Source organism: Mastacembelus armatus, chromosome 15, assembly GCF_900324485.2.
Source record: "Mastacembelus armatus chromosome 15, fMasArm1.2, whole genome shotgun sequence".
NCBI lineage: Eukaryota > Metazoa > Chordata > Actinopteri > Synbranchiformes > Mastacembelidae > Mastacembelus > Mastacembelus armatus.
In genome coordinates, this window is record NC_046647.1 from 6770511 (window position 1) to 6914689 (window position 144179).

Sequence of the window (144179 nt, forward strand, 5' to 3'; positions counted from 1 at the left end):
ATAATAGAGGTCACAATTCACTGATGATATTCAGTCATCAAATTTATGGGAGGAAAATGTGACATCTCATTGTGGATACTTCAAGTTCTGAGAAAGAAATCAAATCCCTGATATGACACACTCAGAAAGGCATGCCTTCTTTTCCTGGTCTGTCTTGCAGTGAATGGCAAGGCAGAAACAAACAACTCACATATGCAGCATAGACTTGGAAGTACAGTGTTTGTGCTGTCAGTGACCGTATAAATGTGTGTGTCTGATAGGTGTACCAACGCACTACGCTGCCGTAGTGCTACTGCAATAAAATGCATATTTGATTTGAATACCGCAAACACTAGAGCTCAGGCGGTTAATCCTACTTGACACCACCTAAGCTGTTGCTGTCTGAGAGCTCTCTGAATTAAAGCATGATTAACCTTTGCTGAATGCCACTTGTGTTCTTTGACTAAAACAAAGTGTTTTCTGTGTGAAAATGAGAAGGTTAACCTTTGGATTTTCAGGACCATGGTCAGCTCTGGGCTCCATGCAAGTATAACTATCAAGACAATCAAAAGTATGTGCCTGAAATCATCCAAATAAATGTAAAAACAGTTAAACGAATTTGGTGCCCCAGTGATACAATATTAATTCAGATAATGACATCAAGCTTGCACATATTAGGGTGTATGCACAAAAGCACATATGAAAAATATTTAGCGTTAATGTGTATGTATCTAGATTAAACAGAGCAACGTAAAGTACTAAACGTATCTAATACCTGATATATCAAATATGAGAAAACGTGTAAACTATCCCCTATTAAGATTTTTCCTTCCACTCGTTTCCTCTTTTAACGTGCATTCTGATTGGCTCTCCCGATGCCTCCAGCCAATCAGCCGCCGCCTGCTATGGGGGAAGGAATAAATGCAAGATGGCTCCTCGTATAAAAACAGTCTTCTGGGTTGCCTTCAGCGTGCAACAAAATAACTCTTTACATCTTGTTAGGGTGAAATATTTATCCGCCAAGAGCTCTGAAGGGTAACTTGAGCTATAGATTGATATGCGTATGGTACTCGACAATATTTTGTGGAAGAAGTTATCGAAGGGACAAAAGCGACAACTTTGAAGCCATGAATCGGTGGTGAACTCAGACAAGACGCGCACAGCCCGGGCCGCTAGCGCTAACACTAGCTGCTAACTGGCTAATGACTTCACCCGCGGTGGAAACGTTCACGGCAAAGTCGGAAAAGTCTCAAACTACTGGTTGCCTGTTGAATGAGGGACGTGAAAGGCCTTACATTAATTGACCATGGCTGTATCAAGGTGAGGTTGGTTTAACGCCTTCTAACGGTCAGCTAGCTTACCTGCTAGCTTGGTTTGGCAAAGAATGGCATGGCGACTGTTGTCCAACCTGAGCCGACGTGCTGTAGCACCTAATAACTTATTTAACTCACTACTTGTGGCACAGGTTTGTAGGCCGGGCACAACATGGGGTCATACTTAGGAAATGTCCTAAAAAAATAAATTGTAATTACGTTAAGTGTTTAATTAATTGCGTTTTTGTGTTTGACGGTCCTGTGTTGATGCTCAGCCGGTAAGTGCAGGTTTCCTATCGGTAACGCTGGTGTGGAGTCTGCAAACACAGACACAGTGTTTGCTCCCTGTGCACACATATTAGTGCAAGTTCACACACTCAAGCTTGTCAAATGGATAGATTTCAGCCTATCCTTGATGCTCAGTTCGGGATCATCTTTTAACGTTGCTTTAAAAATGCAGCAGTATTTGAAATATACTTTGTGTTTTTGTTGTGATATTGTGGTAGTTCACATGGTTTGCTTAGCCAAGTAGACCCATCAGTGGTGTAGGTTAAGTATGAGTGGCACCTGGGCTCATGTCCCATATATCTCTAATCCACTCCACTTTATTAATAGACTGCTAATGACCCCAGCAAAAGACCAGGATCACTAGGGCTTACCTTGATGCATACTCAAACAATTAATAATACATAATGGTTTAACGATGTATTTTCATAATGAATAAAATTAATACCTTTTTAAGACTGAATAAAAAATATTTGTCTTGTTCTTGTACTTTACCAATGTGTAAGTAATGTATTCTGTGTTCTGATAAACTTTCAAAGTTAGGAAGTGGTCCATACACAATTTAGTATCAAAAATTGGGGGAAGGGGAACCAGGATGTTGTTTATGCCGTACTCTGCATTTTGCATAATGCATAATCTTTCTCTTGACCTTGTTTTGCTTTCTGTAACCTGTCTTTTAGACTTGATCGTTTGTTTATCCTGCTTGACACTGGAACAACCCCCATAACAAGGAAAGCAGCAGCCCAGCAGCTTGGAGAAGTAGTCAAACTCCACCCACATGAACTCAATAACCTTTTAGCAAAGGTGTGTATTTGATCTTTCCTCATTCTTACAGTTTTTTACAAGCCTGCATACGAAAATGTCAACGTGGACATTTTTCGCTGTGAAATATCATGTATAACAGTGTAATGCTTATTGGTGTTGGGCATTTTGTTCATATCTTTCCTTTTTTTTTTTTTTTTTTTTTTGTATTCTTTTTGAGTCACACAGGTTTAGATATTATGTGTAGTAAATTAAATGCATTTTCTGTCAATTGCAAGGTCTTGACCTTCCTAAGGAGTCCCAACTGGGACACTCGTATAGCAGCAGGTCAAGCTGTAGAAGCCATTGTGAAGAATATTCCTGAGTGGGATCCGGCACCCAAGCCTAAAGAAGGTGAGCTCTTACGGTTGTCCACTGAAATACTCACAATCTTGGTGCATACATGCCACAATAAACCCATAATTGTAGATGTTTTGTTTTGTTTTTGCACATCTTTTCTTTAGCATAATTTTTTATGAAAAGCTCAGAGCACTGATGTGTGCTTGTGACACGATGTGAGTTATTTTACAGTGCAGTTGATAGATGTTACAAGTAAGTGGGGATGTATGCATAGGCATTCATTTTAGCAGCACAAAATATTTCAGAGATTGGGTTGATTTATACTGCGAGGCATACATTGTTGTTTTAGAAAATGTGCTTTGATTGATCAGGAGGGTCGAAGGTATTTGCATTGATGCAGACCAGTGTTAAGAGTGACATGTTGAGATCTGAGAGATTTCTGTTTTTGTACAGAGTCCTGTGAGGACTTGTCTCCAGAGGACTCCACATGTGACCGGTTGAGTTTCTACCACTTTGACATCTCTCGTCTACTCAAACATGGGGCCTCTTTGTTGGGATCTGCTGGGGCTGAGTTTGAGGAAGACAAAACAGGTTTGTAGTCTTTTGTTTAGTTTTTTCAGCTGCAGTAACATCCACACTGTTATACACTCATACACAAATATGGACAAAGTATATATTGTGTAAATTCTATACTCAAAACGGTCTTTGCTGGATTGTTACCATTAAAAAGAAAAAGTAAGTTATCACCACATTTACTTCTTATCCCTAAAATTTAAAAACTGAGACTGAACTACTGAAATTGCTTATGACTGAAACACAAGATACAAGGCTGTAAATTTCAATGCAATTTGAAAAGGAGAAGCTTCTCATCCTTCCTTATCTTTTTATGATCATTTGACTCTCTCTGTTTTTCTCTGCCTTTTGTTGTTACGTCAGCCATTGTTTCTTTGTGCCTCTGCCTCAATTTCACTTCTCATTTGGGGTTGCTTGTTTAGATTTACTAAATTTAGCAAGTGCTGGGATACTTTCAGAGCTATTTATGATACTGTTCCTGTAATCATTGGTGGCTAAAGCACTCATCATCTTTGCCTACTACCTGTATTTAGCTTCAGTATGACACTCTTTGTTTACATACACATAATCACTATTCCTCACACAGTTACATTTCTCCCTGCTATCCAAAGTTTTCCTCTGATGACTTCATCTGTTATCAGTTGAGATGGATCCTAAGGAGCGACTTGCTCGCCAAAGGAAGCTCCTTCAGAAGAAGCTGGGTCTGGACATGGGTGCTGCTATTGGCATGGACACAGAGGAGCTGTTCAACGATGAGGATCTTGATTATACCTGCCAACCTAGTGGGCTTAGAGCCCATGGAAGCAAAGCCACAACTGGATCTAGCTCTCACAACCATGTGGTGAGCATACTTGTGATCTCTTTAGTTTCAGTCAGGTTTGGATAAACTGTAATGTGAAGATTGTTTGATGCATGAGGCAAGAAGGGGGCACCTGTTGACACTGCTTGTGTTGATAGTGTTGTCTTGCAGCAGTATTCTGTGGCTTGAGGTCATGGGGTATGTTATCTTGTCTCATAGGCTGTTCTTTATAACGTTCTTAAATTGCTTTACATCTCTTGCACTGCAGCAGAAAGTCTTGTTTGGTCACACTATTTGTGCAGAGTGCAGAGAATCCAAGTTGTGACATCATCTTTTTGGTAACTCTTTTGTGTGTTATAAATCAAAGCCTAGTGTTTTTTATGTTTCCAGTTTTTGGATCATGCTGTCTGATTATTCATATCTTCCAAGCCTGTGTGCATTTTCTTTTGTGAAGGACTGTACACATTTTTGTCAGTAAACACAAATGTATTTCCTTATCCGTATGTCAAACATGTCACAAATAATAATTCTCTAAAAGTTTGTGTGGCATAGGTAGTTAGAATGGAGCTGGCAGTTTGTCACTTCAGTTGGTAGTAGTATAAAACAAAGTATGCTTTTCTGTTGTTGTCTAAGATGGTGACTGTGAAATTACATGATTATATAGTCATAAATTCTTAGCCTGACTATGAGAGACTGCGTACTGGTACCTGACAAATCACAGCCTGCCATCATTGATGGCTTGAATGAAAGAGGTGTCACACACTAGGAATAAGAATGGAAACCCAGAATGATGTCTGAAACGGTGTGTATGCTTCTGGCTGCCTTGTGTTAAGAAAAGCATAAAAGAATTTTAGAACAACTCAGGATCCATCTGTGGCCTGCACAGAGTGCAGTATGCATTGTCCTACCCTTCAATGATAGGTTTAAAAAAAGCATTTTTAGCCTGTAGTAGAATTAAAAAGTAATTAGCTAGCCCTTACAAGTTACTTCACAGTGCACAGATGAGGCTTGATGTCTTGAACTAAAGAATTAATCTGCTTTACATTGTAATGCAGCAGACAATGGTGTGTGTGTGTTTAGTGATGTTTCAAACTGTAGTCAGCAGCGCTATTTGTTTTCAGTCCATTCAGGCTGCTGAATTGATTGACTCAGAGTTCCGGCCAGGCATGAGCAGTCGCCAGAAGAATAAGGCTAAGAGGATGGCCAAGCTAGTGGCAAAACAGCGCTCCAGGGACATGGATCCAAATGAAAAGAGGTATGATTGTTCATACTGTGTACTTCCGACATGTCTGATTTGACTTTGGCTGGAGACTTATATCATCTCAATATTTTAGACAGGCGCAGGCAGAAATCATTATGCTAACAGTATTGACATTAGGGCTGCACCTACGACATGTTACCTTAAAATGACGTTACCTTGTGTCGGGTCCACCTGGTGAGCCAGTCTGGTTTTCAGCCGGATGCTTTCTGATCAGATGTTGAAGCATTGACGAAGTGCTGTTGTGGTTTGCCAGTTCTACTTTACAATACATTCACTGCACTGTGTTATCATATTAGTTTGAAATGATCCCAAACTTTGAACATTTTCTGCCTTTTACAGACGGTTTTGCTCTCTTCCATAGTGCCAACTTTTTATACCGAAATGCATTGTGTGACAGTGATTACGGTCCGTGTGGAACAATGATCCCTAGGTGTAGCAGGTCTGATAAAGCAAGTGAGAGTAATTAAACAAATACTCAAGGCAAAGAATTTTTTAATAGAATTCATCAATTTCCTTGAGTATTTGGTGCAGCCCTAATTGACATATTGATGGATATGTTTCTTCCATTGAATGTGTGGTGTCAACAGGCTTAAATTTGTCAGTGATATTGCATGTTTTAATTGGCAGATCTGTGCTTCTATAATATGTAAAGTTTTATTACCTCATATTATAAAACGATTCACTTTGATGCCTCTGTCTCTTAGTAATGACAGTTTTGAGGGTGAACCTGAAGAGAAACGAAGAAAAACCACCAATGTAGTTATTGACCAACCAGCAACTGAGAATAAAGTCTTAATCGACAACGTTCCTGATAACTCCAGCCTTTTAGAGGAGGTAAGGGATTAAAAACAAGTCAGAAACTCAGATTATCAAGTTCTCAACAATTGAATTAATGGTCTACCTCTCATTGCTTTTAGATACATGAGTGGCCTCTGGACAGCTTCTGTGAGGAGCTCTGCAATGATCTCTTCAATCCTTCATGGGAGGTAAAAACAAAACCTTATTTAGGCTGCATGATATTTTTAGCTGATAGAGCACAGTTGAACATAAGCAGGTGCACTAAGTTAAAGGCACATTCTTTGATCCACTTGTAAATGCCAAAAAATAAAATTGTATGATGATGTTTAAAGGTCCGTCATGGTGCAGGCACAGGTCTTAGAGAAATCCTCAAGTCTCATGGTGCTGGGGGTGGGAAGATGGTGGGGACCACTGCAGAACAGGTATATTCTATACTTATCCTCAGGTTTTGTAACATTTCTGTGAGAATTTGACATGACACACACTTTTGACATCTCTGACTTTTTCATTCAGATGTTGCGGCATCATCAAGAGTGGATAGAGGATCTAGTTATCCGCCTTCTGTGTGTCTTTGCTCTGGACCGCTTTGGGGATTTTGTATCAGATGAGGTAGGCCACTCAGATATAAGTTAATCACACTTATTTCTGTCACCATGTAACAAATACAGTGCAGTCAGAAAGTTTGCAGACCCCCTTCACTTTTTTAAATTTTGTTATGTTGCAGCTTGATACAATTGTTTAAATTCAGTACCTCATAATGACAACATTAAAACAGAAATTTAGGAATGTTTGTAAATTTACTAAAAAGGAGAAACCTGAAATATCACATTTACAAAGTATTCTGACCCTTTACTAAGTACTTAGTTGAAGCACATTTGGCAGCAATTACAGCCTCGAGTCTTTTTGGGTATGACACAAAAAACTTTGCACACCTGGATTGGGGGATTTTTCAGGTCTCTCCAGAGATGTTCCGCAGGGTTCAAGTCAGGGCTCTGGCTGGTGCCACTTGAGGACATTCACAGAGTTGTTCCTAAGCCACTCCGGTGTTTTCTTGGCTGTGTAACAGCATTACATCATATTTATGCTGGTTGACCGGCTTTCTTGAACAATATCAGCCAGATATATTGGCACACTACTGAGTCTTAACTGGTTAACCAGTTTATACCATCCAACTTCTGTTTTCTGTGTTATATTTATCCTATATGTGTCTGCATTTTCCAGGTGGTGGCTCCTGTCAGGGAGACATGTGCACAGACACTTGGAGTAGCCCTGCGCCACATGAATGAGACTGGCGTTTCAAATACAGTAGACGTCCTGCTGAAACTGCTTAAAGAGGACCAGTGGGAGGTCCGTCATGGAGGCCTGCTGGGGATTAAATATGCTCTGGCTGTCCGACAGGTAGCAGCTGTTCTGTGTTTATTTGATGAAATGTTAAATAAGAGTTCTACAATTTAATGATATGAGTGCCATATGGTCATCATAAATTGTAGGGGTGGCTGAAGGTGGACATGGATGATTTTTTAACCTGGGGTCGACGCACGCGCCGGCGCGTTTTGACGCATCTTTTCCTGATAAGGCCAAAACAAACAAAGTACTCCGTCAATTCTGATCGTACAGATAAAAGAAGTATATCATTCAAATCTGTAAAGGGTCTAGTTTTAGTTGTATACCATCATAATAACAACAAAATGTCAAAACGTTGTGCTTTTTTTAAATAAAAAAAGCCGACAGGGTGCGCTCTCAGCCTTTTCTCTCTGCCATTTCTCTTCACAGACACGTAAATAAAACAACCAGAATCTCAGCGAATACTTGGATCATAAAAATAAGAATTATATGGCTAGAAAGCTTGAAATGTTTTCTTTTGAGTGAAACAATTCAAGTCAAAAACAAATCATCACTTTTTATTTAATCCGTATGAACGTAAGGAGAAGTCCGTTTTTTCCTGTCTCACCTCATTACAGGTAATGCGGTCCCGCCTTGTACACTGTCCACTGTTCACGTAAATAATCTCAGGTGAAGCAGGTAAATATGTGCACACCCCGGAGAAATGACATAAAACGTCAAACTTCACCATAGAATTTACTCTTTTTCTGCGCGTTTGGATGATACAGCGTCACGGACGTGATGAAGCGCTTCTTGTATTCCACACAGACAAATAGTTTAGCTTAGAAAATTTAAATCAGTGTATTGTGTACTGTGAATGTGTGAACAAGATGACATTCACAGCACTCTGAAGTAAACACTTTAGCCTACAACATGCAGGTCTCCAAAGTCTTGTGAACCAATGTTCAGTTTGTGTTTTATGGTCTTATTTCAGTGAGTAAAAAATTGTAGTTTTTCACTAACCATGCATAAACACTTTTTTCTCAAAAACACAATCATGTATAAACTTGCTGCTCACATATTATTGTAGCCAATTTTGTGCTGATTAGTGTTATTAGACTTTAGACATTAATATGTTTAAAAGACACTGAAAAAAGCACAAATGTCAGGACATGTCAAAATTTGTCCAGGACACAAAAACCCCCTCAGACCCCAGAGGGTTAAGAGATGTCAGTGTAGAGGCCAGCTATACATCTGGCCTCAGCTGGCATCCGCTATACAACTATACATCTATGCTGATACGCACTTTTCTTCCTTTGGTTTCAGGACCTTATCTCTATTTTATTGCCTCGGGTGCTCCCTGCCATCTCTGAAGGCCTACAGGACCTAGATGATGATGTCAGGGCTGTAGCGGCTGCAGCTCTCATCCCTGTAGTGGAAGGCTTGGTACAGCTACTGCCCAATAAGGTCAGAGAGGCAAAACTAATACCCTCTACAGTTATTAATTATAATTTATACTTAGTTATTAATTATAATTTATACTTAGTAAGTTTTGTGTGGCACGTGTCACCTCTATGTAGTTAGTTTTCATACTATCCTCATTCCATCTGTCTTGATTAAGTTGTAAAATTCTGTCTCACAGGTGCCCTTCATAGTGAACACACTGTGGGATGCTCTTTTGGACCTGGATGACCTCACTGCTTCCACCAACAGCATCATGACATTGTTGTCCTCACTGTTAACCTATCCACAGGTCCGACAGTGCAGGTCAGTCACTCGGCCTTAGTATGTGTTCACTTTTACTATTGGCTCATCTGTTTAGTCATTAACTCGATTAACATAAAACACCCAGACAATAGAGACCCATTACTAAGCAAAGTAACCACAGATGCTATTAGTGTGACTGAATTGAGTCTAAGGTGTGTAAAAATTTATTATTCTATTTCATTTATTTTTAAGAGAATGATTTTTCTATTACTACATTTATATTGACAGACTTTCTTGTCCACTGTAGCATGCAGCAGTCATTAACAGTCCTGGTGCCTCGGGTTTGGCCCTTCTTGAGACACACTATATCATCAGTAAGACGTGCAGCATTGGAAACTCTTTTCACACTGCTGTCTAAAGCTGACCAGGTAAATGTGATCAAAAACAGTTTGATACTTGTCAGTATTTCTACATATGGTATTTAGCAACATATTACTTATTTTGCTAACAAACAGTGTTAATGCCAGCTAATACTTCTGTGGTGGGTTATGTTGTTTTTTTTGGGGGGGGGTTTTGTGCTTCAGAGCTGTGCAACATGGATCAACCCCATCTTACAAGACATGCTCCGGCACATTTTCCAGTCTTGCATACTGGAGAGCAATGATGATATCCTTGACCTGATCCACAAGGTTTATTTCATGTTGTTATTTCGTTGATACAACTTTGGCCAGCTTTAATTTTCTGTTTCTTGAATAAGTGTTATTTTTTCATTTCTTGCATTTTGCCCTGATTGGTTAATGTTGTATCCCTGTTTGCAGGTGTGGATGGAGCTGCTGACTCAGGCCCCCCAGCAGTATGTAGTAGCAGCCAGCTGTCCATGGATGGGTGCCTGGCTCTGTCTCATGATGCAGGCCTCTCACATTCCCATAGACCTTAACATGTTGCTGGAAGTCAAGGCCCGCTCTAAGGTAGTGCTTTTTTTGGGGGGGGGTCCAGTCAGCTTATAGCCATGACCTATATGTTTTTGATGTTTTATCAGTCAAAATGCAACAGTGAAGAGTTTTACTATCCATGTACCCAGATGATTCAGTATTTATTGCACTGCATTTGAAGCAAAGAAGAGTTATTTTAATTCTGTGATGTCAGCAAGGTGCTTATTGTTCTCTCCCCAAACATCATCTATAATGCCACATAAGGCTTGTGTTGAGCTTTGTTTGTTTTTTTGTTTGTTTAACTTTAACAATAATTAAGGTTAATGTTATGTTGATCCAACAGGATAAAGCTGGTACAAAGGCACGTCAAGGGACCAATCAGGTGAAAGAAACAGTCCAGGAGTACATAGCAGGTGCAGAGACAGTGACAGATGACCAAGTGACAAGAGACTATGTGGTGATTCGTGCTCGTCTCATGTCTGCCAAGTAAGTTTTGAATATTGATCATGTATTTAGTAGAACAATATTTGCCAACAGGACTGATTTCTTGCTCTCTTTGTATGTCTGTAATACAGATTGCTGGGGGCTCTGTGTAGGTGTATCTGTGACCCTCAACTTAATGCTGCTTCTCAAGAGATCCGACCAGCTGAATCTTTGGGCCAGCTGTTGCTCTTCCATCTCAACTCCAAGTCTGCCCTGCAGCGCATAGCTGTGGCTCTAGTGCTTTGCGAGTGGGCTGCACTGCAGGAGGTGAAACACCTGGGCACTTGAGTTTATTCACTTTGGAATGTTTAGAAATTTAATCCTTATTGGTTGTGGTTTGGGCATAACACAATCTTTACCTTTCCAATATCTCTCTTTCAGGATTGTCAGGTGGTTTCCTCCATGGTGCAGCCTCGTCTTCTGGCCATTCTCTCTGAGCAGCTGTACTATGATGAGATTGCTATCCCCTTCACACGTATGCAGAATGAGTGTAAGCAGCTCATTGCATTGCTGGCTGATGCCCACATAGACCTGCAAGACCGCCTCAATTGCAGTGTCTTTACTATTGACCAAGCCAGTGAACTGGTAAGTCCACCCATGCACATAGGAGCACTGCAAGATATTTCAAAAAATATAAAGTTTTCACCACCCAGGGAATAGGAATTAAGTAACTGAAAAGAGATGGTTTACATGTGGTGCAAACTGTATTTAATTTTTAAACAAACTGTAAAGGGGGACTCCATGTCTATAAATGCCCTTCCAGTGTACAAACTGATGGGCTGTATTTACTTATTATTTAACTTTTAATAAATAATAAGAAATTAAAACCGCTGGCTAGAACAAATTCTACTGGGCAACCCCCCCACGACACAGCTGATTAATTGAATGAAACAACAGACTCCTTAACTTGGTATTAATGTTGTGATACCCAGCTGATTCTCTCCTTTAAAGGTTAATGGGTAGAGCACTGGATAACAGATTCCAGTCACTCGCTTGCGTCTCACTTGTTTCCCAGGTAACAACCATCTTTACAGAGTCAACTGCAGGTCTGAACGTGAAGTCTAAACAGTGGCAGGCTCTGGACAGCAAACGACAGCAGGCTCAGGCATCAGTGATGGAGACCAGCACAGAATGGCAGCAGCTGCATCTGCGTGTCCACATGTTCACAGCCTGTGCAGTGATTAACCTGCAAGTGCTTCCCGAGAAGCTCAACCCACTGGTCAGGCCTCTGATGGAGTCCATCAAGCGAGAGGAGAACACCCTGATTCAGGGGTATTCTGCTTCTTTTATAGCCAAGCTATTGCAACAATGTGCTGGACGCTCACCATGCCCCAACCCCAAGATCATCAAAAACCTCTGTACCTCAGCCTGCGTGGACTCTTCTGTCACACCCTCATCTGCTTGTCCTGTACCCCCCACACAGGAAAATGCCAAAGGTAAGAGTTGCTGATGTTTAGGCATAGTCTTTTGGTCACCCTGTCTGCTTTGACCAGGATTCATAATTGATTTTTCATTGACATTTTAATTATTCCATTGATTTGTGTGTGACTTAAAATACATGATAAAGTGGATGTGGGTTTCTACATTTGTAACACGCAAGAAAAGTCCATCAGTATGTCAACACTGAAGAAGTGCTTGATTCCTTAATGCTGACTGTATTTCACCTCATTTATCATGCTATTAGGCAGTGGGTTGGAAAAAGACGGCCCACATCACATGGTCAGCAAAACCCGGGGCATCATTACCCTGTACCGTCACCAAAGGGCAGCATTTGCCATCACCAGCAAAAGAGGTCCAGCTCCTAAAGCCCCAAAGGCCACCACCACAGAGCTTCCTCCTGGTAGCACCATCAGCACTGATAATGATGAGGTAGACATGTAGCTCTACATGTAGCTCTCATAAGCAATTATCAACTACACACTATATTTATACTTTTCATATTGTTTCCTTTTTAGAGCAAGAAGCCATTTCTTATCCAAAGAAGAGGGGCAGATTTTTCCCTCACAACTGTTGCCAGGCACTTCGGTGCAGACCTCACCAAGTCTCTGCCATACCTCTGGGAGACCACAGTGGGACCACTTAGGACAGTGGTGACTGAGAACCAGTGCATTAGTATGTTGATTGGTTTAATCTCATTTAAATTTTCTATTAGTAACAGACTACAAAGTACCTGTAACTACCTTTGATATGTAATACTTTTTTTTTTTTTTTTTTTTTTTTGGGTACATGAACAAAATGACACACAGCTGCTCAGAAAGTATTTAGGAGCCAAATGTGCCATTACTTTTGCTCAGCTGCGGTTTGAACATTGTTAAAACAGCTATCTCCCACACAGTTCATTTGATATTGTCGTAAACCTGCTCAATTCACATTTAAAGCTAGGATTTGACATTTTTTTGCAGTAGTTATTTTCTTTTAAATTGAATGTGCTATATCACAGAGCCTGAGAAGCAGATGCTTGATTGTATGTAGTCATAGTGCTAAGTGATTGTGTCCCACTGAATTTTGTGTGGTGTTTGTGTGCTATAGATAGGCAGGTCCAGCTGGAGAGGGGAGACACTGTAGCCCAGGAATTGGTTAACTCTCTACAAGTTTTAGAGATCATAGCTGGGGCCATGGCTTCTGAACTCAAACCTTTGGTAAGGTTTAATCATCAAAACTGCTCTATTATGCTGCACCATTTTTGTCTGTGTTCATTTTCCAAAAGAATTCAATGGCATTTAAAATGGAAATGGTGATTCCCATTGGAGAAACTGATGAGGGCATCTTAAAATAACTACTGGAATTTAAACCAAGTGTTGAGCAGAACTTTTAAATATCTCTTCTGTCTTTGTGATGTACTGTAGCTACTGGATCACCTGCCTCATCTGTTCACCTGCCTGCAGCACCCATACACAGCCGTGCGTCACATGGCAGCTCGCTGTGTGGGCGTGTTCAGTAAGATAGCCATGCTGGAGACCATGAACAGTTTTCTTGAGTGTGTTCTACCCTGGTTAGCTGCTATTGATGACTGCACTAAACAGGAGGGTGCTATTGAGGCTTTGGCCTGTATCCTGGACACACTGACATATGTTCAGAATCCATTGTCTTGCTCTAATACTTACTTTGAGTGCAAATCACATCTGCTAATGCAGGTTTAAAACAGGTTGTTAGTGTGAGGGTGCCTCATGATTGTTGCTGTGTTATTGTCCTTGACCAACATGTATTCAGGTGTCATGGAACAGTTGGATGTCGACATTGTCCCGTACATTGTGCTGCTGGTTGTTCCAGTGCTGGGCCGTATGAGCGACCCCAGCGATAGCATTCGCTTCATGGCCACACAGTGCTTTGCTACACTCATTCGCCTCCTACCACTTGAGGTAGGATTACTCAGGCAACTAATATACTAATACATTGACCCTATGTTATCATGTGTAATATTATTATTATTTTTTTTTTTTTTCCCCTGTCTACCAGGCAGGCATACCAGACCCTCCAGCCATGTCTGCTAACCTGATCCGCCAGAAGGCAAGAGAACGCCACTTCCTGGAGCAACTGCTAGATGGCAGGAAGTTGGAGAACTATAAAATCCCTGTGCCCATTAAGGCTGAGCTCAGGAAATACCAGCAGGTGTGTGTCACTTTTCAGGGATGCACTGCATTTCTGTGATATTTCCTCAAGGAGCAGATGAAGGATGCCCTCCCTTTGTTTTTGCACCTTTTAAACAACTCATCTGTGGTGCTTCTTCACCTCAAGTCTGATCATTTGTCTGCCAGATTCAGGAAAGAGTTTTTGTTTTTGGATGATGCAGGCTGGTGATGTAGACAGGGATGCTGACAACAGATGGTTTCCCTGACAGGATAAATTTAAAGCAGTCAAATGGGGAAAATGAGGTGCTTCCTTTTAGAAATGTTAGTTGCTGGCAGATCTGCTGAGAGTAGCCATCCATCTCTTTAATGGAGCAGTGCAGAAATCCAGCTTCAATCCTGCTAACGTTGTAACCTCTGTCCTTGACCACAAAACCTTAACTGAGGAGAAAGTGTCACCCTGAAACCAACTGCAGTTACAATGGACAGGCTGTGTTTAAGTCTGTTTTAGAGTGCCGATTTTCGTGTTTCTGTTTTCACTTTTGATCCATCTCATCTTGCAGGATGGAGTAAATTGGCTGTCCTTCTTGAACAAATACAAGCTGCATGGGATCCTGTGTGATGACATGGGTCTTGGCAAAACTCTGCAGTCCATCTGCATTCTGGCAGGAGATCATTTCCTCAGGTACACAGTCCAAATAGCACCTGTGCTGTTACCCATGTTGGCTGTCAGCTGTGCAGGATGAGCACACAGACTCACCCCCACTATCATATGACAGTATGTACTATACCATTCAGAAACAGTTTAACTCCCATAACTGTTTGCTCTACTGCGTATCTGAAGAAGAACAGTTTAATAGTAAAATATGTAGAATCAGAGGTAGGTTGTACCTAGTTTGGCAAGATTAGAAACATGTTTGCCTAAAAATGTAAAACTATTTATATAAAACATTGTGAATTGTGTTACCGTTGTATGTGATGCTATTCATTTAAATAAGTGTCATGTATAATAGACATACTTTGACAGTTTTAACATCAACAGTGATTTTTCTCAGGTTTTATTGATATATTGATCATCCTCATTGCACATTTTGACTGCTGTGGAAATTAAATGTCTCAATCTTCTGTGTTTGTCTGGTGTCTCTATATAGGGCACAGGAATACGCAAAGACAAAGGCTGCAGACTGCAGCCCACTGCCCTCTCTGGTGGTATGTCCTCCCACACTGACTGGCCACTGGGTGGATGAGGTGGGGAAGTTCTGCTCCAAAGAGTACCTCAACCCACTGCACTACACTGGGCCTCCTACGGAAAGAATGCGGTGAGGATAAATCAGTTTATCCTGACAGGATTCTTGTCTGCATTTTAAAGTTTTGGTCTTTCTGGACTGGGTTTATAAATTGAAACTGTAGTATAAAGCTAATTTAACAAGTTGAAACATTCTTCCAACACAGTCAGTGAACCTAAATGAACATTCACCTTTTCAGGTTGCAACACCAAGTGAAAAAACACAATCTAATAGTAGCCTCCTATGATGTTGTTCGCAATGACATTGACTTTTTTAGGTGAGTACTACTCCCATTATGAGTTTGTTTTGGAATTAGGTGGGCCATGGAAAAAGTTTTTTTTTTTCTACTTTTGATTTTTCAGAAATATAAAATTTAATTACTGTATCCTTGACGAGGGTCATGTCATCAAGAATGGGAAAACCAAACTTTCCAAAGCCATTAAGCAGCTGGCTGCCAACTTTCGAGTTATCTTGTCAGGAACACCTATTCAGGTGAGGTGCAGTTTTGGAGCTCATGTGGAAGTGGCCTTTGAAATTCCACTTCTTTTCTTGAGTGCTTGCTAATTAGAGCATGAATGTTTATCTTTGTCTGTCCCCAGAACAATGTCCTGGAGCTCTGGTCGTTGTTTGACTTCCTCATGCCAGGCTTCCTTGGAACAGAACGCCAGTTTGCAGCTCGCTATGGCAAACCAATCCTGGCCAGTCGTGATGCTAAAAGTTCGTCACGGGAACAGGAAGCAGGTGTGTGAGCTCTGTTAGTCTTTAATGGAAAAAATTCAAAATCTCGTTTTTCTTACTGATTACATTTCAGAACACCCTGTTTCTGCTAAGAGACATGAAGATTAGGATATCAACTGTGGTTAACACTGGTTTCTCCCTCTAGGTGTTCTCGCAATGGAGGCCCTACATCGGCAAGTGCTACCCTTCCTTCTGAGGAGAATGAAGGAGGATGTCCTCCAGGATCTTCCCCCTAAAATAATTCAGGACTATTACTGCAACCTGAGTCCTCTACAGGTATAGGTTTATTGCACTGTTAATGGTAGGAATCAGTATGTTATTCTAGTTTGTCTGGGATTTCACGGGTGTCCAGCTGCTGCATAATGGCATAACTTTAGCGGAATGTTTTCTCATTACCCACAGGTTCAGTTATATGAAGACTTTGCAAAGTCTCGAGCAAAAGCCAGTGTGGAGGACAGCATCTCTGTGGCCTCTTCGGAAGAGGAGGACAAGCCGAAACTGAAGGCCACAGGACATGTCTTCCAGGTACAGCTGGATTTTCTACATACATTTCCGTTGTGGGAACAAATGTAAACCTGGTCTGCAACAGGACTGTAAAGTGCCTTGAGATGATTTCTATTGTGATTTCATTGATGCAATACAAATTAAATTGAATTGAATCTTGATTTTACTTTTATATTAAACTTTAGTTTTATTGAGTAGGTTTGCAGTGGTTTGAAAAGCATTGATTAATACTTATTGTAAGCATTTATACTTTGCAGACATCTTATTTTGACCATGCAATACTATATATCTTCATTTTTTTTTTTTTTTTTTTTTTAAAGGCACTGCAATACCTGCGGAAGCTGTGCAACCATCCAAGCTTGGTTCTGACCCCCCAGCATCCAGAGTACAAGCGCATAACTGAGCAGCTGGCAGGACAAAACTCCAGCCTGAGGGACATTCAGCATGCACCCAAACTTTCTGCTCTCAAACAGGTAATGTGCTGTGAAGTCAGCTCTTTGCTCATCTGTTCCATGTTGTTTCTGCTTTTGTGGATTGCACTTTGGGAAAGAAATGTCCATCATGGTTACTTATGAATTTTGCACATTGAAGTTTCATTGAAATATTAGACTCTCGTAACAATGCAGAGGAGTTAGGATAACTGTGTCATGTTTTAAGTGTCAGAACAGAACTGTACTATCACAGCGGTTTGTTTTCCTATGGTTTTTCAGGACTAATCAGGACAGCTGCAGCTCTCTCTCATGCTGTGGTTTTCATGTGCTTGTTTTCTTCAGTTGTTGTTGGACTGTGGTCTGGGCGGTGGTGGAGGATCTGAGGGGGGCACTGAGGCAGTGGTGGCCCAGCATCGTGTGCTCATTTTCTGTCAGCTGAAGAGTATGTTGGATATTGTGGAGCATGACCTGCTGAAACCCAAACTGCCTACAGTCACCTACCTGAGGCTGGATGGTAGCGTGCAGGCTGGCCTGCGCCACTCCATTGTTTCAAGGTCAGTAGACTGAATTTATGTAATCACAGTTTTTGACACTTGTCTCAGAACGGTCTAGTGCTGTCTGATAACTGAATTTGAGCTGCTACCAAGTTCAGTTGTTTTCCCTTTTCTCTCTGACTCAGGTTTAACAATGACCCATCCATTGATGTGCTGCTGCTGACTACCCATGTTGGCGGTCTGGGACTGAATCTGACAGGTGCAGACACTGTTGTGTTTGTGGAACATGACTGGAACCCTATGAGGGACTTGCAAGCCATGGATCGTGCCCATAGGATAGGACAGGTACTGATGTTGAGTGCAGCATGATATCAAACCAGAGATGCAAAATAACCCAAATGAAACTGGCAGAGCAGACTGACATCTAATATAATCAGTCCATTGTGTGTGTTTTTTTTTTTTTTTTTCTTCGGTGTGTGTGTGTGCGCAGAAACGAGTTGTGAATGTGTATAGGTTGATCACACGAGGAACACTGGAGGAGAAGATCATGGGACTGCAGAAATTCAAGATGAGCATTGCCAACACCATCATCAGCCAAGAGAATACCAGCCTGCATAGCATGGGCACAGACCAGCTCCTCAACCTCTTCACTCTTGACAAGGTGAGACTACAGAAGTATTTTTGGCATGGAGACACTGACAGAGTTCACCATTGCACCATGTGGAAATCTAAGCAGTGTCAGTCAGTCAAATAGAACTTTAACTGTGGATTTTTTCAGTGTAAAATGTGAATTTCTTTGCAGTGTACTGTAACCTGATACAAGTCTTATAACTAAGCAAGGAAATGTAAACACTTTGAATAAAATAGGTGAAAACTAATAAAATGGTTCAGTGATGTCACAAGACATGACATGCTAATTGACAGTTGGGGAACCATTAAATGAGTGAAGCCCATCATCTAGTAACTAACCTAGGACAATACCTAAGACATGGCAGGTAGCAGGTACAACCAGATGGTGCTTGTAATATTTTTACCTAACATAGTGTTAAGCCTGTTAGCTTGCATGCCTATGTATTCCCAACATAAGCTCCTCTTGCATGTTGTGCTGCAATACCTGTGCACCATGCATCGTGTTGGGCTGAACTCCGTTGTGTGTAAATGTGTTTCAGGATGATAAGGCTGAGAAAGGTGAACAGCCACCGTCAACTTCAGGGAAGGCCTCCATGAAGTCAGTGCTGGACAGCCTGGGAGAGCTATGGGACCAGCAGCAGTATGACACAGAGTACAACCTGGACAGCTTCATGCACTCCCTGCAGTAGCACTGCATGACCTCCCACAGCCTTCGTCTGCTGGCCAAGCAGGACCTGGTCAGAACCTGAGGAGTCCCACAACCTAAACCAGACAACTAGAGAGTTGCTGATGGCTCATAGTTACAGTACATGTCCCTAAGCAATAATGAAAACACAGCCAAAACAAGAATGTTTATCTTTTACTGCTTTCAAATTGAGAGGTTTCTTGGAACATTAAATTTCTTCTACTGAATCTTAACATTGGCAGACATCCCATAATTCCTTGTTGCGAGCAAACCCCTCAGGTTTGCAACAAGACCTTGACAAAACAGCAGACAATATAATGCTAGGATGATGATGCACCATCTGTGACACAGTCTTGATTTACATCGTCTACATCATCTCACTGCTGTGTGCACTGAGTGCTCACACATACAATGTACCATAATTATGGTTATCATTTCTAGTTAGAGCACCAGGTGCTACTTTTACAGTCCATTGCCCTCCTCCCTCAGCGCATTACCAGAGTATACAGTGTTAACTGCTTCAGATTCCATTACCCAGTTGCACCTCCCTCCCTACATTTGCCCTATTACCCCCCTTTGTCCCAAAGTCTTACAGTTGCTGCTGTGCCCAGCCACACTAGTCAGTTCCTCTCTGACCGATGACTGATAGCACCAAGCTTTTCTGTGACAGGGAAATAGGATGAGAGTGCTGAGCTTGATGGAGAAAACATTGAAAGTCTTCCTGGTATTCTGGATTTTTATAGCACAGAAGCTGTTGAGGCTCAACAAGAGGACCCCCATCCTCCAGATGGCGCTAGTTTCCACTCACCTCCGTCTGTTCTTCTGATCCTTTACTAGAGGAGGTTTAATCTGCATAGTGTCCAGCTCCTCCAAACATAGGGTAAAAATTACCTGGGGAAAGCACTGCACTTGAAGCAGCATTACAGAGACTGAACATGGGGCCAAGCTGAAACTGGTACCTGAAACTTGTAACAAGTATTTTAAAAGGATAACAGACTTGTACATATTTCTGTAATTGCTGCTTTTTGTTTATGATTGTGGAATTGTAATAAATTCTGCAGACATTTGAACTACAGCTTTTTTTCCTATGCCTGTCAATGTTAGCCATTAGATGGTGTGGCTCCACAGACCTGAATGATTCTACTGTTTAGATATAAGTGAACCTCATACAATGTCACAGCTACATGTTGCAAAGGAAAACAAAGAAATATGCAGATGCTGCAGCAGATGGCGTGGTTGGGGGTTATTCATTTCTCTGAGCACTTACAGGAGCTTTTGTGCATGTTGGCCTTAAAGAAGCTACCTGACCTATTGGAGCTCTGAAATAGTCATATGGTGAGTCTGCCCTTTTTTTTGCTTCTGTTTTCAAGGTCAACATCTCAATTTTATAGGCAGCACTGATGGTAAGCTTTTAAAGTGCACAGAAAAGTGGAAATTCTGTGGAAGCAGAAAGTCCTAAATTAACATTTTAATCTGAACAAAACGGAAAACTTCTATAAATAAACTCACGTTTAAAATTCAAGAATGTAGGTTTTCAATTTTCTTATGTGACCTTGTCTTTTCTATGGTCATGTGATGTGGACACAGTTAAAACATGTTACTAACAGTTTACATTTGAAAAATGAATGTAATTCATCCAACTTAGGCCACTTGAATTTTTTTAAATAAAATTTGAGCAACATGTAGTTTTTGTCATGTGAGATACTTCAGTTTAATTCCAGTGAAGACTCAGGTCCTTATGAACTGTCTTTTGCTTCTGCAAAATTTGCACATTCACAGTTCCACAGAAAGAGGCCGTACTCCTGCTGGTGAGGTACGATTGGAAAACTACCAAACAACTATTAAATGGACTATGTTGAATCTGTTTAGTCAACAGCTCATTATGGATGGCCTGTCTGATTACTGCCTCACCATCTGAATCTGAAGAATGAATCCAACACAGTGTAGAGGACAGATGTGTTGATATAAGGACATTAAGTTGTGAAGAAAGTAAATTAACTTCTTACGGGTCAGCTCTCATGCATAACGGGACGGAGGAGGGAAAGGACGCCACTCAAAAGATCACAAGGTTTCACAGCATCATACAACTACGTTTAATAAGATTTGCTTATTAGTACAGAAAAGGGGAAAATGAAGATGGGAACTACAAATTCTGAAGCAGAAATAAGCATTAGCAGCATTGAGCTCCATGTTTTTTGTTTTTTTTTCAAATCACAGTTATATGCTGCAAAAAGTTTAGACAACCATAGGTCCTAGTCAATAATCTCAATAATCCTTGCCAAGAAAGAACCAGTGTTCAAGTCAGAAAATAAAAAATCTAAGAAAGCCCAGATGGCTCCATTAAAAAAAAAACAACCTACATTTTAAATGTAGTGTGATATTTGTGGGAAAAAAAGTCTTTTATCTAATTTGAGATCACAACATGACAAGACCTACAGTGTTTACCTACCCAGAGCACGCCAATGAAGCAGAAGTGAATATACAGTATACTATCCAGTCTAGTTACATGAAATACATACATCTATAGAGAGGGCTATATAAAATGGTTGCCACCGTCCAAATCATGTTTTTTTTTTTTTTTTTTGGTTCTTTTTTTTTGTCATTTGCACATACACTAGGTTTACAGTCCAGGTACAAATCCTTTTAAGTGAAATGAAACTAAAAAAGGCCAGGAGGGAGAAATACTTGATGGTGTTGCAGAATGCTGAGCCCTGGGAGACAGAAAATTGTGCAGCTACTTGTAAAACGTAAAGAGGCGAGGTGTTGTCGTCACGTCAGCCAGAAATAACATTCTCACATGATTAATGAAGTTCTTTGGAACAGGACTATCAGGAAATGACAGCAAAACACATTTGAAGACTGAGCCTCAACAGTTTGTGAAATAAAAGGTAAATAAAAAAAGACTGATATCATTCCTGGTAAATATGAACATTAGCCAGAACCTTGTTGGCTTATCTTGGTATAAAAACTCCAAACAGCTACATGAAATACATCCATGTATAGAGAGGACTAGACTGTCCGAAGGTACCGACAATCCACAGCAGCTCTAGAGCTCCCTCATTAACAGTGTAGCTTTGTTCAACATAAGAAAAAACTGAAGTGTAAAACAGCACCATGCACTGTTACACATTTTGGGACAAAAGTCACTGCTCCCAGCCAAGAAATGGTCCCACACCAACACTTGCCATTTAACACTTTGGTTTTTGTATGGGCTAAAACATGCAAGACACACATTCAGATGTATAGTGAGCTTTGGACGGGTCTGGTACCCAGATTTTGGTTGTTTGGACTGAGCCAGTTCAATATGAATCCAGCAGCTGATTGGCTTAGTTTAGCATAAAGACTGGAGGCAGGAGGAAGGAGGTCACCTGACTGTGAAAGATTCAGCCCCCCAGCACCTCTAAAGCTCACTATTCAATATGCTATGTCTTGTAGATTCACTCTGTACAAAAAAAAGTGCAAGAACTACCAGCTGCAGTTTTAGAGGGAGTTAAAGTGCTGGGCAGTGTCTTGGCTGGGTGCTAATTGTAGGCTCAGCTAATGATATCCTGACTGCATGAGGTTCATACACAGCACAATTAAAAAAAAAAAACTCAAGTAAAAACATCACTTCAGACATCACATCTTCTTATGAATAATTATGACTCTTTTAAGTTCACACATTTTTTCCCCCCAAAACTGTATATGTTATACAAAGGATGTTTAAATTTACATTCATACCGAGGCCTAAATACAATCACACTGGGGCACTGTGCAGGGACCGAACTGCTGAGGAAGGGTTTCTCTCCATTGCACAAAGTGAGGTTGAGCTCTGGTAGAGTTAGCTGTAGTAATGCTGTTAGAGAAGCAGAAGCAATGTGTTGTCCATCCTCCACATTATACATCACAACATACTGCAATGTATGCTCCATTCTGCCATTTTTATTTTATTGCCCATTCATTTGTTTACATTGCCAATCACTGGAAACATCACCAACCACCAGTCTGTTGTTTATGAGTAGTTATCTTTTTTTTCCTCTGTAGATCAGTTTCACACTTACATAAGCAACATCAGCGAGTTAACACATGAAGCTTAGCATTTCAAGAACTGAGACACTTTAGTAACAATATCACAAAGGGTTTTTTTTCAGCTTCAAAAAAAAAAAAAAAAGGAAAGGAAAAAAAAGTGAACAAATGAGAAAAATAAACTTTAAAGAATTAGCATCATAAAATTAATTTATTCCAAGTAAAAATACAAAATAATATTAATGACATTGACCAGACATAGCTATCAATGGTTGAGAAGTAAGTCTGTAAAGAAAAATATGAAATAAAAATGAAAATATGTAAATATGTTTTAATTCTTTTCTTTTTTAGCAAAACTTTCTAAAAATAATGAAAATTTCTCAGTACAAAGGCTACATTACTACTGGAAGGTACTAGCAGGTAGAGTAGGTAAATACACAGTAGAAAATGATTTTAGTGAATCACAATGCTTGCAATGAAAATAATTCTGCAATAAAGATTTATGCCTCTTTTTTCTTGTTTTCGTCTTTTCTACAAACAGTACAAACAGTATTGCACATTACAACAAAGAATCAAGGTTCTTAGCCTTAAAAAAATGGGACTAATTCAAGTCTTGCGTGAATAGAAGGCCACCAGTCAATTGATGCACCTTGGGGGCTTTCGATCAAGTTACAGGTGAAAACACTTGTGTCTGTTCTGTGTTAAAAATAACATTCTTTTCTCTCTGCCTCGAGCCGATCAGTGACTCTCACAAGTCTCTTTATTTTCCTCCATGCCAGGCTAACAAATGAGGGTCACATTGCTATATATATATAGATATATATATATATATATATTTTTTTTTTTTTTTTTTTATTTTATTTTATTTTTTTTACAAAACAAAAGGGAGCACATACTTTTAGGAAACATAAAAACTTCTCTTAAAAAAATAATGAACAGAAGATCTCTTTCACAACTCTAGTCAGCGTAGTAAATGACTGATTATAAACATACAAAAATTTGGGAAATAGGTTCAGTTTTCTTTCTGAAAACCTGATATATATTAGTTTTTTTTTATTATTATTATTCCTAAAGAGCTCTTCGCTGCTGTTTTGACCAATTTGACCAGTGGGACACTCACCCTAACTTCCATTGTAATAAAGTAGACTGTACTCACTACATCATTATATTAGATATAAAGCTCTAGCTCCTTCAGTTGTTGTCTTTTTCAAAAAAAAAAAAAAAAATTCTTAAAATAAAAGCAAATAAGCATGAGAAAAATAAAACAAAAATCATCCATCAGTTCAATCATTTCTCTTGAATTAAATTAATATATGTTTTTTTTTCATCTGAATAAACTTACTTAGAAAATATCAGTTTCTCTCCTAATATAGCCTATTTCAAAATTGAGGTATTGCAAAAGATCTTGTCAGTCAGAAAGCACGCTTTATCTTCTTTTTTTTTTTTTTTTTGTCTTTAAACAAAAAGAACTGCTGACTGTCAAACGGTTCAGATACAAAGAGTAGTGCATAACAAATATCGCTCATATAGAAGGAACACAGAACATAGAAAACCTATCTGGGTGGGGAAAGAAATGTCACAAAAACACCCAGATTTTACTTTCATAGGCATACTTATTATTACTCATGGTTAGCCTCTTATTTTGAAGTCTTTTTTTTTTTCTATCAGTACAAAAAGTATCTTCTGCTTAGTTTCAATTCGCTTTTCTTGGACAACAGACAAACAAAAAAAAAAAAAAAAAAGTCTATCCTAAGGCAAAAAATTTAAAAAAGTGTCTAAAATAAGAAAGAGGAGAGGGACTGCGGGAGCCAGCACAGGACAATCACGACTTACAAAAAAACAAAAAAAAAAAAAAAAAAAAAATAGAAAGAAAAAAGGAAACGACATTATCTTGCAATGATGTAGGATCCCATTCAGATTGTCCACAAATTGCCAAAACCAGTGTAACTTCGTCCCCCCCAGCCCTCAAACCAGAGTCGCACTGTCTTCAGCAGCCAATACTTCAATTTCTATGCACTAAATTTGTAACTGCCTCCCCCAACCCCCAATTCTGTTTGAACTGCACACCAAAACCATTGGATAAAGATGTGTGTATGTGTGTATGTGTGTGTGTGTGAGAGAGAGAGTATATGTCCACCATTTTTTAGCAGGTCCATTACTTCAAGCTTTGCAGGAAAAGATAAATATGACAACCCCAGCTTACCCAGCTGCATGTTACTCCAATGACAATGCTGCTCCCCTGTTCCCACCCACTCACACCCCAGCTATGTAGTGAGAGCGTGTGCAGAGCTCAGTTATATCAACCTCAAGTCTGTAGTAGATTCAATGTTTGACTCAATGTTACATTTACCCCCCCCCCCCCCAGTTCTTCACCTAAACGGACTGCAGCCTCAGCTCCTCTAACTCCTCTCAGGGGTTGGGGAGTGGGGTCTGTTTAAAAGTCGACACACGAGCTCTTTGGTTGCATTATGGGACGTAAACATGCATGTTTGTCAATGGTGGAACCTCAATTTAAGCTCACATTGTTGTGTCTTCTCTTCAGATCAGACTCAGCCTGCATGTGTCTGTAAGAAAGACATCCGTCCGTGTGTGTGTGTGTGTGTGTGTGTGTGTGTGTGTAGAGATGCTTCTGTCTATACTGGTGCAAGTGTGTGTACAAGAGAACATACATACATGTGCATACACTAGTGATTTTTCACAGGACTTCTATGTCGGACATAAACGACAGTTAAAGCGAATCACAGTTCTAGGCATACCCAGGCCTAACTACATATGGTAGAAAAAATTGCACAATTATATCAACAATCACTGCAAAAAAAAGTACTTCACCTATCATAGACAGTTTTAAATGGTAATCCTACATTTAATTTGATGCATGATCATTTAGGTTGTCTTTCATTTAGTCTTGCCTTCCCCCGCCATCGGCTGTGTTCGCTGCAGGAACCGTGTGCCCTGGCTGCCCCGTGGCGTGGCCCGTCAGCCTGACCAGCAACACACACCTTCGACCAGTCTTCACTGTTCCTGTCCAGTTTCATGCAAGTCAAACGTACGTCTAGAGCATGTTGTGCAAACGTGGGCAGAATTGAATAGTAGACATGATACTGAAAAGTGTATTACATGCATCAACCTGATTGAAATAAACATGCAGTTTGGGGCGACCCACCCCGACCCCCCACAAAGGTAGCTATCGTTGTCAGGGGGCGGCCCCTCCCCCCATGACAGCTCGTCATTCTTAAACACCAGGTGCTTCTCTAGATCTGTGATTTATTATTTGACACCCTAGCCTGAATAAAGTACTTATGGTATCTGGTTATACCATGGAATTAGCAGCAAAGCTATTGCAGCATTACATTTACATAACACTAAAAAATAATGTTATTATAAAAATAAAGACCTAGAAATTGAAAGCAAACTAATCTGATTGCGAATATGAGGTATAAATATTTTCAGAGTCAAAATTGAGAGTGAATATAGCCGTATTATTTTTACTCTGGGCTGACATGGGCCCACACTACAGGATAGTTGTTAAATCTTGCTACATCTTGCACCACCTATATGCTTTACTCTATACATTAATGTCATTTGCCTTTGGTAATTGTTTTCTACTAGGGGCAATATAATTACAGCTTTCGAAAATAAGTGCATGCTCCTTTTACATAAAATTTAAATTATCTATATATGTATAGATAGTTACAACACAAAAAATATATACTTTTTTAAAAATATTTGTATGGTCCCACCTCTGTCTCAGTAAAGTGGGGGTCCAACAGGACGTACCACACCACCCAGTCAACAGAACGGGGGAACTCAAAGTAGCCAGGTGTCTAACATACCATCCTCTGTGTGTGTGTGCAGGTGTGTAGGTCTGTGTGTGTGTATGTGTGTGTGTGTGCATTTAATGAGATTTTGTGCCAAAGTGCAAATTCTTAGCTGATAGACTTTCGCATTTCCCCACAATGTTTCATCAGAGGGGAACACCAGAAAATGAGTTCAGAGCCATGTTGTGTGAAGAAAGTCCCATGTATCTGATGATATTCTTTTTGCTTTTTTCATTTAGGCGTTTGTGGGGAGCAGGGTGGAGTAGGTGGGGCTGAGCAGGGAGCAGGGGAGTGCAGTGCTGTCCCAGGCTGCAGGGTAGCAGGGGTGCAGGGGCTTTTCAGGGATCAGGGCTGGGACAAGGCTGACGCATGACCCCACCCCCCCCCTCAGCTCCAACGGAAGGAGACATGTCGAGGGCGGTCGCCCCCTTCCTTCACCAGTGGCTTGTGAAACTCTCGGCCAGCTCGTGAATGGATGCTGGCCCAGCAGTACTCACAGTAGTACTGCAGGCAGGTGACGTTGGCACAGAAGAAGGGGGCAAACTTCCCCCCACAGCGTGCTCCCTGGCACTCATCACACATTTGGTCGTCCAGGACGTACGGCTTCACCTCCACCTGGGAAGAAGGAGAACAAGAGGTAGAGTTTATTTAAATGTCATTCACATATATGGATCAAAGGTAAATCAATATGAGAACTGAATCTTATATTTACTGTTTATCTAGTTTTTTTTTTTTTTAAAAAACAAATGCAATAATCGCCCAGATTTTGCCATTACAATTGATTTCAATTTCTTCTTCTGACACATTTACCTATTGCACAGGTTTTCTAGATCATTACACAGCAAAACCGACACAAACACGTATATGTGCTAAAATAACAGCTGTGCTGGCTCAGGCCTCTTCCTGGGCTCCTTCAAAGCCATTATCCACAGACCCCATGCAATGTGATCTCTCTTTTCAAGAGCAAAACCAGGCTGGATGGAGGCAGGTATCCTCCTGTCCACCAGTGAAATGACTTTGACCACTAAGCCTGCAGACAAGAAATGAGAGCTCAGTCGCCATGGAGATGCCTCAGTGCATGAGTAGGCAGGGGTGAATGCTAACCTTGTTAAAGCGTGGCCACAAAATGAAATGTTATCGAATCCTTCAGCAGTGGGAGACTGTCCTTCTCGGCTAAACTCTGCAACTACGGTACAAAATCCATTGCTGCCAGCAATAACCGTACACAAGAAAAATGAGAAGAGGGCCAGGCAGAAATGGCAACGCTGCCACGCTATTACATACTAATATGAGCTTGGTGGACATGAAGCTGACCAGGGGTAATGAGCTTCTGTGTGCCCTCATCAGAAGCTATTTACAGTTCATGGAACTGTGGATACTGAAGGCAAGAAAAGAGAAAATTAGGAAGAAAAGTGAAACAACATTGTTTCATATCCCAACTCTGAAGTCAAACTAAGTGATTCTCAGGAATGTGCTCTTCCACAATGGATATAGGTTCTGTAAAAGTGTTATGTTTACATAATTCATGTTGAAGGTGATTTGTTCATTGAAATATATATGTATTCACCCTTTGATGCTTTCTGAGGTCACTTGTGTTGTGCGTTCTTTGTATTCTACCTGTTTCTAGTCAAAATAAAGACACCTTACACTCCCAGTTGAAGATAGACGATGATAGCCGAGGTGAGGTGGACTGCCCCGCCCTGCACAGACTCAGCTCCCTGGCTGACAACCAGTCTCTCTTGGTCACAATCTGTCCCACTGCAATTGGCCGGCGAGACTAAAATAACCGGGCTGCAGCACAGCACGAGTGGATATACATGTATAGGGGAACTACTATAATTAAACCAACCCTATGCGTCTGCAAGTTGAAACATCTGTCGGGACTCCGGCAGCCAAAGGCCTTCGTGATTACACAGCCAGGCCTTGCCCTCCGTTATTGTGGGCTGTGCAGAGCAGTTGGCTGAAAATCTGACTATAATGAAAGCTCGGGTACATGGCAGAGGGCTCAAACTGAGTTCAGCTCTGCAGCCATAGGACTGACTGCTAAAACCTCAGCTGTGGTGGAGACACTGTTTTCTTTAAACAGAGGGATATTGTGAATGAAATGTATGAACTTGCTCACCCTTTTGTCGATGTCATTGTGCTGCAGTTGAACGAAGCGAGCACTGATGGCAGCGATGTAGCTCTGCTGATTGGAGAAGGCTACGCGGCCGGCCCCCTTTGGGTATTTGAGCTCTGGGTCAGTGTCGATGCCAGCGTAGCAAACACCTCCGTACAGCCTGTCCATGATCATAGCCAGCTCCACTGAGGAGACGAAGGGAAGGGAAGATGAGAGGGAGAGAGATGATTAGAGCTGCAGACAGTCGTCTCAGGAGTTTTCTGGGAGTTAAAAACCATTTTGCCCTTGTTCTGAAACTGAAAGCCTTCAGCGTCTCTTAAAGAACTAAAGAGAAGGTTTCATTTTTGGGATTGCTGCTGTTATTAACTGATGTAAAAACCGACCCGACCCTACTATTCATTAGAGCACCAGTCTCTCACTCCTGGTATAATTAGTAGCGGTCACATTGCAGAGAAGCCAGCAATGTTTATCCCAAGAACAGAAAGACTCAGCCTTCCATTACACCATGAATTCTTAACATGACGACCACTTGGCCCAATTCCTGGAAACCCAAGGAGAGGATTGCTTTCTCACAGGGAGAAATTTTCATTATAGCCTCCAGCCTCCGTTCTCCGTGCCAGTCAATGTTACGAAGCCAATTTAGGGAATCCTTAAAAAAAAAAAAAAAAAAAAAAAAAGATATTCTAATTCATGTTCTTCAGTTACCTGCACGCAGCGGCCTCGGCACTCCTCCCACAAAGATGGTCTTGCGCGGGTCCAGAGGCTGGGAGCCGTCCATGACAAAATCACTGTCGCTCAGGTTCCAAGGACGGATCTGGACCTGCGCAAAAAAAAGTTTACAAAATTTACATATTTACATTTAATGTGTTTTAGCCACAACAGCAGTAAAAATTGAAACATTCATGTTTACCAGAACATGCATCTGACATTTCTTATACTGCCACTATGAGGTTCTAAATTTAATACTGAAATATCTCAACACCTATTGGATGGGTTGGCATAACAGTTGGTATGCTACATCTATTCTTCCACTAAAACCACCATCAGGTCAAGATTTCAGTATGTTCAACACTATGGTTTGCAACCAGGGTTAATTTCGTTGACGAGATATATGGGTCAATTTCACGTTTGATGCAATGGCATTTCTGCCAAATACAGATTTTCTTTTAAATATTTTAGAGTTGCACTTTTGCTTTAAAGAATGAAGAATGTCATATGCAAGCTATAAACAATGCATATCTAATTTTTGGTCTTTTATGGAAAGGCCATATTCCATATATTTAATGAAACTTGTTTTTATTTAATTTAAATTTAGAATATTTTAGTTTATAGTTTAATAGTTTAACTAAATTACACTTAAATTAAACCCAATATATGCTAAAATCTTATGCTATGTAGTCGACTAAAACTAGACTAAAACTAAGCAGATGACTAAAATGTGACTAAAACTAAAATTGCATTTTAGTCTAAAGACTATGAATAAAACTAAATTAAAATCTGCTGTCACAATTAAGACTGTTTGCAACCAAACATTAATTTACCCCACTGCCGGATGGATCAATGGGACTTACTGGTTTGTCTTTGATGGTGGGACTGGACACACACAGGTAGAGCTTGCCATCTTCCTCGATGCATGCGTCGATCAAGGCCTGGACAGAGGTCTCTTCCTGGAAGAGTAGGAAGGCGTAGCCTGGAGGTATAAAAACGGATTTTAGAAAAAAGCAGACATCCTCAAACAAACCATACCTGTTCCATTTAAAAGTCACAAGCTTGTGATTGTGACGCTTTAAACACTGTCTGTAGGAAAATTCCTAGTATTTTTTTTAGAGTGCCTATCTGTATAAGTCATAATTCCATGACTAAGTCCCATGCTTTTTTCCTACTTATTCATGCTTCCAGACAAACTCGTCTCCACCAGGCATATGACCTGATGGCCCGTTCTTCTGTCCTCATTTGCCTCATCATCTTCCATACATCCCTCTACACCTAGCACCTTGCTGCCTGCACTACCTCAGATTAAGTGGCAAAATGTGCTCCACTCCTGAAGGAATATGCAAAATTGATCAGCCTAACACACTGCAGATCTTCCCTGAGAGTTGGGTCAGGTAGTGAGTGTTTGGAGATGTCTTTGCGTAGGCAGAAAGAAAGTAGTTCAGACAGCCACTCTGTACTACTGAATTATTTAGCACTGACAGCAGAGACCTTATCCAAGGTCAGAGCTATTAAGCTGCTTTGAGCCAACTCAGTAGGGTACATCCATCACACAATGCTACAGGGGTCAGCGAGCAATAGGGATCTGATTTATAGGCTGAACAAAATTAACACCACATACTGAGAAAGGACAAAACAATGATGGTTGAGAGCCTAAACCCATTAACTGACAGCCAAGAGATGAATGTAAATATGTTTGCAAAACCATCAAAAAGCAGCACTTCAGTGAGCACACTCATCCTATAGAGGGCTGTAAATTAGTAGTGTTCTCTGATGATGTTAGCAGAAGCCCAGCACCACCTGTGGCACCCATGAGCTGAGCTGAGCTGAGCTGAGCTGAGCTCGTCCCGTGCTGGAGGGCACATCAGGCGCCGAGAACAAGAGATGCTGTTTTTTTTTTGTTTTTTTTTTTGTTTTTTTTACAGGGACAGGTTGCTAGCTCAACACCCAAGCCTTACTTAAGCTTAAAGCACCTGATATTCCGATGCAGTCTCCTCCAAGCACTAACCAAGCACAACCCTAATGTGGTACCCATGAGTCAGGTGAATATGATATGCTGTCTGAGTAGAGGGAGTGTAATGGGTACATAGGCTCAAGTGCACACAATCACGCACACAATCTCTCTATCACACACACACACACACACACACACACACACACACACACACACACGCACACACACGCACACACACGCACACACACGCACACACACACAGAGAGACTTCTTTCTCCTGGAGTACACACCATGTCTAACTTCCAGTGACTTCTTTTGTAATGTCTCTTGAGAATACTACAAAAGCCACATGCGCCATGTATGAGCGTTACACACGCACTTAGATATGTGGACAAATACATGAGTGAAAACGGCAAAGAGGAATGTGTGACTGTCATGTCTCACTTTTGATTTTGCTGAGTGGAGCTGCTGCAGATGTGAGGGGGAGGAGACAAAAAACATTTGACTCAGCAGAGCCAGTCAACTCTTGCTGTGCATAGTTAAGCGAGATTAGCGGACAAATGTGAAATTGGATCCAAAAATCACAGATGTGGAGCATCCTTGGCATAATTTGCTTACACAAACTGGCATCAACTACTTCATCCATCAATAGAAAAAGAGAAGAGAGAAGCAGGTGTGAAAGGAGGCATGAGTGTGCTTAAAATGAAACAACCACAACATGATGCAACCCGAACATCATAATCATCCACATGTCCCTTTTGGATCACTGTGTTATTTGTTCATGCTAACACATTAACATATGCAGTGTTAAGGGATTACACAAATTCAATATTATGCTAAGCGATCACAGAGGCTCTCACTAATTAAAAGATTTTAGCAGTTGCTATTACAAGTTCTGCAGAGTCGACTAACGGGCTAATAACCTCAGTGAGGCCATGTTTTCTCTAATAACAAGCTGTACCATCATGGGCAAAACTAAATATTCACAAGGCAAATCTAATTGCCATCAGCTGCTTTAAGTGAGCAACTAATCTCTGTCTTTTTGTAATTGGTCTAGGCAGAGCCAACTCCTCTCTGGACCACTCCCAAGAAATACATAATTAGACCCAACATAAAGGGGATTTTGTGCATCACTATCTTTCTCCACGTGCTTCGTCATCACACGACATAGGACCCCTGTCTCTATGTTACATAAAGAGGGTTTGTCATTGTGAGTAATCATGTGGTTTTGCACCGACAGTCCCCCCCTCCGCATAAAAAGACAGAGCTGGCCAGCAGCTCGTACAGTCTGAAGGAGGGGAACAACGTGTTCCATGACCCAGGGCAGGAGAGAGACCGAGTGAGAGCGAGAGAGAAAGGGAGGAGGGGGAAAAGGGTGAGGCGTGGAAAAAGAAGGGAAAAATAAGAGAAAAGGTAGGAAGGGAAGGAAAGTATGAATGACTGCCATACAAATAAAGAGGTAAAAAACAAAACACACGGGATAGGATGTTGAGATGAAAGAGCAAGGGCACTTAAAAACTGCAGACAGACACAGAGCTGCTATTTTAATTGACCATTTCAGAAAGTTACAAAACTTATGCAAGAGGCCTGAGAAATGAAATAAACACTCATTTACATGTACTACATTCAGTTTCACACTGGAGGTTGTGTGATATCCTGTGTTAACTTCGGTTGCATCACTGAAACCTGAAATGAAATTTACATGGGGAAACCAGAGTTTCAATATATATTCATTTTAAATTTGAAGAAAATGTAGAAACTTTTACAGTCCTAAAGCAGACTTTCTTTTGACATTTCATATGACGTTATACGGTACATCACTATATAACTGGGTGTTTTTTCAGGATCCAAGGTCATAGAACTGTGTTATACAAATCTGTAAAATCAGCATGTACATAGCAGAGCAAACACGTGAAGGCTTGTGATTAAAATGTGCACTAAAAGACCTCCCATTAAAGAAGACTATGCTGGATTTCATAGGGCATTGGGCCATTTTAATGCTCCGATATGTGGTCTGAAAGGTGCTGGAGATGTGTCTCTTTTTCAGCTTTGCGCAGTGCAGAGGCTTACGCCACGGGAGGAGTGTGCAGATCTGCAGTGGCTCGTGCCTGAGATTTATAGAGCTTTGCTGCTGAGTTCCCACCACTGTCCAGGGAGGAAGGGAATACATAACACCCACAGCATTTTCCACCCTAAAGAGCTGTGTTTACAGACAAACGATAGGCAGGGTGCCTCGTGGGTTGTGCACACAACCAATGACCTCATGCAGGACAGAGTCGTTCCTGTAATGGAGGCCAGCAGTTTGGCTCATGGAGAGGTTTTCTCAACAACAACCTGTAACCTCAAATTACCGGAAAAACAGAGAAATGAACTACCTAGCTAGAAATCTGTCCAAAACAGTAATAGACAAGGTTCTAATCAAATAAATGAGAGACTGCTATTACTGGAATATTTTGACATTTTGGGAACTACATTTTTTTTCCTCACTAGTGATGCCAAGTGTTGATGACAGGATACCATTCAGCTGTCTGTATGACAGTATGTCAGTATGAAGCTACTGCCAGGTCACACCTCTACAAAGTTAAAGCTTGTTAGTTTAATCCATTAATACCCAAGGATAGTAATAATGATGATGATGATACCCTCTCATAAAATATCAATATTTTTACACTTCACTTTTGATATAATAGCTGGACTTCTACCTCTGGACATACAGTAGATTAGCTGTTTACTCATTTCCAGACTCCATGCTAAGCTGCAGCAACAGCTGCTGGAGGTAGCTTTTTATTTACTGTACATAAAGGGGAGGGGTATCGCTCTTCTCATCTGGCTCTTTGCAATAAAACAAATACAGGTATTTCCATAAATTTCCCAAAACTGTTCAAGACAAAGCGACAGAAATAATACTAATACCTCAATCACTCTAATGTCTAAAAATATACTGCTGGGTAGAAGTATTCAGTCGGTTTTAGCTGAAGAAATAAATGAGCTACTATTTGCTATTAAACAAACGCTGGAGCAAATGAGAGCAGAGCTGCACAAACTGCCTTCTTACATATATACATACTAACACTTCGGCCTGTTCCAAAAGTCTGAAGGCACATTTCCGTGAAAGCATCGATGAAGCCAAACCTCCATGTACACTATGTATATATCCCGTGAGAGCAGGGAAGGAGAAAGAAACCTACAGAGGGTTGTAACTGCCACAAAATGTAAACAGACCGACTTCAGACCGCAGCTTACACAACATGGGGAGAGGAGGAAAAGAAGGAGGCATGGTATGATAGATATAGAGAGACACAAACATCTGCTCTCCTCAAAACAAATGCAGGCTCTGAGGCTCTGTAGTTATTGGAGAGACAGTGATGGAGCAGAGAAGAGGTGAAATCATGCATCACTAATCATCTAAACTTGAAGACACTGGATAAAGTCCCAACATGAGGGTGAAAGCTTAACTCAAGACCTGAATAATGCAGTGCAGTGTCATGACTGTGAGACTTGCTCCCCTCATGTGGTGCGTATGGGTTTCTGTTTTGATTGTACATTTTGCGTCATGACTTCATGAAGTTGACTTTGACTGGCTGCAATCAAAAGCAAACTTCAGTTGTAACTGTCTGAAGCCTTCAAACGAGGGTGACACACTGCTGTTGCAGCATGATGTGAGCAAAAGCACTTGTAGCAGTTTATAGCTCCCAGCGCTCTGGCTCCAGCGTACAGACAGCATCACCTCCTCCTCCATCTATCCCACATTACAGACGGAAATAGCTCCCTAACATTTCAAGTTTATTGCCAACAACAGTGACAACGGCCCTGGGCAATAGGAGGGGGAGTGAGTGACAGCACCACAGTGACCAGAGCTTAGTCGTCACACTTTTGAGAAGAGTGAGAAGAGGTTAAAAAGGGTAGGGGTGTGCTATAACATATTGCTCATGATATGTTCAAATAGTCTAATTTCCAAGTCCAGTAATTACTTTCCTTTAAATCTGTTTTGGGTCATGACAAACATATCCCGGCTTTTCAGCAGCTAGTAACAGCATACAGGATATCCCCATAATCCAGTGCTGACATTACTGTAGAGTCGACTGTATGATGGGTTACCATACTGCATACATTGCTCTATCATGCTCTATTTTGGTATTACAATCTAATCTGATCCATTGTTTTGGGACACCCTTCTGTCTAAAGGAGTTCCTTTGGCTTTACCTAAAACAAAAATACACACATCTCTCTCCCATAACTTTCATATAGCCAAGGATTGAATTACATTAAAGTTGTCATTGTAAAAATACCTGTAGTAACAACACAGATTATATATATACATATATATATATAAATAAAGACAGACACTGCCTTACTTCTATAGACAAGTAAATAAAACAACTAGAAGTGGATAAATATTAGTGGAGCCTTTTCAGAACTTGACTGGCGAGAACAGAAGAGCAAAGAGCAAGGCTAGTTTCTACTTTTTCTCCAAGCAGCCAGTTCTCTCCAAACACCAAATGAGTATTACTGTGCCCCTAAAGTCGAGCTGAGCCACAATATGAGTCATCCCTACACCAAAACACTTTCATAACTGTCCCGACACACACTGCTGGCAGTTTAATGTGAAACAGGACGCAGGAAAGTGACAACTATCTTCCATTCTGTCAAGCTTGGAAGTAGGTTTAACATGAGGAGAGGCCACTGACCTCATGATGCGAATCCCACATTTGTAATCAGCTGTTACATGTGTTACAACAGTAGACACACAGACACACACACACAGACACACACACACACACACACACACACGCACAAAAAACAAACATGCAGATGTGTATTTGCCCTCAGCCCTGAAGCTACTTGCATTAAATACTCTGTCCCCAGGCATATGTCCCAGCTCCCACACCACTTAATATGGAGAGGGTGATATAAATATGATATTTTAGCAGTTTGCCTTGGAGTTTTGGAGTGCAGGCTTTCAAATTAAAGTGACAGATGAATTTTACACAGATCACCAGACCCACATGTCTCCTCCCCTTACATGGCAGGGTCCTCCAGCTGCATTAAGCCCATTCATTCCCCTAAAAGGATGCTACATTTTTCCTTCTGGTTTTGGATATTAGTGGTCAAGCCTATTCAAAATAATCCTTTCCAAAAAAAAAAAAAAAAAAAAAAAGGAAAAAGGATGTTGAAAAATGAGAGTGGGGGAGAAAGTGGCACATATTTTCACAGGTCCTCCATATGCAGCGTATTACCATCTGTCTATGGAATGTCAGATATTTCCAGAGCGTCTTTAATAGCTTCCCTAATATGACACACAGCAGTCCCTGTCGGGCCAGGGGAGAGTGATGCAGGGGCCTGGAAGAGGACGCCTTCACTCTAAACACCTAAGGAAAAACTTTCACACTCTTCAGGTGCTCATTCAAACAAACACTTCTTCGGTCAAAACCTTTGGGGGCCAGTTATGTAGTCATTATAAACTGCATGTGTTCTTTGCAACGCAACTACAGGGGGTAGTTTAGATAAACCGACACCTGCATGCTTGCACAGCATGATCCACGAACTCTGGGTAATATGACTCTTTGCAAAATTCTAACATGGCAACACACCTGATGGGATATTTATTGGTGTAGACTTTGACGGCGGATGGGAAAACACAGATTATGCTCTGGGAAACTATAGTTACCTTTAGGTGGGAAGTAAGATTTGCTCTCAGCTTTGTGGGGCCAGTCTACCACCAGATGCCCATAGCGACGAAAACTGTTGGTGATTTCGTCTGTGAAAAAGAAAACAGGAGGAAAAACAGACTTGAATGTTATATTCAGTGACGTGATAAGATGGTTTTCATTGCGGTTCATGCAATATGCATATGAAGGACTCTATGCAAAGCCACACTCAGTGCTGAGACAGGCAGAGTTTCTATTTTTTGTCGTGTTCCTGCTGCAGAAGTAGCCACTGAGTTAAACAGAAAGGCAGGCTGGGCACATCCAGTGTGCACTGGGCTGAGTCGTGCTGTGGAAACTCATGAACTTTTCAACCTGCTGAGGGCACGTATTGTGCATCAGCTCAGTACTACGTGTGCTTTTTAAACAGTGTAGGAATATGAATGTTAAACTCTTACAGCTCCATTACATAACTGGTCAGAGGTATTAGACTACAACACTGCAACTAACTTAAAAATCGACAGATCTTTCAAATACAGAGAAGAAACTTTAGTTGGACATATTTCAGTGAGCTTCGTGTATATTTCTCTGAGCTAAATTCTGGATAAAAGTAATATCAAGGATTGGCAATATGTCTGATGCTGATGAAAAGACTGATACCTCTGTCACGGCTCTACATTAAAAACATGATTCTATGGCCAGCAGCTAATTCACTAACCTTGGCACACAGGGGGAAACAACTACAATTAAAACTGAAATTATATCTTGTTTTAATCCATTCAAATATGAAAATGACACATTGCTCCTTCATGGTGAGAGTGGCGTGCCAGAGTATTTCTTGGCTTAGCCCTGTTTCATCTTATTTTAGGCTGCTGGCAGTGGCATCATACATGAAGCACACAAATGAGAGTGGTATCAAGTTTCTCTCTCAGTAAAAAAAGCAAATACAAGTGTTGCAAATAATGTCAGATTTCAATCAAATCTGTCAAAAATCTGTTTTTTGATTATTTGTGGAGAAGTCAAACTTCAGAGTGAACCCAGGCTTAATAATGCAAGTTTACAGCGACTAAAATGTGCGTACATTTATTATCTTTTACATGGAGTGCTTCAAGAGGTAATGACTAACAGCCCGAGACAAAGCTTGTACTGGGAGGTTTCCAGTTGAGCATGTACTGTACAGGATGTTTCAGTGAAAACTCTTCTCTGATGTGCAAATCCTTTATTTACCTTCATCTATGTCAGGCGGGAGGCCTCCTACAAAGACCTTCCTGGAGTAGCGCTCCATCCTCTCTCCGTTCTGACAGCGGGTTGGAGAGTTTAGGCCTGGGGTCAAGGAGGGATCACCGTGGCCATCGTCGAGGAAACCATCTTCAAAAGGAAAGAGACAGGAACGGCCTGGGAGGGGAGGAAAGGAGAGGAGGACACAAGGAAGCCAGACAGGAATAGCAGGGGAGGGCAGAGAGATGCAAGAGAGTGAATTAAAAAGAGAGGGAGGGTGTAAGACATGGAGCAAATTAATCATTTCTGGAAACCATTATAGCAGCACAGTTTGAATATATTTCTATCACAATTCTGACTCAATTTGTCAACATAGTGAGATGTTTGACTGCCTTTCTTCAACCTCATAACACATTCATTTAGACTTTTATTTTATAAGGCCAGATACTTCCAAAAACCTATCCAGAACCAACACTCTTCAGAATTTGATTTGATTATTAATACATTACGATATTAAATGATGAAAATGACAGCTTCATGTGGTATGGCGGTTTAAGGGCCACAACCACAATATAATTTTGAAATTTAAAATCTCTTATTCTTCACCACAGATCAGAAATAGATCACCCGTGAAAATACAGGAGCTCCCAAGTTCAAAAATTTGTGGAAAGCCTAGACACTGTTAAAGAAGCAGCATGAACCTCATTGAAATAAGTTGTCAATCACATATGGGGGTAATATCTAGGTCTCTGTGTTCTAGCCATAGGAAACATATAATATACAGTAAAGTATGTGTGCAGAGGTTTTAGGCACTTTAGATGTTTTAGGTTATCACACAACACCACCAGGTGTGTGACTGATCCCAGGGTCACTGTGCAGGACGACAAGTCCATAAAGAACCCACTAGAGTTCATGAAAAACCATTTTCAAAGGCAAGAAGAACCAGGAGTGCTGCAGCAAATGGTCTGACCCCCGCAGAGCCCTGATCTGGACAGTGTGGAGTCAGTCTGGGATCACATGAAGAGACAGAAACACTGGGACAACCTGAATCTACAGAGGAACTGCAGCAGCTTCTTCAAGGTTCTGCAAAGTACCAGGAGAAACTGCGTGCAGGTCAAACCAGAGAGAACTGCTGCTGGTTTAAGGGCAAAGGGTTGAGCTGCAGATACTGATTAGATTTAGGTTTGGTTCCCTTTACTGCACTTTGTATGAAGTTAACTGCTAAATGAAAAACTATTTAAGTGATTTACTTTAAAGCATCCCCTGTGTATTTTTAGTGCCTAAAACTTTTGCACATTACTGCATATCAAATCACAGTTTCCTCTCTTTCTTTCTCACTGGTGATATTTGACTTTTTGATAAATGTGGTTACCAATGACATTTTTACGTAGCAAACAATACCACGCTTTTCTGTGTCAGAGCATTATAAACATTGAAAGCAATTTGATTCAGACATTCTTCACTGCACTGTATTCGCCATACTACAGCTAAAACACATTCCCTCAGCCCAGTATTGCAGTAACCTTACAAATGTCACAGCTGCTTTCCCTCTTGCTGGAGAAAAACAAGTGAAAAAGGCACAATAAATCAGAGATGAGTTATGTTGGAAGCACCCCCACATTTGCCATCTAGATGATGAATCACATCTGAGTCAGCATAGTTCACCATGAACCCCCAAAAAGCAATTTGGAAGCACCCCAGCCAAACACCCTATTGTATTTGAAAAGTGTTTAGTTTGATTTGGTGGCAAGAAAGGGAATCCATCTCTATTCCATTCAAATATGGCAAACAGACCATGTTTTTTTTTTTTTTTAACTCACAATTTATTTACCAATAGATAAATTGCAATGCAGCATCCTAAATTGGCAGCACTGTTTATAATATATATGTGACAGGTAGGATACTGACTCAGAATAGAGAGAAAAGAAAATTGGCAGACTACATTTTTTTTCCTCTCACCATGGAGCAACACAAGATTCATACAGACAGATTGGTGTGGACCCTCGTCCCATCCTGATTGAATGCACAATGTGAAGAAAACAATGTGTTGAAAATAATGTGATTTCATTTAGTCACAGCACAGATGAAAAGCAGATAGTGACTCCACACTAAGACCCCCCTCAGCCTCAGAGAGACAAGCCTGGCAGGTCAAGCAGAACCCCAGAGAAAATGCCACACATTACCTCGTCTGCGGCCATAGCTCCGGGCTGCTTGTCAGCACAGTGGGGGAAGGAGAAAAAAACACAAGGAGAGACAGAGGGTTGGGGCAGGAGCAAGGGTGGGAAGAGATACAGAGACATGGGTTTTGTGGAAATAAACCAAACCAGGAGCATCTACAAGGTAACAATAAAACCACAAATGGCCACACCTCAGCTTTGGCGATGGGAGGAGGGTGATTATTACACCCTGGCACCAGCCCACTGTAAACCTGCTGCACCTGCCCCGGCAACATACACATGCACGAGGAGGGACGGGCGAGTTTCAGAAATGGCTGAGATATTCATCTGGAGATCGTGATCGCAGTTTAATGAACCCGCAACAGCTTACGTGCATGCTAATCTTCTGTGAATGTTCACAAATGAGGCCATAAAGCAGACTGAGGGTAGAGCAGGTTAGTCATTATCATGGCCTTGGTGAAATATTAAAAGTTTGCTCTCAGGTCAAGTATGACAGGCCAGGTGCGAGTGGAAACTTCCCACAGGATAAGGAGGAGGGTACGGAGGTGTCTGGCAGCCTCAGGGTGTAGAGAGAGGAGGGGCGCAGTGGAGATTTCAGCTGCATCTCACAGTGTTTCCACCCTATAGGTCATGCTTTTCGTCTGAAAGTGAAACTATTTCCAATAAGTCATGGGTTTTGCAGCTTTTTTCTGTAGCTTTTAGCTGCTTTCAACAGTCTTCCTCCACTCCATACAACTGCTTGTCATCACATAACAAAATTTCCATACTTAGAAGACTGGATAACAACCTAGCTATCTCCGTGACAAATTCCATCTGCTGAGAAAGACCATGAGGCACACTTGAAAGCCCTGGAAAAAGCTATTAAGGAGACCTCAATAAACGCTCAATGCAGTTTTATGCTCAAAAACACCACATCTGTCTTTTCAGGATTGTGTTTGTTACTGCAAACAAGCTCGCTGTGCTTTGAACGGAAAACCACAGAGAAGGCAAAATGTGGTTTAAGATGATATAAATTCCAACAAACAGCAAGAGGTGTAACGGAGTACTAACCCTATCCTCCGGTTCTTCTAAACTCATTGGTTACAAAGCTGACTCTTCGCCTCAAAAACCAATATGAGCCTTAGCAATGTGAGAGCCGCTTTGTGTGCCTTGGCCCCCCCGGTTGTCTCTGCCAATATATTGTCTCTGAGCCTCGTCTCCTTTGCTATGTTTTCATTAAAAAAGATCTGGCTCTCCAATCCCAAAAACCAGGGCAGTCTCTTTGCAGCTTTGCCCTCTCACTGACTGGCCTTGGCAGAAACAAAGTCACCTAGCAACCAAGGCAAAATGAAGAAAACGTTGTGCTGGGAAACCGTCACATGCCTCAGAGAGAGACAGAAAACAACCCTTGAGGGAGAGGAGGAAGGGGAAATGTGAAGGGTTAAGAATAAGAAAACTTCAGACTGTGTGGTGTTGTGAGAGACAGAAAATGAAAGGAAACTGTGTGATTCCTTTGGGCATGATGAGTTTGATGTCTCCTGCTCTGCTCAGCTCTAATGCCAGAGACAAGCTGTCAAGTGAAAAACACCAATCAATCTGGACAGAGGAGCTGCATTTATTGCCCTTCACCTTTCCTTCCTCACTTCCAGTGAGAAAGGAAAGTCCTTATCAGTTCTCCCATGAAGCCTCAAAGCTAATGAGATGAAATGAAGGAGAAACACTGAGTAAAACACTTTCAAGTTGAAACCAACACTTCCCTGTCCACACACATCGCAGGCTATGGCTGAGACAGCCAGTTTTGACAGATTTGGAAGATCTGGGCAGATCTATGTATGCTTGCCTGAGCAAATCCCATGACACAACAGTTTAACATCAATCCAGGACATATTCTCTGAGGATACGAATGATGAAAAGAACAAAAAGAGGAAAGCACACTAGTGTTAACATGTGACGGAAGGAAACTGCTTCACCAAGAACTGTTTTTCTGTTAGACATCCTGTGCCTTTACCTGTTTTTATACCCTGTAGTCCAAATGTCTAGAGGAAAATAGGGCTTCACTGAGTTTGTTTTGATCACCAGTTAGTCCACTCATCCTTGATATTTCGCTGAGGTTTAGACTAAAATCTGGGAAACATGATTGCTACTAATAGAACTAGAGGACATGGCCAAGACTGTGTGTCCACGACCCTAAGACATCATGCCCATGACCCCATCTAAAGACAAAGATCACTCAGAAGCACAGAGTCTAGCCTGGAAAACTTTGTGGCATACATGTAGCAAAATATGGGATAAAGAGCTGCCTTCTCTCACTGGCTTATCTCCTGTCACTGTTGACCATCTGCTGGCTGGTGGGACACTGGGGGGGAATCTAATCTTACATGTTGGGGTATTTTTAGAAGTGATATTCACAGATCAACTGTGCTTTCCCCCAGTGCTAAGAGGACTGTCCCAGGTTTAGGGTGTGAGGGAATCCAGGCCCTAGCAAAGGGGGGGGGGGGGCAGGTGTGTCCATTGCATTCTCACAGGAGTCCTGTGTGCTTGGATTGGGGATATATGTTTTCGATGAGAACATACAGCAAAATCTGTTCAACACACAACGGACAAAAAGCAGTGACAACATTCATCACTAAAACTGAAACAATTCCAATAAATAAATAATTCAAAGATGATGTGGGGTATTCCAGCAAGAAGTGACTTACTGTTCAGGGGCATTATGTGGTCCGCTCCAGGATGATGAAAGTTGAGACCCATGCGTCCTGTTAAAGAAAAAAAAAAAAAAAAAAGATGTTTACAAAATAGGGAAAAGATGGAAATTACTGACTGAAGCCACCGTGCTGACATTCATTCATTTAAATCTTCCATCCTACTGTCAGCAGTGGGAAAATGCAAGCCATGATGAAACGTTTAACATGAAACAAAAACATCAAATATGCTCAATGTGACACAGAAACAACAATCACAGAAAACAGATGTGGAAAAACAAGGTGGAAACACATATTCCTTTGTCACATATCGCAAATGCATGCACACGCACGCACACGCACACACGCGCGCGCACACACACACACACACACACACACACACACACACACACACACACACACACACACACAGAGGCAGCTAAAGGGCTAGAAATCTAACAGAGCGTGCATTCAACTATGGTGACAATACGTGCATGTTACAAGGGCCCATCTGTCAGTGCTTTTATGGGGAGAGAGTATGATGTGGGACATCTAAATGGAAGTCTTCCTGGTCATCTCTGTCCCCATCATCCTACTCCAACAAGCAACACAAGAAAAACACACTTAAGCTGAGGAAGAAACAGCCTACCTGGTTTAGGATTAAATGCTGCCATGTCACTGTCAACATCATTTGCAATGGCAGCCACAGAGGCACACCCTTTATCCCTTACTGCTTCTAATGAGTTCCCTTTGTCAAACTCCACCTACACTAGCTTTTATACTTAACACACAGCAAGCAGGCAACCTGCCTAGACCTCTTGAGACAGAAGATGTAGCAATATTTTACTATGGAATAAATTCCAAACAATGATATTTGCAATTGTTATAATTGTGAGCCTGCCCCACCACCACTGCAGCATGTCACCTTAGTGTTACTATACTGTACTGTAACATTGGGGTGGTGCTGGATGTGAAATTTGAGGTCAGCTGCAATGGATATTTTGCTTTACTGCAAGTATAGGTTTCTCCATATGTAACATGGACTTCCAGATAGCAACTGACTATATGTCACAAGCTGCTATGGCGCAAGCAAGATGACATGTCAAAAGTTTCGAAATTTGTCTGCAGCAGACAGATAGTGAGGACCCTGTGGGGAGGTTCTTCCTGGATCACAGACAAGTGTGGAAAAAAACAGTTAGACCTGGTTGAGAGAGAGGCAGTGTATGAGGAGGACAAGGGGGGCCCACCCTGTAGCTCTGCTGAGGTGAATTTCCACACTGCTCTCAGCCAGTCAACGCGGGAAACAGTAGGACTCAGAAGTCACATGGGGTGTGACAAGCCCAGACACTCACATACATATGAACACAGAGATGTCTGACATACGGATAGCAGGCCAAGGGTCAGGATCTCTTTACAGCTTCTTATCATGAGGGGAAGACCATTTTGTTGGCAAAGACTAAACAAACCCAATCGGAGGAAAACCCCAAATTGTGTCCTGACACTGAGGGCTCTTTTACTCTCTGGAAAGTTCTCCAATCATCCACTGATCCATCTCTGTCTCATAAGCATTACACCTGATAGTCAAGCCAAGCTTCCATCCAAGTTCAACAGCCCCAAGGGATAGCTGCACACAATTGTGTGTTGGTAAATGTGTGGGTGGTCCATTTGTTGGTCCTCCAACCTAATTACAGGGTTTAAGCCTAAAAGTCTGACTGGCTGAAGTGTCCTACAAAGAGAATCGCTTCTCCCAGCTCTGAAGCCAGCCCTGCACTTCGACCTAGTCCCACTACATTTGGTTGAGCAAATAAAGAAGTAATATATTACACACTGGGGACTAGCTCATTCCTTTGAACACATTCTTAATCAAATCATGACTTTGCTGATAGGAGAGCAAAAGTCACAACAGATTGTCTGTGCTTGCCTTTCTGTCTACACTAGTCATTTTGTGAGGGGACAGTTGCCCTCCTGAAGCCCTAAAATACCTTTGGGCATGTGCCATCTGCCCCCCCCCCCCGCCTTAGGGGTCCCTGAAATGCTGCGGTTATTTTCTGGTGCCATTTCCTCACAGAGAGCCTGAGCTAATCTCCACCTCCCGATGATAGCTGCACAGCAGCATGGCCTCCCCCACCGCTCTAAAAGCTTGACAATCTAAAAGCTTGACACTAGACAGTGACCTCCCTGGGACCACTTTGTCAGAAAAGGGATAAAGAGCAGAGCATGGCCACGCTGGACGCGGACTGTGGCCATCAATTTGAGATTGTAGCTCTCCAAAGCTGTCAATGTGGAACATATGGCCTCTGATAGTTTGATTAAAAGAACATAGCATATCATCAGCTGATAAACTAACTGCTGAGTCACTGGTAATATCAACAAGCCTATTTATCTTCAGAGATGTATGGTCCATGTGTTGGATGAACCATGTGAACAGGGTTGGGATCTAAAACAACAGAGGGCTACAAGAGTGATGCGTATCATGTTTCCAAGTGGTTAAACGTTCGCTAGCATCTGTGTGGCTTATCGCCTCTGGCTGAGCCCACCTGGAGCTCTGCTCAACTGCTCTCTCTGTTCAACATTACAGCACATCTCTAAGCCCCAAGTTACACCACTGGGAGAAATCTCCAGCAGATTTTATCAGAGGAGAGTGGGTGTGCCAACAGCAAGGTGTAGGAGTGTCAGCTCTGACAGAAAAAAAAAAAAAAAAAAAAACTTCAATCACCAACACATTTGCAGAGAAGGAAACAAAACGTCAATACTCAAGGCAGAGCATATGTAGTCATCATGAAAGTATTAAATTCCTTTCAGAAAATAACAGAGGATTTCCAGAATGTAGTTAATCCTCATCACAACTTAACAGCAAAAGTAATTATTTCATGGTTTGTGAGATCTGGACAAACTGTGGTTTTAATAGACAGAACAAGCCCAGGCTTGTCTTGTTGCCTGGACTGAATTAGCTCAGTCATGCTTACAGAACTAATTTTTCCACCATAACAAAACAAAGCACTCTCAGAGTGTAGTTTATTAGCAGAAAAGTGTGATTTAACCTTTAACACAGCCAACAAACACGTCGTCTTATCTCTATACAGTTATTACTGGCAGATTAAAGTACAGGGGCATCCTTCTGTGACTGAGATCATCTCGAGTGTTAGTAACATAAAGGGTTGAGAAGTGGTTCAGCTTTACAGCCAAACTTAAGGTCAGTCAAATATTGACCTTTAACCTCAGGCTTAGCTACTGTGAACCCTCTCTGAACTTAAACAGAGGCCAGTGTTTACACAGATCTCTTCATGTGAATGAATTAGATCTTTAAAAAGGACCAACTTAAAACTGAGGTAGTTTTTTTTTTTTTTTTTTCTTGGTCAAGGCTAAATCTTTAACCACAAACTTCATCATTTAACCTTGATCCTTAACTTAAACCTCCCTGCAGATCTTTACACCACAGCTTTAACTTATACCGACACAGAAAGTGTAGCGTCTGAGCTCTGTCTCTACAAAGTTGTCAATTAAAGATAAACCCAACCCTCTGAATCATTGAAGCACCTTGCCTAATCACACTGTTACTCATCTGACCTGTCCTGCGTGTGCAGTTCTTGTTTTCCTCAACTCTTATCCATTGACCAATGCTCTTGTCAACAAGACAAGTCAAACAGCACCAATGTTTGCCCTCCCTCAGCTACTGCCTACAGTTAGAGCTGGAACCCACCATCTTTTACAACAACTTTATGTTTCATACAGGCCAACACTTAAAGGGTGACACCCACAAAATAAAGCCGAACATAAAAATCAATGCAAAACTTCCTGTGTGAAGCTACAACAGCAAGCATTTTTCATAAAAAGTACCAGCTAGTCACACTGTTCTGAAATAATTAGCCGATTAATTCACACAAAATGAAAAGACAATTTTAATAAAGTAATATTCTTAGCAGTTACGTACATTTACAGCCATTGTAGTGTCTGCAGCTTTAGATTAATTTACTTTGGCTTTTTAACTGCACTCTTCCCATTTTCTGACATTTTAAAGACAAAGGAAAAGTTTGGGAAATACGTTTATTTGCTTTCTTGCCATGCATCAGATATAGTATGAACATTTCTATCACTCACGTCTTTCTGCACAATATCAGGTTAGCTTCATATAAGCACCTGGCAAGGAAATAATCCAGCACTCCTGTAAAATGTAAAATTTTTAAACCTCATTTTTTGGAATTTTCATGTCATTTTTTAGTAAATAAACAGGACGTACAGTTCAGTAGGCTGATACATCTTTATTTTAGATACATCTAACCTGACTAGCTGTTTGCAGTCTTTGGTCTAGGCTAAGCTAATTGCCCATTGTCATTAGCTTCATATTTACTGTAAAGGCATGAGTGTTCTCATCAAGAAAGCAAATAAGTGTAAATCCCCAAATGCTGATTTTTTTTCTTTAAATGAATTTAAAATGTAACTGATAAAAAAAAAAAAAAAACACAAGCTGCAGTTCTGCTTTGGGGTTTGAATTCACATTAAAAGTTGGTAAAGTTCAATGATATAAAAGCTGCAGTTTCACACACAGAGACAATGTAGGTGCAACTGACACATGAGGACGATCATGCACGTCAGACCAGCTGAGGCAGTGTGTGTGCGTGTGTGTTCAGGGAGAGACACTGAGGATGGGGTGGACCTGCACGCCGCTTCCACCAGGACTTACAGGATTTAACACTATACCTCTTAACACTATGACGATCTCAAGTGGTTAGTGACAACATCAAGAGATTGTGTGTGTATGGGGAGTGGCAGCAGCATGTCTGTTGAGTTGTCTTTGTTACAGACAGCAGTGAGCGACAGCCTGAAACAAAACGTGAGGTGAGAGCATTTTGCCTGGAATGTCGCAGCTGATTTACATGTCAGAAACCATTTGGCCATGTATACCTGTGTGTGCAATGCCGTGGTGACTGTTGTCAAAATAATGGTGTTTTTCCAGGCCTAGGGGAGAATCTCTGGTGTGTGTGTGTGTGTGTGTGTGTGTGTGTGTGTGTGAGGGTGTGTGTGAGGGTGTGTGTGTGTGTGTGTGTGTGTGTATCCAGGGGATGCCTAGCTCTCAGCTGACCCAGTTCAGGAACTACATGCAAACCAGTGTATGAGAAGCACTGCAGAAAGGGCCTGATTGTTCAGAAGTCCCTGCGGTTCAGTTCCCCTTGGCCAGGAGCTTTTAGAAGGTTTGTGAGGATCACGAGCATGAAGTGTCTCTCCCCTAGACAACACACACACACACACACACACACATATACACATATACACACACTCTGAAGCTGACTCTCCTTTCAACAAGTACTCAGACAAAAACTGGTTGAACTCAGATGGCCTTGCCTTCCTCCCTATCTTGGCAGAAGGAGGGGATTATGGGTGGGGTCACGTCACACTTTTTAGATGACAAACTGATTCTCATTCACATCACAGTATAAGCACTTTTCCTTTGAAAACACACACACACATACAAGGGAAAACAACTATTCTGGTCACAATGACAAATATGCAAGAAATGTCTGCGATGGGATGAATGTGGGTGGGACCAAGTCAGTTTGGAATGCAAATCTGGGCCTACTAGTCTAATTAGTTTTGACTGGTGGTTCTCAGCTGGTGGGCAGTATTCTCAAAATGGGATGCCAGACTTACTACAACAGCAGCTGGCCGTAATAATTTACTCTCTTGCCTAGGTTGGTACCTGATTAAAAAAAGAAGTAGTTTCATTTGAGACTTACCACCTAGCCTGTGAATTCGTAAATTAGTACCTATCGAGAAAATACAGTATATTTAAACTTTGAAATCTGTAACACTTTCAAATATGGGTTTTGTTTTATCTACATATGAGATGTTCGGATGATCTCAGGCCAGAGACTTACAATAGGATCATTTCATTTTCCTCATCCATGGTCAGTCCATAACATGTTTACAGGTCTGTTATGATCACCGACTGTTTCTCCTGGATAATAGGACTAATTAGAGTTAAGTAGGTGGGATTAATCATGGGAGAGCTATCTTCCCACATAGCTTTGCTCCAGAAACATAGCATGAATAAAAAGACGTGAAGCAGGAATGAGGTCAATGCAGCTCAGCAGTGTTGTACACTGACCCCACTAAAAATTCCAAATATATATTTATTTATTTTTCACTGCTTCTTCCTCACAACAGGAAATTAGCAAACATAAAAATATTAATAATAATACAGTCTATTGTCAGAAACATTTCATTATGGAGGCACTACATTTGCCCTCATTGTTATTTAAACGTTAAAGCACTAGAAAAAGTTTTGAACTAAATAACCTCAGCTGAAAACAATCACACACACAACATGCCACTGCTGATTGTTCCGCAGACCGTGGACTGGGCCAAAGCACAGGCCCTTTCTCAGACAGTGAGCAGATATGGTAGCAGGGTGGAGCTGCTCTGTGGTTGGCATAGCAGCTTACTGCAGCAACTCGATTGTCTATGTGACGACAAGAGGCGTAAACAAGCAAAAGAGAAGTGCTGGGATACACACCCATGTCCACGTACCACCCGCCCTGCCGTCCTTGTATCTCCTCTGTCTCCATTGTGCTTTAATAAACAATCACAAGGAACGCCCTGCAGGACATTACAACACCTTTCCAGTCAAGTTAGGCCAGGACATTCTGCTCGAACAATGGTCTCTCAACACAAAACTAGGGAAACAGAATCTATGCATGAGAAATGGCATGTTCTGCTTGTTATGTGCCCCTCTCACCAATCTTTCCATTGTTAAGATGGGAAGATGGTGGAAGCATAAAAACCAAACAGCCCAACCTGACGGGGGCCCATCTGGGAGACAGAGATTTTTACAATAGACGTGACCTCTGCTACAAAAACACTGTCTTAGAAGGCATGAGATACATTGTATGCCCTTAAAAGGTTGTGAACAAAGATGTCCTACAATGGTTTCATGATTACCTAAATTCTCTATACAGACTAGGAATAATGTTGGTATATTTTAGTCTCATTATTTATTTCACCATTTAGAAAAACTGCTTATGTGTATCAAAGTTGCATAGAAACACTGATTTGATCTAAGAGGTATGACTCATTTTGGGCATGTCTAAGCTCACAATCAAAATAAAAGTCTAAGCATGATTTCTGAATTCTGCTTTGTGGCAATCATCACAGGAGAAATAACCGCAAGTCAGGTTATAAACCACAGATATACTCAACCGCTCAGCGTTTATGCTCACAACATATTCAGTCATCAAAAGTCATGTGACATTGACTTAATCCACTGATTCCAATCAGCAAAAGCAACAGAAGATGAAGCAAAACAGCAAAAGAAAATGCGTTTTTCAAGTGAGTGCACACAGCTGCACATCTGCTCCACAACATACATGTACACGCAAACAAGAATAATGCAGTTTTCCAGATAAGGCTCATAATGTTAATCATTCATATAAATTTCAAACAGAGCATGTCTGGATTGGATTGGCAAGAGATTGGCAAACAGAGCAAAAGAAAACCAAATGTACCCAGAGATGAGATATGCCCATGAAGCAAAAAATAAAATAAAATAAAATAAAATAAAATACTGTAAGCATGGACGTATGAATATTCCTAACCTGCAAAATGATTCCTCCATATAATATCAGCGATAGTCATTGGGGGGCCACCGGCAGGGTGTGGTTTACCTTTGTCATGGTCAGTCCTTATCATATCCATTAAGGAATTCTCCAAAGAGTGCAAGCTAAAAGCATCAAAGGGCCGATTCCGGTCCTGAAACACAGCAAAACAGATGAGGGTTGGGGTTAGTCACCTCAGGGGGTCTTATACAATAACAAGGAAGGACACACTTTTAAGCTATTGTGACTGCTGCTTACAGCAGCTATCAGATATGATGCACTGCAAACAGCATTACCGGCAAATATACAGTTAACACCCCTTCATTTTTTGCACTTTGTTATGTTGTACATTTAATTTTAAATATTTAAATCACCAGTCAGAATTCTTCTGCATTAATGGGAGAACCTGCTGAAGAATGACCATCTCTACAGATCTCAATCCCCATGATTGTAGAGAACAGCAGCTAAAACAAATTAGGAATCTGAGACTATGTGTTACAGCTACTATAAAAAATACAAGGTAACTGATATTGATTACAAAAGGAAAATTATGTTTGGAGGCTCCATAAGCCAATGTCAATGTCTACAGTAAAAGAACAGACATGACTCTGCCCTCAGGAACCTCATTTGGCTGGATTGTGTAAATGAATTCAATTAAATATGACTGAAGGTTACTCCATGGGCTTTCTTGTAATAGATGAGGTACACCTTAATTTAATCATGACCCCCAGGAGGTTCCAACCTGGGGGTATCATTCATTTTGAGAAATGTCGATATCATTTAACTGAAGAGGATCTGACAAGAGCTGAAATGATTAGACAATCAATTACTCAATCAACAGAAAAATCATTTTAATCACTTAATCTTTGAAGTCGTTTAAACAAATTGGCGTAAAATGGTCTAGTTTCAACATTCAGTTGTGATGAGTTGCTGTTTTTTCAAGTCTTCTGTGACAGTTTTTGGACATTTTATACACCAATAAAATGATTCACTTGAGAAATTTAGTTGATAATGGGAATAATTGTTAATTTGTTGTAGCCCAATCTAACTAAAAAAAAAAAAAAAAAAAAAAACACAGGTATAATATCTGTGTGGCAGGTCTATGTATAGTTTTTTTTTAAAAATACAGACATCAAAATGATATACCTTAATACTGTATCTGGAGCCTATTGATCAAGTCCTTCCTAAAGGAGCTCAATTCCCCCTGATGCAGCTGGTTTAGGCGCGGTGCTATAGCTGTGATGGGGCAGCAGCAGGTAACACTGTCATTTTTAAAGTATTTTTACTGGGGATTTATTAAACCTCTTCAAACCAATTTCCCGATTCTGTGAGGCAGGACGGACTGCAGAGTCAATACTACATCAAACACCTCAAGGGTAAAGTGTGCACTGCTGATAAAATGTTTAGGTGCCCGCTGTGTGTGTCAGTGGATTTATGGGAATGGCATGCGTGCCAAAGGGTAAAGCCTGAGGGCACGCCTAGCCGGAGCTGGAGGCTGCAGCCTTGGCAGCTGTGTCCTGTGTCCACTGCCCGAGTCGGGTACACATTGTTTGCACACCACAGCTATTGTTGCCCATTCAGCTGAGCATTCAAAAGCGTTATTTCCCTCACTCTGGACCCGACAGCGCAACGTAGATAAAAATCTGCCCACTTGGTACAAATGGTAAACACACAAAACGCTGAGCTTTTATTTTCCCCGCCCTCCCCACCTCTCTGACACGTGGATGAACACAGTGATGAGTGGGGGCTGGAGAGCCTGCTGTACCTAAACAGATAATACACACAAAAGTCCCAAACAGACTTCACAGTTTAACACATCACATAAGTTCCCAGAGTGCAGGGTGAACCTGACATATCCTGACTTTGCTGCCGCTCACATTTCCTTATGACCCATAAAGCTATAAGGAAGAGACCAAGCACTTAAGATATGGCTGTGTACATGTTTTCAAGTCTGCTCAATACGGTTAAAGGCTGTGAAATCAGGAAGCAGATGATGAATCTGCTGTTTTTTTCCACAAAAGTGTAAAAAATGTGAGCACTGAGCAGCAAACAATAACCCAACCAACCAATCAATGGGAAAAGACCCAGCGTGAGGGGCACAGGCCCAAAAGGTTAAGACAAAACATCCCAGATTTCATTACATCTTGTGAAAATTTCAGGAAATAGTTAGAAGTAAATATATATGTATATTCCAGGGTTACACTAAAAAAAAAAATCCATAATTTGCAATAACAGACCACAGCAAGCCCCTGCATTTGAAAAGCTGGAAAAAGTATTTGGCATTTTGCTTTTTAAATTGTGTAAACAACAAAGCAGGTTATTTCAATTGTTGCTGATTCTCTGTGAGCTGACCAAGAGATAAATCGACCATCATTTCAGCTAATTATTCCCAATCAACATGAACTAACATGCCCTCTCCTCCCTGACACCTCCAGCAGTTTCATTCTTAACCTTTATTTTACTCTGCTGCCTATTTAAACAGGTTATATCAGGTTAAATTTGGACTAAAAGAAGCTAAACCATACTAAGATCCCAATTTAAATCACACTGGTTACTCCCTCGAACTTGCCAAAGCTCCTGCCGTTTTGCATGACCATCATACAGCAGCTGACTGCAAAGACTTGCCTGCCAGTCTGCCAGCTAACTTCCAACTTGGTGATCTGATATGAAGTGATTAGGATCACACTGAAACACACAGTAACCACCACTACCATCATTTTAAATCAGGCCATCTCCAGAGAAACCTGCGACTTTGAGCCTTAAGCCTCACACTGACATGTTAAATTGAATTCCGCACATTCCTCTGCTTTTAAGCAGCACCAGCAGCAGGCGAGTACGAGCACATATCGGAGCGCACAGGACTCAACATTTCACCCTGTGTTTCGTCTCTAGCACATGACGAAAACTGAAGGAGATCTACACCATGACAGCCAGTACACCTGCCACCAGCTGTCCACGTGAGAGTGTGGGACCACTGTGTGTATCATGCCCGCTGCTTGACTCAGCGTTTTGAGTTTCCTTCTAGTAAACAGGCCTGCTGACATGTGGCACCGCGACCTTGCATCCTGGTGGAAACTCTTCTCCAATTATGGGTGTGATTATTATGCAGCTAAGTGTGAGCTTGAGCTGCTGTTGCATCACTGAGGCACCCATGAGGCAACTCTGATGCCATCATTTGGATTCATCTGAGTTGAGCTTGAGACTTCAAATATTTTACCTAGACCTGAAGCAATTCATTGATTAGCTGATCATAAGAAAAAGAATGATTATGAAAATCAAGTATGTGTTTTGGTTATTCTTCAAGCAAAAGTTGTGGCTTTCTGAAGATTTCAGTCTATAATGTGAAGATTTTCTGCTTCAGGAAAAGAAACCTCAACCATATCAGTAACATCATCACAGACTGCAATAAAATAATATATAAATATATAAGTGGAGCATCTTATCAGCACCAGGACAGCAAACTAATGAATAACATTATGGATTTATCTGCTGAACATTTTCTTATTCAAATGATTAAATGCTGTGTCTAAGAAGATGTAACGTTTGGACTGAGGTACCTTTACAAAGGGTCATTCTCGTCACAGCAACCAAGTTAGTTTCAAGTAACAATAATAAGAAACGGAGAAAAGCAGAAAATAGTCCCAGTTAAGAGCCTCCTACCAACAAGCAGCTGATATTTTTGCTTAAAAACTAACACACTAGTGAAAGAGTAGATCACCGTTGTACTTCATCTCCAATATTTGCCTGAGTCTCACTTCAGTAAACAGCCCACTCTGCACAGCATGACATGTGGCCCCTCGGCCTTGTCTCCTGGTGACAACCGGAGCTGTGAGCCAGCCAAGTCGAGAGAACAGAGACACTCAACAGAAGAAACAGAGTCAGGTCTGACACACACAATCATTATATCTTCGAAAGGTTATACATTTCACCCTGGCTGCATATCGTCTGCACATGTAGTCCTCTCTGCCGCAACAGGTTAACGTTTTGATTTGTGCCCTGTTCTCACATGCTTTAATCAGATGAACAAATACTGCTTTATAAGTAAGTCGGTGACTTAAGACATCAGTGAACACAGAGAAAACATTATTAGCTATGTGAAAAAGCTAGTGCTGGGACTGTTCATGTTTATCTACTCTGCAATCAGATGTGTCAATCAGGCAGACAGATTTTATGCTGTCCATTAAAGGCCTACAGATGGAAGATCAGGCTTGTGATTTTTGAATTTTTATTGAAATGTATTCATACGCAACTTTCTGCGTGCAGGCACATGGACGTCTCTGTGATGAGCCTTATAAATATTTTTGCTGAAACTCTCAATAACAATCTAATATTGGCTTATTTTGTAAGATGGGAAAAACCGTTGACCTACCTTCCGGGTTCAAACACCGCCCACTAAGAAGCACCAGCCAATCAAATCCGTTTAAGGATGTTGCTTTCCTCCCGTCGAATATTTTAATATTAATGAATGAGAGCACACGAACCACGAACAGTGAAGAAAATATCGACGGAAAACATATGACAGCTAGAGAACCGCGTTAAAACGAACCGGGGTTAGACTGACAAATTACCAAAAGTAATGTTGTTATTATTGTTATTAGCGTGTATGTTCAATCATTATATATTCTATAAGGAAGCATCAGTGTAACCCTCAAGTCCGGTCTTACTCTGTTTTCTAATTGTCGGTTAAGTGTTTGACTAAATATCAGTGGAAACAACATACTGAGCTTTAGGAGTAAACTGGTAATTAAGTTTGCATTTGTGTTACACAGTGTCCCTGAATGTGTCATGTGTCCTTTAAACCCCACGGAGAGGGAGCTGCCAAAGGACATTTAGCCATTTAGTGCAATAAATCGTGCGCAACGACTATTTTTAGGACTGACTGTTTGTCTTTACCTGCGTAAAAATCGCCATGATCGATGGTTAATACTCAAATGACTCAAAGTGTCACTCGAGTCATTTCACCTCCACAGCACAACCTGTCAGCATAGACGCCACAAACCTGAAACACGTTAACAACTCTCGGCAAAAATCATTTGTGACCTCAACTCCCACACATTTAAAATAAATGGCTTTTATGCCGAATTACGTAAAGCAGCTGAAACGCTGAAGTCTTTACTATAACCTATAGCATTAATGAAAAACAATGGAAACATAATGTGAAGGCTATGATTCATTGGATGAAACCTTTTCTGAACTGCATATTTGTCCAGCTGACTGTGACACACAAAGCCCATCATCACTGTGACATATGGACCCGTAATGAAACCCTGGCAGCGACTGATGAGTTCAGGGTGACCTTATCCTGGAGCAGCCTACTTTGCTGGATTTATTTTCTCTGGATTTCCTGGAACATTGAATAAAATACGTGGGGGGAAAGTGTCCTGTCATTTAGGAAGTCTGACATCGGGGTAAATCTGACATGTCAAAGTGGTCAATATTTTTCAACACAAGCTGAAGCAATGGAGCTAGGCCCATGCCTGCTTACGGTGATTTACCTGGAAAGGCAGTATGTTGTTGCTGTTGTCAGTCCTAAAGGCGCTGTCCTCCATCCAGGGCTTAGGGGTGAGGGGGCCAGGTCTTGGAAATTTGGGGGGTGCAATAACATTGCTGGTATAGGGCTTTTTCATAGGGGAGATGGGGTTCAGGGGTGACGGCATCCCGACGCCTACTCCGACCCCTACCCCGACGCCCACCGCTCTCCGCGGGTCCCTGCCTGCCTGCAGCCCGCTCCAGGGGTTGGAGGCTGTGCTCCAGGCGGCGTTTTGGTGGTTATTCCAAGCTGACGACGAGGCAGACGAAGACGACGACGACCCCTTGCTGTTATTCATGACGGTCTGATAAGCGTTTCTCTGGGGGAAGGGGCCTTGGCTGGGGCTGACAGGGGATCTCCTCTGCTGGGGCTGCTGGGGCTGGGGCTGCTGGGGCTGCTGCTGCTGCTGGGCTTGCTGTTGATGCTGTTGGGACTGAGGAGCCAGACCGATCTGCGGGGAGAAATTACCGCCGAAGACCGGGTTGACATGGTGAGGGAAGTTCTGGAAAAGCATCGTCCCGTTCACCGAGGGTATTCCCTGGAAAAAGGTATCGTCCACGGCGTTTGTGGTTCCCGTGGACCAAGTGCTTCCAAACGAGGAGGAAGGGGAGGAAAGGGGGCCGCCGGTCTCCTGCGGCTGGTGGTGGAAGCTCAACCCGGGCAGGATCGGCGACTCCATCGGCACTTTGTCCTTGCTGTTGCTGCTGTTCAGCGCTGAAGCCGCTTGGCTGCACCCGGTCGACAGGCTCTCCGACTCCGATGAAGAAGAAGTGGGCTCCGATGACGGGGTCGGGGTGGTGGGAGGAGGGTCTACTTGTGTCGGATCTTGCTGATGGTGAGGCTGGGCTTTGTTTTTGTCCATCAGTAAATCATCCTGCATGGTTTGCTGAGCTGCAACGAGGGGAAACAGAGACGAGGAGTTATTGTTATTGTTGTAATTTAGGGGATCATAGACCGGGCTCGCTGGGCTGCTGTAGTATCTGATGAACTGGGACAACTCCGAAAAGGATATGATGTTAGAGGGACTAGGCAATTGCAAAGCAAATGCGTGATCACCCATTTAGCCGGAAAAAAAGAAGCGGAAAAACACACTTCCTAGGACTATACCAGAATGATTCACAAATCCCACAAATTATACACGGAGCATATGGCTGCAGATATTCACCAGATTTCGCCACGTCTCGTTTTTCCTTCCACGCAGGAACTCCGGAGCTGCAATGTGAAACTGATTCAGTGTGTTTTCTGCCCAAGGACCTCCCCTATATTCATTTACATACGTCAGTAAATACAGCTGTCCTTCAACAAGGTTGAAATACACATCTACCCTGACCTAGGCACTCCGACACACACGACCAAAGCTAACACGACTTCCCAAAAGACACACTTGGCCGTTTTCTTTATGCAGCAGATCGTGACGCACCTGAATCGCTTTAATATTCCGCGAAGATCTATCAGGTCCCACCGGATAGACTTTCCCTTAAAATGAAAAATATGTCAGTCTTATTAGGCCATGTTTCAGCGCGGTGTATACGATGGAGACGATTTAATCAAGAAGGTAAAAATGTCTGGCTAAATGGGGTTTCCAATACACAACTCACTGCAGAAATAATGTGATTTATAAGATTTTATTATAGCGCAAAAAGGTCCGCAGTCACACAGCCACGGGTCTTCATTTGCATTCTAAGGCAACAATATACCAACTTTAAGCCTGGGCTGGAATATGCCTGAAAGCTGTACTCGCTGTTCTCTATTCAAAGTTAAAGATGATGCTGAACCTTTCATGCAAAGTTACCATTTACTTTGCATTTCAGAGACAACGCCTTACAAAAACAAAATTTACAGCACCCCTTAGAATATTATCATGACGGCAATTCACGGCGTTCAGCAACCGATAAAGTTGCATCACTAACATGACATGACAATCTGAAATGCAAATCGAGCACAGCATGCTTGATTAGTGCAAGGCTACAGTAAGGTATTGCACATCGGCTATTTTGCCAGCTGGATCACATACAGTGAACAGCCACAGTCTATGGCAGTGTCCAACCATCCAAGTTTAACATGACGCTAAGTTAAAACCCATGGTGACACTGGTAAGACTCCTCTGGACTGACTGTCGGAACCTGGCTGCAGGAGAGCCAGCACTGAGGCCTGCCAATAACATGGAATGCATACGTCTGCAGACTTTAGAAATGACACTCGAGATGAAATGTCGGATCATTTCTGCAGCACGATGGCACTGATACAACTTGGACTTTCAAGGTAATGGCAAAAGCCTGCAATGTACACACCCCACCAGTTAATCCGTGTTTTCTCCTCCAAGAGCTGCGCTTCCAAGGTCATCAAAGCAGCATAATCAGCAGTCTGGAGTGGCTCAGCTCAGCAGCCCTTCACCACAGACATTGCCACGACCTGACCCTTCAAACCCCTGTTTATCGCGCTGATCGAGACACCCGATACATTTCATGAAGCCGAATTGCCTTTAACCCCCCTCTTCAATCCATATGTGTCCCCCTCAACACAAACGAAAAAACAGCATGCACACACAAAGCGGTCGCTCCTCTGCCTAAATTTGAATTACCTTTATCGTTCACCTTTTGTGACTGTGTAAATAAAGATATTTCTGTTAGTCTCGTCTGGGGTTAGATATGACAAACGAGCTACCCTTGTGCCGAGATAGTCAGCAGTTGCCTCAACAGCTGATTGACTGCGGCGCATGTATGATGCCGAGGGGGCTGTAGGGAATTGTAGTTTTTCACTGCTGCCGTGACTGGTCAACAAATATGTAACTGCTAGAGTAAAAAAAAACAAAACAAACAAAAAAACCCCACATGGGCTACAAAGCTGACCCGTGCTATATGGGAGGTTACAAGATAAAGCAGCTTGTTAAAGCGTCAATAAAAAAATAACAGTGATTGACAGTGACACATTTCTGTCCTTACACACGCGCATTCAATCACAGGCTTGTTTTATGTCATGACAGTCACACATAGTAGGTGTATAAATCTTTCACACCTATCTCACAGAAAGCCAGATGTTATATAGTGTAAAATAACTTTAATGCTCAAGCAAAAGGAGCAGAGAAGGTGTAGGTACTTTGTCAAAAACAGCTTCAATAAAGCGTCTTACCGCTGTTCGACGAGTTCTGTAGCCATATGTGCATCTTCATGATGACTGTCTTTCCACAAAGCCGTGGTCTCTCTTTGGCACATATGTCGGGAGTGGATTCAGAAGATTATTTTGATATTTTTGGCCATAAGAGGGAGGGAAGCATCATGAAACTACACTTCCCATGTCCAGGGAAGGCTCCCTTTTGCGGCGTTTTCCTTATTTTGATGACGCAAACACGCACCGCCGTGGTATTTAGCGTCACTTCAGAGACGGCCCGTCAATTGAGTCAAGCGGTCGCGTCAATGCGATGGTATTAGTGATAAACGAAGCCATGACTGATGTGAAGAAGACTTTTATTTGAAAAATTTGTGCACCGGTCGCAGATAAGTGTTATTTTAGACTGTCATGGTCGCCAAGGAATCATTTAATGCTCAATAATTGGCTCCTTTGCAGCTGATGCGCCGTGTCAACACAAAGGCCTCGGTAGCTAGTTAGCTAGCTAGTTTATTTAACGCTAACCTCTGTTGCAGCAGTTTAACAGGCGTGCAGTTTTAATGTTTTATTGGTGTTCGTGACGCAGTTCAATCGCCTTCAACAACAAGACTGCATTAAAGTGCTTTTCAAGCGTTGCCACGACCATGGCGGAGCAGGGCGCAGTGGTCATGCAGCAGAATTTGGACAGGTGAGTGCAGGGCTTGGCTAACATGCTAACGGTAGCTATGTAGCTTTGTGTCAAATCAGTATCTCTAACAGAAACCCATCGGCTTTAATGTGCACTTATCGCCTTGTAATGGCACTACCTGCTGATGTTAAACGCCACTCTACATGACAGCACTGTTAGCTACTTGGTGTGTTTCAGGACGACCTCTGGGGTCACATCTGTTCATCACTACTTTCCACTTCTAGCCGTAAATCGTCCAGAGGTCATATCAACTTGTGCTAATTATTGACCCTTTGACAGCGAGAAATCTGTATCCAAGATCTGAAACTATCACGTTTATAGCTAAAAGTCAGTATATCTTCTGATACACAAGACAGTCAGTGCGATTTCCATGACAAATTGCTTTAATTCTAGTAGATATGTGCTCAACAAACATGCACAGTTTTTCATAGATGAACCAAAATGTCAAAAATGATGAAAATGCAAAGCAATAAACTGCTAATTGAGGAGCAAAGTCAGTGTTTGAAACTTTAGACCACAAACCTGACTTTAAGCAGCATGAATCTGATGTTGTTCAAGTAAGAAGCATAAAGACGGAAGAGCAAAGAGCCGGAGGCAACAAAGAGCAGTAATTTTGTCCAACTATTGACAAAGCAACTCTGACTGTGGGGAAAGTGTATACTTAATGACCAAACACTGTTTCTATGAGTTTAATACTATGTCGAACATTTTGCTTGGTACATAGTTGTACGGTGCAAATCAGTACAGTTGACCTAAGAAGCTTCGATATTTTGTTTGACTCCTAAATGTCCGACATGCTCCCTGAGAGGCTGAAGCTTTGGTAGAATGTGGCACCCCAGGCCCAGTATCACAGTCACATGGGAAACCTATTGAGATGGGTGGGGAATGATTTTGTGTTTCTAAATGCATAATCAGCAGCTCCACATGTCCTTTGGAGCAGTACCAGCTTCTGAACCTTCATCATAGCTGTAACTCATCACTTTGGCGGTCACACTGGAGATGAACTCTAACACTGCAGCCTCAAATTCAAGTCTGAAAGGCTGTCCCTTTTTTTTTTTTTTTTTATTTGTGACCTCCAGCAGATAAACCTCTAAGGTAAATTCATAATCAGCACTTTATTGTTCTGCTGGTGTTTGGCTTTTTGGTTGTTTCATCTTTTTGTTCTCTTCTGTGAAGAAATGCAATGTCTGCAGCTTTTTTGCAGTGACCAAGTGCTAGTCAAGAATCTAACCAATAAAATACAGAAGTCTTGACAACAAGTCAAAGTGTAACTACAAGGACACTTGCAGATGTTGACAAAGTAGATCTGGAAATAATGAAGACAAAAGTTAGTTCATCCTAGGGCTATAACTATGATGTCATGCAGTTTCATGTCAGCGATAGGGTGTAATGGGTTGTGTCTTGCAGCTAATGGTGAAACTGGATAAAAGTATAGTCATAGCCCCACATATGTAGACTAGATGAAACCCACATTTTTAGTTTATCTTTTATAAAGATTGAAATACATTATACTGACTTGAATTTTGTCAAAAAATCTTAAACTGGGAACTGAAAACTTCGTAGGATTTTTAAAAAATGACAAATTAGGCCTTTTTTTTCTTTTTTTTAACAAAATTTTAGATATCCAAAACAAGAACTCATAGTTTATGTAGTAAGCCTTTGCACCAATCTCAAGGTTGAATCCAGAAATTCACCCTTTAAGTTTTGGTTGATCATAATGTGGTAAAGCAAAGCAGCATCAGAAAGGAGTAGGGGTTCAGACTGATAATGTGTTATTACTCTTTTTACCATTTAAAAAGATGGAATAAATGTTCATTTTTGAAAGTGCAAGTCATGAGATGCAAAGTGTTTGAATCTTGCTTCTGTTTTCATTGGAATGTGTGAGGGAGAAAATTATGGGTAATTCAAAAACCCTTCTCAAAATTGATGGAATTGGCAAATGATGCATAATAAGCCATACCGATCTCAGTGTTATTGTTTGCCTGGCAAGACACATAATTGAAGTGCAAACTTGGCCACCCAACCACTGGAGAATGAGATTTAATGTGATAGAACTTAATCATCTTCATCCAAGTGAGCAGAAGGGAGTCTTGTTTTTAACTTGGACATGGATAACATCTCCCAGTATTTTTCACAGCTGACCAGGCTAATGTCTTCTTTCTTTATTTTGTTTATAAAGATAAAAGAGTAATAGACATGTTAGGGATTTTTTTTTTTTTTTACATAGGAGAAACACTCACTGGTTGCTTTTCAAGTGTCGTCATGCTATGTATGGCCAGAATTTTCCATCTTTTCCGCAAGTTGTGGATACTGCAACATCATAGCCAAGCTCATTGGTATGCGACTTCCCTGGGTATTCTCACCAGCGTTTAATAGCTTGTTCAGTGTGTACTAAAAGGTATTTGTAGATATTTGTCGCAGCATTAGGACTTCAGAACCTTATTTTCAGCTTCTGGTACAGTAGCAGAAATAAAGGAAGGGCATGTGAGCTTTGTGAAATATGCTTCAGCACACTAAAGGTGTGTGGTAGAGGCAATAACTCTGACAGTGTTTGAAGAGCTGATAGCAGGAAGATGTATGTCATGTCCCTGTGCTTCTGTACGGTTGTGTACCCAGCCTCTATCGCTAACAAACATAAGGCTCCACAGGCTCTTATCTGGGCCTGCCACAAGCAGCCAGCTGCCCCTGCATTGCAGTGTTTCACAAATAGATGTGGGAGACAATTTCAGTCCAGACTAACCTTTTTATTGGTTTGTGCACAACCTCTTCTCGTGGATATAGCTGCGCTCATCCTTTCTTCTAGTTCTGGTGGTTACAAACATCTTCTCTTTCACAGTTAGAAGATAATGGATTAGTCCACTACTAGTCATAGTCTTTCCAATTTTGCAATCCAGTTATGTGTAATATAAAGGTAGTAGAAATACATGTTATGCAATAGAGGTGGAAGGCTCCTGTGTTTGGGCAGACTTTATCAATGACAAACAATATAAACACAACTCCCAGACTGTTTACTGGTCGGCTTCTTGAATTTAAAAGTGTTATTTTTGAAACATTTTTACACGATGTTATACAGTATAGTAAAGTACAATATGCAGTAAGTGGTAAAAAAATGTTTTTGTTGAAATTTCTATTAAGGTCATCAGTTCAAAGATAGAGATTTTAGAAGCTGGAGTTTATGTTGTTGTATTTTCTGGGCAGTATTGTAAGGACAGCCTGTTATTTTGTTTACTTACTCTTTTTAGAGTCAGTGTGGCAATTTATACTCACTAGTTAATCTGTCAAAGACTTGTGTAACCATATACTGACACATGAAGGGTACAAATCTTAGTTTCTGAGTAGTTGGGATACTGTGTCATTCTAGGGTGGCAAACATCCAGAGTTGTTTAGGTGACTTGGACAGGACTTGTTATTGAGTAAAAGCAGTCAGACATGGAGATACCCCTTAACCTTTCAAAGATCTTTGTGGACCAGAATTCAATGCTCCTGTACCCTGCCTTTGTGCTGAGGAAACTCTGGATTTCCCACAGTCACGTGACAGCTGCTGGGTGAAAGGGGCCTTTGTAGTACACCTTAAGTATGTCTTGAACGTTAGAAATGGTGAGAAAATAGTGCTGTCACACTTCTTTTAGTGCATTGTGTCAGTCACAGCCCCCTCTGTGTTTGTGACTTTATGATACAGTTCTGTGCTTCCTTCCTTACACTGACAAAATCATAGCTGAGGTGGAAAGCATGATACTGGCTTGGCTTTACAGGAAGCATCTAGAGTTATTCACTGCTGCACATTCCTTTGATTACAAAGGATAATACACATGCTGGTAGCCTGCCCTCAAAAGCTGTGGGCTAGCATCAGGTGAATGGAAACTCATTGGAAATGGCAAAAACCCATTAGTTTGGCTGTTTAACATATAAATAAGTGGTTGGGTCAAGTCACCTTGCTTCACTGAAGTTCAAGCAAGTTGCCATCGTCGGATCATGTTCTTGAAGGACTTTTTAAGGCAAAGTTTTCAGATTTCCTCAGGCTTTAACAGGGAAATTCTATCAAGTGGGGTAGCATCAGTTTTTGTAGGCTTCATTTTGTCACGTGTGTTGTGAGCACATTGTAGAATCGCCAGCAAACAAATAATTGATGCACCTGATTAGTGTGCCATTATTTAGTTTGAGTAGTTATTTAGTTTTGATTTCAGCTGGTTTATGAGGTTACATAGGAATGCAAGGAGTTACTTTGTACATGTGCAGCACTGCCTGCGCTTATCTGCCCGAGCGTTCTGTTAAACAGGGATGAGGCGACAGCGAGCTGTAGAGCAAGATTTCGCACAGAGGATAGCCTTTCGGTGTATCTGTATTATATCGTGTCATGCTGTGGGGCTGGGTTACAGGAATAGGAGCCAGTGAATCTAGGGTCGCACTAGCTTTTGTTCTCTGCTGCATCTGTCCACTTGTACTCAACTTTGCATCTTCACATTTTATAGCTACCTTAGTTTCAGTCTCTTTGCTGGGTTTTGGAATATTAAGCTCCCCAGAGTAGACACTGGAAGCAGCCACGTTATGTGTATTTGCCTTTTTTGCTTTTTCTCCTGCAATCATCAAATAAGTGTGATGATTGCAGGAGCTGTAGTGAAAGCTGACATACCTGTCACAAGCACAAAGTTGCGTAGTGACCTCTATAAGAGCACAAGACAGAAATGTAACTGGTAGTGTCAGTGTTTTTGTCACACTTACATTCACCATGTGTGTCCACCCTGCTCAGGGCCATGTCACCTGAGCTCCTTTAACCGAAGGCTCCTCTCCTGCATCGTCATGTTTTATTCAGCATGAGGGCAGTATTGGAAAATCAGCCATTGCAGGCAGGTAGCAACTTGAGCAAACAATCCGTGTCGGCCATCCAGTCTTTCACAGAGCACCCCCACCACCCCCCGTAGGCCCCAGTAAGAGCTCACACCTCAGTACGATGATGACAGAAGGCCACAGATTTAACGTCTATTATTCAGCAGAAGGACCAGGGGGGGTTAAAGTATTTGGTGTACTATGGGGATTCATTGAGTCGAACACTGTGGCCAAATGGCAGCATCTTATTAAATTTTGTATTGAAGTGACTAGAAAACCCAACCTCTCACTCTAAAGCATGTTGGTGTGTCCTTGGAGTTTTTAGGACAAATGAAGATGTCTTTTATGGAGCACTACAAGTAAGAAAAAATAGTATGGAAAAAAAAAAAAAAAAGAAGGAATATATATGTGTATATATATGTGTGTGTGTGTGTGTGTGTATGTGTATATATATATATATATATATATATATATATATATATATATATATACACCCCAATAAGTTTTGTCTAAGAAGTTTTAAACCATCATTTTGCATGATTGGCACCAAATGGATAAACTTTGACCTGTGGTTAAATTATGTAAGTTTTACAACAAATATAAAAATCCTTGACTTAAGTTAGCACACTCCCAGAATTTGTAGTATGTAAAATGTATGACATCTAAAATGTAAATAATAACCTAATTATGACCGGAGAGAAAAATCTCTGACCTTCTGTCTCTGCTCATTAAATGTATGCTAAGCATTTATAAGGGTTGTGTAGCTTAATCATTGTTTCATCCATCCAGTGAAATGCCAACTGTTCAAGGTTGAATGTAATTATGAAAATGAGAATGTAAATGTCCCACACAGGTCAGCAGCAACTAGGTCAAAGGAAGCAATCAGCCCATGAACCAGATGTTCTCCTAACAACAAGCTTGTCCCGGGTCTTATTCAGTGTGAACATGGCTTAAATGAATATGTTGACCTTATGGATTTGAGTTTTTTCTCTTCATTTTAACAATCGTCACACCTGTGTAAAAAGTGCATTGTTCCTAGTTTGTATTTGAAGCAGTAGAGATGCCTAGTCTGTCTTGGCATGGCCTGGTTGTCGTGGTCATGGCCAGTTGTTGCTGATTTCCTTAACACCTCAACGTAATTCATGTTTAGTCTGACTGTTTCCACTGATATATGGCAGCTGAAATAAGAATGTCGCTGGTGTGCATTTTTGAACTTGGCCTCATGCAGTGAGACTGCGGGGTGGTGAACCTTCCAGCCAGTCACGCACTGCTGATTAATTATGGAAAAGCAATATAATGTCACAGTTGGAGATGTACTGTGGTAAGGTCAGGGAACGTGGATATCAGGCTACCTCCCAGATATTAGACAGACGTGGAGCAGAGGGCAGCAAGTAGGGTGTATTGTTCACAGGAGCCCAGTTAATCAGAAAATAGAACAGCACACTGGCCAGGCATACTAATGGCTCCTTTCTTTTAAGGGAGAAGTTTGAGAACTTATTATACCTTTTTTTTTTTTTTTTTTAAATGGAAGAGTTTTACTTATCTACTGTATGTGGGAGGAGAGGAAGGATGATATGTTGGGATACTCGTAGGCAGGAGAAAGGATGTTAAAATATGGTTTGGCTTGATGCCAGTACAGCACATTTGTCTGGGTGTCACACACAAAGGAGGCTGTGTCCTCATGCTATGCACATCTTAGCTGGGTTTATCAGGTTACTGTGATCACACTTACATGGATGTCCCGGTGATTTAGCAATCTGTAAAATATTGTCAGAAGGATGTAGCTCGAACTAGTAGCAACACAAGAACTTGGATTAGAGAAAAACAAGTAGTTTAGTAAGAAGTGCAATGGCTTTTCTTTGTATTCAAATGACAAGGTGAAGGCAGCTGGTGTATGTCCTGAACAGTTCCTGCAGGGCTGTCAGATATGCTTGATAAACTGTCAGCATGTTTGCCTATAGGATTATGTATTGATCTGGGCTGATTTACACAGGGTCACTGGCACTGAGTGATACTTTTGTTTTCCTGTTTGACCATTTAGTCTGAGTCATCAGAGAATTTGAGCAGAACAGTTCCTTAAATGCAGAACATCACATTTCTCAGTAGGAACTCTGAATAAGCCTGATCTAAACCCAGATCTTTGACTCGAGCTTGAATTTGACTCTGTTACATTGAAGAGACATGTAAATACATTAGTCTTGATTTCTTGCGTTTACTCCTCCAGACACAGATGTTCACACACATGCCTCAGTGGCTTTTGTTGTCATCCTCTGATTCTCTCGTCTTTATCTTAAACACAAACCTATTTTATGCAATGCTTGAATGAATGACGAATGAATGCTTACACTGAAGTGTAATCGTGGCATTTTCATATGCAGCTTTTGAAGCAGAATACGTTTTTTTTTTGTTTTTTTGTTTTTTATTCCATCCAATTAGCCTCTGCTTTTCTATAAGTCAAGTCAACATGTACAAGTGAATACAGTGATAGTGAAATGAACCATGGTGCTACATGAAAACAGAAAAACTATACAATTACATATATCTAATATTACTTACACATCTAATACTAAGAGCTCTAAGCTACATAAAGTGGATGGGTGCACGTGTACAAGAGCCAGTGAGCAGGTGCTCTGCTTAGGTTTTTTTTTTTTGTCCTAGAGCCAAAGGTATTTATCACTCCACTTTGTTTTAGAAGTGCTGTGTAATCTATTTGTCTTCAGCAATCACATCATCCTTTAGGGCTGGGTGATAGCATGATCTAATTGCTACCAAAAAATTCCCATGATAACTATAATAAACTGAACTTATCTGTTCCATGTTTGAGTCCACCTCAGCACAATCACCCTGTTAGCATTGGGTTATGTAGCTGACACATTTAGGAACAGAACAAGTTAAAAAAAAAAAAAAAAAAACATGTTGTTGGAAACATAAAAATGAGCAACTGTGCGTCAGTGAATTTTAAACTGGATTTCTAAAGTCAGATTAACAGTGCTGTATCCATTGCAAAATAAGCAAACAACCCATGTTGATGAAGGGAAATGTAACAAACCCCTTTCACCGTTTACTGTTTCACCGTTACTGTACAGAAATCATGGTCTGCTGCCTCAAGCTGCAGCAGTAGCCCCCAAGCTCACAAATGAGCCTCTTGTGGTTAGGTTATTTCATGTCCCAGCAGCAGATGTTCATGTCTGCCTTTGCAGTCATTACCTGATACAAGAGCTCAAGCAGGGACAAAGTGAGTGAAATTTCATTATATAGCAAAGGACAGCATTTGGAACAGTGGAAAAAGCAGCTTTCCAAGTGTCTGACTCTTAGGTATAAAGTCCCAGGACAGAAACCTTTTCAAACAGCAATGCTTCTGCCTTATGCAGAATACAAAAGTGAAATTTAGTCTAGCAAAATAACTTGCTGTATGCCTTTTAATACAGAACACTAAAGAGGCACCACAGACTGCAAGAAAATAGTTGAATCAACACCTCTCTGAACCATTAGTTTTTTTTCTGGGTGTTAAACAAATAAAATGAGAATTGTGAATGAATTTAGAATTTTCAGATCTGAATTATCTATTGAATGACTGAAATATTGTGAATTATCATTCACTTCAGTGCTATTATGGAGTGTCATCGAATGGGTCACAGCTGTAGTTTGCATAGGGAAATACGTGTACAATTTTGTAATGTGACTAATCAAATGTCATTAAGTCCACAGTTTTCTTTTTTTGTTGTTGTTTTTTTTTTTTTTTTTTCTCCCCCCAAGGTATCAGTATGAATGTTGTCTTTATCTTACCTGTGCATGTGTGTCTGTTTGTCTTTAGAAGCTGCTGGGTGTGCTTCGCTACAGATGAGGATGACCGCACAGCTGAGTGGGTGCGTCCGTGTCGTTGCCGTGGCTCCACCAAGTGGGTTCATCAGGCCTGCTTGCAGCGCTGGGTGGATGAGAAGCAGCGGGGCAACAGCACGGCGCGTGTGGCCTGCCCACAATGCAACGCAGAGTACCTCATCGTCTTTCCAAAACTAGGTGGGTTGCATCTCATAAAGGCTAAAACTGTGTCTGGGGACATCAGTAGAAGACCTAACCAAAAGACTTTGAAGGAAAAGTAGCTTATGTTGTGTTGTAGAGCTGAAATGTTTTATGAACACTGATTTTTATGAACACTTGTAGCAAATCCCACTCCTATAATGTTTGCTGTGTGATGCATGGTACTATGAACGAAGTGAAGAAGATGGCGGCTTGCCTGCAGGTTTCCGTGTAACATTGACATGCTGAGAACTTACCAAAAAACTTTGTAACTTGTACACTGGAATTTAATTTGTTGCACTGTCAAAACATCATGACGGCTCATTTTCCAGCAGCTGTCGACACTGAAGCAGCATTATGGAGTACATTTGCATGTAAATAGACTGCTCCTTGCTCTCTATTTGAAGGTGCTCTTAATAGCTGCTGCCTGTAACTGCACCCAAAGTTCTGAGAGCTGTTCACTTTGTCTTGCCTGAGTGCATGTTTATTTACTCCAGACACAGCACAGGTTCTGTGGTGATCTGGGTAAATATTTCCTTTCAGCCTGACGAGGAACAGAAGGGTGCTCACTTGTTATGCAGCCTGGCTCCTGGCTGATTTACCAGCGGCAGTTTAGAGAAGTGGCAGCCTCGATTATCCTAACACGTCAGAGTGACGAGGGTTTCAATTGTTCCCAAACAGCAGCTATGACTCATCAGAGTGAAAATACATGGCCATGCTTATTTGGCCAGATACTGCTCACTTTTCAGATTCACTGTTTCTCAGTGCTTCATACCTCTCCAAGATAGCAGCTGACTTTTCCTCATGCTTTGTTGTACAGCATTCTTTGACGGAAAATATTCCAGTCAGAATAATGTTGGTTTATTCCTCTTTTTAAAGTGTTACCACGAAATATGAAGACTTGGCCGTTCTTGAGATTAACACACTTATCACTTGGTTACCCATCAGCCCTTTGGCTTCTGCCATTTCAGCCTTAGAGAGAGAAGTTGCAATTTGAGACAGTAGCTGGCCTTAACACAATGTTGGTCCCCAGGCTTGGCCCAGCTGGTAAAAAGATTCATGTATATTTATAGTGACCAAGGCTGTGTGCTGACTGTCACTCCGTTTGGTGCTAAAAGCAGAAGGCTTCAGCTGAGCATTTTTAGACACTTCCTCCTCCTTAGTAAATAAGCCCATTTATGTCTGTGTTCGTCTGAGAGCTGATTGTTGGCACTTGGCTAGTTGCTGCATATTTGAGACTGTGCCTGTCAAGCACGGTTCTTTTTGCATTTACAGCCATGCTAATTGGCTCACAGGTCCCAATAGGGCTGTTAATTACTGCTGTGGAAACACATTTAGGAACAAATAAGAGCGAGCGGTCCAAAAGGCACCAATAGCACATATAAATAATTCCATGTATTAGTACTTTTAAATATACCATGAACTGGCTTACAAACTTTTGGATTGGAGTGTGATAGGAAGATAAAGTTTTTTGTGTTTTTAGATAGATATAGATGTTTAATAAGAAAGAGGGTCTTTCAGACTCTAGCTCTGTAGGTACATTGAGTGTGATGTGAGTATTAGAATTAGAATCAGTTGTGAAACAAAGTAATGCATCATGTTGTCCGTAGATGTAAACTGGATCTAGGCTATTTCCAAGGACCTTGTGATGACTTCAATGCAATATTCATTATACTTACTCTTAAATGTCTGTGTTTTCAGGTATTTAGTCTATAATACACTGCCTGAGGTTTTATCAGTGGTTGGTTAAATGACAGGTGTTTCATCAAACCAACAGATCCTTTTTTCTTGCCCATAGTGGACCTGCAGACATGTTTGTGTTACGTCCTGTTGTTCTCACTCATGCTCTGGATTTGAGACACATTACGAATTGAATCTGATTCACAGAGCCACTTTTGATGTCTGGATGCTCCACAATATTATGATGCGTTTGTGGTTAGTTGTTTTTAGCCAGCTCTTTTCTTTCCTGTTACAGCTGGTTTTAAAAAGGGAATGGAGGTAAAATGTTTAAGCTCATCAGTTCCTGACACCCACACCAGAGTGTGTTCCTTTAAGTGTGAATGCCCAAATGGTTTGTCCAACAGCAATAGAGCTTTGTGATGGACAGGCCAGTGGTTTATTTTGAAGGGGAACTTCCTCTGGACTGTGGCTAATTTGCTGAATGACAGCCCCCTTAGAGAACAGTACAGCAGCATTCTGTCACCATCACTCTTCATTTGTTGAGTCTTTTCTATAAGCAACCAGCTTGTTACTTTTTAGCCCTGAGTAACTTTCTTTGGTTTTCCTTCAGTTTAGATGACAGATGGTGAGGATATGTGGGAGGAGACTGCACATCTAAGTGGCCGTGTATTTGAGTCAAAACTTACATTTAACTGAGTAAAGTGTCTGGTGAAGTTCAAAATTTTCCTGTGGGAATTGTGATATGTATCTATTGTAAATGTGGTTTTCTCTAGAGGATTTTAGCCATTTTTAACGTAACTGGGATTAGCCAGTGGCTGAGCATGTTAAAACGATTAACATGAAGGCACATCTGCGGACAGCTCGGTGGTGTTGTTGTAATCTGCCATGCACAAAAAAGGCAATGTAGAAGAATAAGTAGGTAGCAATGGACTTCATGGTGGAGATTAAAACCACAAGTTAAGTTGTCAACACTGGTTAAACTACTTATTAACATTAGCTGACTTAGCTGCACTCTTGGCAAATAATGAGCTAACATAACTGTTGATCTTTATTCCTTTAGTTTTAAGTGGAGATAGTTTAGTTTATTCGGTTTCGTGCAATGAACTGCAAAGGAATGAAAACAACAAAATACATAATGTCCGAAAAAGGAGTTATAGAAACCCCAACCCCCTTAAAATCAAGATTCTCAGAACTTTTACAGCTTCCCTTGAGCACAGTGTTAATGATGCAAAGAAAATACAAATCAAATGAACGTGCTATAAGCCCCTGTGGTTATCTAAGATAAAATAGCAATAACATGCTGTATTATAAGTTATTGCAATTATTCTTCATTAACAAAGAAAATTTTGCTTTCTCTTTACATTTAAACATGTTAACTTAGTTCCACGTGACTAATTTGCATACATCAACACAAACACGACTAATTAGCAAGCCACTGCTAAGTCACATACTGTTTTTATGGTTGATTTGCACATATTTGCTATGCAATTACACAAGAACGTATATTTACTGTACATTTATTGATTTACCACTAACTGGCCTAAAATGTGGTCCAGGTTCTTAATGCTGCTGAGACGTCACCTGAGATAAGAGGAGGGGCAAAGCTGACGCTGTAACTACAGTAATTGGTTGACAGGTGCTCAGTCTGTCAGTGGATGTGAAATAAAATATTCATTAACACTCAGGATTGTGAAGAACAAGATGGTTATGTAGGGTATATAAACACAAAATAAATGCGTATCTGGACTATAAAGTTTAGGCCAGTTATTTAGCACAATTCTCATTCTGATAGCTTCAATCTACATTTTGCTTAGATTTCACCAGATGCAATGAGGGCCTGAATATCAGCTTTATTTGTTCATTGCACTTAACATTAATTGTCAGACAAATGGGGATCTGAAGAGGGTTTTTTTTTTTGTTTGAGTCATGGCAATTTGTCAGTATTGATTTATTGCTCACATTGTTTTTATCCATGTTCAGAAACATTTTTGTCACCAATTGATATTTTAGTCAGCAGACCCAGCAGTGGCCACTGTTTTTAAATACTTAGGTCATAGACAAACCTGTTGTGCTACTAGTCATGACTCATGCTGTGGCAGGAAACCAATCATGATTTTGAAATCCCTTCTCTTTAAGTGCTAAAAGCAGAGCTACTGAAGACAATTGATTCCAAGACACCATATTCTGATGATTGAGAAGGTTAAATTTGCCTCTACAACTGCATGAAATGGAGCGGTCATTGGTTCACCTAAATGGTGCTCTTCCACCAAAGGGAAAAGTCTTGTTTTCCTAGTCCCATTAGTAAGTTTTAGACAGAGGTGGTGAGGGAGCCATGCAGTGATGCTGAATGTGTCTGGGAGAGAGGAGTGGGAGTGAAAGTGGGTCACGAGAAGAGCCGACGGAGCAGCTCATCAAAGGCTGACAGAGGAGAGGAGACGATTGGAGTGAAACTGGCACTGTGCTGATGAATCCATGAAATCACAGCTGCCCTTGAGTGTTTCCCTGTGACTTAAACATCACATTCACACATCATTAGAATTCAGGTCTCTGACATTTCTGGATTGAAGAGAACAGGATGTGGCTCAGTCATGCACAGTGTATCTCAGGCACTCCATTGTGTCAGGTCAATGGCATTTGCATAGTATTAGTGTTTGTTACTTCCATCAGGTTAGTTTTATTTTTTTTAAACTTTACTGTAATTCGTTGCCATTTTAGACTCACGTCCTCCAGCAAATGCCATCTAAACATGAAGTTTGAGCCAAACATGTTCAAACACATTATCCACTATCTACCCCGAGTATTTAAGCAGAAGGCAGGTATGTGTTAAAAGAGCTGTACTGTCTTATTTTATATTTCTGAATAATATAATTACTAATAGAGAAAAATAAATCCGTCCACATCATAACTGAAAGATTATTTGTACCATCTGAGGGGTCTGTAGCTGCCGGGTACACTGGGCATTCAACACGTCAGAGTGAGCGGGAGGAGTACAGCTTTGTCTGTTTTGCTGCATCATTGCTGCAGTGTTCTGTTCAGAGTTTTACTCCAGCTCTGCTTTCTTTATTGTGGTTATACTGACGTGTTGTGTTGAACAGACAGCCAACTGCTATACCATCTTTAGTTTAAAAACTTTTTTTCCCCTTTTGAATATCTTTTTAGTTACTTGGCCTCAGGAGCTGCGGTGCTTGCTGCAGCTTTAATTAGCCCTCAGAATAATAGCAATTTCACAGCTTGGTGACAACAATGTGATGACAGCTTTCAATTTGGGTGACAGAGGCAAAGCTGTGGACAGGTAGAGACAGGGAGCTGTGTTGGGAAGCTGCCACAGTAGTTATTTTCTCAGGGTTGCTGCAAAGAGCAGCTTGTTTCTACAGGCTGGAAAGGCATTACTCATGTTTGGGTGGGCCCACCGACTCCCACTGGGTCAGATGGAGAGTTCACAGATCACCTTTTCTATTAACCTCAGCTTTGATTGTTTTTACTGACTTATGGCAATGGAGAGTGAGAAACTAGTACATTGTATCCCACAGAGCGGTGGAGCTATATGTTTTTCTGGTTGTATTCCCACCAGCACCTGCTGCAGAGCCAAAGCCAGCCTATCATACTAATTTGGCTGGTAAAATAACTCAGAGGACAGTGTGTCCTTGCTGCTGCTCCTTTACTGACTCTGCCTAGAGAGTAAACAAGCCAGCTGGAACAATGTGCCAGCATGCATGCCCACTACTGAGGAATTGGAGTTGCACTTTTCCCCTTTGTCCTTTTACTCCCCTCCCCTCCTTTTTAATTATCTTAATTATTGAATCTGCTGCCAGCAGCTTAAATGAATTGCTCAGCTCTCTGTCCAGCCAGTAACCATTAAGGGCAACCCAGTTCCCTCCGGCCACAACGGCGTAATGCTTAGGCAGGTTGAAAACGGAAGAGATTCCAACGCTGTCATCAAAATATGCGGCATTAATGCAACCAAGCATTGTAAGATCAATCCGGTGTCAGACGCAGGTGCAGTGAAAGGAGCTCTGGAAAGCTTCAAACAGCTGGCAGCAGATAAGAGAGAGCCCCTGTTTACAGCTACTTTAGAAGGAAAAGTGTGATATTTCCGCTGAGTGTTAAGTGGCTTTAAAAGTCCCCAGTACTTCTGCTTCAGGTTCATCTCTCAACAAGTGGGGCTGGAATGCTGCTGTCTGAAGAGACATTTAGCCGGGGACGACTAAAATATTACAAGTGTGCTCTAAACTTAAAGCTTTTAGCGTCTGTGTACTCAGCTGTCAAAGTGGTTGTTCAGCTAATAGCGCCTAAAATGTGTACAGCTTGTGGCCAAGTACTTGTGGGTGAGAGGCTCACGGTGGCCTGGTTGAACAAACAGCTCAATAAGGCCTGTCGTATGTCTGAAATGTAAAAAACCATAACCCCTAAAATAACCACCGGGCCTCAGAAATAAGTTTCGAGAGCTGCTGTTTTACACGTGATGTCTGTCCAGTCTAAATGTTGCCCCCATGTTTGCCTCCTCTGCAGCCACATGAAAATGTCTGCGCTCTGGGGTTTGCATTGAAGCTGTCCATGTCTTGCACGATGACTTGGAAAGCCTCAGCGGCTCTGGGTCTAATCCTGACTGCAGCACAGTCGTCCTTTACTTTAAGTGATGGAAGCCTTCTCTGCTACAAGGTCGATCTGGTTTTTAACCTGCACTACACCAGCCTTGTAGCGTAAATGAGGAGCATAATATATTTATCAATCTGTTGCTGACTTGGCCAGAGATGAAAGTGTTCTTGAACAGTGTCCTACTTTCACAATGACCAATGACTTGGCACTGTTTAATGCCACTTCACAGCTTTATTTCTCAACTCGGAGATGTCGGTGGAAAAAAAAAAAAAAAAAAAAAACTATTAATGTCACCCTGTAAGAGACGAGAATGTTTGTCAGAAAGCCTGCTGAAACTACCTTTGAACTTGCTTTTCTAAAAATGTGACCTTGTTTCACATCTCTTGGTAATAATCCACCATGGGGTTTATGAAGAGAGCATGTTTTACAGCTCACACCTTCTGTCAGATTGTTTGTTTTTGCTGACAATAAATGAATTGTGGAGCTGGTTGCACCAGCTGTTCCTTAGTTCAAACAGCCTGGTTCTAAGTGTTTGAGTTTTATCACTGAATTTACAGGTTTCACTGTACCAAATACTTCTTACATGTACATCCACTAACTACCAACCTGTTCTCCAACTCTTGTACACAAAACAGAACCGTCAGTCCGAGCTATCCCTGGCTTGCTAATATGAGCTGTTGGTCACATGACAGTTTGACTTGGTTACTGGGACCTGGTTAATGCTGTCTACGTTGATGTAAATCTTGAAGATTTTGAATTTGCATTTCACAAAAAGTAGTGTCCCAAATGATGATGTGTTGAAACTGGTGAACTATATCACGTGGACATGATATAGTTGACATACTTTGCTCTCACTTCCAGAGCACTGTAGAGGTGTCCATTCAGCCAGTTTACACATTACACAGGTCTTTACTAGCTATAGTTTAATTTATGAACAGCTTGTACAACCCAGTCCTGCTAAGCATATTTACTGTGGCTTGTCTGAACTCATTTAAAAGGCCCTGAAAACCTTTTATAGTTGTGTCCATAAGCTTAAAATATTCATAAATTAAGCCCAGTAGCTTACTACTGTACCTAACCAAGTGTTACTTCTGAGGCCAAGAAGCATTTCATTAACTCATTTATTTTCATAACATTTACTGGTTATTTAATGGGCTTTTTGAAACCAGCACATCCACTGTGCTCACTGTGCGACATGGGGTACATCTCAGTTCCTTTAATTGCGTCCACATTTCTCTCACTTGCATCTAGAAGAGATGCTTGGAGAGAGGAATCATGGAAAGAGACTTGCTTTTGTCTGATCTGCTATGTGAAGTGTACAGTCACTCACTTATGTCTAGTAAAGAGGGGGGTCCATAAGACTGCCACAAAGGATGGACTCCTGTGGTCTCGCTCACAGCAAGAATGAGATTTGGGATGGTCTTCAAGATTGTGGACCAGAACAACTTCCAAGTTGATCGAGGAGCAAAGAACAGTCAGTTAAGAGAACTACATTGTACCCATGGTCTTTAAGAGCAAAAGGCAATATAATACAATGAAATAAGTCTTTTTATCTTCCTTACTGAACAGCAATACAAAAATATGATTTCTAAAATCAGTCAGGTGGAACTCTTGATAAGTCAGATTTGTGAAACTAACATTTGCAGAATTGGTCATTTCAGCTGACAGTTGGCAGTGGTCTGATTAGAAATGAGAAGTCTCAGGGACTCATTGTTTGAAAAATGACTTCATGTCAACTGCATGTCTGCTGTGGGAGAGCAGAAGGTTTTATGAAATATCCCAAACTGTTCCTGCTCTGGCAGAATATTTGGTGTATATAGGCCAGCAATGGTCGTATTAAGACGGTGTTTCAGGGCCTTTAGGCTGCGGCGTGCAGCTACAGTGTTCAGAGCTCCATTGCAACACATCGGTGCCCAAGCACTGTGTTGTGTGCCCAGTCCCTTTGGTGTTGTCCCCACCCTGCTCTCCTCCCACTGACTGCTGGGCTAGTTATTAATAGGATGTGGATGGGTCTGTGAGTGAGGAAATCGGGTTGCCTCCCTGTAAATATTGCATGATTTCCCTGGAGTCAGCCTGGAATGCCAGAGGAGGATGCAGCAAAGAATTTATTTATTTTTTTTCAGTTCCTGCTCCTGATGTCAGACAGGGACACTGAAGGCAAGTTTGGACTTCAGATTAATCCACATTACGTTCTCGTGGAGAACCGGCCCAGTTAGTATTTTCTCAATGTATATTTTGGTGCATCCGGCCTTGAAAAGCCTCCTCCTCGTCTGTCAATACAACACAAGGTGTGCACCAGAACTGGCCTGCTTTAGGCTTCGCTGCATTGTTGTCATTGTTGTTGCACTGAAAAAAGTGCCAGGCCACTTGATGTTTATTTTTGCATGAGCTTCCTTTTACTTCAGTTCCCTTACTGTGATATTCATACAGGTACTTTCAGCCAGCAGGCAGGAGAGGAAAGCTTTCTGTGTTCCTGTGTTAATTTACCCATCAGCTCTGTTCTTACATAAGGCAGCCAAACAGTAACAGCTAGGTGAGATTTTCTTCTTCACAAGTGTTGTTTAAAGCCGCAGCAGCAGCAGTCTAATGAACCCTGCTGCCTAAGCACTGTGTTCTTTGTCTAGTCTGTGTATTTCCCGTGAGATACCTTACAGCTGGCTGCAGTATTGCCTCCTAAAGAGGAGCTCACTCATGCACCAGACTGTCAGCTATGAACCTTTTCACCACTGTTCACCATGATTCTTGGTGTGTTGAAATACACTTCCGATATTTCTGAACAAATGTGCAGTGAAACTGATACTCTGGCATCAGACCAGAGTGAATGATGACCTTATTCATGGTGACATGATTTGAAAGTCAGCAGAAAATGAATCAGCAACTATTTTAATTTGTCGCCTTTGAGAGTCTCTTTGGTCTAACTGATGTCAAGTCTTCCCAAAAACCCAAAGAAGACCCTGACAGTGACAGTGGCACGTATGCAGGTGTTCACTCGGCTCTGACTTTTATCCCTCAGGCCCTGTGGTCTACGTGCTTGACCTGGCTGACCGACTCATCTCTAAGGCCGGACCCTTTGCTGCCGCCGGCATCATGGTGGGCTCCATCTACTGGACTGCTGTGACCTATGGGGCGGTCACTGTCATGCAGGTATAAGTGATCTCCTTCCTGAGAGCTCTGAATAGTGACTTTGTGCTTGTGTGTGCACTGACAAATGCAAATCATAATTTGCTCAAAAGTATTAGTTTATCAGTTTAAAAACTGTAAATAATGTGCACGTGAGTCACATGAGTCCTCTGCTGTGGTTTTCCGTTCTGACTGTGCCCTGTGCTGTCCAGGTGGTGGGACATAAGGAGGGCCTGGATGTCATGGAGCGGGCTGACCCGCTGTTCCTGCTCATTGGTCTTCCCACCATTCCTGTCATGCTGATCCTCGGCAAGATGATCCGCTGGGAGGACTACGTCTTACGTCTGTGGAGGAAGTACTCTAACAAACTGCAGATCCTCAACAGTATCTTCCCAGGTCAGGACCCCACACCAAGAAAAGCAAACTATTTCTTTTTCTACATAAATATAAACAAAAAGCTAGCTAGAGTGATCGTTTACTTGGTGTTTAAAGAGCCTGACTTATCCCAGAGCTTTGAACTTTTTCAGATGTGGCTCTCATTGTGAGATAATGTGAGTAGATCAACGCAGAGCAGAGGAATTTGTATAATGTATGAAACCTATGCTAAGAACCTCATGTCCCAATGCCTGCAGACAGTGAGTCAGAGGTTCAATTCTTACCACAGCCCCTGGTGATAGGAGCCGCTGACAACTGTGTTCCTGTTTAATCAGCTTCCCCTTATGTCTGTGCCCGGCAGCAGCTTCATTTACACCCTCTTCCTATCCCCTGTGATTCTCTTCAGGGATTGGCTGCCCGGTTCCCCGGATCCCCGCAGAGGCCAGCCCCCTGGCAGACCATGTCTCAGCCACACGGATCCTGTGTGGCGCCTTGGTCTTCCCCACCATCGCCACCATCGTGGGGAAGCTCATGTTCAGCAGCGTGAACTCCAACCTGCAGAGGACAATCCTGGTGGGTACAGTCAGAAGCTCCTCACGCAGAGAAAACACACAGATGTATGTTTGATGAGTTGGTACCAGATGACACATACTCAGATTACAATTGAATGAAGAAATGACCAGACACAGCAGCCTGTGAACTACCAGCAGCCCAAACAGTTGGTTATTCTTTCATTTATTGTCATACAGTCAGGTCTAACTGCTGCTGTTTGGAGGGACCACAGCAGCACTGCCAGTGAGCTAATGGGTCTACTTCATTCACATGTGCAGCAAATTGGCCATTTACACAAGAGAGAACTCAACTCACCTGGAGGTGGAGGCAGCAGAGCAGCTCCATCTGATGGGCTGCTGTTGACTGGAGCCTTGACAATTGCAGGAAGGATGAGTGGATTTGTGGTGTGTGATTTAAGAAGTGTTTTTTAAAAATAGAGATGCACCGATCAACCAGCCTGGGACCAGAATTGACAAATTTTCAGCACTGCAGACCCTGCCCAGACACTGCCCAGTCAGTCGTGTGTTTTTTCCAATTCCGAGCTGATCCGTTTTATGCTCAGTGGCACAGGCAGTACCATGTGGACTCTCACAGCCACATTAAACATGATATCAGTGCTCCACTCGCAAAACAAACCCACAGAAATACACAGAGCAGGAGTGTCTTATGTGCATTTCACTGTCCTGCACTGTGACTATTAGCTCGCTTCACTTGTTACAGGTGAACTAACTTTTAACTGTTTAGGTTTTACTGCTGTGCCTACACATCAGGAAACCAGGTCAGAAACCTTCAGTCATATTTCTCTGGAATGTTCATTTCCACTCCTCAAAGCCAACAAGCAGAATTGATTATTAGAAATGTTTTAGGAGCAACCAGGAAGATGTCCTCTCCGTTTGTTTACAGGATGTTGGGTGCTGTCATGGGTGTGACAGTGTGGAAATGAAAGCAGCTCTTTCTTAAGCCACATATAGGGAAAAGATGTTCAGCTGTTTCTGTATACAAACTGTATTTCAAGTTTTTTTTTTTTTTTTTTTTTTGTTTTGTTTTGTTTTGTTTTGTTTTGTGTTTTGTTTTTTTTGTCCTTCCCAACAGGGAGGTATCGCCTTTGTGGCCATCAAGGGAGCATTCAAGGTGTACTTCAAACAGCAGCAGTACCTGAGGCAGGCCCACCGCAAGATCCTCAACTTCCCCGAGCAGGAGGAAGCGTGAACAGGCCGGACGAACCGCACACCTCTGTGGGGGTGGAGAATGAACATTTCGGGCGGACTCTGAGCAGGAAGTGCTGGTCCAACAGACTTTGGATCTATTCTTCACTTCTCTCACCCCCTTTGGAGCTGACATTCAGCGCACTGATCTCAAGCACCACCACTACACATCGTTTTTAAACCTGGCGCTTTTGTTTAGTGAGGTCAGATGAGAGTTGTGGACACAGACCAGAGCATGTTTGCAGTTACACATTAACACACACGTCTTTCCCAAGATTTCATGCAGGGTGGATATGTTTCAACAATCACATAACTAATACTTATTGTCAACATATTGTATTTTAAAGAAAAATGCAGGGCATGTGTAATTAGAAAGTTTTATATTGTTTTATAATGTTTGTTTTGCAGATTTAGAAAGGGGCTATATTGGATGACTAATGTTAAGTGTAAGGAATGTATTAATGATTAAACAATAATGTGTTTAACAGTTGTCTGTCATGGTACAGGACATTAACCACAGCCAAGAAGCACTAAGAGAATATTTGTGCCTGATGAGGCTGAATCTTAATGTGACTTATTTGAGCCCGAACACACTGACCACAGATCAGACAGCAGTAGAGGTGTGTATTTTAGACCCTGTGTTACTTCAGTGGCTATATTGTTTACCTTTCACCTGCCTTGACAGGGTTCCCCTGTTGTCATGAGATCGTATCTTCCCGCCGTGTGGATAATATGGTAGTTTCAGTCCCTTTGGGGTGTTTTGTGGAGTTGGATTGAAAAAACTATTTTCACAGCGTCGGGTGATGTGCATGATGCAGCACTTTTCATTGGGAGATGTGAAACCTTTCCAACAGTAAACACAAACACTTCTGTTTGGACTTTAGTCGTCTGGGTTTTAAGTTACAGTTCCCATTTCCACCCTCCAAACATGTGATGATGGGTGAACAGAGTCAGCTGTTCCTCAGGTCAGACTGGTTGGTGCAGACCTGACAGAAACTTGGGAAAGTGGCAATTGAAATTGAGCCTTTGGAACAGCTGATGCATCCCGGGACTTGGAGGATCAGTTCACCTGAACGACAATTGCTGTTTTCCCACCTAACGATAGTGGCCATACATATACTTTTGCTTTTGATTTCTGCTTCCACCATCACACTAAGGAGGACTACAATTTGATTTCTATTTTATCAAAAATCTTCTAATTGGATGCCCTTACTACTGAAGCAGTGATTATGTTAAAATATGGTACTCTAGTTGCATGATCTGTGAGTGCAAAAATAGTTGCTTTTTTGTCATTTCTGTAAACTAACACAGCAATACATGATTGTAAATGGGGTTTGTTTCGACTCACTAGGCATGCAGTTAGCAATTTCACATTTAATTGTGGCAGCTTGTAGGACAGAAGCTGCACGTTTTTGTTTTCTGCCTCTCGGTGAGCACATCAGCTTGTATGTGACCTGACGTGTAGCTGACAACTTAACCTGCACATATTAACTGTGCCTACTTTACAGATGTCCTGCAAACCACAGCTTCCCCCCCCAGTACAGTCACTGTAAAGGCTTCACTCTGCCAAAAGAGACGTTCAAAGTGTGAACTGTGTTGTACAGATGTTGCTTCTGACTCTAGAGTTCTATGGCATCAGTTCTGTGAATAAATGTATTTTTCCAAATGTAGCGGCGCATGTTTGAGACTGTTGGGGAATTTAGAAGTTGCACCAGAAACACACACAAACACACGGTTCCAGTAAATAGTTTAATTAGAAACACGCAGGAGACAAAATAACAAAACATCAGCACTTGTGCATCACCAGCCCATGACCCCAAGCAGCCAAATCTGTCTCTAGTGTTTCCAAAGATATCTAGAGAAAAAAAAAAATGGGGAGAAAAAAAAAGCTTCTGATTTTCTAAATGTAAACCAATCACTAGGTACTTCACAGGATAAACAGTGCACTGATATGTAATGTTGCTAGTTTCCTTCTTAACACTGCATGATTAATAGCTTCATCGACACCCCCGAGACGCTGTTGAGCTACTGCCCGCGGGATTCAAACACTACCCGAGGCATGCTGCTGCTGGTTGTCTTTGGGTTTGACCATAAGGGAATAGTGTTTAACACAGTAGCAGTTAACAATGAAAGAGGGCCTCATTTGTACATAAAAAAAAAAAAAAAATGAAATGATTTTGATCTGACATGGTAAAATGCAGGAAAACATTGAAGAAGCTTTAAACACTCTTTAACCTTACAGTAACCTTTACATCTCTGCAGCATCGTGTGAGTGAGAGAGGAACTAGACCTGAGTGCAGGCTTGGTGGGGAGGGGGTGAAATAAATCCCAACAGATTTGAACTGAGTGGCTGGCAGCTCCACCAGCAGTGGTTTTTACACAGCAAAGCTGGTCAGCACCTGAGAGAGCAGGTTGTTCTTGCACTGACATCACTATCCACGCACCACCAACTGCTCAGAACGGACAGAGTCCTCTTCACGCTTTGGGCAGGAGCCTGGGACCAGTGTGGACCCAGCTGCTGCAGCTATGCAGCAGTGCAGAGCCACATCTCATTCCCTGCCTCACGGTTTGCACTGTCCACATCAGTACGCTTATTGCTCAGTGAGAGAAGTGCATATATTCAAAATGAAAGTCCAAATTGGAGTTTTCCCTCCAACCCCCATTGGACATCAACCTGAACTGTTTCACTTCAGTGAAAAAGGCGAGCTGCCTTTGTGACATCCACGCTGTAGGAGCCAGTGCACAGTCCAGCAGTGTGTGGGGTGTGTGGGTGAGGGGGATAATCCAGGATTTTGCCCCAGATCAGACCAGGAGCAGCTCAGTGCAGCTTGATACAAACTAACTGATGCCCCCCTGGAAAGGCACAAGCTGCTGAAAGTGTCATATACAGACACAGAGAGAACAATGACAATCTCCCCACAGCAAAACGAAACAGGGAAAATAAAACACGTTTATCTGTGAGACTTTTGACAGTTTGATCACATCAAGTGAACAAAGAACTAATGTAGATGGGTAGACTGATAAAAGTGTTTTATTTTAATCAATCACTGATTTGAATGTAAAAAAAACAAAAACAAAAAAACACCATGGAGGTACCCCTGAGATGTCTGAATTACATCCTACTGTAAAATGCAATAAAAAATAAAAACACTTTTCATGGGCATGGTTCTTAGCAATTTAAAACAGCTCCTCAAAGGGTCCCAACATTTTACCAGTTTACAAACAAAAACATTTCAAAGCCTGTGAGGATTAAAACTGTAATTATAAGGCAGATACTCCTCAGAAATGCATAAATTTGAATAAAATTCTATCTGAGTGTGTCTTTTGTGGTACCATTTTCACAAGACTTGTGGCGCCTCAGAGATACATGACAAACACACCAGTCTGACAAATAAAAGACCTTCATGGAGCTACTGTCTTTAACATCTACAGCCTCCACTCTGTCACAGTAAACCCGCCATCCATTTTCAAAGCAGCACGTCTGAATGACTCAAATAAAATGCCTCCTACTCTGAAGCTTCTGCAGTATATTTTAACTCATTTAAAGGGATCTGGCCCCCGAGTGTGTGTGTTTTTTTTTAAGGTTGTTTCTATTTCCTCTACAACAGCCTACACAGTTTTGTGATGCGTAAGCATTTCATCTCCTTTAACATGAGGTGAGTCTGGTGCGACCTCTATCATTATCACGGCTATGTCGACAACCACTGCTAACTTTGGATTCAGATACACGCGTTTGTTTCCAAGCATCTTTTCTAGTGGCTCAAGCCTGTCGCACGCATACATTCACACGCACACACACACGCACACGCACACGCACGCACGCCCATCCAGGCTCAGTCAGATCAAAGCCTTCCGGACAGCGGCATAAGGGGGTGGGAGTAGGGGCTGGTGTATGTGGGAAACAGAGTGGGGTCCGTTGCGTTTGTTCTCCCTGGCGCCCCCGTGCTGCTGTGTGCCGACCTGCCGGCCTCGCTCACAGTTTGGCAGCCATGAAGTTGATGTGAGGCTTGACTAGGGGGAACAGAGGCAGGCTCCTCTTGAACTCCGTCATGTCCTGAACCAGTGTGGGCTGTTGGGAGGAGAGTCAGCAGGTCATCATCTTCACCATATTCTGCTTTGACTGTGCCTCTGAGGGAAAACACCTCCTTACACTGATCATCTGCTACTGATAGCAAAAACAGCTACGTGCACACTGTTTCCATGGTGACTAGTTGAACACGAAATACATCTTTTAAAAAACTGCATTGCTGTGGGTTAAGAAAGAGGACTTACTTCTTAGCACAGTGGCTACTGGCTACTGACCCTCTACCTCTGAACAAAATGTCAGCAGAGAAATATGAACCCGTTCTAAATAAATAAGAGCAGCAGTATTCTACATTGGCCTTCCTATAGTAATAGTAAAACATAAAATAGCATGACCCACTCTGCTGTTATTAGTAGAAAGTAGTCACTGTTGCTTTTGGTCTTTCAATAAAATGTAACAATAAGAAATTACAGAACACAAACACAAACCCAGTGATATGAAGAGTGGCAGTAAGTCTCATCTTGGAGATCTGAACTTTGTACTGAAGTGGCCTGATGGATGTGTTAGTAGTTGTGAAATCAGTCAGATTAAGCAAAGAAGCAGCCTAAATAAAGAATATGGTCATTACCTGTGGCAGGGAAGGAGCAGGGGCCAGGTTGACATCATTCTGAGCAGGGAACTCTCCCACTATTGGACCTGGTAAAACACACCCAGTGACGTACAGGTCAGCATGACACTGAGTGAACCTGCTGCAGTGAAGCCAATGCACACAGCACAGGTTTACAAATACTCACAGGAGTCCATCTCTCTGGACAGGACATGCACGGACACCTTGTGTCTCTTCAGGGCGCTGACAGTCAGCCGCTCCTGCAGAGACAAGTGCAGGCGGTTGATGATGAGGGAACGTGGTTACTGGTTGGTTCTTTTTTCATGAAAAACATCATCATCACTATAACCAAAATGTTGAGTTTCATTCATTATTTACAAGCTCATTTATATTTTTGAAAAAAGAAAAAAAGAAAAGAAAAAAGCATGAATCCATCTTTATGTTGCTGGACAGACTCATCAGTGTCTGATCATCAATTCTCTGAACTAGAGCTCTGCTACCACAGGGGAAGAGACTCAGTGTGGCCGGCTTGGCTGTGTATTTTCCCACTGAGCCTGGGATCAGTTGTGACAGCTCTGTGGAGCTTTAGCTACACAGTCAGGCCTCATCACTGTCTGTGGATGGAGGATTATATTAGACTGAAGATGTGGATCATCTGCAGTCAGACTGCATCAACACTGGTGACAAAAATGGACAAAAAAAAAAAAAAAAAGGCTTCTGTTCTGTGATAGCTGCTGATATGACATTAGAAATATATTATTCTGCATGGGCTCTGTAATGGTTTCTGTTGGGCTGAGATAATGTGACTTCCTTCAGTGGTCATGTGTCTTTGGCCCTTTATCCCCCTTGAAGGATGCTGGCTGACTGTCATTATGGCGGCTGATATGCTGTGAGCAGCCTGTGTCAGTGTCACCTCCGCAGCTATAATAGAACCAGGAGGGGATGAATCCAGCCACAGTCTACCCAACGCTGGTCCTCTACAGGAGGAAGGTAAAACATAATTCTACAGGACACACTGGTAAACTCGCACTGTCCTTCCCCTGTATCCTCTCTACTTCTGACACCTACAGAAAAGTTAAATATTGGTATTTTTGGTTTACAGCTTATCTGGGTAATCTGGACCTTTAACCCAATTCTCCGATCATCTACTAAAAATGATATAATAATATTACAACCAAATAATAAGCAGTTTCAGAACCCTTTGGAAAATAAACAGATGAAAAAAATACCAAATAATGGTTTGAACATAGATGCCAGTTAGTGTTTGGGTATGAGAGCAGAAAACAGATGTGTCTCCCACTGACCACTGGCTCTGTGCAACACATTCCAGATAAGAGCCGTCATATAACAAAGCTGTGCTACTTACTCTGTAGAAGTGCATAATGTTTTCTTTAGTCAAAGTCTTCAGATATGCCACTTCAATGTTATCTGCAACACAAGACAGACGTGTGAATGCGTTGTAGACACATCACTGGCGTAATGCTCACAGAAGAGTCAAACAGAACCCGGACTGCACAAAAAGGTTTGGGTGTAGACAGCAGATGCTGTTGCTGCTGCTGAATTTTGTAAAGGTCATTTGAAAATGCTGTTCAACAACTCAAATCCATTCCTGGTCACTGTGTTGTGACATCGAACACTGATGCCTCATACTAAAGCTAATCAAGTGACCAGGTATCACTCAGGGAAGCATGAACATTATCTTTTACTGTATTTTATTGATTAGTAATTTAGACAAGGAGAGTCTTCAATTCACTGGAAAGAAAACGTTCATGAAGACCCATGAGGCAATAACAATAACACAGGTATACAGGTTTATAAGCAAATAAACTGATAGATGGTTTTTTAAAACAGACATATCCTGGCACTGGGGAAACTACAGTATTGGCTGTTACCTATAGATCAAATACAACAGCCTATGTGATGATTATTTGCTGTCTTATATTTTATTTACTTATTTCGCTCCTAATGATGAGTTTGTACCTTGTGGAGTTTTTCAATTGGAACCACAAGACAACAGACCACCCTGCCTAATGCTAAACCTCATTTAACTGTAAAAAATATTACATTACATTATTATGCTGAATAAAGCAAAGGGAAACATTTGACAAACAGCAGTCCTATCTCACAGTCTGCCCACTGAATAATGGTTTGTGCTGTTTTTCTGTGTCCTTGGTATTAAGCATGTCAGCAGCCCTCGCTTTCCTGACTCTCCTCTCCTCCTGCAACACCGCTGCTAGTATCCATAATCACCACCACTCCCTTGGCAGCTTTTCACAGTTGCCATCACTCAGGGCTTTAGGCAGATTACCAGTGAACTAGGCCCATTACAATCCATCATGGCACTCAGGAGAGTGCTGCAAAGAAGTGGGCTACGGCTGCAGATTATTCCAGGCTTTAATCGATCCCAATTTGTGCAGCTCTAAGCAACATCCTGCTCTCCCCTGGGACTGACCAAAGTATTGATAACTTTGACTTTCTATATAACACAAGCTCCTCATAACAGCTGGTGGATCAGAGTGTAAATGTATAAATTATTTTAAAAAGGCACATTTGGCCTGAAACCTAAACATATTTAAGAATTAACAGTAATGTAGAGAGGGGTACTGGGAGGCCTCACCTCTGTCAAAATTATACTGCTGAGAGATGATCTCTCCCCAGTACTTGGCACACTCAGCAGACAGCTTCTTAGGCTTGTCCAGACGGCGGATGGCCAGGGCTTGGATGTGTTTCTGGAAAGCTTCCTCACTCATCTCCTCCACAGCCTTCTCCATGGTGCAGAGGAAAGCCTCCACACGGCTCTCTAGGTAGTGGGGCGCCTTCTCTGACTGAATGATGAAGCGCAGGCCCTGTACTCCATTAGCTCGCCGGGGCCCACTGAACACAATGTAGCCTTGGGTATGGAGAGGACAAGATATGCCAGGAATGATTAGAAAAGACCAGCAAAAGCTAAGGTATACTAGGACAACTCCATACTATCCATCCATTATCTGTACCTGCTTATTTAGGGTCACATACTATTAACTTCATAATGATATACTCATCTACATAAGTTTTAAATGTTTAAAAACAATGTTTACATGAAGTGTTTCCTCACTTCTTACCACTGTCTGTATTTATCTTTATATATAATATATATATATATATATATATATATATATATATATATATATATGCTATGCTAAATATGCTAATACCTATGCTAATATTACAGCAATGTTTCCAAGGAAATCTGGCTCATTTCCAAAGTTATTAAACAGCATCATGGTGTACAGTGCTTTAGAAACACACACAATTTACAGAAATGCTAATTACTAAGGCAACATCATTTTTACAAAAAAAGGTGTGAATAGTTATTCCCAATTTAGTAGCAAATTGAAAGCTGCATATATGTAATGTCTGACATCCCTTTGTGTTCGGCAGGCTCACCCAGCTGTTCTTTGGTTCTCAGTGTGTTGAAGCAGGGCTCAGAAATGATCTGACAGAACAGCTCCAGCAGCATGTTGTCATGGGTGGTCTGCATATCTGTCTGGTAGTAGATCTCAATGCCACAGTTGTTGTGTACCTCGTTCCTCTGCTGGTAAACATACCAACCACCTGAGAGGAACAGAAGAATGTTTATTTTTTAGTACTGAGACACATTACTGAAGCAGAAAGCGCTAGGAGTCCTGTTATGGGTATGGAAAAAACATTTTTAGACTGAGAATAAAGACTAAATGCACAGTTTGACACACACACATATATATATATATATATATATATTGCCTTGTATATATGAAGACAAGGCATTTCTATTCCTTTCTGCTTTCTGGTATGTGTTGTAGACTTTAAATTATAACGCCTGCAGAAGGTCAAATGATTCTGTCAGACATGACGGAGCCATGCTAAAATGTGTTAATGACACTAAGCAAGTAATAACGAGACTGAGCAAAAACCTACTGAAGTAGTTCAGAGTAGAAACCTTTTTGTTATTCTAAACCCACAGTGCTCTATGAACCCTGATAGGAATGAACATCTAGATGCAATCCATCCTGTATACATAATCAGGCCTGTCAAATCATAATCTCTGCTGCATCAGGTAACTTGCACAAGAGATGTATGCAAAAAGGAAACCCAGAGAGGCTAGCTCTTTCAATTGCAGATATGCAGTTAAGCACGAGTTCTGTGCTTGAGGCATAGATGAGTGTAACACTGTTATATTGGAAAGTTCAGGCAGAGGACAGTGGTGATGCCCTCCAGAGAGGAGATATTCTGTCAAAAGCCAACATTATGTTTTTTGCTGAGAGGCCCCAAATTGGTTTCCTATAGCCTTTCATCTTTAAATTTTCCTGTGTGAGATCCATCCATTTTAACATGGGGGAAACCTGGTGCATTTTATGCTCAGCTTGAGTTTGTTTCAACCCCCTGTGATCAAGCTCACTTTGAACAGAGGATGAGTTAAGGCTGGATAATGCAGGTACGTTTATGCACATACTGACAGGGCTCACTGGCTCTATGCTCAGGGATCATCATGTCCAAACTCTTCAGCATCTCCTCTCACATCCCTGTCCACATGTCAAAAGTTTTACTTACATTTAACTGGAAAACTCCTACAGGAAGGAATCAAACTGTCAGGCAGGCTCTTTCACTAATGTGACATATGGAAATTTCACAATTTTGTTTTGTTACTGCATGTTGATGATAAACGTGTAATAAGCTAGCTTTCAGTCATAAGACACATGACACACCAAATACTGTATTACTACCTGCTAATGATAAATCAGTAATTTTTAACTGTACGATTGGCAAAATGTCTATATAAATTACACAGTGTTATACTCTCAGGGAAATGCAAGACAGTGTCACAGGGGTGGGATGGGACCCTACTGCATGGTCACTGTGGACATAAGCAGCACATGATCAAGAAAACTGTGCATGTGTGTAGTGTGGGGGAGTGCAGGACATACCATCTGGAACCTGCACCTCTCTGTAGCGAATCAGCTGACTTGGGAGGAGGGGCTTTGTGTGAGCATGTTCAATAAGCGTGTCCTCCACCATTTGCATCATGCCAAGAGCAGACTGAGAAGAAAAAACAAAAAGCTTGAATAACAGTAACTTTATGGAAAATACTATACTTATAAAAAACATTATGTAACATTCAGCTTTGTCAGCGAATGTATCTTCCTTATATGGACACTTTCCTTTAATATTGCTCCTATTTCAGTTAGAAGTTTTACTAAGCACATCCCTCAGAATAGCTCCTGACATTCACCAGCGGACTGTATTAAACTATGGGTTCTACACGGCCAGAATGAAGCTTGCATGAGAGTCGACCTTGGGAAAATGTCTTTTTTGTCATTTAGCCTTTAAATTCACCAAATATTAAATATCAAGTTTGCTTAAATAGACTTTGTAGACATAAATAATTTTGAATCCATAAGCCAGGAATACAAAAGTCCTTCGGAAAATGGTTACAGTATGTCATGTGGTTACCGCATATAAGCTGGACGTTAATAAAATTTCCACTAATAATGGGGATGTTTAAAGTTTTCCAGAACAGTCAATGTATTATCTGAAAAAAAGTTAGCATTGTGAACAAGAAAGTAATTAAAGCCATACTCCAAATAGGTGATTGTTTGTTGCCCTGTTTGTAGCCTGCTTTGCAAAAATAAGTAAGTACAAATTTCAAAATATGACCACCCGACTCCTCATCTATCATACACCCTCATAAGACTCTGACTTGGTCGGTTCTTGCTCTGGCATTTCAGAAGCAGGTCATCATGGGCGCTCAGTGATCACGAAACGGATCATTGCTCACACTGGAAAAACTCATTCTCTCTCCACCAGACTGTGACTCTTTCATCATTACAAAGCATGAGGTGGGTGCTGTGACAGCTTGGAGTACATATAGAGTGTGACTTGACTGCAGGATCTCATAAGAGGTTTTTGATAATTCTCAGATACTATTGGAAGGCCAGATAAAAGAAGCTGAAGGTGACTGGAATGTTTCATAAGAACAGAGAGTATTTTATATTCACTGTGAAAAGGGCATGCTTTTATTTTAGAAAAGCTGGAGCCTTCACATAAAGGGAGTCCCGCATAACTGCAAATTTAGAAGTCCATCAATACAGAGAGGTAACATGATTTCCACAGCTGGCAGTAAAAACAGTGACTCCAACCAAACCTCTTTGGTGATGTTGCCATGGAGAAGGGCCTCAATATGTAACCGTGACAACAGTTGAGGTATGAAGGCCTTGAGGCGTGCGAGAGTTACATCTGGAATACAGATCACAGACAACATCAATCAAGGTTGGCTGGTAAAGCTTGTATAAAAGTATTCACCTGAATTGCTACAGTGGTTACACAAGAAAATCATGCAAACCTGATGAAACACTTTTTACAAAAATCCCAAAAATCAAGTCTGTCAATGTGGTTTGGACATTTTCAATTCAAGTCAAGTCAGGATCAGCTACACATATAATTTATCTAAATAATTGTTGATCCACATCACAACACACACAGCAGGAACCATGAGATTCAAAGTATCGCATAGACCCCAGATAGCAGGATGTCAGGAGGTTAAGGACACTGATAAGTCAACAAGCCATGGTAAGTAGAGGCCCTGGTGACTGGGCTGCAGGCCTTGACACAGCAGCTTAATTGAGTCTCATGTGATTCCAAGGATAGATGTAGAAGCTCTGTGGTGAAAATATAACAATCTGCCCTTCCAGACTGGCACTGAGGAGAGGAAAGACTGCAGCTAGGGAGGCTGAAGAACAGCGTCAGCATTAGAATGAGGATTTATGGAGGGAAAAAAAGAGAAGACTAAGGTGAAAGGAGTGAAAAGAGTCGCCCTTTATCGACTGCAAGCCAAACACCTTAAAGTTCATCCCAGGAACTCAAGCCTATGAAACTAAGTATAGTTTCCTACTTCTACCTTTCAAATAAGCTATTCAGCTTGCTACATGATGCTTTAACCTCATTTCCTCAGTTCCAGCTCGAAGGAGGGCAGGGCTTAACTATGCATTTATTCTGTATTTCTGTAAAAATAGAAACGGGCACAATGCACTCAAGGGCTGGGACTTTAAGACAGAAATAAAAAGAGAAGGCAATAGATTAAGAGCAGTATCGCACCATCCAGAGCCTCTCTGAGCTCGTCTTTGGTCCAAGCAACCTCAGTCATGAGTAGACGGAGGTAGTACATGGCGTGCTGATGGGGCTGCTCGGCTCTGAAGTTATTCAAAGACCTCATGTACTGCAGGGAGAGAGGAGGCAAGATGAGCTTAACACCAACACATGGAAAGTAATAAAACTACTACTACTCTTTCTTTACTGTTGTGTATTGTAAAGCAAAGTAAAAATAGCTTACAATAGCTATGGGTTAGAGATGGGTGTTAAACAAACTGCTTAAAGTCATCTGTGTGATAAATCATGACTCATCATAACTTTGTACTGTGGGTGAGAGCTTACCGCTTCCTTAATGATGTCAAAACGCTTCTCATCTATCTCAAAGGTAGCCATCTTCTCAATGATCTTCTTCAGCAGGATGTGCTGTTTATCATTGTAACCTTTCACAGACAGCTGCAGCAGATGGTGATAAAGGAGACGTCGTACATTATCAACAAACAGTCAGAAGGTGAGCCCTGCATTTTTCAGTACTTTTATTTGAAAGAACTGAACTACTTATTTATAATGTGTGGCTACATATTGGTTGACCAAATGATTGTCAAGAAAGCTCATCTCTTCCCAGCTTAAGATCCATCACATTATATCAAGAGGATGTCTGTATTTACCTAAAAAGTTCCAATACACTTAAACTACAAATGTATGTAAATACATACAGTCTGGAATATAAGTGCCTGTGGGCCATTTGGGTACCTCTGCTATACCTTATATTATAAATATCAGCGTGTAAAAGAAGACTGGTCTGTGTTAGGAAGCATCAAACCTTAATCTCTTGCTGTGCAAACATATTGCTCTGTAGTCTCATGAAGACAAAACAGAATTAAGTGGCTGATGAGGTACTGCTATGCGAGTGAGTATTTTAAAATGGAAGAGGATAATCAAAGTTATTTAAAGCCTTTACTTGGTGATGCCATCCACACCTTACAGCCCTCCATGATTCAGCAAAACCTGAAAATACATGGCTGTGCTCCCAGACTCACCCCATTTCTCACTACTCCCTGTCACTAAGTCCCTGCAGTGATACCTGTTAAGAGTAATCTCTCCTAGCATCATTACCCTTGACAAGTGTTCAGCCAGCCACACCAACACTGCTGACTCAAATCAATTATACACAGTTCATCACACAGTTACACAGATGGCGTGTTGATTAGCCGTCTAAGGACACAACACAATCATGGATTCACTGCTGAGCAGTAGCTAAATGAATGCAGGTAAGCAGATCACATGACAACAGGTGCAAAGTGTTAGTGTGGAAGGTACGAAGGCTTAAAGAGCAGATCAAAAACACCACCCCACAAACCACAGGTAGGTTGTTACTTAGCTGTGCAACATTAAAACCCTGAGACAAACACACACACCTTTGAACAAACTGCTGTACTAAATAATTGGCCCGATTGAGAAATTTCCAAAACTTCCTGGATACAGATCCACTTCCAACATCCTTTATGGACTTCCATCAGTAGAAAAGTGACTATAAATAAATCAGGAAACCTGAAATGGGCTTTATTCTTCATGTCTTGCAACAGAGACACATATTTAACTACTACCTAACTCTAAGATAACGGATACAAATGATTACAGAAAGTAGATAACTGCACCGTCTAGTATTTTTCCTTCTCTTTTCTGGTGCACATTCATTGTCTGACTATATAACCCTGAATGAATTGTGGAAGTGGTTCTGTAACGTGTAACCAGTTGTGTCCTGCAGCAGCCAGGGTTCAGTGTACACCGGAAGTTTCACATTTATTGCTACAGCTGGCTAAAAATCAAAAGTTAAATTTTGCAATTATAATTACTATTACTACTACACTACTTCCAGAGAACGGTATTTATTTACCCTACAATTATGCAGCATATTAAGTTGGTGCTTGCAGAGATTCCAATGAATCCTTCAGGTTAGACAAACAGTACACACAGCATTGCACATAATCAAAGTCAGGGTAGAAAAGCAATCACTTTCACACTCTGTCAAAGCTTCAGAGTAGATCCTTCACCGATGCCCACACTTCCCTTCAGACTTAAAACGTCCTACTTACGAGGATGGCATTCATTCCTGAGGCTACGCCATACACCAGCCCAGCCAGGCGGGCTGCATATGTATACTCTTTTAAATCATCCTTCAGTAACCTGAGTAACAAGTAGGTCATGTTGCAGTGCAGGGGATCTGCGTATAGGTAGCGACTAATGGAAAAAAACAAAACAAAACAAACAAAAGAACAAACATTTACTGAGGATGAGGGGCTATCCAAAAGGGATAAGACAATCCAAGCACAAGAAGAATGATAAGAGTATGTATATGCAACCTCATGGCCAACTTAAAGACTGGCAAAAACTATTCTATGGACGAATCAAGCAACCACTGGTTTCAGATCAACCATTAAATGATAGTCAGTGTCACCGTTAAACACTTCAACTGCCTGAAGGTGTAAGAAAATAAACCCCTCCTCAGAAGGTCATCAGAATTTCGCTGGAGGTGGGTGAACAAAGAGAAAAAAAGGACTGATGAAGAATGAAGAGAAAGCTACAGGGAGAACAGAGGCTGGACCAACCAGGTCTGGGTCTAGAGGTTTTTGTAAAAATTAGAATTTAGCATCTTTAAAGCAGGGGTTCACAGATATGTCAGACTGTCATCTTCAAATAAGACATAGAGAAATATGATATGCAGCTGTTTTCTGTAATAAAATAAATCAAAAGATTCAGGCTATCATCCTATATGATAAAACCTGCCAAGGCATGACATTGCTTGAAAACCCAGGCCTGGCTGAGCCACACTAACCAAGTCTAATGTTGATAATGGGTAGGCGACGTAAGGTCTGGGATGCAGCTGGGGTCAATGGGGAAGAATTTTGAATACTTACATACATCCCATAGACGGTATTTTGGAGGTCATAGTTCAAGCCAGCTAGCTCGGCTGCATATGCATACTCGTTGAGGGAGTCCTTGAGGAGCTCCAGGTATAAATATGCCATGTTACAATGCAATGGGTCCACATACGCAAACGGGCTGTAGAGAAAATGGCACTGGTCAAACAAGTCCACAGAAATTAAGAGTAGATACTGGTCACATTTTCTCAGAGCCTTTCTGGTCCTAAAGTATGTGAAGTGCTATTAGAGCTGTAAATGCAAAATTAACCCTTCCTCCAGCTCCTTTCACCTTTTCCATTAGTGTAGAGCAGCTAAAGGAATTGCTGACTCAATCACTAACAACTGATAATCACTCATCAACTGATCTACATTTTGATATTTTTTCCTAGACACTGTACTTGTACTTCGTGGTGTTTAATACAGACAGTCTGATCCTATAATTGTAACAACACTTTTAGTTATTGTTTGTTATTATGGAATAACTACTGAGGGTTCCATATATGGATGGGTATAAGCCATAAAATACTACTATGTAGAGTCCTGCAGCCAAAATTCCAGCTCCAGTAAAAAGATTAATCGTTATTTACGCACCTGAAGAACTCGAAGTTCAGGCATGCCTTGGGCAGGAAGAACTTGTCATCCTGCTTGAACCACACCTTGCTCATGGCAGTGTCCTGGAAGAAACAGTCATTAAACTTCAATCTGAGCACAGAAAATATGTTCCTTGAGCTCACAAATCTCACAGGTGTTTTAACAATAGAAGAAGAAAGGCACTGGTTTATATTCAGCCTGTGATTAGCAGATAGAATCTGCACATCGTTCACAGCTCTATTTCTTCTGATCTTGACATGATGGCAACAACAGTACAAATTGTTTTTGGTCTCAATCACAATGTAACAATAGATTGCCATATGAATGCAAAACGGCTATACACATTATGTAGTAAAACCGTGGACTATACCTTTAGTAATGAAGAGTGACAATAGTATGATGATAGAGCAGCAGCACAGAAACACTTGCCTTGATTAAAGTGGGGACTGATGGAGAGTCTTTCTCAAGAGGGTAGATCTCAAAGTTGGTAGGGATGAATTCATTTTTCATGGGTAATTTGAGCTTGCCATTCAGGTCAGCATTTGCCCATTTCTGAAACACAAATGTATAATAAGCTAGCAGTGTCTTATAAAGCTTGGCAGCAGTCACACCCTAGTCACACTCATCACAAACAAGAAAACGGACTCCCAGTATTGGGTGTAATTTGACTAGGGCGCTATGACCACAGAGATTCACCTTGATGGTCACTGCAGAGATGGCCTCCTGCTTGTACTGTGTGCCATACCACTCTTCTGTCTTGTCTGTTTGTCCTTCAAATGACTTTGACACCACTGCAACTCTGGCAAAAAAAAGAAAAGAAAAGAAAAGCAGGTTACATTACATGAATACAAAAACCTCTCTGTCAGAGCTGATTAGAAGCAGTCCGTTTGTAACCACTCCATAATATGAGATGTGAGTGCTTTTCCACATGTATTATATTTGGAACACACTTAGCAAGTGGAGACTGACAGATCTGCCTCTAACCGATGAGACACATTTAGAATTGCTCTACCCTGTCAAGGCTGGAGCTCTCAGTGTACCTCATTTAAAGTATGAATTTCACTTAGACCTTATAATTTTTAACAATTCAAAAATACAATCTAACTGGCTGTAACTTAACTTACAGCTGCTAACAAAACCCAAGGTTAAATTGCCACTTCAGTAAGTAAAAAACCTGGCAAGTGAAGCGTCAGGGTCAGCCAACGAGTGCATGCAATCACCTGCTTAGCAAGCATTAAGGAATGGACAAGTCAAAGACTGCACTTTGTTTGGCAAGATAGCAGCATCCAAGAAAATTAATTACTGGACAAGGTTTTTTCCACAAACTCTCACTCTCAAAAAATGGCTGAACCAGTGCAACACCTCCACAAAGAAAAAAAAAAAACTGTCCAATGTGCTGTAGGGTTAGCACTAATGATTTTTTTTTTTTAAACTATTTTTTAGTCGATTTGCTGCTTATATGAAACACTGAATAATGCATTACAATTTTCTACAGCTCAGTAAATTCAATTTAAAATCACAGGAGACAGAAAAAAAAGAGAGACTGGAACTAGAATATTTCTGCTTAAAATATCAATTACCAAAATTGTTGCTGATTAATATTTTGTCAATTGACTGACAACTACTTAGTGTCCATGTCGTAAACACACACAGTAACTTCTGTCAATATATAAATTTTGCCTAGTCCATGAAAAGCCTATATCTTCAAATAAGTACACGGAAAACAAGTCTGTTAAGAAAAAGTGTAATTCTGCCCAAATTGTAGAATTCGATGACAATACCAGCATTTGCATTGCAGAAAGCAAAACTTGATAATGTATTCCCGTGCACAGGGATCCATCTCCTGGTATAACAGACTAAGCCTTCCTGAGACTGTAGTGATAATCTGATCTATAAAGCTGTCTGGCATTATTCTTCGAGGCTGAAAATTGAAAAGCTGTTTTATCCAAATATCAAAGAAGACAAAAACACTTTGTCACAGCTGACAGGCAACAAAATAATTTAGTATATGTTAGCTCAGACACCAGTGAAAACGTTACAGCACACTGAATTACTTTAGTGTTACACACGAACATACAGATCATTACATATGTACTGTATATAGGGATTTCACTATCTATTTACTAATAAATATTAACAACAATAAATATTAAAACAGTTTTTTGTCCACATTTTTAACAATAATAATGGGTAACACTTGGTAATGCTTCCTTTTACAGCCCCCTAATTACTAAGAATTTACTTGGTAGATAATGCGAAACTTACAGCATGTGATGGGTAACTACTATAATCTGTTTCTGGGAAACAGATGAGACTTTCTTTTACAGTCCAGTTTCAGCTCACTTACCTAGTAAATAGTTGTCTTTTACTTAGTATAAATATATCTGAGTTATTACCAACATAATCCAGTGAAAAGCACTTGATGGGTAACAATTGAGGTTTTTCTTAGTATTTCATCTGTAGTTGTACTGTATTGTGACACACAATACTTACATACTGTAAGTTTCCCTTTATTTACCAAGTAAATTCTTAGTAATTAGGGGACTGTAAAAGGAAGGGTTACCTAATAATGATCACAGTGAATATTTCAGCTGTTGGTGTACATTGCTAGGATTATTATATTTTATAAACCCATTATACTTAGAAATATGAATAAACAAACAAAAGTGTGATGTCCTCACACTTACCTGACATGTTCTGGTCTCAGCTTGTCCAGCACCATCTCAATCAGATCTGGTCTGAAGTCCTCCAAAAGGTACTCTGCTGCAAGAACCTCTTCAATAGGGTAATACTGAAACACACAGGATAGAAAGCTGAGGTTCGGGGATTAACTCTAAAAAAATAACAAAAATGAAAAACAAAATAAAATTATTATAACGTAAAATTCACGACAGTTATCTTTATACATTTTTTAAAGGTAAATTATTCAAGGCCTTCAACTACCACTGAAGCCACTAACGAGCAGCATGCAAAGAGTTAAGAAAATAAATGAAGATTAGAAGAAATGTCACTGTGATTATATGCCATCTAACAATATAAGTCATTTGTTATAATTAAGAGTGAAAAATATATTTGCACTGCCAAACCTGGGTAAAAGAAAATTCCTGTAATTTGTGACCATTAGGTATTTAATTTGTACATCAAACTGTGGCAAACTTAAAAAAAAAAAAACCCAACCAGATTCTGACTGTTACTCTGCAAAATCTCCAGTCTCTGCAGCAGAGTTAACAGCAATACCAGGCAGCCCAGGCAGATGACGACAGCAGGTACAGACGCAATGAACTGCATTGTGTCTCCCTGGAAACAACCTTTGCAGATGGAGAGGGGACCTACGTGTAGTAAACCAGCCACTTTTGAAGTGTATCCACGGGGTCGTTCCTTGTCCTTGAACCTGAAGGCCACTTTGTTTAAATCCTACAGAAAGAGACGAAGAATATAACAGATGGAGACACAAGACATATAAGAGCGGCACGGTTCCAATAACAGGGAATTTCAATCACATTTTATTCTAATGACTCAAGAAATTAGTGTTGCAAAACCAGACTTTTACAGTGTAGTATAGAAAATTAATATCATCCAGCTTCATCTGACATATCTGCATTCAACGGGTAAAATGGTAAAAATAGCTGGCAGGTTTAAATCCATCATTTTCTGTCCACATCTCTGCTGCTCTTAAGTTTTCCACCAGACAGAAAAAAGTAGGTCATGTTAGCCCTGCCCATCTGTATGAAATGTTGTCCCTGAATAAACAACATTAATTACCTTGCACTCTTCAAACACCCACTCCTGAGGACCCTCAGTGCGCAGTTTCTGGATGTATTGGAACATGTGGAAGATGATGTCCTCGACATGCACTGTGGTGACAAAATCATGCTCAGGGAATAGAATTTACATTTCATTCACCCAAACATAAACAAATCTGATCACACTCGGGAATGATTATAAATCAGATGCAAAACACAAAAGCAAAGGTGAATGAACTGCATGTAGAGCTGGTTAAGCTACTTACAGAGGCCCTCTTCAGTCAAGTCCACATTGATGATAAAGAACATGAATCCTTTGGCTCCCTCTTTTTGCCCTCCAACAAGTGTGTTCACCCAGCCTAAAAATAATGGGCAAATAAGGATAATGGTAATCTAGGGCCATGACTACATTTAGTTATAAATACATGTTTAATAGAGGTGAGGAAAAAAACGAGGTACTACTTTCGACAATAATACTTTTTAATCACAAGCCCTAAATTCTCCAAACATGTCTCTGCCTTGCAGCTCTAACTTATGTCCTACCTTTAGATTTTAGTTCAGATAACAGACTTCCAGGTCCTTCATGGCCAATCAAATGCCCCAGATAATGTCCTGGGTTAGACTTGTAGTACTTCTGTAGATCTGGGATCGGGAAAGTCACATACAGGTTCCTGATGTCTTTGACAGGCACCACTTTGTAGAATTGCTGTGACACAAAACAAAGTACATTAACTTACTATAAGACTGTTATTAACAAAACAGAATTTGCTAAGTCATGATGAAGAACTGAAACATAAAATACTGTCTGATTAAAAAAATAAAGACTATGGCGTTCCTTTACAGCTCAGGAAATAAGTAAGCAGCTCACTCGGAGGTGTTCTTCCTGGAAGGGGTGTTCAGGGAATTCTGGGACAGGCACGTTTTTGTTCTCCACTTCTCCGAACAGATTAACCACCATGGAGGTCAACTCATCTAATGATTCTTTAGGTAAAAACAGAAAAAATAAGCTCATTTCAGAAAATGCAGATAAATAATAATACTTAGAGCAAAAGATGCACATATCAATCACTATGAAAACTAAATATGTTTTACATACATGATAAGCAATCACTCACTTAATGTACTGAGACTGTCTTTTCAGAGAATCACCAGTTAAAATGGATTTTAATGAAAGGGTGTGCATCAGCTCTGATTTACCAGGAAATTTACTGTGCTGTCCTTCAACAGACAAGTTTGGTATAGGTGTCAAAACATGAAGAAGGTGCTGTTCATTTATCACAATGACAGCAGATTTTTCAGAGTTTCTCAGTTTCCCAGGGAGAAGAGATTTTAAGAAATAAATACATCACATACACTGACTTCAATAGCAATATCTGGATACCAGTTCTACTCCGTATTAAAATCATGTATGAACGTTGTGAGCAATGAACCCTTACCTCTTCCTAACACACACAGGCCCATGAGGTTAGAGGAGTAATATGTAGAGTGAAATTTCAGGAGCTCCTGTCGGACATCAATCCCATCTTTGGAGGGTCTGATCTCAAGGGTCAATTTGTTACCTATAAGTACAAAATAAATGAGACCACAAAGATATAACAGTGTGTAACCATTTGTTTTGACATGCCACAACTTTCCATAACACAACTGTCAGTTGTCAATCTGTCAGTCTTCACAAACAAGTCCTTTAGGTTCATCTGTCCAACTGCAATTATTTATGCAGATCATAAGACAGCGCATTATGGCGAATAGACAGATACTATAATGATTTTGCACATGTTGAAACTACTATTTTTGTAGAATACAGGAAAAGGGAACAGAAAAACATCAACATGATGATCTGCATTTACTACATTAAACGGCACTAAGAGAACTAACACAGGAAACCTTGTGAGATGATTAATCCGGTGGTTTCAGCAACTTTTTTTAATTATCAAACTTCATGATGTGAGTAACAAGAACTTGTCAAGTGCATGAACAAGCTGCATGTCTGCCATCTCTGAATGGAGGGCATTTCAAATGCATGTGCAGCCTACATGCAGTCTCCCTGATGCAAGTCAATCATTGCGGGTGGACAAAGTTCTTTTTGAGATAGAATGAAAAGAGGGGTGACAACCTGGAGGTTATGTTGGTCTGCTAAGAGTTTATGGCTTTCAGGCCAGACTGAGCCTCTTGTGTTCTAAATTTGAATACAGATTACCGTATACAATTCAAGACTGCCATCAGGTGGCTATTTTGAGCTTGAAGCTGCTGTAAATCCACTCTATCCTGGCAAATCAATGATTAAGCTCCTGTCATGCTATAAGACGCTTTACCAGTTAAATGTCAGTGGAGTTCATGTGAAAAGATCTAAAATTTCCTCTGTTTTAGAAAATCCTGTCCCTTTCTTTGGCAAATACAAATACAGTGAAGTATTAATCCTATCAATTATCTTCAGTTTTCACCAAATGGGATAATTATTACGTTAAAAAAACTCTAATCATTCTCTCTGACAAAATACTTGTCTTCTATCAACAGTGGTCATCATTTATTCAATATACTACTCATAGTATTTTATTAGTGTTTAAATACATAATACTGTCTACACTGAGACAAACTGGCACACAGATATGACAGACTAACAGAACATTGAAGTCTGATGAAAACCCTAAAGTTTCTACCTGTTCCAAATTTACTGAAGGGGTGGTCTTTGTTGCCAGTGGCCTTCTCCAGCTGAAACAGCCTCCAGGCATCATTCATCAGGTTCTTCTCGTGCTCAGAGTCAACAGCATTCACCTCCCGGTCCTTACAGCTCTCATCAAACAGTGGGCATAGGAAGAACTGAGCAAACCTACAGAGATTGGAAAATGACAAGTAATAATATGCATTAAAAAAGTATGGTTGATTAGGTAAAATACATTTTTCTGTGTAATTCTGCTGGTGTCTAGGTCCATTTGCAGACATGAAAAAGACATGAAGCAGTGAGGAAAATACATTTGAATGAGTACAAAGTGAGAACAACTGCCATGCAAATGAGGGAATGATAAGCACACTAAATTTGAATGTTTCTCAAACTATGGCCCAGGTCAGTTACTGCTGTAGGGCTAAAGGCTTATGCAACAGCCATCTTATTATCTCAAGTCATGTCTAAAACCCTTACTTGATGTGACTAAAAACGTAACTCTGGTTAGATCAATAAAATGTTCTTGCAAAACAATTCCATTGTGACCCTTGGTACTGTTATACTGTGATTTCTCAGTAAAATCTACCTAAACTAAAAGAGTCTTCAGATGACCACAAAGTGATGGCTCTGGAAAATAAATCTTATGACTTATCACACATAACCAAATGTGTTCAGTGACTAAAAACTGTGACATGAAAACAAGCCTTCTGATTATTATAGCAAGGACTTGTACGAAATAATGTGGCCAGCTGATGACACATACACAGCACTCTCATATCAAAAAGGCAACATCATCAATATTTCAACATACTCTGCGCTGTCCTTTCCTAACAATAAGTTTCACAACTCACTGGTGCAGGGGGACAATTAGTCTATGCTACAGAAACAGATGCTTGCTAGGCTACTATTCATTTATAAGTAGGTAATCTTATCCCCACAGGTTAAATTCTGACACTGCCCAACTGTCCTCTAAATCACCACAGCTACACGTGAGCAAAGCCCCCAGCAAGGCAGAGGACATCTGTCTCAACATGTGCCTGTGGTTTCTATGCAAAGGACGGTAGGAATTATTCTGATAGTTACAAATAAAAAAGACTGGCTTTGGTGACTAAAGACAGACACCGACCTGCTAGCTCTTTTGCCTTAACACCTGGACTCTCATGTATAAAAACTATGCAAAGAAATTGTATCTGGTCATGAAATGCAGCAAAAAAGAATTTATGAGCTTTAACTCATGAATGTTAATGTGGTGGACAAAATATTAGAGACTCAGTTGGTCTCCTGGTTATCAAGTAGTTAATGTCAGGTGTACTAACTATAACTAACATGTGGAGACTAATTCATAGGAGGAGGTAAAGTACACACAAATTAATGCAGCTAAGCAGACACATACACAGTTTCATTCAGGACCCACCTAAGACACACCTGTGAGTCAAGGTATTTGTGATACAGTTCAAAACCATTTAAACTAAATAAACAGGTAATTACCTATCTAATGCTCCTTGCAAGTGCTCATGGGACACATCAAAGTAGTAGTTGGTATGCTCTCCACTGGTGAAGGCATTGGAGCTGCCTGCGTGTTCGCTGAGGAACTGGCTATACTCGTTTTCTTTAGGATATTTCTTTGTTCCCAAAAATAGCATGTGTTCACAAAAATGCGCCAGGCCCGAGATGTTGGCTGGGTCTGATAATGAACCTGTAATTTAAGAAAAATGCATACAGAAATTCAGACAATTAATTTGTAGATCTTGGCAACATTAAAGCAAATCGATGCCCAATGTGAAATGACACTAGATTTTCAGTATATTTTCCATATTGTTCTCTTATTGCTTTCCAAAATGTCTGATAAGTTTCCCTGTAAGGAGGAAAGGCAAGAGGAAAAAAAAAAAACCTTAATAATTGACAAGGTGAAAAATAAATATCCCTTACCAATATGGACATCCAAAGCAGCTGAAGATTTGTCTGTTGTTGGATCACTGACGAGTATTGCCTTCAGCCCATTGGTGAACTCCAGGCCCCTGTAAAGACGTTTGTCTTCTGGAGAGCGAATTATATCAGTAACCACCCTCTTCACAGCCTGGTCAGTCATTCTGAGTGGTAATAATGACACCAGCCTGCAGTGGAAAGGATCAAGCAGTTAAACTGTCATGCGGTTAGACAAAAGGTCTGCGTGCCATGCTCATATTCTACCTTAACCTGACATAACATCAGGAGGAATTTTTTTTTTTTTTAAAAAAGCCCAGCATCTTTGAAAAAAAAAAAAAAAAAAAAAAGCACAGCAGGCTTTGGGGACAAAAATCATAACTGGGAAACTCTGTGCAGAGACATATGAACACAGTGATATTTGCCTGATGAGGTTTAAGGCGACGATCAGGTGACACACTTTAGTTAAATGGAAGGTCACTTAGACCAGGGGTGGGCGCAGAGGGCCACTGTCCTGCTTGTTTTCTATCTATCCCTGCGGATTACCTGGATCAGGTGGGTTCCGTCTATCAGAAGGTGGAAGGTACCAATTTACTTTGTCTTCACCCACTCCACCCTCATCTGAGATGGTATCTTCTAGCTTCTGACTGACTGAACACACCTGATCCAGGTAATCAGCAGCGGTAGGGCAGGGATAGTTGGAAAACAGGTAAGACAGTGGCCCGGAAGGAACACAGACTGCCTACCCCTGATTTAGACTTTACGGTACACCAGTGAAATCCAGCTGGTAAAAATGCCTGAGATCTGATGTATCCCATTTTCATAAAGATGACAATAAACGGCCGCTTCATTCATTTCACTTAGCAAACTGCTCTGAAACAAAAGCATGAGCGCTGGATGGGGACTGAGTTGGAAAAGGTAAGGTAAACTGGTTTCATCACCATCCCCATCCAACAGAGTTGGGAAAACGCATTTCTAACAAAAAAAAAGTCCAACTGCACACTTCGCAGATTACTACCAGGTAGTTGGGTGCAAACCCTAACCCAGGCTATCCGTGGTGAGGATATAAAGGAGAGATTAGCACCGGTACCTCGCTCTCTCAGCTAACGTGAAGTACTAATTAGCGTTAGCTCGCTAAGTCAGCCACAAAGAAACTAAGCTAACTGGCAACCAGGTGGCAGCGGGGTTAGTGTGTGTAGTTTTGTGACAACCTTCAATTGTCCTCTACTGTAAAGTGTGTTTTAATTGACAAATGACACAAAAACGTCGCATACGAGCAGCTTTAGCTCCCCTGGTGTGTTGCTACAAAGCTAACATTGTCAGAAAACACCGGCGCAGGACTAACGTTAGAGTCGTATGCTGTAAAAACACTTCCGTTATTTTAACAAAATATAACATTTACCTGACAATTTACCTACAGTCCTGTTTAAAGCAGAGTCCGCTGCCTGATGCCTGGATGTATCTCGTAAACTGGGCAGTTCTGTTAACGCACTGAAACATACTTCGCACCGACAGAAAACAAACCCTGGCTTTTACGCCGCCATCTTCCAACAGGCCTAATCAATCGAGCTCAGAACAGAGCGTCATTCAATAATGTAGACCGTTCAACCTGCAAAAACTCTCCGACTCAAATATTTGATCACCACAGCAAATATCAACTAGACCGACTGTATAAGTCAAAGTGACTAGCACACGGAAAACAGTTTGTGCAACTTCTTTAAATTGCGTCGTGTCATTGATTCAGGTATCGATTGGGTAGCCTGCGCGTGGATTTCCAGTGACGTTCAGCGTGTCTGATCAGGTTTCCTGCGAGTCAGCCAATATGTTACCATGATTAAATATACTCACTATAACGTCATAACTCTAGCCTCATTATAACATTATAACTCTAGCCTCATTATAACATTATAACTCTAGCCTCACTATAACATTACAACTCTAGCCTCATTATAACATTATAACTCTAGCCTCACTATAACATTACAACTCTAGCCTCATTATAACATTATAACTCTAGCCTCACTATAACATTACAACTCTAGCCTCACTATAACATTACAACTCTAGCCTCATTATAACATCATAACTCTAGCCTCACTATAACATTACAACTCTAGCCTCATTATAACATTATAACTCTAGCCTCACTATAACATTACAACTCTAGCCTCACTATAACATTACAACTCTAGCCTCATTATAACATCATAACTCTAGCCTCATTATAACATCATAACTCTAGCCTCACTATAACATTACAACTCTAGCCTCATTATAACATTATAACTCTAGCCTCACTATAACATTACAACTCTAGCCTCACTATAACATTACAACTCTAGCCTCATTATAGCATCATAACTCTAGCCTCATTATAACATTATAACTCTAGCCTCATTATAACATTATAACTCTAGCCTCACTATAACATTACAACTCTAGCCTCATTATAACATTATAACTCTAGCCTCACTATAACATTACAACTCTAGCCTCATTATAACATTATAACTCTAGCCTCACTACAACATTACAACTCTAGCCTCATTATAACATTATAACTCTAGCCTCACTATAACATTACAACTCTAGCCTCATTATAACATCATAACTCTAGCCTCACTATAACATTACAACTCTAGCCTCACTATAACATTACAACTCTAGCCTCATTATAACATCATAACTCTAGCCTCACTATAACATTACAACTCTAGCCTCACTATAACATTATAACTCTAGCCTCATTATAACATTATAACTCTAGCCTCACTATAACATTATAACTCTAGCCTCATTATAACATAACTCTAGCCTCACTGTAACATTATAACTCTAGCCTCATTATAACATTATAACTCTAGCCTCACTATAACATTACAACTCTAGCCTCATTATAACATTACAACTCTAGCCTCACTGTAACATTATAACTCTTGCCTTATTATAACATTATAACTCTAGCCTCACTATAACATTATAACTCTAGCCTCATTATAACATTATAACTCTAGCCTCACTATAACATTACAACTCTAGCCTCATTATAACATTATAACTCTAGCCTCACTATAACATTATAACTCTAGCCTCACTATAACATTAAAACTCTAGCCTCACTATAACATAACTCTAGCCTCACTATAACATTATAACTCTAGCCTCATTATAACATAACAACTCTAGCCTCACTATAACATTATAACTCTAGCCTCACTATAACATTATAACTCTAGCCTCACTATAACATTATAACTCTAGCCTCACTAAAACATTATAACTAGCCTCATTATAACATTATAACTCTAGCCTCACTATAACATTATAACTCTAGCCTCATTATAACATAACAACTCTAGCCTCACTATAACATAACTCTAGCCTCACTATAACATTATAACTCTAGCCTCATTATAACATTACAACTCTAGCCTCACTATAACATTATAACTCTAGCCTCACTATAACATAACAACTCTAGCCTCACTATAACATTATAACTCTAGCCTCACTATAACATTACAACTCTAGCCTCACTATAACATTACAACTCTAGCCTCACTATAACATAACTCTAGCTTCACTATAACATAACAACTCTAGCCTTACTATAACATTATAACTCTAGCCTCACTATAACATAACTCTAGCTTCACTATAACATAACAACTCTAGCCTCACTGTAACATTATAACTCTAGCCTCACTATAACATTATAACACTAGCCTCACTATAACATAACAACTCTAGCCTCATTATAACATTATAACTCTAGCCTCACTATAACATTACAACTCTAGCCTCACTGTAACATTATAACTCTAGCCTCACTATAACATAACTCTAGCCTCATTATAACATAACAACTCTAGCCTCACTATAACATTATAACACTAGCCTCACTATAACATAACAACTCTAGCCTCACTATAACATAACTGTAGCCTCACTATAACATTATAACTCTAGCCTCACTATAACATTATAACTCTAGCCTCACTATAACATTATAACACTAGCCTCACTATAACATAACAACTCTAGCCTCACTATAACATAACTCTAGCCTCACTATAACATTATAACTCTAGCCTCACTATAACATTACAACTCTAGCCTCACTATAACATTATAACTCTAGCCTCACTATAACATTATAACTCTAGCCTCACTATAACATAACTCTAGCCTCATTATAACATAACAACTCTAGCCTCACTATAACATTATAACACTAGCCTCACTATAACATAACAACTCTAGCCTCACTATAACATAACTCTAGCCTCATTATAACATAACAACTCTAGCCTCACTATAACATTATAACTCTAGCCTCACTATAACATAACAACTCTAGCCTCACTATAACATAACTCTAGCCTCACTGTAACATAACTCTAGCCTCACTATAACATTATAACTCTAGCCTCATTATAACATAACAACTCTAGCCTCACTATAGCATAACTCTAGCCTCACTGTAACATTTTAACTCTAGCCTCACTATAACATTATAACACTAGCCTCATTATAACATAACAACTCTAGCCTCACTATAACATAACTCTAGCCTCACTATAACATTATAACTCTAGCCTCACTATAACATTATAACTCTAGCCTCACTATAACATTATAACTCTAGCCTCACTATAGCGAGAAAGTTTTTTTACATTATAATGATATACTCTTGTAATTTTAGAGAAAGCCATTTATTGTGTATTTGCATATACAAATATAACAAACATACTGGATGTATGCTGATTATTTTTCTGTGAGGGAACCAACATTACAACTACTGAAGTTTGACATTTCTATTCATTTTGTAGCCAGTGGGAAATTTACTTTTTTATCCAAATGATCAAAATTTGAACATGGTATCACAATATAGATAACAATTAAAGGACTGTTGGCTTTTTTGTTTGTTTGTTTTTTTTTTCAAATGAAATGTTCATTGTTTTAGTGCTCTCTTCATTAAGCTAATACAGTTAATAAACTAAACTTACTGTCACCCCACAGCCACTAGATGGCAACAGATTTCTTTACTTGTACCGACATTATACTGTCAATACCTATCACTTTGAACATCAGGAGTATCAGGCAAAGAACAGGGTTGATAGTCACACTTTTTATTTTTGTATGAATCTCTAAAAAATATGCTCAATAGATTCCCTTTCAATGTGAAGGCTAAAGTTTCAGGATGGGGGTAACTCCATTTACTCTCCTTAAGCTTATTCTGTTCAAACGATGTAGATGTTCAAATACATCTTGTGCTTTTGTGTAACCATCATCATTGTCATACACTATGGGGGTTGGTTTTCCCAATGTCATTTTATTGGGAGAAAAATAAAAAATGGACACAATCTTAGAATTGATTGTAAAAAGTTGAATTTCATTAAAATGTAACATCCTAACATGACATAAGAAAAAACTAGGAAAAAACATAGGAAAAAACTTCTCTATAACTTTTAAAAATTTTTACTCTTACATAACACTCAAAAGAAGAATTGACAGAACAATTATTTTTTAACTTGTCAGTCACTACCACCCCCAGAGTCACAGTTCTGACAAAGAAACACTGGCAGTCCAGGTGCAGCCTTTGTGCTTGTACAGGATCCACTGCACCCATGTCTCCCTGGAGAGACTGATTGAAAAGAGGTCCACACACCGAGCCGAAACAATCATCATCATCTGAGGATGACTCCATCTCTGCCTTTTCCTTCTCCTGGTTTTCTTTGTTGATGCCTTAGTCCTTTGCTTTTCACCATGAGAAAAATTTTTTTTTTATCCTCTATCTTTTAACAGGCTTGCAGAAGACAAGAAAAGCATCCTCATCTGGGATGTTTTTTTTATTTTTTTGCCAAAGACAAAGCTCACAGCTACACAATGCAGTGTAGCAAAGAAAATCATATTTTTAATACTAATAGTTGTTTTATTATACATCCATTTTCTTAAAAACCAGAAGAGGAATTCCAAAGTGCTGAATATTCGGAAAATCAGCTGTTACCTTTCTCTTATGTTTGCCTTGAAAGAGGAACTGGTTCAGAGAGTCATATTTACGGGATCACTCAGCCCCTCCTCCTTTTAAGTTTACACCCACTATTTCTGTAAATCCACTACAAGTGGACAATGAGAGGCTCGTGTCATCGGACAAATCTCAGAGACAATGGAGGGATCCACCGGCAGAGTAGCTAAGAAAAAAGTCGCAGTGGTGGGTGGAGGTTTGGTAAGACAAAAAAAATGAAAGAGATTTATATTCATTGTGCCTCTTATCTATTGAGCTCTTGATTGTCATTGTGACCTGGCTCTTATCAGCAGCAGTTTGGTAAAGTTAACTTTTAGTCGGACAGTAAAGACTTTAAAATCTGTAGAATTTGGTACAAAATAATATATTTGCCTTTTAAATACAGAGTAAAAGAGTAAATGCTATATAGAGTAAAAATTACAAAAGAGTCTTTAGGAATGACCATATATCCTCCTATAATTACAGTATATATTGTATTTTTAAGAGACAAGTGGTTAAAGAACTCAGATTTAATTAAATAAAAATACTGTACTTGTATATATCTTTGAGGAGTTTAATATTTTTTTCCCCATATTGCTCACTTGATGTACAGTATATGCAAACATTTTAATTTATAAAGTTAATAGTAACTATAACACCAGACAAATGCAGTGGTGTAAAAATTAACTGGAATATTTCCCTTTGATAAGATTTCCCTTATTCTCCTTCATCATTTAGGTTGGGGCGCTGAATGCCTGTTTCTTTGCCAAAAGGGGCTTTGATGTGGAAGTCTTTGAAACTAGGGAAGGTAGCACTGAAAGTTCAATTTGAAGTCTATTACATGATCACATCATGCATCGTTCTCTGATTACACCCACACATCAAAATTACAATATTTCTGAGTAGTAACTGAAAATTCAAGCATATTTGTGCGGTTTTGGTCAGATATCCGGCTCGCCAAAATTGTGAAGGGAAGAAGCATCAACCTGGCTTTGTCTCACAGAGGCCGACAAGCACTGAAACATGTTGGAATTGAGGAGAAGGTATGTTGACTGACTATATTGGAACAACACACCTCAAGCTGAAGGGGTGTGGAATCCCTCCATTTGTTCGTTGGTTGGGTTTCTTATAATGAAATATTCTGCGTCTAAGGTCTGCAGTGTTTTTGTTGATCCACCTTTGCTGCCCTGACCAGCTTAAGCAAGCCTGAGGAGTCTGCATCAAACCCCCCTTTTCAGCATGATGAAACAAGACCCCCTTTTTCCAACGGTTCACATACTTTCAAGGACAAACCTTGAAAGAGACTGGACTAGCTTACTAACTATGGAATGACACTGTCTCTTTCTAATTATGATCTGTTTGTTCACTATATTGATTTGTTTTTTACAGCAAATCCTAACAATGCATAGAATGATTAGGTAGCTTTAGTCTGCAATAACCCGTGTTTTTACTCAGATTGTCTCTAAGGGAATCCCTATGCATGCAAGAATGATCCATTCACTGACTGGAAAACAGTCCCCAATTCCTTATGGAAAGAAAGGCCAGGTGAGCCTACTATATATTTTAACACTACTGGTCTAATGTGAATATATGTTTTATCATGTAAATCACACAGAGAGCCAAGATGTGACAAAGACTTAGTTAATTCATTAACTACTTATACAGGTTGTCATGTTGACTTTCTAGTGACTCGTAGTTCCTGATTAAATAAAACAAAAATATACAAGAAAGACAATGAAAGCATGTAGAGTCGTATTTGTAGGGAGACAGTACAAACCCAAGAGGCTTCCTGTTCATGTTTTAAGTTGGCAGTACAGTTCTGCTTAGAAAGCTGTAGTACCTGTAGAACTGCACTGATACACAGTTTGTTCTCCTTTCAGTACATCCTGTCAGTAGACCGAGCCAATTTGAACAAAGTGCTGCTAACAGGTAAAAACATTAACAGTGTCTTTGTAATTCATCCAAAATAAATGTGGAGCATTCACACTGAACACAGTATCAAAAAATACTGTCCTGAAATACCCAAATTATAACCACAAATTTTGAATTGACAAGATAAAGAGACTTTGTCCAGTGTGAAAGCTTAAGCATCAGTTTTCACAAAACTAGATATACTGACTGCTGAGTTATGTCAGTGAGATTCATTAGAGGATTGATCAGTGGAAGGTTAATCCCCTTCTGTGTCAGTCTGACAGTCTCGGTGCTCACTTATTAGTACGGTGAAGGTTTGCTATATAATTTAATAAGATATTACCAGTTATTTTAACTTGCTGCTGTTATGTCAAACATGCATCTGTGATAGAATTTCTTTTTGTACAATTTTGGTGCCGCAGAAGCAGAGACATATCCAAACACAAAGCTGAACTTCGACCACAAACTGCAGGACTGGAGTGTTGAAACAGGGCTGATGACCTTTGTCAGGTAAATAATAACCAGCCTTAAACATCCAAGCAGTCAAAGCACACCCACATACACATGCAGTGTACATAACAAATGATTCTCTGTTTTAACCTCTGCCAAAATGAGAAAAACACTTAATTGAATCATATTCTACATAAAGACTGTCGTGCACATTACACATCCCGGACACCTCCTTTTCTTCTCCCTGTAGCTGAACTGCGTCACCTCATATTTGCTCTCTCCAGCTTGTATAATTAAATGTACATGGAGAATTTGTTGCTACTGTGATTTCCCTTTGTATGTCCCAGAAAATGTAAAAAAAAAAAAATAGCTGGCAGCAGGAAATACTGTGGATGTACATGACCTACTTTGTTCTTATAGCCTCCTGTGTATATCATAAAATAATCTACTTTATGGATCTATCTATTCACACCATAACTCTTTCCATGAAACACAATCTGGGACCTGAAATAAATGAATACATATTGTACTGGGGTCCACTATAACCTTAATTAAGCGTTTTTTCTTCTTCAGTGCTTGTTAGTAAGTTAAATATAGCTGTTTTATAGTCTTTTTAATTCTAAATAATTTTACTTTTTTAAATGAACTTTCAAGTGTAATATTTTTGTTTTAAGTTTTGTAAGGGCAAGGATCATGTGTCATTTTAATCTTGTTGCGAGAAGTTTTAAGAATTGTGTTTCTGCAGTAGGCTATGGTACAGTCTGAGACTACAAAAAGTCTGTAGCCTGAGTTTCCAGTGAACTACAAAGTAACTGCAGTGTGAGACAGAAAAGTTCAAAAGTACAGCTCTCAGTCTGCATTTCACCTGTGTTTGGATCAAACAGACCCAGGACTGTGCACTTGTTTTAGGAGTGTCATTGTTCCTAGGAAAACTGATAGTGACCTGTGACCAAAATGTTGCCATTGCTCAATAAATAATTTGAAGTGTACATTTCCCTCACATTGGGCACCCTCAGGCTAAGCATGAAAGGAATTAGCCTGCTAAATTAAGTCTGGTGAAGCTAAGTTATTTGGCTTATATCCATACTAACGTCAGTATTCTGTGTGTCCCATTATGGTGTGTTTCTAAGGTCAGATGGGTCCAAGAAGCAGACCACAGCAGACCTGATTGTAGGCTGTGATGGAGCTTTCTCTGCCACCCGCAAGCAATTCCTCCGTCAGACCCGCTTCAACTACAGCCAGACCTACATCCCCCACGGCTACATGGAACTCACTATGCTGCCCATCAATGGAGAGGTCAGACCTCTTTACTGTATTTTCATTTTACTGATGGTGGAGACTTGTATGAGCCAGCCACAGTGGTGCACAGTGTGGGCTTGAAAGTTGGGCATAGTTGTGTTCTTGTTTTATTTTTTTATTTTTGTTTGTCACACTTTCATCACCATCCATAGTTTGCCATGAGGCCTAATTATCTGCACATCTGGCCAAGAAACACATTCATGATGATCGCCCTGCCCAACTTGGTGAGTGTAAATTGTCTTCTCTATTGTAGGTCCACTGTTTTCTGCTGTGAATTGCAGGATCATTACCTCACATAATTTGGCTGACTGGTCTACTCTTATCAGCCAATAGAGACTTACTCATCAGAAATCTTCAGACAGAAAAGTCCAGGTTCGGTGTCATGTCTTCCTTCTCATCTCAAGTCTCTCTGCCTGACATCTCTGTCTCTCTTGTCCTTCTTAATGCCGCAATGATTTTTCCGACTCAGCACAACAGTTTTGGCCTCTTTGGTGAGAAGGGGCTAGGCAGCTGACTGAAGTGTATTTGCTTTGTCTCTCACCACCCAGTTCCCAGGAACACCATAGAGCTGAGAAAAAAACAAAACAAAATAAAAACAACAATAGCAGCATCCTTGCTGTTGTGGATACCATGGTAACAGAGAGTGCTGAAAGGTCCCCAGGGAGGACTTTGTAATGTTGAGAGACAGCACCTGCTCAGACGGGTAGATAATGACACCCTCACAGCCTCAGTGTGTTGAATGAAGTTTGGTGTTTGCGCTGATGATAGAAAATTCTGTGACGACTTCAGCTGGGAGGCTTTTGCAAACCCATGAAAACAATGCACTTTGGGAAAATGTAGCTGTAATAATTACTCAGGTTTAGAATATTTGATCACAAATGCACATATGTATGTTACATTGTGGCAAACACAAACAGAGCACACCGAACAGGGCATAACTCTGACAACATGTTTTATAAAAGCAGACATTAGATTAGATATTCTTCTATGATTTAACTAAACCAGTGGCAGATTTTCCTTTTGATATGTGTATGGGCCTGCTTTGTGTTGTAGCATATACAGTATACAGTAATTGCACCCATTCCCAGTGGCCCACAGTCAGTGCATTTCTACACTGTGGTACTCTCATTTAAGTAAAATTTCAGAATACGACCATAGTAATGTATATAACATATAAATCCTGAGCTCTGCACTGCTGGGATCATGTTGCTGGAACAGTATGTGGTACAGTTCAGTTGTAAAGCATGAAGTTACATCTTTGTGACTCGATTTAACTTGACAAGAAACATGCCACAGTAGATTTGGGAGCTAACATTGCTGTGCACTGTGTTTGTTTTCCAATTTAGGACAAGACATTTACCTGCACCCTCTTCATGCCCTTTGATGAATTTGAGAAGATCACCACAGGAGATCAAGTCATCGAGTTTTTCCAGAAATACTTCCCTGACACCATACCACTAATAGGAGTGTCAGTGACTTTCTCACCTCCAGCCTTCACTCTCTCTCTTCCTATCTGTCATTTGTTTCCCCATTTCTTCCCCTCAGCCTTTATCCCTTCACCCACTCTGCCAGGCCATCCTCAAACACTTTGGTTTGCCATTATCCCACAGACTCCAGCTACATCCTTAGCCGCGATCTGTCAAGTGTGAAATTGCACACTTACAGTTTCTTTGTCCATCGAGGTTATAATTTGAGATGAACTTTATATTTTGAGCAACAGCGAGACAGGGGAGGCGTAAGCTGTAGAAGTGCTATAGGCTTTCAATCACTATTATTCACTATTTCATTCATTATTATTCAGATGCTATTGTAGTTGGTAAAACTCAACATTTGTTATTTAGAAAAATCCAAATGAGTTAGAAATTGTTTTATTTTAATTTGTGCCTCGCAGTGACACTCTCAAGAGGGATTATTTCCGATTGCCTGCACAGGCCATGGTGTCTGTCAAGTGCTCCCCATATCACATCGGTGACAAATGTGTCCTTATGGGAGATGCAGCCCATGCAGTGGTGCCTTTCTACGGGCAGGGGATGAATGCTGTAAGTAACACTGATGGGAGGAGACAAAAGGGCAGAAAAGAATTAAATGGAGACTCATTCATCCAATGATGCATTTCAGGGCTTTGAGGACTGCAATGTCTTTGATGAGATAATGGATCAGTTCAGTGAGGATCTCAGTAAGTACTAGAAGAACAAAGATTAAAGGAGACACATCCATTGTTCAGAAAACGTAAATGAAAATCAGTTTATTTATTTGTTTTCCTTGCATGTCTCTGCAGGTGCTGTACTGCCTGAGTACAGCAGAGTCCGAGTTCCGGACGACCATGCAATTGCAGACCTGGCCATGTACAACTATGTTGAAGTAATACATACTTTTTAAAAAATGATTCATTTAATAACCGATCAAGTGACTGTGTAAAGCAAAAGAGTTTCCCTGCACAGTGTTTTATATTCTTTCAGCACATTATTTTAGCTTTCTATCCTGCAGCTTTATTGTTCTGGTTTCACGTTGCTGGGCTGTGCTCATGGCACCATTTTCAACCCAGTCACACAGCAGAGCAAATGGAGCTTTTTAGCACAGAGCTACAGAGCCAGATATCTTTCTGGGGAGCTATTACAACCAAAAACTGATCAACATTGTTTTTGTTTTGCTTTGTAGATGCGAGCACATGTCAATTCCAGATGGTTCCTTTTCAGAAAATACCTTGATAACCTCCTCCACTTCCTCATGCCAAAAACAATAATCCCACTTTACACAATGGTAAGACTGCTAATAAATAAAAACAATTACTGCCTCATTGCTTGATCTACAATTCAAATCTTTACTGGTTCACTTCACTGTCTTCAGGTCACGTTCACTAGGACGAGATACCATGAAGCTGTGGCACACTGGCATTGGCAAAACAAAGTAAGACTGTTTGACAAAGCAATTTCCTGTTTTTAATTCATCTTATTTCCTGTGTACAGTTTGCTTTTTGGGTACCTTATTTATTTAGTTTAAATACTTTAAATACTCTTTTAAAGTCATGTAATTATCAGTGGTGGACATGAAAGGCAGACGTGGCTCTCAGTGGGTAAATACTTCCCTTTTTTAGAAACATTTGATTTATTCTACAAAGAAATGTTTCTGATTCCTTATGCTTGGCTGTATGTGCTAATTAGTCCTGTGTCTGATGTGAACTATACTGATGTCTCAAGCTCTAATTGTCCACTGTCAGTGGGCAGTGGGGAACTTCACAGTCTCCCCTGTGAACTGTTAAAGTCTGTAGGTTCGTGTCAAAGGGCAAACCGACCTCAACAAGGGTGCAGAAAAACTACTGCATGAAGCAGCAAATACAGTAGTGAAGCATAGGACTTTTACAAAAATGTGACAAAATGGACAAATAGAGTCAGAGCAGAGAAAGAGTGTCAGTGGTCTATGTCTTAGTTGAGTGTAGGGAAGGATGTTTTAGCTGAAGATAGTGTGGTCACTGAATTACATGAAGCATTTTTATCCAAACTGTGCCTTCTGTTGTTGTTAGCTGAAGTACCTCAAAACGGATTGATTTAAAAAGTGTAGTAAAGGTGCGAGGAATGACTAAGTTTGTGTGCATAGAAACTTACATAAATACATTCCACTTATTTATTTTTTAAATATATATTTTCACAGGTGATACACCGTGGTTTGCTGTTAAGCACAACAGGAGCTGTTTTGGGAGGTTCATACCTGCTCATTAAAAATCCTCCTAATGTCAACAAGCTCATCATACCTGCTGAGAAAGTGTGGAACAGGCTCATGGCCCTCAGGACCTCCTGATCTGACAGACAAGCACAAAGACTGGAGTCTGAAAACACTTGAATTAACTGAGGGGGTCCAAGTTTTAATTAGAGTTTCAATGAAACCTCTAATTTACAAAGAAGGCTTCAGCAGGCAGGTTAATGAACTGTGGTAATAATTGTCATAACTTATACCAGTCATAATGATTGATAGTACAATTTTATTTCATTAGTATTTAACAGATAATGGTTTTACTGAAGGAGTTTATCAGTATTATACTGTATTTGATTATTTCCCTGACATTGTCATCAGCTCTACAATTCCAATAAAAGTTGGCTCAGCTCATAGTCATATCACATTTTAATTTGTCTTTGGGGAAATGTTTTACATTTACATTTTTGCACAGGTTAAAGAAACAATATACAGTGCATGTTAGTTTGTGAGCTCTAGGATTACTTACCATGGGATAAAGGTGAGCTACCTGTTTTCTTTTGCGTCTAGTCTTTATGATAAGCTGCCCCTCTCTTGGCTGTAGTTTTCATATTTAACATTGCCTATAGACGTGAGAGCAGTATCGGTCTTCTCTAACTCCTGGCTATGGTTTTCCATAATGTGCGAATACTTTGAATTGAATCATAATAAAAACAAAGACCATTACCTCATTAAGTCCCTCACACACAGACATGCTAACGGAATTACCAGCAATGGAAATCTATTCATCAAGTCTATTCATAGCTGACAGCTGAGGAGGTTCTGCATGGAGTTTCATTGGAGCATATTGAGGTCCCAGTCTCATCTCCTCTTATCTAATTGCTCTCCTCTAGTCCTCATGCTCATTATTCTACCAAATGTCATTTCACAGTGACTGTTCATGACACACTGGAGGCTTAGATTGAAATGAGATACGGTACAACAGGCTAGGTAGCTTAAAATAGGGTCTCTTTATTGAATCCATATACAATAATGTCAGGTGTACTATGGTTTATGGCTAAAGAGCTACAGCTTATTTTCCATTTTACACATTTGCAGTTGGGTACCAACCAAAGAAAATCTGCTATCACACCAAAACACCGCTGGTCTCTAAGTGCTCGACACAGTCCTATACATGACGCAAATACTCTGTGATATATTTGACAAATAAATGTGATTCATCCATCCATCATTATTATCCATCATCATCCATTCATTATCTATATCTACTTTTTCCTAACCAGGGTCACAGGGATCTGCCGGAGCCTATCCCAGCTCTCTTTGGGTGAAAGGCAGGGGTCCACCCTGCACAGGTCACCAGTCCATCACATGGCTAAATGTGATTCATATCTATCTATCTATACAAACATAATCTGTTATCACCATTATGTACTTAAATGTTACCACAGCTGATGTTAGATGAGGTTGTTAGGCTTGAAACTACACTTTGAGGAAGCATGTTTGGTTGAGGTTCAGTGGCTGACAGATGGATATTTACAGTTAGATGCAATGAATCTGGGTCTGTTATTTTGGCCTGAAGTTGCATGTTCGGTCCTAAGGCATACCGAGCGTGGGGATTACAAGTCCAGTCCTTGTGGATCATAATGGTCTCACTTGAATGACATTAACCTCTGAGGAACTGGCAGCTTTGGAGGTCATATCAAGGTGGTGAAAGTCATCGCTGGTAATGATGAAGACGATGGAGGAGGAGCTGAAGGTCACCCTTTTTTTGGGTCGGTCCTTGCTGCTGTGCGAGGTGGACATGACAATCGGTCGTATTGGGCGCTCTACTGGAGCCAGGGGGCGCTCTTTGAAGGTGCGCTGCAGCCAAGATAGTCTCGAACAGAGCAACTGCAGCAAACAGCGCCGGAACTGTGAGAGGACAAAACTAGTAAAGTGATAGTTTCACTCTTACACAGTGAGGGCACAGCACACAATGAATATAACCCTCTACATATGAAGGCTTGAAAATGTAATACAAAACTGAGAATAAATATGATGCAATTTATTTTCATTTACAAATTACTATAAAGTACTGTGTGTAAAAACACCCCAACAAATACTTCTAAACACATTTGAAAATACTCAAAAAACAAACTGAAGCAGCACAGGAGAATGAACCACTGATTTGCCCTAGTTCAGTTCGGTCCAGTTGTGGTCACTGGAAGGGAAGAAATCAACCTACAGGAACCTACAGGAATATACACAATATATTCTAGGTGGCAGCAAAACCTAGGGTAAGCAAGTGTGGTCGAAACTTCCCACTGAAGCCACCAATAGCTGCTACACAGAGCAAGAAGGTTAATGCTGGAGAGGTGCACAGCTTACCACAGGTCCTAAACATGACCCTATAATTGAACTTTCCATCCAGTAAACATAAAAAACCCCTTTATGACTACAAACCTTTCTGCTCATGAAGACATAGATGAGGGGGTTGTAGGCGGTGCTGGATTTGGCAAAGAACGAGGGGATGATGGCCATAGTGGGAGAGACTATGCTCTTCCTGCCGAAAGCCTCTAGCATGGACACAACTGCATAGGGTGTCCAGCAAACCAGGAAACAGGAGATCATCAAGAGGAACATAACGGCGACTTTCTTCTCATACCGCAAGATCTTGATGATCTGAACCGTCTGCAGGTCCTGGATGGAGCGCAGCTGCCAGAAACAGGAGAGAGGAAGATGCTGTGACGTGGAGGACATTAAATCTGAAAATGACACACACCACCTTACGACCAGATTGTTGGATCAACTGGTTTAACTGGTCGGTTCCTAAACAAGTGGGACTCTTTAAAACTGTATATGAACATGAAAAACTACACTGCTCAACATAAGTACAAACAAGTTATGACAAGTCTTATCTTTGTAATTTGGGCCTTTTATTGCAAATGAAAAAAAAAACGTATTTGTAAGTGGACATTTCATTTCAAAAGTTAAGTACAGCATCACTTTAAATTATTAACAAAATTAGATTTAGCACAATGCAAAAATCCTGGATTTGACAGGAAATAATTGACCGCTAATGGAAACAACAATATGAATAACAATGTAGTTGAGATTATAGCCCACAACTAAGGCAAAGAACTAATGGCTATTTTCTGGAGTCCCTCAGGACAGTCTACAGCAGCTGATTGAATCACTGCAAGCTTCTGTCTCTATTCATGAACTCACAATGTTTGTTTGTATTTATGTTCTATATTTCTCATAAATCCATGATGTATTTCCATGTTGATGTTCTACTTCTACTGCTCCTGATGTTCTCTCAGGATTTTCTGATGTCTGTGATGAGATTTCTGGGCGGTCTCAAAGCAGGCCAACTACTTTTCCTTCTCTCTCTGTCAAGCCAAAAATACTCTGTGGGGTTCAGAGCGCAACTCTTTGAAGATTTTCATAGCATCTCCCAAAATGATGTGACGTGCGATGAGTCCGCCCAGGCCTCTGACGCACTCAGGGAGCTTCACACTGCTCATCCTGGGGCTCTAAGGAAGTAGCAGCTTACATTTCCTACAAGGTTGTGAATACTTAAGAAAGAATATATAGAAGCTGAACCAAACCACGATGCAGACACACATATGGGTCATTTGATTAGAACGGCAGAGTCTTTTGCTCATTTGCATGTTTGCTTACACACTGTCCTGTCCAGTCACTTCATCTGCTCCATGGAAACAGAGGAAGATGAAATAAACAAAAACAGATTCTAATTTCTAATTTCAATCAGACATCTTCTCCAGTGTTTCCATGAATCATTAACGTGAACACAACTGCTTAACTCCCGCTCCTCAGAGCCGGCTCACGTCCTTATTTATCAGGCCGTCTCCCACGACTGATGACATCCGTGACACTTAAAGGGTGCACTCCAGACAGGGACAAGAAACAATGATTTCCAATGATTTCCACTGGACTGGACAAGAGCTGATAACAATGCCCCAAAGAAAGAGGTGTGAAAGGCAACACAGGGCATTTTGAAAAAAGTGAAACCCTAAAGAAGCTGCTTCATCTGTGCAGACTGTGACCAAAAATGACTTTTTATATAGTTTATTTAAAAAAGACAGTGCACATTAACAGGCAATGAATTAACCAATTTATTTTTATCTATAGTTCTAAACTGATGTTACAGTCACACCTAAACAATGGGACATTGAAATATAATACCAATGTTACATTATATTAAAGATGATGAATATTAGAATATAATAGAGATCCTTGCTGTCACATCTGCAGAGGGAAGTGGCAGAGGGAACAAAAATACTTAAAAAGCTGAAGTGGAAGTTAAAAGGAAGTGCAGCTTCCCTTAAACTGTACACAGTTAAATTGTGGTTTCAAGAATTAATGAAAGCAGTTGAAATGTCAGCTGCTGTGTAAGTGGTAAAAGCTGAAGACTTGTTTGAAGACAGTACAGTGATTCAACTCAACAGAAATGTCTTACCATTTGCACTGTGTAAAGGATGTTCCCGTAGCAGTAGATCATGACACCCACGGGCACAAAGAAACAGGCCAGGAGGAAGAAGAGGATGAAGGAGGCATCATTTGGGTCCTTAGAGGCCCAGTCAAGAGAGCATCCCAGCTGGTGGATCTCTAGAGTGTAGCGGTTCCACCCCAGCAGAGGAGCCCCCGTCCAGGCTAGGGAGTACAGCCAGATGTGGGCGATGGCCCGCCATGCCCAGGGGAAGTCCACCACCTGGGCGTGGACCACACGGATGTAGCGCTCATAGGCCAGGGCTGACAAAGTCATGATGGAAACGATACCTGGCAATGGAGGGAGAGAGATAGTCTGCTGAGTAATGCAGAGCGCTCGCTGCAGGATATGGGTCAGTGGGTACTCAGTGTCTCTTCATCACACTCTATGTAAACAGAACATCCTGGTACTGAACAGTACATCCAAGCATTTTGTTGTGGACCATTTGAAGACTCACAGAAAGACTATTTACTAACACTCTCTCTCTCTCACACTCACACACACTCACACACACACACACACTCACACACACACACACACACACAGACACACACACACACACACACCTGGCTTTGGTTCTTATGGGCCATACATTTCAGGTATATTCAAGTATGTGCAGCCTCTACATTCATTTTGCTCCCATTTTATCACTAAATGTGAGACAAACAGCACATCTGCAAACCAAAGTCACAGTATTGATTCTGCATCTTTTTTTGTCAATACACATAGCCCACACTCACACAGCCTATATATATATATCCAATTAGCCTAGATACTCCAATACCCTCTCAGATCCAGTCTGCAAACCAGGATTCAAGAAGACAACAAAGGAACAGGGTCAATAAATGGAAACACAGCTTACAAAGAAAACACAGGTTGTTTCATACTATGCCATGAGCTTGAGCCACAGCTACACAGATAGGGTTTCAGTAGGAAGAACACGCACTGACAGATCTGCCAGGGCTTATTGCTGCATTGTCTGTGGTCACGCTGACACCAGCCTCCACTGTCTAATATATATGATTTGATGGTTTGTACACAGAACACTAGAGGACACAGAGACATTTATTATTGTACAGTTTTAATATTAAAATCCAGGGGAGCCATATATTATTACTCATTTTATCAGCGGGTGCTGGGAGCAAGACTCTCCAGTTTTGTCATGTTCATGCCTCTGCTTAAATCTGTGACCTTGGGTTTTCACAGGTAAAAGGTTTCACAGAATGCACGAAGATTTTTAACCTCAGTACTGTACTGTGAATGACAATGGAGGGGCAGGTTAGTCCCCAGGGAGTGTTGTCACAAATTAAAAATCTGCATCAGGTGCCAGGCGTGTCCTGCTCATCTGAGTGTCAGCCAAAGCAGCAGGACACCGCATTCAATGTCACATCAGTGATGAAACATGCTCTTACACCTGGTGTAGAAATATCAACCATGGATTTGGATGTATACATGTTTATATGTGAGATTCTCATCTGTATGACTGTATGAAACACTGTATTTACAATATAAATCAGATCACAACACTAAATGCTGAAAATGCTGTGCCAAAGATGTTCTTTACATCATGTTTAGTGAAGCCAATGTCAGTGAAAGGACAGTACAATGACAGATGAAGAGGTTCATGTCTGTGTTTAACTTGATGATAAAGAAGCAAGCAGACTGACGCTTTTCTCTAATGAGCTCATTATCACACATTATCCATTGTCCAAAGCTGTAATTCCTACAGAGGTGGGACCTGAGCAGTAGGAGTGAATAATTTACTTCTGAGCATCACAGCTATACTGGCAATATATGGGCAGTCATCACGGTAGAGTAAGACAGAAGCTGTAAACAGTGGAGGTGGCTGTGCATGAAGCAGTCAGCTGCAAAATGTACTCACTTTACATAAAAACACACACTTTATTGTTGGAGGGCAACAGAACAAGCCCTTCTAGCTTAGATTTGATTGCAGCTAATCATTGAAAGAGACTAGAAGGTCAGAGTAAACTGATTTTGACCAAGGCTTAATTTTTTACCATCTTCAGATTCTCTAAAGAAAAGTGCAGAAGAGCTAAAAGCAAAAGATGTCACCACATTTTTCAGTTTCCACATTAAATATAATTCTTTCCTGCAGAGTCGCCTACATGGATCAGCTCCTCTGTTTACATTAGGCTTCATATTCTAAATTAAATCCATATCCGTGTTTAAGATTTTTGCCTGCAGTGAGAAACGTGTTCAGTGTAATAAAGTAGTCCTAGTATGAAAATGATAACACATAACACATAAATACATGGACAATAAATAATTTATTTCTCTCACCAAATAAGCTGTTGCTGAAGCCGTCCCAGACGCATGTCGCCTGGCTCCATATCCATCCACCTTTGACGCACGAGGCAAACGTAAAGTTTATCCCGATGACAGAAACCAGTAAATCGCTCAGGCTTATGTTGACCAGTAACAGATTGGTGGGCGTCCGGAGCCGCTTGAATTTACAGTACAGTATGATGACAAACACGTTGCTGCAAAAGCTAAACACGCCAATGGTCCCGATGGTGAAAGCGAGAAGTTTGTATGTGCCAAGTGCGAAGACGTATTGCTCCGTGCGCCTCTCGGCTCTGCTGGCGTTGGCAGGATTCATCGCGTGGAGGAAAACTTGGTTTCCAGCATTGCGCTCCCCGCGCCGCTAATTCAAACCCACCGGAGAGAAACTGGGTCAATGTGACACCGTCAAAACACACACACACACACACACACACACACACACGCACGTACGGCTCACTTCCTGCTACACTGTCAAAGTAAAAGAGTTTTTGACCGTCATGTTTGGCGATGAGCACAGGCCTTATTGTCGCCATATTTAAAGCCGAGGAACACACAGAGAGGGACATTTAAGAACAACGTTTGATATAAATGATAATAAAAATACAGATGATGCAGAACATCACTTATATTTCATGCTGTATGCCCGTTTATGTTTTTACGCTTTTATTTTGAAACTATTCGAAATACTTTCCCGTCTTATTTTGACGAACTTTGGGGCAAATGATGCGACTTCAACAATCAAGACAGTTTTGAAAGTAAATTATGTCTCCACACCAGTGCTGCATATATATATATGTTTCCCTTCTACAACTAAAGTTTACATGCATTATTTTTAAATGTTGAAATGCATTTATTTGAGGTTAATTATTAGTTGTAGTCATTTTCCACCTGTAGCCCAGGTGATATATATCCCACAAGCAGCTGCACATGTCTATATGAAAGTGTGTGGTTATGATGTCTGATTTTGTTTAAAATAAATAAATAAAATTAAGCAAAGAACCATAGAAGAATGAGTGAATAATAGACTCGAGCAAAAATTACACAGTATGTACAGAGTGTGTACATTCTTCAGCTCGTTGAGCCTCTGGCCAGGCCTGTGGCAGCGGTAAAGTCACTGCCCAACTTCTCAGGCCAACACCTCTACATGCACCAGGTACCAAATGACAAGACAATAAGTCAGTGGGCTTTGCTGTTCCTCCTGTGACATTTCCAGGTGCTCTCCCCTCACCAGTCATTTCATTTTGTCCAAAGAGAAATGTCACCATGTTGCAACTCTGGATTCCTGAGGCAACATTATTTGGGTCTGACCTCATTTCTCTGTGCCTCCGGGTTTATTCAAAATAGCAGATCTTTGTTGAACAACACAAGAAATGATGGGGGTTACACAGCACAGACTCTAGGAATGTTTAATTACAGTGATACTGAATTCACTGACTCCCATTCACTGCTTGAATGTGTTTCTTACAGGGTATTTATGAAGCTTTATTACTCATGTTGATGTAATTACAGTTCGTAGGATTTATTCTGACACTGTAATAAATCCCTTTATAGCCCAAGGGCAGTGTAAAAGGGACCTCTGAGTACTGAAGTCAGTGGTTTAGTTTGCTAAAATATGCTGTCACACATCACTTTTCGTTCTTGTGATTGATATTGACCTCTCATTGTAAAGGTTGACACAGAACAGCAATTAATCATGCTTTTCTCCTGGAAAAAATTGCATTAGTGATCCACATGTATTGCTCAGATCAGCAGCACTTCAAAATACATAGAAAAATCCTATTAATAAATCAGTCAATGGCACTGAAATATCCTTGGGGAAAAGAATTCCAATATGTGCGGTAAATGTTAGAAACTGAATAAACTTTATTGACAAATGAAGGTTCAAATATAGATCTAGTATGTTCTGTTGCCCTTTAGGTATTTTTTAATGCAGCTCTTAAGCTTTTATTGCTTATTTTCCAAGCACTTTAAATTCTTCTTATCATTGGTCAGACTGTCTGCAGCTTTGTCAAGCTTCCAATGAAAACACATCTTGCAGCCTGTGCATCTATATCCTGCTTTCCTCCCATTTGTTTTTCTCTCTCTTTAATCAGAGACACTGAGCATAATGTGGGTTCTGCTGAGCAAAGTCTTATTAAAGGCAATCTCCAACCATCGGAGCAAATAGCATATAAACAAACCTTCACTGTTGTGCCCCCCCTCAAGATTTAATTACTGTAGCATTACACTCACTGTACCATCATTCAGTTCTATAATGAACGTCTAAGTGGTTTTAAACCATCACAAACGTCTGCACTTCAGACACGACAAAGTGCAGGTTCTACCACCACCACTAGCACGTCCCCACAATATTCAGGCTCATTATACTGTTAGTCTCCAGCAATCTGGTATTGGTTCACTGGGTAAGTAGACTTTTTTGTCTACTGTAAATGAGCTGATGTGGACTTCAGTAGAAAAAGGTGTTATTCATGCTCTGTCAGCTTTTTCAATTATTAGAACCACACAGGACCACACAGCTGCAGGCAAAACTAAAGGTCTTCATTTGGTGACTCAGTTTTACATTATACTGAAAAGACAGATCTCATCATTGAGGTTCATTATTTAACGGAAATTAAACACTCAGTCCTGCACCAGGAAACACAACAACAATCAAAACAATAGTAACTCACTGCTGAGCTTTAGTGAACATTGCAGCTTTTCAAACACTGACTATCAGAGCAGGGTATCAAGAAAGCAGTCATCATTTTGGGAAACATGCTTCCCTTTCTTGCCACTGGTTGCTAATATGAAGACACAACCAGCATGTAGTTAATTTAATACAGTTCTTCTCACCTTACTGTCAGCAAGAAGGGAAATAGTGGCTTTTCCCCTTCTGTTTAAAGGTTGTTGTAATGTAAACCGAGAATGTAGATACATGTAAACCAGATATTCATCTTCTAAGTCTAGGTTTACAGATAGGGTGGACTTTCAAATGTTAAAATTTCTTTGGCTCTGGCTTTAGACAACAAATTACCCAAATAGTAACCCAAACATAACCTCTCCCTGAGTGGTTGCCCTCCGACTCCACAGAGTCCTAGCACCTGTGACATAGCACCATAAGAATATCTTGACTTGTGCCTGCACAATTTTTCAATAAATGTTTAGCAGAAATAATTCTCGTCTCTCAAATGGCTGCATATCACCCCTGATGTCTCTGATGCATTAACAAAGAGGAAAATAAAAACGTGAACTTTGAGGACATAGGGTGGTGCAGCTACCAGGCACTGCTGTATACAGTGTATGCATGAGTAAAAATAAATTTTAACAAGACCCATGTCAAATTCCATGTGTAGCTACAAGGCCAGCCAGATTTAAACCCTAATCACAGTGAGTCCCAGGTAGGTGGCCCAATTCTGGCTAAATATAATCTTTTAACAGGATTCAGAGGAGCAGACTCCAGATTAACATAACATTTGTGATTCATCTTTATTGAGTTATTACAGTACACCATAGCTTGCTGTTGTGATTGGATAAGATAAATCTGTGTTTATTAGTATAAAGTATTTCTTCACACAAATGTGTCACAAATGTAAACTATAACCTGCCATGGTGACAGACATATAAAAGACTTATCTTTCACAGTGGTGGTCTGCAGAGTCTGTTCTTGGATGTTTCAGGTCTATAGTTTCTCTCCTTAGCAGTGACATCATTCCAGAAGGATTTAGTTATCAGGGTGGTGTCTGCTAAAGCTGACATTGTTTCCGAGGCTGGCCATTACTGTCAAGAGCAAGTAGAGAGATCCAGTAGTAATTTCTAAGTAATTATTTAATTTTATATAAAAGAAAAGGAAAATCTACCTGAAATGTGACATTGGTGTCATGGAGTGATCAACCAATGTAGAATTAGTGTCGGACTCAGTAGTTCTTCTTAGCTCCACGGAGAGTTTTGTTTCCTTTTAGCTCATTGTTTTGATTTTACTGCCCACAGTTATGCTCTCATCAGCCATGTCTTCTGCCACAGCAGTTCGTAGCTAAAAACCCAGATACAACCACTGTAAGTTATGTGCTCAGCACTAAAATGCAGGCAGACAAGCTGCACAACAACTCTGTTACTGTTGTTTTTGCATGGCCTGTGGATGTTATAGTTTTCACCACTGAGTGGGGCCTGTCAGTGTCAGATGTCTTTTTTCTGCTTAACCTAATTGGGCTGTCTTCGCACTTCACCACTGGGTAATCTCATACTAGTCAAGTGCTGCTTTCCAAATCTGTCAGAGCAGTTGTAGTGTTTTTATTTATCTCAGGGTTACGAGACATAACTAACAGCTTTGTTGACACGGTCTCCACAGTTTTTATTAAAACACATACTGAAAGCTATCTTTAGCGTCATATTCTAAGTTCCTTGCTGAATTCTTAACAGCTGATGGTCCTCTCTGCCACATGTTCTACCTCAAAAATTTAAAAGCAGTAGTGATGTATGGGGGGTTCAGGACAGGCCAACAAACTCTTTTGAGGGAATCTGCTTCCTTGAGAAACTGATTCTATTTAAAACCAATTTATCATGATTTCACACTTGATTTGCATAATTATGCTAATTACTTTCTGTCCTTCAGGTCATGCAGTCACCCCAGCCATTACGTTAGATGTGGCAATTTGTGGTTAAAGCACGTCACCCTGCTTAAGGCAACTTATTAAACATGACTCTACTTGCAGACATCAACATATAAGTTAAGATGAATTTATAAGAAACATTATAAAAGAATGCTATAGTAATATGTTACTGCTTTTGCAGAAGTATTGAGTTTGAATAGCTGTCTTAATGTTGCTGATAATAACATAATAACAATAACATTGTTAGGACTGTGGAAGTGTAGTTTATCTTATGATGTCACCATTGGACAGTTATTATGCATTACCTGTGTTATGTGGACAAAGATGCTCCTATTCTAAGATAATGCTAATCCAGTGTGTCACTGAACAGGTACAGAACCAGTATCAACTCTCATTGAAACTCCTGGGCAGAAAGTGAAGAAGCAGATTCTAAAAATGTCAAGGTAATAAAGCTAGCTGCAGGTACTGACTGTAATTCCTGAATTTTAAATTGTAATATGAAAGGAGGCTATGTGCATTTTGAAGCCATTTTTGTTATCGCATATTTTAAAAAAACAAATAAAACAGAATCTGGTTACCCTTAGCTTATGTATCTGTAGGCATCATTAGAAAGCTCAGCACAAAAATCAGGAGATGGTATTTTACTGTATATTTTAGAGTTGTCATAAGGAAACTCATACCATAATGTCAACACAGCATCTAGAAATCATAAGCCAAAAGGTCATAGTGGAAGACTGAAAAGTCCAAGATTAGTCTACAGCAGTATCACACAATGAGTCTGTATTTTATTTTCAACCGAGGGAAGAAAAAAACAGATGTTTGGAAATCACAGTGAAAGTGGAAATACACTGTAACTTTAAAAGTCAGGTAAATGTCATATGGCTACTGGAACAGGACAGGTATTGACACAGACACTCTCAGAATACCTCATTACCAGGCATTGATGTTATGGCAAAAATGAACATTCAATATACAATATTGGCATGCAGAACATTTGGAGTGCAATACTGAAGGTTTATTATGCTGACACTGTAGCCTGATTACTGGTTGGGACCGTAACGTGTATGAAAACAATAAAGCTTTAAATGATTGATGCGCAAATAGACAATCGATTTGTTAGAGTTAAACAACATAAACAGAGCAAAATTTCTATATATCTACAGGAAAAATGCATTACAGCATCAGAAGGTAGCCATTGCCAGTGGCCCGATACACCATGGTTCTCAGCAGACAGAATAAACATCAGTTTTGGCCATTTTGTCCTTACACCTGTGGTGAAGGTGACTGTAGACAATGAAAACAACCTAGGGTTCAGGCTTCCATTCCCATTCAATAGACCCCCACACAGGGCCAGAAATCATATATCCAGGTGGGGGTGAAACCAGATAACATAGTCAGAGGACGGGGACTGTTTAGAAGCCATCCGATCCCTTTGAGTCTGTCCAGCTAATCTCTCAGTGAAAGACCTGCAGCTATCCAGTGTTATGAGGTCAGGGTTGGGTTGGGACAACTACTTTTGGTACTTTTACAATTAACATTTTAATTTACGGTCACTACTCCTTAATAAAAATAATAAAAAGAGGATGTGTGTTTCTTACCAACAGAATGGCCCCTTGTGTATGAAAAGCAGTCTCATTCACACAAACACACAGACATGGCATTTCACATGTCCACTCATGACCTCTTCCATGAAAATCCACTTTTTAAAAATCAGAGACAGTTTTGTCTGTAAAGACACATTTCCCTTTGATCATTCCTCTGTCCACTCTTTCTTTTGGTCCTCTCTCCATTTAGCGATTTTTCCAAGTAGGAGCTATTTAATCTTTGTGATTACAGCGATTGCAGGTCTGCTGCTGGCTGTCTGATATTTCAACCTAGCGACAGGCAGTTTCTTGCAACAAACAATCAGACACAGGAGGCTTGGCATGGCCATATGAAAGTGATTGATTTTGAAGAGTTGAATCAAAACTAGAAGAGTTTCTCACAAACATCCACACATCATCACAACACATCTTCATTTTTCAACAAAATTTCACTGAAATTACTGCATCATTTATTTATTTATTGGAGCGAAAATGGTTTACAGATGCAGACATAATTGGATTTGAGAACTTTTTGTTCACTCCACATAGATGTAAACAGAGGAAGACTTTAAAGAGGAAACTCTTTAAAGCGTTGATATATTCTCTCTACCTACAGACAAAGAATAGCTGCTTGTGCAAGAAACTGCCTTAATTAAGTCAAACTTGCAGGAAGGATTACTTCTTTCATGATGACCAATATCCCTGGTGTACCTGTTCAGAATTAATTTTAACATTAGAGAAGATAATCTAGGTATCGTATCAGTCTGTCATGTTCTGTCAGCAGGCTTGAAGCGAAGAAAGCGGCACCTCAGTGATCCCCCCTGCTGCTGACGCTGTGTCATACAGTCAATCCTCAATTTGTCTACCAGCAAGTTATTAACCGCATTGTTTTGTGAAGGAAGTACACGTTTCCTCCTATGTAAGTACTCTCTGCAGTGGTGGAGTGAAAACCTCACTCAAAATCAGTGGACACTAAAGGATGTGCCACCCAGGGCTGTGTGCTGTTCATGTGCTTTCCCATTTTCTTTTGAAATGTTTTAGTTCTAGTTTGCTGGATGCTTTAAAGACTTTATTACAATAATTAGCAAGGACAGGTGCAACCTGACATGCACATTAACATTTCTCACTGGCAGACAATAAATTTGCTGGTGTTTAACTAAAACCCTCAGTGGATATGTCGATGATAAACTGATTAAAAAGCAGTGCAAATACCAGAGCCATTCCAGGATCAGACTTTCAGGGGTGCTCAGCTCCTCAGCAGAATGTGACATTTATTCAGTTCCTTATGCCCAGTGCTCTTTCTGCTGGCTCCATCCTGCTTTTTCCCCTTCTCTCCTTCTGTATCCTCCCAAGGTTAACATCCAACCTCAGATTCTATGATCTAATAAGAGGCATAAATCGATTCGTATTGATTTATAATGTTATTCTTATTGGGTATTGGGTTGCTTTGGCCAGTGCAGTCTATGTTTACTACAGTAAAGGTTGCGTGTGACCTCGCAGAGCCCATGCATGGTGAGTATGTGAGAGTACTGCATCTCTGTCTGATGTGTGTGGGATGCAGAATATATGATAGTGTTAGGTGTTCCAGAAGTGAAAATATTCATATTTCTGATTTGGCGTACCTACCTCTGTATCCACGTCAATACCGTTATTTCACTTGTCATACCAACCTCATACACTTTGTTACAACTGGAAAAACCAATTTACTGTGATTGAGAACATCATCCCAGCCTGGCTTGTGCAGAAATATTTTTAGCTTTATTTAAAGCCACCAGTGGTTACACTTGACTCCCACACTGATTTCAAAAATAGCAGAATCAGACAGAGGCTTCAGCTTAAAAGCTTTAAGCAAACAGCGACTGACACTGAAATTCTGTTGAGATCAGTGTTGAGATCAGTGTCATGCAGTGGTATAGGTGTGATGGTCACGATATAAGGACCAAGGACAATACATCATTAAGAGGGCAGACTTCATTAGATGTAATGAGTTGAACTGAGTCTATTTTAAGTGCCAACACATTTTGTTATGATCTTTGTAAAACAGTAAGAACATGCATGTTTTTTTTTCCCCTAAAGAGAATTCCCTATTAAGAAATACACATGCATGTACACATAATAAGCACATTAAAAAACACAATTTCATGTCACTCAACAATTCACTTAAAGTCACAGATTCCTGGGGAGAAAAGTGAAAACACAAACATTTAATAGGATTTTAAAATTTGATTTATTTAATTTTTTTTTTTTTTTTTTTTGTGAAGTGATGCTATAAAGGTTCAATTCACCAAACACCTGACTGCTTCACACTAAACAGTATCAGCCACCATGGGCCATATAACGCAGCACATTTTGTTCTACAGAAAGGTTTACAAGGAAATACCATAAACCATGAACAGGAGCAGCTAAAGCATTGAGTCCAACTGCTGTGCTGCACCTCTTCCTGATACTAGATCAGAGGAGCCACACAGACACATTACAGATGCTTTAAATTAGGAGGAATATGTAAAAAGGAAGTGGGTGAAAATAAGAAGATTTGGTGTGAGACTAACATCTAATTGTTCTCTTGTAAAATCAGCGTGTACGGCTAAATTTCTATATGAACGTGCTATAGGTTGAAATTAGAAGTCAGGTCACTTTATCACTGAGCTGTTAACCTTTGTTGCTTCTGCAGCAGAGAAGTTTGTGACTGTGTGCTGCTGACGTGTGAGGGACAAGCTGGTGACGCATTCAGTTCAAGGTAGGATACCAAAGATGAGTCAATATCATAAGCTCTTCTTTTACAGAAACACACCGACCTACTAGCCATGTGATGTTTGTGTGTTTGTGTGTGTGTGTGTGTGGGGCTATACATACACAGACATTCAGCATGTATGACTACAGTGTGTTCAATCCAAACTTAGATTTAGACTGGTAAAATGTCAAACATAGAGAAAGCCTGACAGGTTTTGTGCTAATGACACTCTCCAGTGTATGTCCAGAGGGGATTTTCTTGGTTGGAAGGAGATGTGAGAATGTGTGTGTGTATGTATGTGTGTGTGTGTGTGTGTGTGTGTGTGTGTGTGTGAAAATGGTGGCTATGATGGGGTTGGGGTGTGAAAGGAGCACAGTATCTCAAGGACAAGGTCAGAAAGGAAGAGAGCAGGGAGAGGGGAAGGGAGAGCAAAGCTGAGCAAATTGAATGGAAAAATCTTGTTCTTGCACATGAACATATTTCTACAGTCCAGTCCAAATGTTTAGACCATCAGCCTCATGCCAAAAACTAAAATGCCATAGGTACAATGTCAAAATAGGACTACACTGACTACACAGACTTTCCCACTACCACTGACACTGCGGACAGTGTAAGTGGGTAATTATGGTCAGCGAAATAGAGTTTTCATCTACCTTCAACACATCCTATGGTTCACTCTTGTTTTGTGTGTCATTTATAACCCTAAGCCTGGCTTTGAATTCTTTCCAGCCCATTCTCTTCCTCCTTCATCACACTCTTGTGGTGGTGGAAATCAGCACAAGCAGAGTAAGGCACTGCTGAGACAAATGAGGGGGTGAGACCCACTGTAGCTGTGGACGTCATGTTTCTAATAGATGCAGACATTCACATACATACATTCTATGTACCTAATCATAGTGAATTAAAGTTATTTTTCATTTAAACCACAGCTTTGAACTGGAAAAGCACACATCAAGGTAGATCAGATGGTTAAGGTAATACTAAAACTCAGATAAATTGCTACATTACTGTGATGTTAAGTGGTTATGGGTAAATTTAAAGAGGAGGCACAAAATGGGGAATAAACAGAGGGACATGCCAGTGAAGGTTCCTGCCCGTGTTTGCACTGCATTCTCCATGGGCCCTCCTGATTAGTGCAGATCACTTCTCTACCAGCACCCAGCTTGAGGAGCAATGAGCTGTCAAACTACAGCTCTGTTTTCTCTGGCCAAGCTGTGCTTCTCTGCTACAGCCCACCTGAAACATTAACTCACACCGCTGAGCCATGGGTGTCCGGACATCTATGTACATTACTGCTTGTGGTGTGTTTTTTTTTTTTTTCATTTCACTGACATATATAAGTCAATTTGTAATTTCTTTTGTAAAAGATGGGTGGGGCTGGGCAAGGTGTTACATTGGTTGTTTTTTGCTAAGTCCAGCACTTTTGTCTCCACCATGTCCTGGAGAAATATGGCTCTTTTTCAGCTACTAAATAATCAACCATGTTGTCTGACTAACCAGTAACATTAGGTGCAGAGGTAGTGTACCATAAGATTTTAGAATATCTATAGGCAGATGAATCTTAGATAGCAATGTATAGATGTGGTATGCTCACAGGACAAAATATTCATCAAAAACCTGTAGTTGAGATTTTGTGACTATATTTCCTCCAAAAATTCACTGTGTGTACAAAGAATCTTCATCTTGCTTTGGGATAGAGGAGGAGACCTGCTGATAGATTAACTGTGGATGCACTAGATTTTATTGTAGGGTGGCCATGCCTGCCTTCATAATGCATATCTAATTGTGCTGCAACAGCTCAGTGATTTTTCTATCCACTCCTGTGCCTCCAGATAGTGATGACTACGGGAATGGTCACAGGCGGAAAGGGCTCCTTGCACCGTGACCAATTAAAGCCCCTTCAGCGCAACAGACAAGGTTTTTTTTTCATGCTTACACAGATGCAGTGCTCACATAATTTATTGTATTACTACACATCTATTTCTAAAAGTCACAATATGTAAGAATTATTATTGATTATAGACATAATACTGTGTTATGGACATATTTATATAAATGTGCTATATATTCATAGTGCATGGTAATAATTGCGTTCTGAAAAATATCTTTCTATATTTTTTGGTAAGGTTATTCACCCAGATTAATTACATATTACTCAATCTACAATAGAATCTGCCCATCCAATACTGGTCTGTAAGCTGCTTAAATGTTGTGTATTTGGAAAGGATTACAAAGAAATCTGATTGATCTTTGGTTTTCATCAGACCAGACTTTAACATAGTGTCTGTTAGTGGAGACATTTTGGTACTATGGCTACTCTCCAGAGAAGTGGGTGCCCAGCCAAGGTCCCTGCAAAGGCACAATGCAGAATGTTCAATGAGGTGAAAAAGAAACAGAGTAACAGCTAAAGGCTTGAAAGGTTCATTGGAGCTGGTGAACATCTCTGTTTATGAGTCAACCATACAAAAAACATTGGCATGTATGGCATCTATGTTTCTTTTTTACCTCATTGAGCATTCTGCATTGTGCCTTTGGAGGGACCTTAGCCCTTTCCAAATACACAACATTTAAGCAACTTAGAGACCAACGTAGGATGGATAGATTCTATTGTACCTTGAGTAATACATAATTACATTTTACCTTACCAAAAAATAAGAAAAATATTTTTCTGAATGCTCAGTGAGGTAAAAAAGAAACATAGAGAAAGAGCCAAAGGCTTGAAAGGTTCATTAAAGCTGATGAACATCTCTGTTTATGAGTCAACCATACGAAAACATTGACTGGTATATGGCAGTACACTATGGAGGAAGCCAATGCTCTCCCAAAAACACTGTAGCACTCCTGACATTTTGCCAAAGACCACCCTGAAGATGAACTGAAGGTAGAATTGTTTGGGATGAACACACAGCACTAAGTATGGTAAACAGAACCAACATCTAAACATCATCCCAGCAGTGACGTACAAAGGGAGCATCATGATTTTGGGGCTCCCTCTTGGGGCGTGAAGAGGACAACAAATTCTAAGTTTATCAGAGTATCCAACAGGATAATGTCAGGGTGGCTGTCTGCCAGCTGAAGCCCAGAAGAAACTGGGTGATGCAGCAGTTCTGTACTGAAGGATGGTCCAAAATGTCTCCACAGCATTGTATTGCAGGCCTTATCCACAGCCACTAGAAACATTTGCTTGAGGTTATTGCTGCCAAAGGAAATTTGACAAGGTATTAAATCACTGCTTACATCACTTTTGCCATCATCATGTTGTATGTTTGTATGGGCATGTTGAATAAAGACATGAAAGACCATGGTTATTTTTGTTTTGTCAGCTTAGAAATATTTTTTGTTAATATTTATGACTTTGGTGAAGAGGAGATTGCAAATTAATATGCTGTTCATCTTAATATGAATGATGCGGGATGTGTTTATTTTGCATCTTTTCTGAATTTGTAATAAAGTGTGTAATTCTTTCTTTGAGCACTAGAAAGTGGTCAAGTGCAGCAGGGTTAAGGGCTTACAGCACTTCCCCTTGACCTGTCAATCAATCCCACAGCTCTGTGTGAACCTTTGACTCAGGCTGATGAACCCATCAATCCTGAACCAACTCTGTTCAGTTGAGTCCCCAAGAAGAAGAATCAGTCTGGTGCTAATTTAATGATCTTATCTCCTCCTGCAGTTCTCCTGGCAGGCTGGTGACAGACTGTTAAAGGGGTCGTCTCTGAAGTGGACTGGAACATTGCTGTCTTGTTTAAAGCGCCTTTACCCATTTCCCTGTTCATCTGTGCATCATTTCAAACAGCAGCTCTCTGTAGCAAATCCTCTGGCATAACACTGAAAAATACAGAAGATGAAAAAGCAATATAAATCAAGGAGTGGTGAGCATAAAGAGCATAGGATGCAGTCTGAATGTTACTTTTTCCCAGCTCATCTGGAAAAACACAAGAAATTGAATTCTTTTAAATTACAGTGCTGTAACATTTCTTTCCCTTTTTGATGTTTGAAAGTCTTAGCCTCTCTAACGTCAGCATGAATACCAATGAATAATTGTCCACAGTGTTGACACAGTTCAAAAGAAAGTTATTTAAGTTGACCCTAATTTCCACACTACTTGTTTAAAGCCATGAATTGTTCTGCCCAGCTGTGAATAAGCTCTCATTAATTAAACTGCTTTATAAGTAATCCATCAAAAGTGGTTTTCCCACTTCTGGTAGAATGTAAGTTAATAATATAATTCACAGACATAAGCAGCTGTATTTTGGTTTGACATTGTTCTTCTATTAGTCCCAGTGGAAAGTCAGCTGTTTAAATGTGGTTTGCACATGAAATAATTGCTGTATTAGTGTGTGACTAAACCCATCAAAACCAGCTATTACTCATGAGACAGGCCTCACTCTGTTTCCTTAAAGGTATAGTTTCACATTTTGGCAAAAAACATTTATTTGCTTCCTTGTTGACAGTTAAGAAGATTGATACCCTTCCAGGAGGAAAGAGCCTGCTCCTTTCTGCAGGTAACAAATTCAGCCTTACTGATTGAAAGGTTATACTTTGGTTAAGCAAGCAACTTTAAAAACTACTAAAGTACTCAAAAACTGAAATAAAAGCAAAAGCAAAAGTCTTCCATTTAAAACTCTACTAATGTAAAACTAAGAAATACAATAAAGAAAATGTACATAAATATACAGTATATGACATTATCAAATTGTTTTTCAATACACTGAACTACTTTAGTTTTAGTTTTCACTACTTTACATACCAAAATGTAGAACTACAAAATCACGGTGGTTGAGAAACACAGTAATTAATAGCAGAGAAAAATTTTCTCACCCAAATTTAGTTGTATTTTTGAAACTTTTGATTTTTTGGGGGAAACAGTATTGACCCCTATGGGAGATAAGGGTCAGACATATTAATGATGTGTTTTTATTTTGTAAAACAAAATATTTGTTACTTTATTTGACAATTCAATTTGAATCCTGTGTCATTAAAATTGAGGTACACAGTACACTACTAATGTCAGCAAGTGTCAGTTTAATCACAAAACTCACAGATTTCAGTGGTTTTTTTGGCCTACTGTTCTGAAATACAGGTATAACACTCTAAGAATCTTTTGACATGCATTTGGAAACAGAAATTTATAGATAAATCTTTAGGAAAAAACTGGATGTACTAATGTACTAGTCCAACCACTACAAACAATTTGGGGTTTAACGTCAGGTTGAACGTGGTTTTGACATGTGGATCAATACTTTTTACCTCCTGAGTCAAAGCAGCTTTGACGAATTCACTTAAAAAAATTCTTCAACTTCTGTAAATAAATGAGACCTGGGGCTGAAAGACTGAACATCATTTTCTGTAAGGCTCCAGTAGATCCCTGTGACCTTAAACATGAATAGGTGAGTATAGATGATGGATGGACTAATGGATGATTTTCTGTCCTATGCAGTAACTGTATGGTGATAGCATGGCAGCACAAAACTCTAGAGAGTGAACTTCGCAGATAAAATATCGTGACATTGAAATATCTGTGTAGGATACACAGGAGACTAAGACTGGCATTTGAAATACACATACACATCAGGAAGTCAGTCAGATGTGCAACATACTGTATGAACTTGTTTCATTTAGCGTTTTTCCTTCTGTAGGAAATATTAAATTTCACCATCAAAGTGGGAAAGGACATTATAATCTGTATTTGTGGTATGTTGAAAATAGATGTCAACTGAGAAAAATATATATAAATTTTGCATTTATTTAACATTCAAACAAAGAAAACATACCAATTATTTCAGCTCTTGGGCTACATCTGAATTAAGAAAAGAAGAAAGTCAAAGAGGGAGCACAGGAGAACAGTTAGAGTAGTGGTCACCATGGGAGCCAGACGTTTAATTTGTTTGTGTCCTACTTTTTGGCCTCTTCTTCTGCCCTTCCTGCTGTGAGAGTCTGGGATTTCGAGAAAACAAAAAACAACATATCTCTCATTGCCATCTCATATTTTTAATCAACATGACCATGTTCAAAAGGCCTCTGTGATTAACAGATGCAGCCGTCAGGCCTCCTCCTGTTTGTGTTACCTCTGAAGTTTCTTCCTCTCTGGTTTCTAGATACTTGGCAGTACGTTGTGTAGCATCCATGGTAGGATATATAACTATAAGGAATAAGGCCAGGTGAAGCAGCAGAGTGCTGACTTTTTGTTTAGCAAGCATTTGATTTAAGGTCCAATATATTAGACAATGGCATGGAAAGGTTTCTGATATAGGGGTTGGTAATTGGTCTACTTTCTTAAATTTGCTCTGGTGGCAGACCAACACTTAGATGAGGTGCTATGTAGATGCTGTGTAAAACTGAGAAAGAGAGGAAAGCAGCAGGGAAACTGAGCAGGCCATGATATTTGCTTATTAATCCATCTGACCCAGCTAGTGTAACTAAACAGATTATATAGATACATATATAAGATTAAAATAAATCTTAGGTCAGGGTTTGGCAATAGTGCCACCTGTCAGAAAGAGGATGGGAAACTGCTGTTAATGTGCTGCAGCATCATCTCATGCTATGATGCTGTGTGTCAGCTCATGCTGTGCAAACATGGTTTCAGGTACTAGAATATCAAAATCCTTGCGTAAGGCTTGTTTGTTCCATCTCCATCTCTGCCTTCACCCAGATTCTCCCATGCTAAGGCCCCTGATGTTGTCAGGAAATTTCTATCGACCCTCATTCTCCACTCAGCTCCTGATGCTGTGCCTGTTCCGTTTGGGCCTTCGTTCCTGCTGCCTCGTTCACCGTACGTGATGCAGGACTATATTACTGATATTTAAAGTGATCTGGCATCACAGTATTCCTGTCTGTTTTGCTGCATGTATTTCTTGGTAAGCTCCAGTCCACTGTGCTGGATTTAGTGCTCAGCTGACAGGCTGATGACAGCGCCTCTGGCAGCAGAAGTATTTCTGCCCCTTCATTTATCCAAGGTGTGTGAACCACACACTGAGCCATTTGGGTGGCGCAGCCCAGGAGGTCATCTCTTAAATGCATCATAGTGCTACACAATAGCAATCTCTGTTGAGAGCATGGTGAGTGGTGGGTACTGTATATCTCACTGTCTCCTTGTGTGCATTATTCCAGAGGGTCGTACCGTCTGTCAATAGTTGTGGTGGTCACAGCTACTTCACAGGCAACTATGCATTACACTGATTTTCTCAAAAGGAGGTTGACTTGTATTAGAAATTAGCAGAAGTGCTTAAGCAGGGCACATGATGGTAACAAACCGGGCATGTCTCTGTTGACTATCTGAGGATTAAGAAGGTTAAAGCCTGAATTAATCCACTAGTATTTTTTCTCTTTTTCTTAATTCTTCCTTTGAGGTTATCAGAGGATACTTCAGAATATTCGGGCCTAATTCACCTAACTAAGAATATAGGTCAGGTGTTGAATACATTCAGCTAAATGTTTTCGTTATTGTACTAAGCCTTTCCCACATTTACCCCTGTCTCTGTTTGACTCTGCTGAAAGCCCATCTGCAAGGGTTTGAAATAGTTTATATATTTTAGGAAAGTAAAAATAGGTAAGTAGAGTATTGTAACTAATTAAGTAACATATTTAACATTCCAGGTTTTTACTCAAGGTTAGGGGTGAGTACTGATAATGATATATTGAATATCAAAAATTGGTACCAGGATTAAGCAGAAAAGACTGATTCAGTAGCACCTGAATATATTTGGAGTCAGATCATGTTTTGTGCAACTTATCATATCACAAAGAGGTCTGGATATTACAAGATGCCTTGCAGAAATGATTGTAACCTGTTTCAGTAGCTGAGAATGATGGAGCTTTTTTTTCAAGATCCTTCATCCACTCTACAAGGTTGCAAGAAGAAAAAAAAACTTTAATGAAAGGGAGAATTACAGCAAAAGTGAAAAAAAAATCACTGCATGGTGCAAACAATGTGGTGCTCAAAACAGACATGGGCATCATGCTGTTTTTAACTGATTCATATCATTTTGTTAAGAAAATGGAAGCACATGTCCTTGAAACATGTCATTTCACAGGAAGAACTCCACTGCCACAGCTTGATGGCAGCAGAGAGGTTTAAAAAATATGCAAAAACAATTGAATCCTCTTGGAAAGTGCTCACAGTACTTGAATAAGTGACCAAGACCCACAGCTCTGTGGGAAAAAAAATGAACAAACATTCCCCTCTTTAAGAAAGCTTCATAAAAACAGATTTTCTGCAATGGATTTTGGACTAGAGTGAATGAATATCCCACTACCCACATTAGAATATGTAGAATAGAGTTAAAAAATAGGCGTTGTAGTCACTGATTAAATCATCAGTAATGAATGTCTTGATAGGTAATAACATATATCCTTCCAGGTGATTTATGATACCCAGCTGTGACATCCCAGCTAGAAAAGTAAGAACAGGGTGTCCCAGCTAACTGGACCGTGCAACCTTCTACGTCAGCTCCACGGATACACAGGGTGATGGATGGACTTGGACTGGTAGGATTTTAATGTGCTCTCTCGCCAGCATTGGATTTAGTCTCGTGGTTGATGCCATTACCATCCTGCCCTAGGGCAAAGTGTCTTTACATCCAGTTACATTTAATAAAGCAGCATAGAGAGAATTCATGTTGACCTCCTACAGATGATGCCACAGCTGCCTGAGGTAACAGAGGGTGAAGCAGTCCAGTGAAACATTTCATCACCTTAGTGCATTTGCACTTATGGAGGAAGATCATGGTTATTCTTTTAAAATGTACTCAAGATTTTAGTTTACTTCAAAATCTGTGCAATCTTTTCAATACATTTTTCTTTACACTAAAATGAGATGTTGAGACTTTAGGACGTTAAATGATCCAAATCAACAGTTTTGGTCCAAGGTCAGACGTTTTACACGTTTTTATTCTGTACAGATCCCTGACATACTTTTGGATTATGGTTATAAATGAGACCATCAGCTATGATAAAATCTTAAATAGTCATCTCTATAATCAGGATGTGATGAATTAGTCCTTGAGTGGTGTTTATTTATTATTAACAATAACAATGTACGTAGAAGTAATACAATTGTTGCTATTTTGTCATTATTAGGCTATAAAATAAAAAATAGATTACACTTTCACAAATTGAGGGGCATGGTGACTCAAAATTGACCATAGGTGTGAATGTCAGTGTAGGTGTTTCTCGGTCTCTATGTGTCAGCCCTGCAACGGGCTGGCAGTCTCTCCAGGGTGCACAACGCCTCTCGCCCAATGTCACCTGGGATTGGTTCCAGACCCCCAACCCTGGAAGATCAGCAATAAAGATAACAGATGGACTTTGAACAAGCCCGTGTGGTTTTCCTGCCGGTATTTCATTATTGATCAGTAGCTATTTGTATGCAAGTCACTTGAAGTCACTCAAGCAATCAAACACCTGACATGGCAAGCTGCTGTTGTCATGAAAAGTCACCAAGGACTGCAAAACCAACACACCATGCACCACAACCACACTCCCAACAGCTTATGGTTTTATTGCTGAATTCAAAATGTTAAAGCACTCTGCTTCCCACGTTACCAAGATGGGATGATGACAAGGGATGTAAAGCACAATCATGAAAAGAAATGAAGATATGCTCACATGTTTTACCATTTAAGTTTTTATTTTAAATATCATTTTGGTGTGCATTTTCTCATCTTCAGTATTCAAAAATGTTTAGCTGATGTTGCAGTATTTAGATTTGAACACTAGATGGCACATGAGGCTCGAAAATCATCAGTGTCAAAAGTCAGAATTTCCCAGGATGATTTGTTCACTGTGAAACATGGCCTGCCTCTGATTTCCAGACACATTACAGAGTCTGAAAATATCACCTCATTTTATATGCTGAAATGAAGAAACACTTCAAACAAGAAATTGTCTGTCTGACAGTTCAGCAAGCAGCTTTCCTTGAGCTCATCATCCGAAGACAAGCAGCTTAAGTCATGGATTTACACACTGTCTGTTCTGGCAAGACAGTTTGTCAGAAAATACATTATGGCTTCATCACAGAGGTGTCAGTCAAAAGACATTTTGAATATGGCTAATGCCAGCACAGCTTTACAGATGCATCACCTTCAATCACTATTCATTTCATAGAGGGATCACATAGATGCATGTAAATATTGTATGAATGCATACATTAACCTGGCTGCAATAGCCAGAAATTGAACTGTGAGCACTTAAGACCAAACATAAACCTTCCCCATCCCTTGCAAAGTCAGTGCAATTGGTTTAAACATGAGACAAAAAGTTTTCATGTGAGGTCACGGAAGATATTTCAAAAACAACATCGTTTTGCTGCTTGTGCAAATGAGATTTCAGTCATATGGCGGCTGTGTTGTGACTGCTCCACTTTCTGAGTAGTTAAACTTGTCTAATAAGGTTTATATAATTTAGAAAAGCTGACTTGGATCAGATCATTTTAGGGCTTTAACGGATCAGTTAGCATGCAAAGGTTTAAGCTGCCGGAATATTCCCTTATAATTTTCTATCAGTGCCATAGGGGCCCTTCTTAACACAAACACAAGGTGCAGCTCTTAATAACTTGCTGCTGAACCTGAACACGTATGTTCAAAGTCTTTCTTCTGCATGAGTGTGTAGGTGTGTGTGTGTGCTGGGGGGGGGGGGGGGGGGGGGGGGGGGATCTTTGTGTCCTTGTGTCCTTGGCTTGTGTCCAAGATGACAAGAGCACAACATGGACAGTTTTATTTTTCTTGCTGAAATAGTTTTACTTTTGTCAACCTATAACATGCTTTTAACTAACTTTTTGAGAAGAGAAAAGCTTCACTTGTATCACAATGTATGTGCACATTAACTTGTGATGGAAATAAAGTAGTTCTTAGTTAATTTTGAGGAATTACAAACAGCAGTGCAGCTTTAAAGCCAGCCCTGAGATATTGATGACTAGCAGCCATATGGTGCAATGATTTTACAAATGTTTCCCTGTTTTGTAAGTATGTCAGTGAAGCATTGCAGACTATTTCACAGAAGTCTGCTGATTCAGAGCTGAAAAGCTTTAAAAGGAATTATGAAGAAGGAGACAGACTTGACACATCTGTTAGACTTTAAAGCTG

At 40.5% G+C, this 144179-nt stretch overlaps 6 protein-coding genes across 23 annotated transcripts; 3 read left to right on the forward strand and 3 right to left on the reverse strand.

Annotated features, from left to right (window-relative positions):
- The first annotated feature begins 914 nt into the window (after nt 1-914).
- On the forward strand, nt 915-20569 carry btaf1 (BTAF1 RNA polymerase II, B-TFIID transcription factor-associated). Of its 3 annotated transcripts, none has more exons than XM_026309504.1 (38): nt 915-1299; nt 2258-2381; nt 2618-2732; nt 3132-3269; nt 3893-4092; nt 5172-5305; nt 6016-6145; nt 6229-6297; nt 6442-6531; nt 6623-6718; nt 7331-7507; nt 8759-8953; nt 9075-9199; nt 9447-9567; nt 9724-9828; nt 9958-10107; nt 10415-10557; nt 10647-10821; nt 10936-11139; nt 11570-11990; nt 12239-12423; nt 12510-12666; nt 13084-13193; nt 13401-13602; nt 13765-13913; nt 14011-14163; nt 14684-14805; nt 15272-15439; nt 15606-15683; nt 15769-15898; nt 16006-16147; nt 16290-16420; nt 16547-16669; nt 16969-17121; nt 17422-17633; nt 17759-17918; nt 18064-18234; nt 18743-20569. In XM_026309504.1, exons 1-38 carry the CDS (start codon nt 1286-1288, stop codon nt 18890-18892), a joined length of 5622 nt encoding a protein of 1873 aa, XP_026165289.1. In that variant the 5' UTR covers nt 915-1285; the 3' UTR covers nt 18893-20569. The 3 variants fall into 3 exon arrangements, with proteins under 3 accessions (XP_026165289.1, XP_026165290.1, XP_026165291.1); XM_026309505.1 differs by having other exon boundaries at nt 8759-8899; XM_026309506.1 differs by lacking the exons at nt 915-1299; nt 2258-2381; nt 2618-2732 and having other exon boundaries at nt 3138-3269; nt 3863-4092.
- Nucleotides 20570-23696: 3127 nt separating this feature from the next.
- Nucleotides 23697-59632, reverse strand: cpeb3 (cytoplasmic polyadenylation element binding protein 3). 11 transcript variants are annotated; one of them, XM_026308849.1, is made up of 12 exons: nt 58896-58998; nt 57480-57526; nt 56280-57205; nt 50785-50938; nt 43214-43270; nt 40542-40565; nt 38368-38535; nt 37164-37253; nt 30402-30520; nt 29536-29650; nt 28834-29015; nt 23697-27326 (listed from the first exon to the last, which is right to left on the reverse strand). In XM_026308849.1, exons 3-12 carry the CDS (start codon nt 57192-57194, stop codon nt 27099-27101), a joined length of 2052 nt encoding a protein of 683 aa, XP_026164634.1. In that variant the 5' UTR covers nt 57195-57205; nt 57480-57526; nt 58896-58998; the 3' UTR covers nt 23697-27098. The 11 variants fall into 11 exon arrangements, with proteins under 11 accessions (XP_026164634.1, XP_026164636.1, XP_026164631.1 ...); XM_026308851.1 differs by lacking the exon at nt 58896-58998 and adding an exon at nt 57735-57743; XM_026308846.2 differs by lacking the exons at nt 57480-57526; nt 58896-58998 and adding an exon at nt 59444-59632.
- A 34-nt stretch (nt 59633-59666) lies between these two features.
- Nucleotides 59667-82627, forward strand: marchf5 (membrane-associated ring finger (C3HC4) 5). Of its 2 annotated transcripts, XM_026308856.2 has the most exons (7): nt 59667-60107; nt 68746-68948; nt 78238-78368; nt 78557-78740; nt 79126-79292; nt 79469-79675; nt 80364-82627. In XM_026308856.2, the coding sequence occupies exons 1-7, from the start codon at nt 60064-60066 to the stop codon at nt 80478-80480; spliced, it is 1053 nt and encodes a 350-aa protein (XP_026164641.1). In that variant the 5' UTR covers nt 59667-60063; the 3' UTR covers nt 80481-82627. The 2 variants fall into 2 exon arrangements, with proteins under 2 accessions (XP_026164641.1, XP_026164642.1); XM_026308857.1 differs by lacking the exon at nt 79469-79675 and having other exon boundaries at nt 60064-60107; nt 80364-82146.
- A 654-nt stretch (nt 82628-83281) lies between these two features.
- On the reverse strand, nt 83282-105594 carry ide (insulin-degrading enzyme). Of its 5 annotated transcripts, none has more exons than XM_026308841.1 (25): nt 105463-105594; nt 104055-104239; nt 103614-103821; nt 102124-102293; nt 100903-101025; nt 100335-100447; nt 100010-100172; nt 99733-99825; nt 99486-99577; nt 99057-99137; nt 98411-98514; nt 96420-96522; nt 96153-96275; nt 95724-95806; nt 94305-94449; nt 92554-92664; nt 92218-92338; nt 91268-91359; nt 90051-90162; nt 88534-88701; nt 87725-87997; nt 86474-86535; nt 85295-85367; nt 85129-85196; nt 84450-84545 (listed from the first exon to the last, which is right to left on the reverse strand). In XM_026308841.1, exons 1-25 carry the CDS (start codon nt 105546-105548, stop codon nt 84450-84452), a joined length of 3048 nt encoding a protein of 1015 aa, XP_026164626.1. In that variant the 5' UTR covers nt 105549-105594. The 5 variants fall into 5 exon arrangements, with proteins under 5 accessions (XP_026164624.1, XP_026164626.1, XP_026164625.1 ...); XM_026308840.1 differs by lacking the exon at nt 94305-94449 and adding an exon at nt 95127-95271; XM_026308842.1 differs by lacking the exon at nt 94305-94449 and adding an exon at nt 95127-95271 and having other exon boundaries at nt 105451-105592.
- A 4623-nt stretch (nt 105595-110217) lies between these two features.
- kmo (kynurenine 3-monooxygenase) lies at nt 110218-117749 on the forward strand. Its single transcript, XM_026309514.2, has 15 exons — nt 110218-110277; nt 110794-110863; nt 111001-111098; nt 111511-111600; nt 111936-111984; nt 112389-112476; nt 113547-113712; nt 113868-113939; nt 115062-115183; nt 115607-115754; nt 115834-115891; nt 115994-116076; nt 116374-116475; nt 116563-116622; nt 117364-117749. Exons 1-15 carry the CDS (start codon nt 110218-110220, stop codon nt 117508-117510), a joined length of 1413 nt encoding a protein of 470 aa, XP_026165299.1. The 3' UTR covers nt 117511-117749.
- A 714-nt stretch (nt 117750-118463) lies between these two features.
- On the reverse strand, nt 118464-124579 carry opn3 (opsin 3). Its single transcript, XM_026309690.1, has 4 exons — nt 124196-124579; nt 121865-122184; nt 119845-120096; nt 118464-119313 (listed from the first exon to the last, which is right to left on the reverse strand). Exons 1-4 carry the CDS (start codon nt 124512-124514, stop codon nt 119041-119043), a joined length of 1164 nt encoding a protein of 387 aa, XP_026165475.1. The 5' UTR covers nt 124515-124579; the 3' UTR covers nt 118464-119040.
- Between the last annotated feature and the right edge of the window lie 19600 nt (nt 124580-144179).

Coding starts and splice junctions, on each gene's coding strand:
- btaf1 (XM_026309504.1), top strand. Junction 13,914..14,010: donor TTCGCCTCCTACCACTTGAG/GTAGGATTACTC, acceptor CCTGTCTACCAG/GCAGGCATACCAGACCCTCC. Junction 16,421..16,546: donor GCAACCTGAGTCCTCTACAG/GTATAGGTTTAT, acceptor CATTACCCACAG/GTTCAGTTATATGAAGACTT.
- cpeb3 (XM_026308844.2), bottom strand. CDS start 57,374: ATGGGTGATCACGCATTTGCTTTGCAATTGCCTAGTCCCTCTAACATC. Junction 30,521..37,163: donor ATCTTACTTCCCACCTAAAG/GTAACTATAGTT, acceptor TTATACCTCCAG/GCTACGCCTTCCTACTCTTC. Junction 29,651..30,401: donor CCACCATCAAAGACAAACCA/GTAAGTCCCATT, acceptor TTTTTTGCGCAG/GTCCAGATCCGTCCTTGGAA.
- marchf5 (XM_026308856.2), top strand. CDS start 60,064: ATGGCGGAGCAGGGCGCAGTGGTCATGCAGCAGAATTTGGACAG. Junction 78,741..79,125: donor CCTCAACAGTATCTTCCCAG/GTCAGGACCCCA, acceptor GATTCTCTTCAG/GGATTGGCTGCCCGGTTCCC. Junction 79,676..80,363: donor GAAGGATGAGTGGATTTGTG/GTGTGTGATTTA, acceptor CCTTCCCAACAG/GGAGGTATCGCCTTTGTGGC.
- ide (XM_026308841.1), bottom strand. CDS start 105,548: ATGTTTCAGTGCGTTAACAGAACTGCCCAGTTTACGAGATACATCCAG. Junction 101,026..102,123: donor CTTCAGTAAATTTGGAACAG/GTAGAAACTTTA, acceptor TTGTACTTATAG/GTAACAAATTGACCCTTGAG. Junction 94,450..95,723: donor CTGAACTTCGAGTTCTTCAG/GTGCGTAAATAA, acceptor TTTTTCCATTAG/TCGCTACCTATACGCAGATC.
- kmo (XM_026309514.2), top strand. CDS start 110,218: ATGGAGGGATCCACCGGCAGAGTAGCTAAGAAAAAAGTCGCAGTGGTG. Junction 110,278..110,793: donor CAGTGGTGGGTGGAGGTTTG/GTAAGACAAAAA, acceptor TTCATCATTTAG/GTTGGGGCGCTGAATGCCTG. Junction 112,477..113,546: donor GGGCTGATGACCTTTGTCAG/GTAAATAATAAC, acceptor TGTGTTTCTAAG/GTCAGATGGGTCCAAGAAGC.
- opn3 (XM_026309690.1), bottom strand. CDS start 124,514: ATGAATCCTGCCAACGCCAGCAGAGCCGAGAGGCGCACGGAGCAATAC. Junction 122,185..124,195: donor CTTCAGCAACAGCTTATTTG/GTGAGAGAAATA, acceptor CTCCATTGCCAG/GTATCGTTTCCATCATGACT. Junction 119,314..119,844: donor ATGTCTTCATGAGCAGAAAG/GTTTGTAGTCAT, acceptor GTCCTCTCACAG/TTCCGGCGCTGTTTGCTGCA.